The following is a 125,219-nucleotide window of genomic DNA, read 5'->3' on the forward strand; positions in this document are numbered from 1 at the left end:
AAGTAGAGAAGATCGCTAGCGTTAGCGTTAGCATTACTCCCCCCGGGCTTAAATGGTGTATTATAGAATGATCACACCGGTGACAGTACTCTTCAAAGGGTTCACCAAATATGACTACTACTCTTACTGTTTAACATTGTGGGTTACTTAATGTTACTTTCATGTTAGGCTAATAAAAATGACAAGGCTGTAATGCTAACTAACGTGCTAGCTAGCTACTAGCTATTGAGTGGCGAAGTCACGCCCCACCTACTTCCGGGTAATGGGACCTTATTTCGGAAAAATTATGCATTGAAGTCAATGGGGAGAGAAAACTTATCTTTCGATCCCGTTTGAATTGTGCCATGAATTACACATATGATGTTTGTCAATCTTAAAAAATAATTTCCATGTCAAAAAAGTCACAGTTTGTCGTAAAACTGTTGAAATATAAGACTATGAAAAATACATAACTAGAAAGACTACAAATCCCAGAGTCGCGTAAGTGGATGTCACAATTGTTTTCCTCCACCATTCAGATACCTAAGATCAGCGCAATATAGATAGAATCTATCTATATGGCGCTGGCTAAGATAAGATAACTTAACAAGATGCCTGTGTGCTTAGTACCAGGTTGTTATTATACCAGCAATGGGTCTTGCTCGTTCTTTTGCTTCCCGTCTGATGAAAGGACCAGGGGTGGCTTTGATCAAGTAGCTACCTAGCTAGTAGCTAGCACGTTAGTTAGCATTACAGCCTTGTCATTTTTATTAGCCTAACATGAAGTAACATTAAGTAACCCAAAATGTTAAACAGTAAGAGTAGTAGTCATATTTCGTGAACCCTTTGAATAGTACTGTCACCGGTGTGATCATTCTATAATACACCATTTAAGCCCGGGGGGAGAAATGCTAACGCTAACGTTAGCATCGGCGATCTTCTCTACTTCATGCTATCTGCACAAATGGTTGACATTAAACATTAAAACGAACAGGCAGTTCAGAGAGAATCAAAGGAAGGCAGGCAGGCAGCTTTGCATGACATTCTTCAGGACGTGTTTCATTGTGGTGATAGTGAGGATAGTCAATCGTTTTGTTGAGTGACGGCCATCTTGGTGACGTGTGTTGTTGACCAGAGATGTAGTTCATTGAGCGTTTCACACAACAAATGTGTTACTCACAGTTTTACGACATTTTTTTTTTTTTGACTTGCAAAATCATCTTTTAAATTGACAAACATCATATGTGTAATTCGTGGCACAATTCAAACGGGATCGAAAGATAATCTTTCTCTCTCCATTGACTTCAATACATAATTTTTCCGAAATAAGGTCCCATGGAGGTCCACCGGAAGGGGAGGGACTTCGCCACTCTATAGACGCCGGAGGCGGGCAGCGTCAGGTAAAAAAAAAGTTATTTAGTCTTCCCAAACCTGAGCCTCACGCGCCGCCTATGATAGCTGCTGCGCCGTGCATAATCTGTGTAATATGTAGCCAATAAATTCCACATTGTTGGTAAAATAATATTTTACATCTTTGTAGTGTGTGTGCTCGCGTTTTTTGTGCGTGCTCTATAGTTGTGTGTGTGTGGTTTTGACCCCTCCCCCCCGTTGGTGCGTAATTAGCACACAATACCTTCCGCGCCCTCTGCCCCTCTTGCCCGCCCCATCCATACCAAAAATAAGTTCGAAATATTTACCTTCATCATCCGAAGATTCGGGATGTCTGTTACGAGGAGGAGGGGGGAGAAGGTGATTGCTGCCGAGGCTCTTGGGACTGCTGAGGAGACCTGGGACCCTCTGGGGACCGCTTTTGGAGTTTTAGTTGGACAAGGACCGACATATTTCTTGCATTTCCTCCTCTTTCTCTCTCTGGTTGGAGACTCAGTGCTGTGTTCTTGGACCTCTAAATCCTCAGTTTCCTCTGGTTTCCTCTTCTGAGTGTATTTACCAGCCAGCTTCTTCCATCTGCCTCTCCCTGCCTTGGGTGGCATGTTAAAGTATAATTCAAGTATAATTACCGTGTGTTCTGCTCCCAATAATCTCCGATCAAGAATTGAATTTCCCACGCGGCCGAAGCTTTTATACCATCGGAGGTCACGTGACGGCCATTCGTGTGTGGTTCGGGCGCCATCGTGTGGCCTTCTGTAGGCATGTACTTGCTTCGGCTGTTGCTTCGGCTGTTGCTTGGCCGTTTACCAAGTTCGGGGCCATCTTCGTGCGAAATTCACAATTCCATATTCGTGTATCCATCTGGTGTCAATTTCGGTACAGTGTGACAGGGGCTTTAGAGAACTGAGAAATCCTCTCCTCTGAGCGGTCATTTTAAAGAGACGTCCATTAATGATGACAGGAGGCACAGCCCTCTGTATGGCAGAATGTGTTCATGATGACTTATATATTTACTTGTATTCATTCACAGTGCGGTATAATGAGACAATAACAAGGCTACAGATGCGGACATAGTACACACACACACACACACACACACACACACACCCACCCCACACACACACACACACACACACACACACCCACACACACACACACACACACACACACACACACACACCCCCATATATATACAATTTCAAAAATCAAACAAGTATGAGAGCACTCTCATAATAACGTAACTCTGTCAGAGACTGGATATATCCCCCCCTCTCTCTGGTCGCTATAATAAAAATATTAAAATAAATTACGAGGCCAAAAGTTTTATTTACAAGTATAACAAGTAAGCATAGGACACCAAACCAACTGAGATCGGTCTGTCTGCCGCATCTACGCACACACACACACACACACACACACACTACACACACACACACACACACACACAACACACACACACACACACACACACACACACACACACGCACACACACACACACACATATACACACTGTACCACACGCCTACACCACACACACCTACAGCTCCTAAAGCATATGATATCAGGATACAGCCGTTGTGTATTTTATTATGTGAAGCACTAAACTAAATATATATTTCTTTGTAGATATAAAACTAAAGCATACAAATACAGAGAGTACTGTAGGCCTGTTATACTGAGTGATATATATTATACACACTCCTCTGCTTTCTGCACGGACCTCACAGCTGTTCTCACTGTAAACATCTCGTCGCGATGAAAGCAGTTAATAAATAATATCCAGGGGATGCATGCAGAGCTGTCATTGGCTGAGATAAGTCCGGCCGTGCGTCACAACTCTTTTAAAACATCACTGTTGCCGGTGTTGTGTCAAATGATGCACCCCCTTGTCACGGGAACGCGCATTTCTAAATGACACGTTTACACCTTAAAACGATGTTTAAAACTAAAAGTAAAACGTTCATGGGTTTTTATTAATGGTAATTTTCAGACTGTGAGTTGTTTAGTGGTAGCTCATATAGTCTTGATTCTTGTGGTTAAACTTTTCGCTCCGTATTTGATGGTAGTGGTGTCGAAATTCATTCGTCACTTCCTTTTCAGTTTTTGTTTTTTTAATCCTTTTGTTTTGTCATTGTTACTACGTCCTGTCTGTATACACGTGCTCTAAAATGTATTGTTTAATTTTATATATTTGTCATATAATAATCAAATATATGTTTACAAATGTTACATAGTCTTTGTCAGCAAAATGCTTGAGGGGTGGGATTAATACAAACATCTTTTGGGGGGGGGGTGCATTTTATGACAGGCCTGGTTTATCATTTATTTTATCTCCATCTCCAAAACACTCCAAAATAATGACCAAACAATCCTGTTGTAATTTAAAGGTTATGATGGAGTTAAAACAATATGGATGATAGTCATTATTTTTGGAGTGTTTTGGAGATGGAGATAAATCATGGGTCAAAATTGACCCGCGAACACCATGAACGGGTAACAGTTTTCGAACACAACACCAAGGGTTAAAGATGAATATGACATGTTGTTCACACTGACTTTGATTGCTTACCATGTCACTGGACTCTAATCTTCAAAATGAATGTTTATTTTATGTGTGATAATGTACACAATTTTAGTATGGATAATATGTCGCTTTATTTCTTTATTCATTCAACATGTATTATTAATTACTGGTGTATGTAAATGTGTTGGACAATTGCAGGACTAGCCCTCACTCCATATTTGTTTTATTTCTGACTCGGATGATAACCCAGGCCTGTCATAAAATGCACCCCACCCAAAAGATGTTTGTATTAATCCGACCCTCAAGCATTTTCAGGGTATAGTTGTAGGACTAGTACTAGTCTAACCACAAGAAGTCAAGACTATATGAGCTACCACTAAACAACTCACAGTCTGAAAATTACCAGTAATAAAACCCCTGAACGTTTACTTTTAGTTTAAACATCGTTTTAAGGTGTAAACGTGTCATTTAGAATGCGCGTTCCCGTGACAAGGGGGGGCATTTCATGATGGGGGTGCATAATTTGACACAACACCGGCAACAGTGATGTTTTAACAAGAGTTGTGACGCACGGCCGGACTTATCTCAGCCAATGACAGCTCTGCATGCATCCCCTGGATATTATTTTATTAACTGCTCTCATCGCAACGCGATGTTTACAGTGAGAACAGCTGTGAGGTCCATGCAGAAAGCAGAGCAGTGTGTATAATATATATCACTCAGTATAACAGGCCTACATTACTCTCTGTATTTGTATGCTTAGTTCTATTTCGTCCCTACTGACCGCCAGAGGCGGTGCTTTTTAGCACTGGATATGTCCATCGTGCGCTATGCGCAGCTCGAAGTACCAATAACAACAAAGTCACCTGTGACCCACGTGACACCGGCTATAGCAGCCGGGTGGTGTCGTCAGAGGATCTGTTCCTTTCATCTTCTCGCTGCGCGAGAGTACCGGGCCTGCATTCTTGCAGTCTACAGTAGTGATGTGTCGGTCGCGAAACGAGCGATTCTTTTTTGAACGGCTCTTTGGTACGAACGAGGGGAACCGAGTCGTACTTGGTGAGAGGCCGTTCTTCTTATCGTTCAATCAAAGTTGGTCCGCACTCACTGCCTTGCCAAAATTCACTCGCCTTTTAAAAAGCTTGATTTTGTTCCCCAAACGTATTCTGTGAAGACCCGCCCCTACTCTGATTGGTAGGTTTCAGCACGAGGAGTTAGGTGGGGTGGGTCTTACCGGAATACGCGAGAGAGAGAAGTCATAACAAGTGGTACTGGACAGATAGACGACGTGTTTTTCGGATGGAAAATGAGCCAAACGCGAAAACGCAGCAGCATTTGGATGGCAAAATATCCTTTTAAAGCAGGGTCAACAAATAATCTCCATCGCCACTTAAAACACACTACTAATATTAAGAGTTGCGTGAATTTCATTCAAGGCAAGGCAACTTTATTTACTTAACACATGCAGAGGGTAAATTCAAAGTACATTCACTGACATGAATGACATGGATATGGCGCCACCTTGTGTCATGTTTACAATGCAGATTATTGACATTAGGTCTGGCAATGCAGTCAATCATTATCCTGGTGATTATTTCGCAGATAAACCTAGTAACCCGCCCCCTTTTTTAAAAAACGGCTCTTTTGAACGGCTCTTTTGAACGGCTCTTTGAAAGGAACGGAGCCATAAGATCCGGCTCCCTTCAAAGAGCCATAATTCCCATCACTAGTCTACAGCGTTCAGGTTTGAACGTTTGATCTGAGGGATTTCTCTGCATACAGCTGGCCGCGGGGAGCTTCGCGACTGATAGTCGGAGCTACGGGTTGTTAACGCGTCCTCCAGGAGCTGTGGCCGGCGGTGCGCCGTGCAGAGCCTCGACGGACAGGTTCGTGTCAACTTGTTGTGATGGCTGTGTTCCCGCACCCTCTCCCAGCTAAGTTGTCCTGATTGCTGTCTTGTTATTGTCGGGCTACTTTCTGGTGACAACAGTGTTCTCGCCTCCTCTCCCATAAAGTTGCCCTTATGATGCTCTTTGAAAGTTCTGCTTGTGGCGTTGTGCCCGAGCTATCTTTAGCATTTGAGTTCCCAGCTTTCGCTGCGTCTCTCATTTAATTTGTATGGAAAGCCCACAGTGCCATATTTTGCCTGTTTTTTGTTAGGTGCAGAGAGTAAGGTAAGTTCTGGCCAGAGTTACTACTGTAACTACGGTCCTAGGCCATGCAACTACGGCATGGTTACTGCTGTAACCATGGCCTATGGTTCTTGCGGGCTGTTCTATTCCTTAGAAGCTAATTTTAAGCTTCATTCTCAGCGACTGCAGTAGCGCTATATTGTTGTATTTACCGCTCCTAGTGCTAGTCTCCTAGCACTAGGATGGGTAGATGCGGAGAACAATCTTCACTGTGTGTGCTGGGTGCTCCGCATGTGTGGCCATTCACCGGCCACGGTTACTTTTGCCATAGTTACTACTGTAACTACGGTTCTAAGCCGCGTAAGTACTGGCCATAGTTACTACTGTAACTACGGTTCTAAGCCGCGTAAGTACTGGCCATAGTTACTACTGTAACTACGGTTCTAAGTCGCGTAAGTACTGGCCATGGTTACTACTGTAACTACGGTTCTACGCCGCGTAAATACTGGCCATAGTTACTACTTTAACTACGGTTCTAGGCCGTGTAGGCTGGCCATGGTTACTACTGTATAATAAATATATATTTAGTTCTAAAGCCATTTAGTGTAAACGTGTCATTTAGAAATGCGCGTTCCCGTGACAAGGGGGGCATTTCATGATGGGGGTGCATAATTTGACACAACACCGGAAATACATCCGCGGAGGAGCCGTGGAGGAACCATCAGTGTATCCTCGATTATAGCTCCTCCCGAGAGCCTCCTCGACGCTCGATCCTCGCTCCTCGAAGTGCATTTAGAGAAATTAGATGTCCTTTAACATGGCGCGCTGAAATTCATTTCCGGGTCACTACCGGAGGATTCGAGGAGTCGAGGAGGGGAAATTAGTGAAATGAGAAAGGGCCAATGAGTCCCGTCTGCATCCCTCCTCGACAGCGTGATGAGACGAAGACGAGTGACTCACTCCACACAGGAATTTAATCGGTGACGTAATGTTAAACGAGTTTCACAGAAACTGCATCCTGTTGTTTTATTATTTATTTAAGAAACTATGTAACAGTAACACCAAACTCAAACATTAAATCAACACTTCAATACATAAAAAAATGCTGGCTGCATGTTGGCTGTTAATAACAGTAATTAATATTAAATAAGAAGCGCTTAACTTGATATTCTCTATTGCTTTATTCTTCTGAACATATCGAGTCAATTTGGTTCTTTTACTACAGATGTTGCTTTGTTTTTAAAAAATACATTTCCTACTTTTCTTTGTTTTATATGATATTAAACTGACATTGAAAAGATATCATATTTGACTTTGAATAGAAATGTTCGCTATTTGAGTAATCAAGATCAATCCTTAATGAAAATAATCTTTAAAATGGTCTTCAGTGCAGTGAACTGGTCATTCAAAAAATCCTGGCAAATATTTTGTGCGGCCAAGAGAACTTAATATCAGTCTTTAACAGGCTTTCTCTCCATTAATATGCATACAAATGAAAATATACATGCATGTTTCACATTTGAACAATAAACAACAGTTCATAATTAAGTATTTTACATCTTTAAAAGTCCTCCGCTCTCGTCCCAGCACAGTCATCTTCACATTTATAGTTCATCTTTGGTTATCTGATGTGTTGAGGAAACGTGGTTATGACTAATGTTATAAAGTTACGGTTTTTACTCAGTCCGGGCATAAAAGGTGTGTCCTCACACAATATGTGAGGACACAGTTGCACAGATGCAATACCCGTAAAGCCGTAAAGCACTGCTGCCGTATTTAAGATCAATCGTTCATGGCGACCTCCAATATGACACAGAATTCAGCAACAGAGTTACCTAGATGCGACTTACCCGTTGTTTTCTCTGGCGTTTTGCAAGACTCATTCAGGGATTGATCCTCAACCAAGGAACAGGACACTGGAATCAAAACTGGACTCAAGCTCTGTGGGAACAGGTTACAGTTCCATCTGACTTGTCACTTATCCAACCTGATCTCACCAGAATGCGTGACTCCACCACGACTCCTTAACACTGCATTGCGTGGTGGAGTCACGAACTTTGTTACATTTACGTGTCTGCACCACGCAAACAACGCCAATGTAAAGTGAATGAGGCTCCTTTGTCGTGGTGCACACACGCATTTCTACAACGTCCAGCAGTGAGCTTTTATTCTATAAAACGGTTTTAAAATCTACTGTATAGCTTGTAGTAACTCACAGGAGGCTTCTTTTATTTTATTTGTATTCATAATAATTTTTATTTTTCGTCAGAATGTATTATGGTGCATTATTCACCAATGTTTGTTCTCAAAAAACAATGTATTGTAAGTAATACAACTGTGATTTTTATTAAATGAGTTCGTTTTTAAGGAAGGCCAGAGCTTCAGCTGTGTCAAAGAGATTGTTCCCTTTAGTTAACGTTATTTAAAAGATAATTATATTCCTATTTGATTAAGTACCCTTTATTGTATTACGGACCCAAAGAGCTGAGCGTCCATTCCCATTGGATAACAGAGCATTTTACACCCGGAAGTAAGTATTCTCCTTACTGTCCATTGATTTTATTTACAGTGATATCTGCACTACTCGTCAACTCAAAAACAACCAGATTATCCTTGTTAATTACACAACATTGATTGGTTTAAAATTGTGTACAATGCTTTTGTATTTTCCCCTTTCGATTCGGAGAAACAAATATGTTTTCGGAGTGTGTGGATGGTAGAAGACACTACACTACCCAGAATCCTCAGCTATTGTTCCGCTTTGCCTCAAGCTCTGTGATTGGTTGACCTCCAACTGCATTCCAATGAAAAAAAACGTTTCGTCAAAGATCAAATCATACTTTATTCAGCAGTGCTTGCTTTACTCTTTGAAAGTCATCACATGAATGCATTGTAATGAATGGTTTGGCTGCATTAAACATTACACATCTGTCGTAGTTCTTTATTTATCTACAGAGATCGGGCCTCAGAATGGACGCGGAAACTATTCTTTTACCGTTCTATTTTAATTTCACAATAAAGTTAGTAGTAATAATTGTTTTGATATTATTGTTTTTTATTAACTACTAGACCGCTGGGTCATGTTAAGACCATCTTTTCTGTGTTGCTGTGGGTTTTTTACATCGCTTTTTGTGTTACAAATATCAAAACAATAACAGAATATATCCTCGTAAACTAAACCAGAAACAGCAGTATATTTTATTTTGTTAACACTGTAAACTTGACAGCTTTTTAACCCCGCACCTCCTACTGGTTAAAGCACGTTATTACACGTTTAGAGTAATGCAATGCAGGTAGATTGGGTTGCTTTTATTGACTGTTTTAAAATGCCTTTTTCTTAATGTCTTTCATTTTTGTAAAGCACTTTTGAATGTGTTATATTTGATGAAAACATTTCAATATTAAGAGTACATACTCTTAATATAGTGGGAAAGTGGAAGGTCAATGATATAAATAATATAGAATAGAAAATATCAAGAAGATACTGTAAGTGATCTCTACAATAAAACAGTTTAGTGCCTGATAGGAGGATGTGCAAAACAGACAAACTTATAAGGCTTTATTTAAACATTAAAGAATACTTTAGGTTAAGGTCGTCTTTTAAATAAGAAAAAAGCTTTGGGGGTATCTACAGATATTAAGCCTGACAAAGTACTTAACGTCTAATATATTGCATGGTTTGTTTTGGAACTTGACAATCAACTTTCCTTCAATGTTAACTATGTTGAAGCACTTATTTTAACTGATATTATACATATTAATTATACTCTTATAAGATGTATGTAGATAGTATAAGAAATGTGCAGAATATGTTTAATGGTGGAGGTACACAGATATCGATAGATGTCTTGTGATGCACTGTTGATGAACCTGTGACCCAAGTGTTTCATTCATTGCATAACTACACCGTACTTGTGTATATGATATGTCAATAAACCTTAGAAAATCTTGAAATCTTGAAAGGGATGTGCAAAATAGCCATTATATACAGTTTTTAATGAACTATTAGTAGAGAATAACGAGTAATGAATATGCTTTAGGGATCTGCAGATACATATTTAGTCTTCTCAAGCACCCACTACCAAATATCTCGCCTGATTGTTGGCTGAATTCACTGAATTTACTCCGGTGTAACTAAAGTCTGATTTAAGGGTTGTTTATATTTCACATCATTAATCCAAATCTGTAAAGTAACTAAAATAAATGTAGTGGAGTAAAAATACCAGGTTAACCTTAAAGAAAGCCCTCAGGATTATAAAAGACCCCCATCACCCCACAAACTGTTCTGTCTGCTGCCGTCTGGCAGGCGGTACCCGCAGCATCCGGACTAAAACCACCAGACTCAGGGACAGTTTCATCCCACAGGCCATAAGACTATTAAACACCTGAACTTAGAAACAACATCCATAACATTCATCTGGCTGCTACTTAGAAATTATTTATCTAATATATCATATTCCAATCACTTGTATATAGACTCTTATTGCACTATTTCACTTTTTACTATTTTACTATTTTTCTTTTTGTATTTACTTGCACTATTTGTTCTGTGTAGCCTATCTGTTTTATTGTGTTGCACTGTTGGAGGAGCCTGTGACCTAAGGGGGGGGGTAGGACACGTTCTAAGCACATGGTGTAGTCCTATAGCTGAGGATTCTGGGTAGTGTAGTGCCTTCTGCCATCCACACACTACGAACAAATATTTGTTTCTCCGAATCGAAAGGGGAAAATACAAAAGCATTGCACACAATTTAAACCAATCAATGTTGTGTAATTAACAAGGATAATCTGGTGTTTTTGAGTTGATGAGTAGTGCAGATATCACTGTAAATAAAATCAATGGACAGTAAGGAGAATACTTACTTCCGGGTGTAAAATGCTCTGTTATCCAATGGGAATGGACGCTCAGCTCTTTGGGTCCGTAATACAATAAAGGGGACTTAATCAAATAGGAATATAATTATCTTTTAAATAACGTTAACTAAAGGGAACAATCTCTTTGACACAGCTGAAGCTCTGGCCTTCCTTAAAAACGAACTAATTTAATAAAAATCACAGTTGTATTACACACAATGCATTGTTTTTTGAGAACAAACATTGGTGAATAATGCACCATAATACATTCTGACGAAAAATAAAAATTATTATGAATACAAATAAAATAAAAGAAGCCTCCTGTGAGTTACTACAAGCTATAAAGTAGATTTTAAAAACGTTTTATAGAATAAAAGCTCACTGCTGGACGTTGTAGAAATGCGTGTGTGCACCACGACAAAGGAGCCTCATTCACTTTACATTGGGGTTGTTTGCGTGGTGCAGACACGTAAATGTAGCAAAGTTCGTGACTCCACCACGCAATGCGGTGTTAAGGAGTCGTGGTGGAGTCACGCATTCTGGTGAGACCAGGTTGCACTTATCCAGCAATAATCAGAAGGGCTACATGAACTTTAGTTTCCTCTCACAAATGTGAACAGGTAGTTTTATTAAAGTTTCACAAGTTATAACACCACACATCAATAAAAAATGAAATGCGTTTTGCTCAGATACATATTATATCTGAGATTTTTGCCTCACTATGAGTTAGTATAAGATCGTCTTCCGTTGCCTGCTAAAGCTGGAGAGTCCAAGTTCGAACTGAGTCCAAAAAGGAACTGCTCTCCGATGTTCTTCAGTCTTCTTTATCCTCTTCTTTCCCGCGGCTTGTCACATGACATGACACGTGGTTTGTCACATCCTGTGCGTGCAAGCTGGTGCGTTTAGAGCATGGATGTATAATAAGAACTGGATACAGCGTGGGAGGCGGGGCCTCATTCATTCCTATGAGAGTTGCTCATTCGCGCATGATGATAAAATGGCCCAACTTTTGAGAGAGCGAAACGTCACAGATTACCCGGCATGCCTGAGAAGTACCCGTATGTGCGCTCATAGCGCATGCGCAACTTTAACCATGCCCCCCAAAATGCTCGTTCACATCAAGCACGTCAATTTGCGTACACGTAACAGCACCGCACGTTCATGACAGCATGGTAATGGTTTGTTATTATGATAGATTTGATATTAACGAGGCAGCAGTTAGCAGCTAGCGGTTAGCTAGTAATTATGCTAATGTCCACATCAATCGTTATGTACTTTTATATTACGCTGTAACAGGATCTAGTGATATCCAAGCAACAGAGCTTCATTTAGCATGAAAGAATTATTGCACTGTATATATATATATATATATATATATATATAATATATGTATATATATACATATATATATATATATATATATATATATATATATGTATATATATACATATATATATATATATACTATATATATATATATATATACTATGTATATATATACATATATATATATATATATATATATATGTATATATATATATATATGTTATATATATACAGTGCAATAAGCTTCTTAGTGCAATAAGAAGCTACAGTGACGTTTAATCGACGTCGGTAATATTAACTTTATTTAATACAACATTTACGGTACAAGATTAATCATACAGCCCATGTAGTATAATATTTTACAAATGATGAATTACAGCAAACATGTGCAATATATCCATTATTACAGCTCCGTGGGCTGGCAGTAAGGCGATATGGGTCCGTTCTTACTTATTGTACATCCATGGGTAAAGATAAACGCATGTACTAGTGCTGAACACGTAACATGAACGTGCCAGACGGCGCGGTCCCGTGGGTTAGATGCGCGTTCATAATGCACAGGGAAATAACTCTCAGAATAACGTTATTAGCACATTTTTACAACTTGAGGAACGAATGTTTTTAATAAGGGCTATACAAGTGTTCATACTGGGTAGTTTATTTAGTTTAAAAAAAATTATCCAACGATTTACAGACCACTCTTTCCCCATGTAAGTCAATGGGAAAAAGTGTTTCCGGGCCTGGCAACCAAAAGGAAGTGTAGTACCGCCGTTTGGCCAGCACGAATATTTTCATCAGAGTCCGGCGCACTTCCTGGGGGCTTGGTTTAGAGGTGTCCTTCTTCGTTGCTGTGGTTAACTGTTCACTTCCCGCAAGGAAATACCAAGCGGCAAACTCTGGGGAAGAGCCGGGACGCCAATACGGAAGTGCCACAAACTGCAGTTCATATATTGGCCGATAGGCGATGACTGCAGAAAGGAGCAATTTCCATAGACCCCAATGTTAAAATGCCCAATTTCACAGCAGAAAAAAAACGTTTCTAGCCCTGGCTGCAATACATTTTATTATGTATATAGTTAGATTCCACCTTCGTGACTATGAATCTGTGAGTGAATTGTTTTCTAACGCGACCCTTTTATTTATATTAGGTCTTAAAGTTTTTGCATAAATTAGGGCGTGGTCACTTTGATGGACAGGTACGTGCCTCACTGTCAGCTAACAGCAATTTGTCCACTCTGCTAGGCTACAACGTTAGTTAGTTGTAGTTACTGTACTTGACCCTTTAGCCGTGTTCGTGGTGATTGTGCCTTTTAGGGAATATTGTTACAAATACCAGACAATTAAAATGTCGTGCTGTGCGCTTGAATGTACTAACAGACCTTCCAAGAAGTCTACTCTCAGCTTTTTTCGGTGAGTAAAATGATAATATTATACATGTTAATCCCGTTAGCAGGTGTTTGTGTGCTTGTTAGCTTAGCTTGTTATGTAGCTTATTATGTAGCTTATTAGCCAGCTAAGGACGTAACCCTTTATACATGTGTATATATATATACAGTTTAGTTTATGATTCAGCCTTTTATAGTATATGGCTGTGACGCCCATAATGCTAAACGGGAGCAAATGTTAAAAGGGGACCCAATTATCCCAGTGGTGGCCGCCGGAGTCCACGCCGGCCGAAGCTAACGGAGCCGCAGGGGGCTAGCTCGCTAGCGCGTCCCGGCGGCTCCGTTAGCTTCGGCCGGCGGCAGAGTCCGGCATTTAACTGGAGATCAAGGAATGCAGCGAAACGCAGACTTGGTTCGCCTGCAGCCCGCTGTAGTATTAGCTAAATAAATTATGTTGAACAAGGCTTATTAAGCTGAACATCGCCACAATTGTTCTGCTATGTATCGGTACTTATTTTTATTTTATTAATGTGTGAATGACAAGCATTAAAAATAACAACAAATAGCTCATTATCTTGCAGATTGTCTCGTTTGATTATGAATGTAACGTTTATATAGTGGAACTACACTGTTTTATCAAAACCAAAGTGCCACGCAGTAACTTGGTATGCATGTATTTCAGCAGGAAAAGTGCAACCTAGATGACATTTACCAACACATGCTATATAGAAATATTTGTAAAAGTTGTTCATGCGTTATTAAGTGAATATGGCATTAACCCTCCTGTTGTCTTCGGGTCAAATCTGACCGATTTACTACTTTCATCAATCATAACTTTTTTGTTTTACATTCGATTGCATTAAGGATTTATGATATCCTTCACAGTAGACATTTGAACATATACAATTGCTGATCACCACTTTCATTGAATTTTGGATGATTTAGTCAACTTTGTAACACCTCCCTCCCTGTCCCTCTGCAATTTCCTCCATCTTAGTTTAGCTGTCTGTCTCACACACACACACACACACACACACACACACACACACACACACACACACACACACACACACACACACACACACACACACACACACACACACACACACACAAACTAAGACGGGTCATACTGAATAGTCTGTGCACACATTTTTAACATGTGATCTTTCTTTCATGTAGGACGCTTGAGGGAAGTTGCAGCGCCTCGGCCAATGTGATGTCTTCCCCACGTGAAAGAGATTGAAGGCATAATTTATAACTTGAGACAATTTTCCAAAAGTTATGACTTTTATTGGCTTAGGTAGTAATGGATTACATCCAACACGAATCAAGATCGTATAGAAAAAAAGGAAAGTGTAATCCTTAGTTACATAGGAAAAGATGTAATCGGATTAGTTTGACTTTTTTTAATAATAGGGAAACTCAGGATTACAATCTTATTCAAAACCTGAAAAGAGCATATAGTGTTTGTTGTAAAATGATCAGATGTTCTCTCTTCTCTGGAAGCGGTACTGTTCTGTAGGCTAATACTTTAATTGTGAATCTATACACCTACTGCCTGAATCAGCTTTATGTATATTATACATTTAAGTAAAAAAATCATATTAATATTTCTTCTCTCCTGTGTTTATTTGCATTGCATTTGATATTGAGGTAATCCAAAAGAAAAATAAAGTTATCAGGTTACAGTACATTACTTTATATCTTGATACTCACATTAAGTTACTGGTTGCGTTTTTGGCAAGTAGCCCTCCCAACCCTGTACATAAGTTATATCATTTTAATTACTGATACAGTTGTTGCACATCTTTAATTTATTTTCTAGTGTACTTAAGTCGTACATTTTCAATGTGAAATAGATTGGATTAAATATAGAGTAAAAGCACAATCTTAAATTATACATTTATAATTTTCCTATGCTTATTGTTAATGTAGTGGTGTTATAAACAAAATGTTGTCGTAAAGGAAATTAAGATGTTTTTTATTTGTTGACAAAAGATTTAAAGTTGATGCTCACAACATGTGGGAACTTTTATTGAGAAAAATGTTTCTATTGTAAAACAAATAATTATCTGCATACTGAACAATTTAGAAACTCTCTAAAAGGTATTATTTTCTGTGATGTTACGACCCTGTAGGGATTGTGGGTATTGCATTTCATAATTACATTCTATGGTATGCTTATGACATATTTGATGCCAAAATACATGGGATTAGGGGAGACCTTCTTGGTGTTTGCATTGTCACTGATAAATGACAAGGTAGTATTCATTGTCAAGATTTTGTGTTTTTAAACTTGGGACTCTTTTCAGACTGCTACGGCTTGGGAAAAGATTTGAGCCTTAATGTGTAATGTTTTCTGTATTGTATGGTTAGCTTATCCTTTCATTTGATAGTCAGATTTGGATGTGATAGCTAACATTTTCAGTAAGCAGTAAACAAAAGAAGTGAAAATATGAATGTGATTTATTTTAAATATTTACAGAATTATTTTAACAAATAAAATAACAAAAAACATAATAACAAATTTAAAAAAAAGGTTTGACAGACAGCCATGCCCAGCATGGGCCTGGAGAGCTACAGAGTCCATTGGGGGGAAGAGGGGGGGTGGGATGTGGGGAAGAGGAAGAGCAGCCATGTTAACAGTGTTATGGCTACAGATGTAATATCTAACTCAACATTAGCCATGACAGTCTGGGCTTAGCAAGGGCCTTAGAAAACATACTCTAAAGGCCAAATCCAAAAACAGTGATACTGACATTTTAGCAGTTCACAGTCTTTGGAGATGGTCTTTCAGGCAATTGGCTAGTGACTTTAAAAAAATATCATTTCCCCTAGGGGTGAAATGAACTCTATCTCGCAAAAAAAGCCCAGGACTGTCATGTCTAATGTTGGAGTGGTCAACAATGGCACCATTTAGGCTATGAACAAAAGTAGCCATAACACTGTTAACAAACTTCCGGGCCTTGTCAATTTTGACAGGATTTGCACCAGCCCTCCATCGGCACCTCTGGTTGATCTGGGAGAGCATGATCTTCATGCCAGGGTGCCGATGGTGAAGCTGGTGCAGGTCCTCCTTCATCTGATTCACCAAGTGAACACTGGGCACATCCCCCAAGTCGTTGCCGCCACAGTGGATGAGGAGGACATCCGGGGCTGCTCTTGTTGGAAAAGAAGGGGAGGAGACCTCTCCAGCGCAGTCCACCCCAACTGAACCAGCAGGCGCGAAGGTCGAGGCCAAGGTTGCTGCCGATGGTCTCTGTAGCTCTCTGGGCTCCACGCCGGACATAGCTGTCTCCGATTATCCATACAGTCACTATGGGAGGAAAATAAATGAGAGTAACAAATGCTTCAGATAATGAGGAATATCAAATTAAGTATAAAGGATTGCTCATTTTGTTCCTTTGACAATAACATACAACATAACATATGAAATCACACCTGACGTATATATATATATATATATATATATATATGTATATAGATATAGTATGTTTGTGTGTAATGTCAACCATCTGAAGTCATGTAAAGTAAGCCAGGACCATCAACTTACAGGTTGTGGAGGTTGCCATCTTTTTTTCTTAATGCTGAAAGAAATAAAAATGGTTTAATCAATATAAAAGCACCTTTCTTTTTCTACAGTCATATTTAATTTATACTCTCACAGCGCTGTTGAAACAGTAACGTTGGATTAAATGTACAATTGATGGTCAAAAAGTATAAATATGCAAATTTTGCATTTGTTAACCCATGCATATTACACTGTTTATATTTGAATCATGGAGAAGCATTTTTAAACTTGTATAGTGTAATATCAAGAACAGTTAAATCATAGGGAAAAGCTTTGTTTAATTCACAATACGCTAATTCCTTTACATACTGTATAGGCCACAGTTTATGGCTAATTCCATAGGCTAATTCACGCAACACTGGCCATATCTCTGCTAGTTTACAAAGTTGTTACAAATGACATTTATATTTGAAAAACGGTGAAGCACTTAAAAAACAATTGAATAGTGTAGGTTCAAGAACATTCAAATCAAAAGGACAAGTTTTGTAAAGTTACAGGGGATCTTACCTTCAGAACACCGGGAACGAGGAGCAGTGACCGCAAGCTGGGTTGTTAGCTTAATACTGTGAGCATGTTAGCTTAGCTTCTTAGCCTGAGCTAGGTCTGGAACTTCACGGCAGTTGGCAGAAGGTCCCGCCCTGTCCCGCCTCGTCTCCGCCACGGCTCCGCCTCTTTGCCCTTATTTGGATCAGGATGTAGCAGGCGGGAGTTAGACTCTGACGCCACTGTCGAGCCGTTAGTGGCCGACTCCGCCTACTAAGGGCTTCTCGGCAACTCTGCAGAATCCTATGGGTGACGTCACGGACCCTACGTCCATTTATATATACAGTCTATGGGAAATACAGATGTTCTCCTCGAAAGGGGAAGTGCATAGAAAGTTCATCTCCTCGAAAGAGGAAGTGCGTATTACAGGTCTTTATGAGTACCTATGTTATTAAGGATTTTTGTTATACATCCTGTTTATATTGCTAAAGCATTAAACTATACGATACATGACTATGGCATTCAGAGTTTTAACACAGTTTTTAGCATATTTAAGCTTTATATAATAAAATACATTGTTCCATTTTCTTCCTTTCTTCAACACTAACCAGCACTAATTACACACCTTTTTGCGTCACCATGTTTTCAGTGAATAAATACAGGTTTGATATCCCTTTAGTCTTTCTATTGTTCCCTTCATCCATCGTACCTCTAGCAGGAGCTGCTCTGTGTGTTCCCACTCTCGGACATGTACGACTTGCTCTTCCTGGAGTATTTCATGGAGCTGAATTAAATCTTCATCCTCGCCACGGTCCGGCTGCTCCTGCACAGCAGAGTGTTCTTCACGTGGTTCCTGAAGTCCTTGGACACAAAGTAGTAGATAAACGGGTCCAGGCAGCTGTTGAGGCTGGCCAGGCATAAAGTGGAGATGTAGAAGCTGTAACCATTATTAATCACTCCATCCTTCAGGAGAGAGTAGTGCACCACCAGCATGATGTTACTGGGGATGAAGCACACCAGAAAAGTAAACAGCACGGTCAAGATCAGCACCACGGTTCTGTGGCGGTTCTTTGCTGCTTTGCTGGCCTCCATGCTGTTCCCCAGTGCTCGGAGAAGCAGAACATACGCCACCACGATCACTATACAAGGGACCAGGAACACCACCGATCCCATGAAGATGAAGTAGTAGTAAGGCAGCTGCACAGAGGGGAACGGGTTGAGACGGTCCTCGATGATGTTGACATCGTGGCAGGTGGTGATGTTGGGGTCTTTGAGTTGTGCGGTGTGGTCGTACAGGTACAGAGGCGTGCTGGTGATCCAGATGAAAGCCCAGATGGCCACGCAAACACCGACCGCCACTTTGTTGTTGTTCCTCTGCTGGGACAGAGGGTGAGCCACCACCCAGTACCTCTGCACACTGAGGCAGGCGATGAAAAGCACGGAGCCGTACATGTTCCCATAGAAGAAGCTCACAAAGACTTTGCACAGCGCCTCCCCGTAGATCCAGTTGTTGCCATTAAAATGGTATTGGATTTTTAGAGGTGCCAAAATGACAAAGAGCAAGTCAACCAGAGCTAAGTTGGCCATGTAGATGGAGGACGGGTGCTTCTTCTTCATCCTAAAGAGGAACACCCAGATGGCCATGCCATTGGCAGGAAGTCCCCACCGCAAACACAATGATGTAGAGGATAGGGATGAAGACTGTGGTGAGATTACTCTTCAGTGTGTCAATTGTTTGCTGGCCCACAACAACTTGATATGAGTTGACAGCATCCATAACAGCATCCATAACAGGTTCCAGAATCCCATAGTCTCCTTTCGGTACTACTAAAAGAATGGACAAAATGATGATATTCGATTAATCATTTTTCAAACAAAAGATACTGAACTTTGTATATTCCTAAAAGTTAATAAGATGCTTCGTCGTTTTATATCCTATGTCAAGGAATATTGTTTGACCAAAATAAATAAATAATTGTTCTATGGTTATTTTTTCGACACTTGTTAGGCAAAAGGTTAAAAGATAAATAACTGGTTCATGAATCTTTAATAAATAAGTATTTCTAACTGCCTTCTAACATTGCTCAACACAACTGTAGCTTGAGCAATGTAATGTACAATAAAATACAGCTATATTTGTAAAGCCCTTCGAAACCACAGGAAAAAAAGTGCTATACAGAGAAATAAAGTTCAAAAGTTGAAATATGCAGTTTTTCCTTAATATCAAGAGGTATATGGAGGCGTGTGGTGCAGTGGGTTGTGCGTTGGTGTTCGGATCAGGCGGTCACAGGTTCAAACCCCACTGCAGTCAGCATGTCGTTGTGTCCTTGGGCAAGACACTTCACCCCAAAATGCTCCTGTGGGGATTGTCCACAGTATTGAGTATGTAAGTCGCTTTGGATAAAAGCATCTAACAAGACAACAAGATTTCCACACTAATGATCTTTAGCAAGTGTGCAGAGCAATGTTGATTTAAAATAGCAATTTGAAGGTTGGATATTTGTAAAAACATGTTGTGTATATATTAATAATTTAAGATGTAAATTAACTTAGTTGTAGTACTTTCTATTTGTATTGTGTCATTTGGTGGAATCAATGTGTGCATTTGATACAGATAATGGAGCAGAACTTTAGGGCCTCATAGTATAGCCCTTAAAGTCAAATAAGTCTGCAGACTTGTCAAAGCATTAATTCATGGTTTTTACTAACCGGTATCAGTATGTTGTTACTTCGGCATCATTTTGAAACGTGTATTACAATTAAATCACGTTAAAATATGTTCATTTTGTTGTAGTTGCAGCCCCGTAGCCAGCGCGTCTTGTTTGAATGATGCGAGTAAACACAGCTGGCAGCCGAGGTGAAACTCGAGCGTTTAGACTAGAGAACAGAGATGCTGTGGCTCATTGTGCAATCATTACCTGGGAAGAGTCATATTCCAAGGACAATTATACTGAATTCATGCTGTGACAGGGTGACAGTTTCATTGGAAGAACATTGAGAAAGAATTGTGGTGCAAGAAGTAAGAAAAGCAGGAATGTACAACACACACACACACACACACACACACACACACACACACACACACACACACACACACACACACACACACACACATTATTTATTTAGATTATTTTTTACATTGTAGATTAATACCGAAGACATCAAAACTATGAAAAAAGATAATATGGAATGATGTGGTAAACATAAAGGTGTTAAACAAACCAGTATATGATTTATATTTTATATTTTTCAGAGTAGCCTGCTGCAACCTTGGGCTGCTATGCTCTCAGTGCTTTGTCTCCCTGCTCCTGCCTGTTGGCGTCAGCTGATAGAGGTGTTATAGTGCTTTATCTTGTTATGCACAATGTTGATTATTCTCTCAGAACTAGCTAAATACATGGGTAAAGGTTCTACTTGAGCCCAATTTGAATACCATAAAGAAAGTATTAAAGCCAGCTCAAGCTAAATGTCAAATGTATTTAATTAATGTACAGTTGTTTTGATTTATTTATATTAATAGAGTTGTACATATTTCAAAACGCGAAGTGTAATAACTGCAGTTGCCTCCCTGTCAGAATGACAAAGATCCTCAGTGAAGCACAAGCCCATGTTTTTCACTAAATTGTAAGAACAACTTATTAAAAAGATCAGTTCAATGCAACTAATGTCATCTTAGTGTTATTGCATGATGTTAAAATTGGTTTGCCATGAATTTAGTGATGGATTGTAAACATTTGAAATGTAGCATTGAAGTGTTTCTCAGTTACAATGTTGTTGTTTTAATAAATCAGACTCTGATGGTGCAGCGCTGTACTGTACCTCTTTATATAGGCATTTTGTCCCTAACAAATAGTTTTTGCGCTGATCAGGGGGTACTTGGCTGACATTTCTTTTCAAATGGGGTACATTATTGAAAAAAGTTTGAGAACCACTGGTTTAGAATGCAGCATGTATCTTAAATTAGAGATGAGTCTGGTAATGTCTCGCGAGCTCGGTATGTAAAGTGGGCTCCTCGACACAATAAAGAGAGAAACTTAGGTCTTACCGGTTTCCCAGAAATCCATATAGTCTCCACTTGAGTCCGAATCCATATCTGTGTGTTTACACGCTCTCAGCTTTGCTCTTCTTTAATAAAGTCGCCCTCTAACTCCTTAAATGTTGCACTACCTTCAACCTTGAGAGACACACCCCAAAACTTTATGTAGAGCGGCTGTACGTGATCTCTGACCCGCCTACCTGCAGTAGTTTCCCCTTGAGGGTTTCTGTGGAGTCAAACCAGGGAGGAGATCAAAGATGAGATATCAATACGTTTAACAAAACAAATAAAATACACTAGCACACAATATTTTACCTTCATGCTGGCAGTTTGACAGTCTAAGGTTACTATGGAAATATTGCATAAGTAACTGTTTCCAACGATTTTTTGTGTTACTTATTTTCTCACCTTCTACGTTTGCATGTACTAAAATAGAAATGTGATAATCATTTGATTATAACGATCTCTTAGAGAAATCTGAGATATTGGGCTATATAAATAAACTTGAATTGAATTGAATATATAAGTTTGGCATTTGTTTGATTTAATCGTGTTTGCAAATTAAAACATGGAAATGTTTTAGTTTTTCTTTAGTTTACAGCCATATGGCACACACATATAGACTCCTGTTTCACAGCTTTGTTTTCATAAATATATTTTTTTTAAAAGCTTGTTTTATTAAAGATTAGTAGGTCACTGACTCTAATTTATTACTTTTTTCACAGTGCATCAAGTACATTTTAATAACATTTTTTTAAATATGTCAGAGTAAGAAGGATCATGTTTCCATCTTACCTGTTAAGCCCCGAGCCTGTTTTCCAGGTCTCAGGCTCGAAAATGACATTCCCAGAACAAATGACTATATCTTCACTTCTAAAAGGTGTAACTTAATAATCTTTTTTCTCAAAGCAATGATAAACCTGTGAGTTGGATGTAGAAGAGATTTGACATTTCTCTGGAACCCTTCGTCGATTTTGATGATTGACATCTCTTTTTAACCGCTGGAGACAATGGAATCGAGGGGAAGTTCCACATACGCACACACGTTACCAAATCAGGAGTGAGAGTTCCTCTTTGGTTATATGATGTGTTGAGGAAACGTGGTTATGCAGCACTAATTACACACCTTTTTGCGTCCCATGTCTGTGGGTGTTGTGGAAACTTTCACTCGTCAATGATCCGGAGATGTACTAGTAATAATAATATAATAATATAATAAAATTGGTCGAATGCAAACAGATTTGTTTTTGGGGTTCTTTATTCGAAGCTTCAACGTTACATGTCATACATAATATAGAATAGTCTGCAGGAGTGCACACAGAGGTACATGTGTGTGTGTGTGTGATTTATAGAGGACTGTTGCTGTGCAGACAAAGAGAGATAACACTTTCTGCTGACTGTTATCTTGCAATGTTCTTTTGAGGAACAATAACTATACTGTTCAAATGTGAACTTGGCAGGAAGCATCTGGGTGAACAACAAGTCGAACAAAGAGACATGTACTGAATACAGTTTTCATCATATAAGCGTTGCATTTGGTTTTACCATATAAAGTAATATAAGAAATTGCCACTACATGCCCCCTTTTGATTATACTTTGATCAATCATGAAAATAAAACAAATGACAGGATGGACTGATATAACACATCAATGAATACACCCCATCGCTGGTTTAAGTAAACACATCACAAACATATCATGGAAAGTGGCTGTTTTTATGGAGGACAGACTCTGCGGTATTGTAAGCATAAGAGGAGGGTTTGAGCTATGTTACAATGTAAATATGTCAGAGTAAGAAGGATCATGTTTTCATCTTACTTAAAGGTTCTCTCCTGCTTTTGGTGAACAACTATGCCAGCTCGCCTGTTAAAGACTTCATCCCCCATACTGCACTGGGGATTCTGCTCCTCATCATTGCAGTCCTCTTAGCCTATGCAGGTTAGTTTAGTTTATTCTTATTAACTGAATCAATGGTTAACTTGTAATTGGATAAGCTCACGGTCTTCCTCTCCTCTGTTTGCTCTTCCTCTCTAAGGGATCTGTCGCAGCCTGTCCCACGCCCAGCTGTTTTCTTCTGTGTGTCTGACTGTCTCTGCCCTGTGGTGTGGGTCCGGTCTGGTGCACATCCTGGTGGGTCAGGGGGTGCTGCAGCCCTCAGAGCTGAGAGCCTCTCTGGTCCCGGGCCTGGCAGAATTCACCTTAGCTCTGCTCGTCATAGGTGGCGTGGCAATAGCAGTGAAGAAAGCTGTTCTTTTCATTACATCCTGTCAAACATTTACATTCCTGAAACCCCATAGGTTGACAGTTTTACATCATTTCTTGATATTGAATTATCTTCATTAATAAAAATCAATCAATTAATCATTGTGAAGGTTAAATGGTACCATGTTTACCAAGCAACTGTTGTTAATGATAAACAGGACTTGAGAGTAAACATGTAAATCCTATATTGTATAGTTTTTCTTACAGACACTTTTCTTATTTAACAAAAGAAAGACATACTTTTATTCATTCCCGAGGGGAAATTAGTGAAATGAGAAAGGGCCAATGAGTCCCGTCTGCATCCCTCCTCGACTGCGTGATGAGACGAAGACGAGTGACTCACTCCACACAGGAATTTAATCGGTGACGTAATGTTAAAGGAGTTTCACAGAAACTGCATCCTGTTGTTTTATTATTTATTTAAGAAACTATGTCACAGTAACACCAAACTCAAACATTAAATCAACACTTCAATACATAAAAAATGCTGGCTGCATGTTGGCTGTTAATAACAGTAATTAATATTAAATAAGAAGCGCTTAACTTGATATTCTCTATTGCTTTATTCTTCTGAACATATCGAGTCAATTTGGTTCTTTTTCTACAGATGTTGCTTTGTTTTAAAAATACATTTCCTACTTTTCTTTGTTTTATATGATATTAAACTGACATTGAAAGATATCATATTTGACTTTGAATAGAAATGTTTCGCTATTTGAGTAATCAAGATCAATCCTTAATGAAAATAATCTTTAAAATGGTCTTCAGTGCAGTGAACTGGTCATTCAAAAAATCCTGGCAAATATTTTGTGCGGCCAAGAGAACTTAATATCAGTCTTTAACAGGCTTTCTCTCCATTAATATGCATACAAATGAAAATATGCATGCATGTTTCACATTTGAACACTAAACAACAGTTCATAATTAAGTATTTTACATCTTTAAAAGTCCTCCGCTCTCGTCCCAGCACAGTCATCTTCACATTTATAATTCATCTTTGGTTATCTGATGTTTTGAGGAAACGTGGTTATGACTAATGTTATGAAGTTACGGTTTTTACTCAGTCCGGGCATAAAAGGTGTGTCCTCACACACCACCACGAGGTACCGACAAACTCCCTTCTTTCTATACTACATCCATTCATCAGTTTTACACCATTTAACTTTACCCTGTTAGTTTTTCCCTTTAGACTTTAAACACAGACCTTAATGAACACACCTCTGAAACCTTGGGATGCAATACCCGTAAAGCACTGCTGCCGTATTTAAGATCAATCGTTCATGGCGACCTTCAATATGACACAGAATTCAGCAACAGAGTTACCTAGATGCGACTTACCCGTTGTTTTCTCTGGCGTTTTGCAAGACTCCGTCAGGGATTGATCCTCAACCAAGGAACAGGACACTGGAATCAAAACAGGACTCAAGCTCTATGGGAACAGGTTACAGTTCCGTCTGACTTGTCACTTATCCAGCAATAATCAGAAGGGCTACATGAACTTTAGTTTCCTCTCACAAATGTGAACAGTTAGTTTTATTAAAGTTTCACAAGTTATAACACCACACATCAATAAAAAATGAAATGCGTTTTGCTCAGATACATATTATATCTGAGATGTTTGCCTCACTATGAGTTCGTATAAGATCGTCTTCCGTTGCCTGCTAAAGCTGGAGAGTCCAAGTTCGAACTGAGTCCAAAAAGGAACTGCTCTCCGATGTTCTTCAGTCTTCTTTTATCCTCTTCTTTCCCGCGGCTTGTCACATGACATGACACGTGGTTTGTCACATCCTGTGCATGCAAGCTGGTGCGTTTAGAGGTGTCCTTCTTCGTTGCTGTGGTTAACTGTTCACTTCCCGCAAGGAAATACAGATGTTCTCCTCGAAAGGGGAAGTGCATAGAAAGTTCATCTCCTCGAAAGAGGAAGTGCGTATTACAGGTCTTTATGAGTACCTATGTTATTAAGGATTTTTGTTATACATCCTGTTTATATTGCTAAAGCATTAAACTATACGATACATGACTATGGCATTCAGAGTTTTAACACAGTTTTTAGCATATTTAAGCTTTATATAATAAAATACATTGTTCCATTTTCTTCCTTTCTTCAACACTAACCAGCACTAATTACACACCTTTTTGCGTCACCATGTTTTCAGTGAATAAACACAGGTTTGATATCCCTTTAGTCTTTCTATTGTTTCCTTCATCCATCGTACCTCTAGCAGGAGCTGCTCTGTGTGTTCCCACTCTCCGAAATGTACGACTTGCTCTTCCTGGAGTATTTCATGGAGCTGAATTAAATATTCATCCTCGCCACGGTCCGGCTGCTCCTGCACAGCAGAGTGTTCTTCACGTGGTTCCTGAAGTCCTCGGACACAAAGTAGTAGATAAACGGGTCCAGGCAGCTGTTGAGGCTGGCCAGGCATAAAGTGGAGATGTAGAAGCTGTAACCATTATTAATCACTCCATCCTTCAGGAGAGAGTAGTGCACCACCAGCATGATGTTACTGGGGATGAAGCACACCAGAAAAGTAAACAGCACGGTCAAGATCAGCACCAAGGTTCTGTGGCGGTTCTTTGCTGCCGTGCTGGCCTCCATGCTGTTCCCCAGTGCTCGGAGAAGCAGAACATACGCCACCACGATCACTATACAAGGGACCAGGAACACCACCGATCCCATGAAGATGAAGTAGTAGTAAGGCAGCTGCACAGAGGGGAACGGGTTGAGAGGGTCCTCGATGATGTTGACATCGTGGCAGGTGGTGATGTTGAGGTCTTTGAGTTGTGCGGTGTGGTCGTACAGGTACAGAGGCGTGCTGGTGATCCAGATGAAAGCCCAGATGGCCACGCAAACACCGACCGCCACTTTGTTGTTGTTCCTCTGCTGGGACAGAGGGTGAGCCACCACCCAGTACCTCTGCACACTGAGGCAGGCGATGAAAAGCACGGAGCCGTACATGTTCCCATAGAAGAAGCTCACAAAGACTTTGCACAGCGCCTCCCCGTAGATCCAGTTGTTGCCATTCAAATGGTATTGGATTTTTAGAGGTGCCAAAATGACGAAGAGCAAGTCAACCAGAGCTAAGTTGGCCATGTAGATGGAGGACGGGTGCTTCTTCTTCATCCTAAAGAGGAACACCCAGATGGCCATGCCATTGGCAGGAAGTCCCACCGCAAACACAATGATGTAGAGGGTAGGGATGAAGATTGTGGTGAGATTACTCTTCGGTGTGTAAATTGTTTGCTGGTCCACAACAACTTGATTTGAGTTGACAGGATACCCATACAATCCATTCGGTACTATTGCTAAAGAAAATGGACAAAATGATGATATTCGATTAATCATTTTTCAAACAAAAGATACTGAACTTTGTATATTCCTAAAAGTTAATAAGATGCTTCGTCGTTTTATATCCTATGTCAAGGAATATTGTTTGACCAAAATAAATAAATAATTGTTCTATGGTTATTTTTTCGACACTTGTTAGGCAAAAGGTTAAAAGATAAATAACTGGTTCATGAATCTTTAATAAAATAAGTATTTCTAACTGCCTTCTAACATTGCTCAACACAACTGTAGCTTGAGCAATGTAATGTACAATAAAATACAGCTATATTTGTAAAGCCCTTCGAAACCACAGGAAAAAAAGTGCTATACAGAGAAATAAAGTTCAAAAGTTAAAATATGCAGTTTTTTGCAGGTGTTCGGATCAGGGGGTCACAGGTTCAAACCCCACTGCAGTCAGTATGTCGTTGTGTCCCTGGGCAAGACACTTCACCCCAAATTGTTTTGATCAGTTCTGTGGAAGTCACACCCCCTGACAGGGTGACAGTTTCATTGGAAGAACATTGAGAAAGAATTGTGGTGCAAGAAGTAAAAAAAGCAGGAATGTACAACACACACACACACACACACACACACACACACACACACACACACACACACACACACACACACACACACACACACACTGCCCCCCCCCCATGACAGTTGCTGCAGCATTTGAAAACCTTCGTACCCCCTTTGAAAAACAATGACAGCCAAGTACCCCCTGATCAGCGCAAAAACGATTTGTTAGGGACAAAAGCCTATATAAAGAGGTACAGTACAGCGCTGCACCATCAGGGTCTGATTTATTAAAACAACAACCTTGTAACTGAGAAACACTTAAATGCTACATTTCAGATGTTTACAATCCATCACTAAATTCATGGCAAACCAATTTTAACATCATGCAATAACACTAAGATGACATTAGTTGCATTGAACTGATCTTTTTAATAAGTTGTACTTACAATGTAGTGAGAAACATGGGCTTGTGCTTCACTGAGGATCTTTTTCATTCCCGTTGACAGGGAGGCAAACTGCAGTTATTACACTTCGCATTTTGAAATATGTGTAACTCTATTAATATAAAACCCACACTGCTCAAACTTCGTTACTTTTCCTAAAATTGGTATATTTATTTATTTATTTTGGGGCGTGGGGAATGAAGAGAAAAAAAAATATGAGCATTTATAGGCTACCTATAACCGCCAGACGGGATTTTGACCCATCATATAAACATAGCCTATGGATAATGCTGAGCTATACTTTGCGGCCACAACCCATTGCCAAGCAACGCTTAATGTTTAGGTGTCCTTTGATAAGCAGGCAGTCATATAATTAAATAGAACTAGCTAGATCTGATGGATTCATTTGGACATCACATAAACGCGAGTGAAGTGTACCCGGCCAACACATTCTCACTCCCAACTCGGCCTATGTTGACGTTATGTCAGGGTCCCTGTCGTCACTTTCCAACGCAAGGGGGGGGGCCCTTTAGCGTCGAGTTTCAACTATCAGGGAGTCCCATTGACTTGCATAAAGCTCCCTGAACGTTGGTAATAGACGAGTTGGGATCGCGGCGAAATGCTCTCCGCAGATCCATTCTCACAGCGTTTATCAACCTTTTTCTAACTCAATATCAAGCCACACTTATTGTGTTTACTTCTTTATTTTAATTGAATAATGTCGGACTTTTGTTGCCGTCAGTTAGGGGGAGAGTAGGGGCTCAGAAAACTGAAATCTGTATTGTTTCATCGTTTTTTCCTTCTAATTTTGTATTCTTTTCTTAAACACACACTGTTATTTACTCAACAATAAGACACAATTATCCTTGTGTTTATTTATTTGTTTGATTGTATAATGTCGGACTTTTGGAGTTCGTCAGGACCGAGGGTCGGAGCAGCTCATTCGAACACAGGAAGCTGTATTTTCAAAATAAGAGTTCATTTTAATATTATGTTTGATAATATTATTTTTATTAACTAGACCACTGGGTTATGTTAAGACCATCTTTTCTGTCGGTTTGGTGTTACAAATATAAAAACAATATATGTGTGGATAACAAAATACATAGATCATAAACTAAACTGGAAACAGCAGTATAGTTTATTGTGTTAACACTGTAAACCTGAGTGCTTTAACCGCCTAGTGGTTAAAGCACGTTATTGAATTGTTTTGTTGATACGTTATATTTGGTGAAAACATAAAAATATTAAGAGTACATACTTTCATAGGGGGAAAGTAGAAGGTCAATGATAGAACTATAGAATAGAAAATATCAATAAGATACTGTAAGTGATCTCTACAATAAAACAGTTTAGTGCAGGACGTCCAAAGATATTAATAGGAGGATGTGCAAAACAGACAAACTAATTAGGCTTTATTTAAACATTAAAGAATACTTTAGGTTAAGGTCTTCTTTTGAATAAGAAAAAAGCTTTTTTTTCTACAGATAAATATTAAGCCTGACAAAGTACTTAACGTCTAATATATTGCATAATTTGTTTTGGGACTTGACAATCAACTTTCCTGCAATGTTAACTATGTTGATCTCTTGTTGAGGAACCTGCGACCCAAGTTTTTCATCTCCGACCTTGTCAGGTATTGAACATTCAATAAATAAAGAACACAGAATTATTAAATATAAAACACTGAATTTGTGTGCAGTGTTTCCCCTAGGTTTACTGCCTTGGCAGGGTGCTGCTCGGGCCCCCCAATTTCTTTTTTTTATTGATAACGGCTTGAGGTTAAAAAATAATAATAAACAAATTTGAAACTGGGGGGGGACACAAACGGGCAGACAGCAGAGCCAACCTGGTCTCACCAGAATGCGTGACTCCACCACGACTCCTTAACACCGCAGTGCGTGGTGGAGTCACGAACTTTGCTACATTTACGTGTCTGCACCACGCAAACAACCCCAATGTAAAGTGAATGAGGCTCCTTTGTCGTGGTGCACACACGCATTTCTACAACGTCCAGCAGTGAGCTTTTATTCTATAAAACGTTTTTAAAATCTACTTTATAGCTTGTCGTAACTCACGGGAGGCTTCTTTTATCTTATTTGTATTCATAATAATTTTTATTTTTCGTCAGAATGTATTATGGTGCATTATTTAAGAATGTATTGTTTTACATCTGCACTACTCATCAACTCAAAAACACCAGATTATCCTTGTTAATTACACAACATTGATTGGTTTAAATTGTGTACAATGCTTTTGTAATTTTCCCCTTCGATTCGGAGAAACCATTTAGGATGGCCGAAGACACTACACTACCCAGAATCCTCAGCTATTGTTCCACTTTGCCTCAAGCTCTGTGATTGGTTGACCTCCAACTGCATTCCATATGAAAAAATCGTTTCGTAAAAGATAAAATCATACTTTATTCAGCAGTGCTTGCTTTACTCTTTAAAAGTCATCACATGAATGCATTGTAATGAATGGTTTGGCTGCATTAAATATTACACATCTGTCGTAGTTCTTTATTTATCTACAGAGATCGGGCCTCAGAATAGACCGGAAACTATTCTTTTACCGTTCTGTTTTGATTTCACAATAAAGTTAGTAGTAATAATTTGTTTTGATATTATTGTTTTTTATTAACTCCTAGACTGCTGGGTCATGTTAAGACCATCTTTTCTGTGTTGCTGTGGGTTTTTTACACCGCTTTTGTGTTACAAATATCAAAACAATACATCCGTCATAAACTAAACCAGAAACAGCAGTATATTTTATTTTTTTAACACTGTAAACTTGACAGCTTTTTAACCCGCACCTCCTACTGGTTAAAGCACGTTATTACACGTTTAGAGTAATTGCAATGCAGGTAGATTGTGTTGCTTTTTAATGACTGTTTTAAAATGCCTTTTTCTTAATGTCTTTCATTTTTTGTAAACAATGTGTTATATTTGATGAAAACATTTAAATATTAAGAGTACATACTCTTAATATAGTGGGAAAGTGGAAGGTCAATGATATAAATAATATAGAATAGAAAATATCAAGAAGATACTGTAAGTGATCTCTACAATAAAACAGTTTAGTGCCTGATAGGAGGATGTGCAAAACAGACAAACTAATAAGGCTTTATTTAAACATTAAAGAATACTTTAGATAAGGTCTTCTTTTAAATAAGAAAAAAGCTTTGGGGGTATCTACAGATAAATATTAAGCCTGACAAAGTACTTAACGTCTAATATATTGCATGGTTTGTTTTGGAACTTGACAATCAACTTTCCTGCAATGTTAACTATGTTGAAGCACTTATTTTAACTGATATTATACATATTCATTATACTCTTATAAGATGTATGTAGATAGTATAAGAAATGTGCAGAATATGTTTAATGGTGGAGGTACACAGATATCGATAGATGTCTTGTAATGCACTGTTGAGGAACCTGTGACCCAAGTTTTTCATTCATTGCATAACTACACCGTAGTTGTGTATATGATATGTCAATAAACCTTAGAAAATCTTGAAATCTTGAAAGGGATGTGCAAAATAGCCATTATATACAGTTTTTAATTAACCATTAGTAGAGAATAACGAGTAATGAATATGCTTTATAGGGATCTGCAGATAAATATTTAGTCTTCTCAAGCACCCACTACCAAATATCTCGCCTGATTGTTGGCACTTGACAATCACCTTCACTGAATTTTACTCAGGTTTAACTAAAGTCTGATTTAAGGGTTGTTTATATTTCACATCATTAATCCAAATCTGTAAAGTAACTAAAATAAATGTAGTGGAGTAAAAATACCAGGTTAACCTTAAAGAAAGCCCTCAGGATTATAAAAGACCCCCATCACCCCAGCCACAAACTGTTCTGTCTGCTGCCGTCTGGCAGGCGGTACCGCAGCATTCGGACTAAAACCACCAGACTCAGGGACAGCTTCATCCCACAGGCCATAAGACTATTAAACACCTGAACTTAGAAACAACATCCATAACATTCATCTGGCTGCTACTTAGAAATTATTTATCTAATATATCATATTCCAATCACTTGTATATAGACTCTTATTGCACTATTTCACTTGTTACTACTAAGGGGGGGGTAGGACACGTTCTGGGTAGTGTAGTGTCTTCTGCCATCCAAACACTCAGAAAAAAAAATATTTGTTTCTCCGAATCGAAAGGGGAAAATACAAAAGCATTGTACACAATTTAAACCAATCAATGTTGTGTAATTAACAAGGATAATCTGGTGTTTTTGAGTTGATGAGTAGTGCAGATATCACTGTAAATAAAATCAATCGACAGTAAGGAGAATACTTACTTCCGGGTGTAAAATCCTCCGTTATCCAATGGGAATGGACGCTCACATTGCTCTTTAATAATAATAATAATAAAGATACAATTAAAGGGGACATGATCAAATAGGAATATAATTATCTTTTAAATAAGGTTAACGAAAGGGAACAATCTATTTGACACAGCTGAAGCTCTGGCCTTCCTTAAAAACTAACTAATTTAATAAAAATCACAGTTGTATTACACACAATGCACTGTTTTTTGAGAACAAAAATTGGTAAATAATGCACCATAATACATTCTGACGAAAAATAAAAATGATTATGAATACAAATAAAATAAAAGAAGCCTCCCGTGAGTTACTACAAGCTATAAAGTAGATTTAAAAAATGTTTTATAGAATAAAAGCTCACTGCTGGACGTTGTAGAAATGCGTGTGTGCACCACGAAGGAGCCTCATTCACTTTACATTGGGGTTGTTTGCGTGGTGCAGACACGTAAATGTAGCAAAGTTTGTGACTCCACCACGCACTGCGGTGTTAAGGAGTCGTGGTGGAGTCACGCATTCTGGTGAGACCAGAGGCCTGTACTACGAAGCCGGATTTTCCTAACCTGGATATGTTTGAGTTAGCCGGTTGGCCCAATCCAAAACATACGCGCTCTCGCTAAACTGTAATACGACGCTGGTTATCAAGTGGATCGCTCAAGGCAGCCGTGTCCTATCTAGTTAGGTGCGCGTTCACATGAAAGGGGTGGTATTTGGAGCATTCGACCAATCACAAACATGGACAAGCGTACTGACAGCGCAGCGTCATACTTCCTGAATGAAAAGTGAACTTTAATATTAGTCAAATATGAAGAAGTTAAACTTTAAATATCCATGACTTAAACACTTTATCCAGGATAAAAGCCACATAGCTGCACCTGCAAGGTGAATACAGCTGGTAAAAGAAAAAGCGTTTGAATGCGTACATTAACAGGTTTATGATATCACTGCCCCGTCTAAGACACGAGTGGATCTGACTTTAATTAGGAGAATTTGACTCGAGTGTTTCGTCAACTTAATGTGTTGCTTAAAATAATACTTCTGCATACAGTATGTGACACTGTGAGTGTTGCACGGCCAGATACGGCTCAAGAAGCTGACTCAAATAAGGAAATATATGATACATTATGATGTGATATGATATGAATGATAATGGGACACATCGACGTCTGCACTCACAGTGCCGCGGACTGTACTTAATGTTGCTCTGATCCGGTTACTTATGTTGTGGCAGATATTTAAGTAAGCTTTCTTAACGCTAATGTTATAATAGTTAGATTGCTCTGAAGATGGGAGGGGATATTCTATTAATTTTCACGTTCACACAGTCAGTTGATTTTTGCCGGCCGTCTTTCCTGCAACGGCAGTTTTTCTGTATTTCCTCTATCCTGTAATATGACTTGATAGCTTTAAACTCCGCACACGGAGCTCTGATTGGTCAGCAGGCGGTGCTTTCACTGAGTTGATCTCTTAGCCTGCAACCTAACCTCCTCCCGAGGAGGTTAGCCGCTCAGCATAAGTTACCATGGAGATCTAGCCTGCTAAAAAGAGAACCAGCGTCGTAGGACCGGAAAGCCCGAGTTTTCCCTGAAGTCAGCCGGCTAAGCGAAAATCCGGCTTCGTAGTACAGGCCTCAGGTTGGCAGAGCTCGGGGCAATAATGCAGATTTGTTTGACTTTTTTACACTTTGTTGTTCTCCGCCTTTTCTCCGCTCTTGTCTCTGATTGTGAGTGTGTGTGAGTGTGTGTGTGTGTGTGTGTGTGTGTGTGTGTGTGTGTGTGTGTGTGTGTGTGTGTGTGTGTGTGTGTGTGTGTGTGTGTGTGTGTGTGTGTGTGTGTGTGTGTGTGTGTGTGTGTGTGTGTGTGTGTGTGCGAGCGAGCGAGCGTGCGTGCGTGTGTGTGGAGCGGAGCCGCGCCCTTCAGAAACAGAGCGGAGGGAGAATGTGAATACGCAAAGCAGTGGACACTGAAACATGCACATACATTGGATAAATAACATAGGTGTTTAGTTTATTTAATAAAAGAGCACATGTTCAATCTGAAAAGTGACCGTAGATAGATTACTTCAGTTGCAATTTGGTGCTATATATATATATATTTTTAATTAAAAAAAAACACCTTGAATTTCAGGCGGGGCTCCGTTGGCAGGGCGCAGCGCCCCGCCAAGACAATGGTAGGGGAAACACTGGTGTGATTATACTAAATGATTTACAAATAAACACCACTGCATATTTACAACTGTTACACATGCTGCTGTAGCGAAAAAAAGTCCAACTTGGGATCAATAAAGTATATCTTATCTTAAGATGATCGATGGTGCCATATTTGCAAAATGTGCCTCTGAACCTTGACAAGTGCATGTTTCAGGCTTATCAATTTACAACAGGAGGGGTCAAAGACATAAGACCAGCTGTTAAATAAAGCTCTTCTGACCTTAGCTGTCATGTGGGTATATATTAATGCTGCCCATTATGGACACAAGCAATTTTCAACCATTTATTAATTATATGTTTTAAATTTGAGTATTTCCTATCCCCTAAACCTCCAGGGATGTACACAGTTTAATACTGGCAACTTCTTATTATGGGAAATACGAAAATGTTTTTTAGAACTACAATTCCCAGCAGAGACGTGCCATAGAACATGTTGCGAAACACACAATAGCCAGCATGTGTAGTTCTGGGGACGGGGTGGGGGAGGCGGGTGGTGGACCCATTCGAATCTAGTTTTGGATAGTCTGTCGTGGTTCTATCCCATTTCATAGTGCTGTTTGACGCTCGGCGTAACCCTCGGCGCACACTCAAACATCCAATCACAGAGCTTGAGGACTATTCACGGGGTTTGTAAAGCAAAGCGGAGAGAATACTTACTTCCGGGTGTCAAATTCTCTAAAGCAACTACTATGAGCTGCTCCGACCCTCGGTCCTGACGGACTCCAAAAGTCCGACATTATACAATCAAACAAATAAATAAACACAAGGATAATTATGTGTTATTGTTGAGTAAATAACAGTGTGTGGTTTAGAAAAGAATACAAAATTAGAAGGAAAAAACGATGAAACAATACAGATTTCTGTTTTCTGAGCCCCTACTCTCCCCCTAACTGACGGCAACAAAAGTCCGACATTATCCAATTAAAATAAAGACGTAAACACAATAAGTGTGGCTTGATATTGAGTTAGAAAAAGGTTGATAAACGCTGTGAGAATGGATCTGCGGAGAGCATTTCGCCGCGATCCCAACTCGTCTATTACCAACGTTCAGGGAGCTCTATGCAAGTCAATGGGACTCCCTGCTAGTTGAAACTCAACGCTAAAGGGCCCCCCCTTGCGTTGGAAAGTGACGACAGAGACCCTGACATAACGTCAACATAGGCCGAGTTGGGAGTGAGAATGTGTTGCTCTGATACTTGATCTGATCTTAAAATTGTTCACATTAGATTTAAACTCACCAATAAAAGAGCCCTGGAGACTTCAAATTCAAACTGATTAGAACAAACATTCCTTCATTGAACATTATTACGCTCTGTTTTAATATAATATATAGGGATAAATGTCTCAAAAGCATGCCAACAAACTGCAAAGTGGATTATGACTAAAGATTTATTTGACCTAAAATATGCAGGTCAGTTTCAGTCATAACTCTTAAGTCAAAGCTACACAGAAGCAAAAAAGGAAAGAGCAGAGAGTACCATTCAGCTGGGGCAGCTGGTAGAAGTCCCTGCAGATGTTGAAGGTCTTACACAGGTTGTTGTCACAGCGGCAGCTGGGGGGGTCCAGCTCGAAGTACCTGTTCCAGAAGGAGCCGGAGGACGCCTCGTACTGATGAGCTGCGTGAGCTGCAGAGAAACACGCTCAGTGTTATCTCAGAACACTGCTGAAACACTGCTGAAAACGGTTTGAACATCAATGATTCGCTGCATCATCCAAAATCAAATGTCAAAAATATTAAACAATAAAAATCCCTCAGTTTTCTTGTTCAGATGATAATTCTGCCATTTGTATGATGTGTGATGGATAATTTTTAAATGTGTTTTTACTTGTCATGGCTATATGAGCTCTCCTGTAGCAGTGTAATGGAGCTGATTCTAAGTTTATTGATATTCTATTCAAATATTTGTTGGCGACACCGTTCACCTTTCCTTTTGATAATCAGAAGATGTTTTACTTCAAATGTACACATCACATGTCATTATATAACATGTATATTATAACATACAGTGGTGTATAAAAATGTAATACTATTATTATGATGTCTTATATTATGATACTAATTTTGCTATATTTATCTCTCATTTCAGTTTGTGCTAGCATTACTAATAAAAGGAGAAGCTGCTGTGATCCCATTGAGCAGAACAATTATATTCCCTCTCAAAATGAAACCCCATCAATGTGTTGTAATTAGGGCTGTCAGTCGATTAAAATATTTAATCGCGATTAATCGCATGATTGTCCATAGTTAATCGCGATTAATCGCAAATTAATCGCACATTTTTTATCTGTTTTAAATGTACCTTAGAGGGATATCTTTCAAGTTTTTAATACTCTTATCAACATATGAGTGGACAAATATGCTTTATATGTTTGTTTATTATCATTTGAACAATGACAAATATTCTCATGAATATTAAACACAACAACCTCTGAACATTACAAATATTCGCCTCAATTCAACCTGGAACCTCTCTCATACAATAATACTGTGTGTGTGTGTGTGTGTGTGTGTGTGTGTGTGTGTGTGTGTGTGTGTGTGTGTGTGTGTGTGTGTGTGTGTGTGTGTGTGTGTGTGTGTGTGTGTGTGTGTGTGTGGAGAGAGACACTGTGATGGATCGTTGGAGCTATGTGCAGCTCAAGGCATATATGCTCGAATGGGAGCTGCCTGGACGCTGCAATCATGTTGCGCGCACTATCCGTGCTGAGTGTGCTGACTTTTCGTACAATGTCACACTGTCTGGCTACCTGCATAAAGTCAAGTGCTCGGCGCAGTTGTCGGCGAAATGTCATTGAAACAGCTGCTTATATCCGTTAGCGCAGCTAGCTAGCACCAGATGCTAACAACAACAACACGTAAGGTGTGCCTCGCTCGCGTGAGTCGCGCCACACATACACACTCCCTCCCGGTCCTCCCGATGGCCAGTCCGGGCCTGCCAGTGAGCGTGGAAGTGTGGTCTGCCACAAGCGGGCGGCAGGAGCGGGGCTGTCAGCATCAGCTTGTAGATGGTATTTTACACTCGATGCGCTCTGAAACTACGGCGGCCGAGGACAAAAAATACACATGCGTTAATCGCGTTAAAATAATTAATGGCGTTAATTTTTTTTTGCGTTAACGCGTTATTAACGTGTTAACTTGACAGCCCTAGTTGTAATGTAACTATGACAGCATAAAACACTTTGACCGTGACTTTGAATGACTGATGTTGGTTTGGCCACCAGTGTATGGAGCTATATCAGGGTCATAAGTTGTGATCATTCAAAAAAATACCATTTATTTGAAAGTTCAAGTTTTTATCCTGAACTTTGAAAAATACAATGATGTATTCAAAATAAAAATAAGTATTTGAAATAATTTTTTAGGTTGAATATTATTTTTGATTCAGTACAGCAATTTTTTTGAATAAAATATTTATTTTCATATTTCACTTTTATACATATTTTGATATTTGAATCCTTATTTTTTTCAGTTGCAGATTTTACATTTTCAGATTCAAAACATAATCTTTTCAGTTTCAAATCTTGTTTTTTCAGGTTTCACATTTTATTTCGCCTTCAGATATTTTTTCCCTTTCAGATATATTTTTTTCGCTTTCAAACTTTTGGCCCTGATGTTGCTTGGGGGGGCGGGGCTTACCAAAGAGTAGTTTGGCATCCTGAGTGACAGGCCTCCCTCTGTCATGTTGCCTTCATGGATGTTAGGTAGCGCGAGAAATATAACTCAACACTTTCTATACACAATACTCCCGTGATTGGTGGTAAACTGATACCAGCGTCAAAGTTAAACACTCAAATTTAAAACATATAATTAATAAATGGGTGAAAATTTCTTGTGTCCATAATGGGCAGCATTAATATATACCCACATGACAGCTAAGGTCAGAAGAGCTTTATTTAACAGCTGGTCTTATGTCTGTGACCCCTCCTGTTGTTAATTGATAAGCCTGAAACATGCACTTGTCAACACTGTAAAAAAAAGTTTTTTATTGTATTTCATAATTACAGGAAATCATATTCAATTTACATGAATAAACGGTTTATTGAAATGTGTCATGTATTTTAACAAAAAAAACTGTAGAAATGGAATACATTATTTATCTGTTTTTTAGCAGTTTTTAAATGCGAATTTAACAAAACTAACCGTAAAAATAAATGATTTTCTGTTGGCAAAATTACCTGCATTTTCTGTAATTTTACTAAAAAATATCCTATTATAGTAAAAAAAACTACATTTTAACACATTTTGACTTTCACTTTATTGCTACATTTGTATTAATTTGAAGATTTAATTGTTAAATATGTGAATTTCATGTTATAAAAACTGTGTAAAACCATAGAGTTAAAAAAAAACTTGACTGTTAGCATGTTGGGTGCGAATTCCTACCAGAGCACAATTCAGATATAAAATGATACTATAACCCACCAGTAACAGCCTGTGGGTTATATAGGAGACATTTGGCTATGCCATGATACATCTATAAACTAGCTCATAGCTGTCAGCATTCACTGCAGGCAAACCTAATGTGACCATTCACTTATGATTTCTAAGTAGAAGAAGAAGAAGAAGATATAATGTATTCATCACTCAGAGGGAAATGTCTTCCCCCTCTCTGTTGTGTTTAAACACATTACACACACAGGGAGGATATACTGTACATGCACAAACACACAGAGCATATACATGCACAAACACAACCACATGCGGATAGGAGAGGGGATCGCAGAGAGGCTGCCAGATAGCCGGCGCCAGGGAGCAGTTTTGGTGTTCGGTGCGTTCACAGCCCAAGTAACATTGACCTGCTGATCTCTTTCAACACAAGAAAAAGCTGTGCCAATTTCTGACATCATTTAGCTTTTCAGATGATCAGAGACGCGAAGCTACCGCAAAGTCACGTGTGCAGCTAACGGTGATTGGCAGACAGTATGCAAAAAACATATTGAGTTTCACTGTAAGCGAAAAATGAAAGGATCTAGAAGTTAAATAACATTAGCATCTTCCCCTAGGCCTTATCACACTAGCATAAGCCCATAACATTGAACATGCTAGCAAGCACTTACAGCCAACCTACTCTGAATATCAAAACCTTGTTAGCAGTTAGTGCTACCACTATGCTAAATTGGTATTAGCATTGCGATTACAGTAAAGCAACTCTACTAACAAACAACCAACTGTTGTGCGTTCACAACCCAAGTAACATTGACCTGCTGATCTGTTTCAACACAAGAAAAAGCTGTGTACATTTCTGACATAATTTAGCTTTTCAGATCATCAGAGACGTGAAGCTTCCGCAAAGTGCCTTGTGCAGCTAACACAGAGTGCATTCTCGTAGCGATTGCTACAACTGCACCATGTTTGTTAGGAAAGTAGCTTTTAGAAATGTATCAATGTTCTAAAATGTGTGACTTTAACTCAATATTTAAAACACAGAGTGATTGGCGCACAGTATGCAAAAAACATAGAGTTTCACTCTAAGTGAAAAATGAAAGGATCTAGATTCTAGAAGTTAAATAACATTAGCATCTTCTCCTAGGCCTTATCACACTAGCATGTACAATTTAGCCCATAACATTGAACATGCACTAACAGCCAGACTCTGAATATCAAAACCGTGTTAGCAGTTAGTGCTACCACTATGCTAAATTGGTATTAGCATTGCAATTACAGTAAAACGAACAATGTTGTCCTTTTAGACGTCTAATAATATCCAACTATTCAATGCATCACATTGAAAGAATAGGCCTTCACCAAAGCATGTTGACAAAGCTAGTAACTACAGCGAAATACATTTACAATCCAAGTCAATATGTATTGTGATAATGTCCCACACAGCTAGTTGGTTACAACAATCTACAGTGATGTCACAGGGATTTCAGGCAGCAGGTAGTTGAAGGTTAAGTACCTAAATTCACTTGTTAATCCATTTGCTATGGCTACAACTGCCTCGTGGAACAACAAAGATTTATTTTCTGTTTGTTTAATATAGGAATGCATCTTTATCTATCACACTTTGCTTCTGTAGATCTCCCATCTGACTTTATTGTGAGCTTGTGTTTTCAAAAAGTAAATTGAGCATGTTTTATGAGACTGAACAGTCTCATGGGGTATTGGACTCTCTTAAAACCCAGGTAGGTGCAGAATAGGTTTCTCAAAAATAAAGCAATCAGGCAGGCAGTACTATGCATGACTAAAAATGATAGTAAACTATATGTACACGTTGATTAATACCTACTTAACTTGTACTTGGGACAGGACTGCAAAGTACAGATGGGATATTCCTGATCATAATCAAACTTATATAAATGTGCACCAACATTAGTTATCAGTGTTCTCTATTCTCAATTTAAAAGAATAAACTGACAATAAAGAAGTCTTATAACATATTTTGCTTGTGTCTTTGGAAGGCCTTCAGTGTTTGTTTTATTATTTATCAACTAGTTACATTGTCATTTTGTAAATTAAGAAAATAAAATCCAAAGAATTAAACAATTATAATTGCAATGTAAATAGTTTGCACCCCATTTTTTTACTTTTAAATTAATCTTTATGGTGTGGTGTTACCAATTCTTAAAATAATACAAGGATTGGATGTTCATCAAAGGATTTTCAGGGCAATCGATTTGCAGCCAATCAGAGACGAGACTTCTGCTGCACGCACCCATCATGCACTGAGGCAGACAGAGCGCATGCACAAAGGCACTGACCACTCAGTTAGCACGCATTTCTTGCCATATTACAAGTTTTATCAATTCTCAATGTCCTATATGGTATTGCTATGCAAACAGTGAAAGGATATGGAAATCATCAAGAGGTGGCTAAAATAAGTTTTTCTGCTGACCCTGTCCAGAGCAGTACATTGCTTTGCTTCCAGGTGGTTGCTCCTGTCTGCATCTCCAAGCTCGGGGCATACCGGCCATCAGTGGCGGACTGGCCATCGAGACTTTTGGGACGAATCCCGATGGGCCGGTCGGGCCACTCGGCCCACTTCGGTACCTTTTGACCGGCACTTTTCTAATTTTGTCCGGAAGATTTAAACTTTAACGGACATCTTGACCGGCGAAAGAAACTGAAACTGAAACTCTGCCGCACGGTCCCCTCTGTCCTTGGAAGAGGCGGAGAGGTGGGTGTTTGTCATCTGCTGGTGGACTAACCGGAGAGAATTACAGTGCTTGCCTCGACGGGGAGGGATTGCATTGCAGCGGGAGCAAACGCTTGCCTCGGGGAGGGAGAAAGTGGAGTTGGCCCAATAGCCGTAGCGCCACCGTCCTGACGTCAGGACAGTGTTCAAATCTGGATCAGTTTTTATCAGATCCGTTGCAGCCCCTTTTTTAGAGATTTGGGTATGGAGGAAAATAGAGAGGGTTGTGTTTTCTGACACTTGGTGAGTTCCCTGGAACACCGGGGACACATATTCATGTAGAAAAGACGTACAAAAGTGCATTTTGCATGATAGGTCCCCTTTAAATGTTGAAATGTTTCATTGGCGGTCTATTCTGCTTTATTATTACTTAAAATATATTTTATTTATTGTTTTTATTTTTGTGATGTATATTATTATTTTCAATAATATATTGTGTATATATTTATTTGTGATTTTTTTCCTACAAAACATCGGACAGTTAATGTAAACTTCGGCTTTTGCAAAGTAAAATGACATGTTTACTTTGTGTTTTACATGTAAATGGTCTTAGATTTCATGAAGTTCGCTGACGACACGACCGTAATCGGCCTGATCACCGACGGCGACGAGACGGCGTACAGAGGAGGTCGAAAACCTGACATCTTGGTGCCAGGATAATAACCTCCATCTCAACGTCGGCAAAACAAAGGAGCTGATTGTCGACTACAGGAAGCAGCAGAGAGAGGGACACGCCCCCATCGCCATCAATGGGACTATGGTGGAGAGAGTCAGCAGCTACAGGTTCCTCGGGGTCCACATCACTGAGGACCTGACATGGACTCATCACTGAAGACCTGACTCATCACTAAGGACCTGATATGGACTCATCGCTGAAGACCTGACTCATCACTAAGGACCTGACATGGACTCATCACTGAAGACCTGACTCATCACTAAGGACCTGATATGGACTCATCACTGAAGACCTGACTCATCACTAAGGACCTGACATGGACTCATCACTCAAGACCTGACTCATCACTGAGGACCTGACATGGACTCATCACTGAGGACCTGACATGGACTCATCACTCAAGACCTGACTCATCACTGAGGACCTGACATGGACTCATCACTGAGGACCTGACATGGACTCATCACACTAACACCATCACCAAAACAGCGGCTCTTTAAAAACTAAATTGTATTAGTCAACATGTTAGAAACAAAACAAACAATAATATTTATAACAAAGATGGGCAAAATAAAAAAAACGTTCAAGGTATAAAAAATAAAATGTATTCTCAAAGTTTCTATCATGTTCAAAAGGGGCAAGAAGAAGCTTAAAAACGTTTCTGGTCCTACCCCCCCCCCCCCCCCCCCCCCCCAGTGTACATTGTTCATGAAAATACAAGTTTAGGTCATCGTCATCAGCATCCGTGATATAAAAGAACGACAAGAAATAGCAAGCATCACTTCACAGGTCCTGCTCAGAACCATTCAGGATTTGGTTTCTAAATAAGAGTTTTAGTTTAGATAAAGTTGCACAGTATTTCAGCTCATCATTACAGTTATTCCACAGATGAACACCTTCTGTTGTGATGCAATGCCGTTTGGAATTTGTTCGTATGGGTGGTTTTTAAAAAAAATGCAGTTTCCTCTCAACATGTGTATGTTTTCTCTCCGTGTGAAAAGTCCCTGGACATTATGATGTAATTGTTCTGCAGGCTGAGGAAGTTCAACATGGACTGCAGGATACTCTGCATCTTCTACAGGTGCACCATAGAGAGTATCCTGACTGGCTGCATCACGGCCTGGTACGGCAGTGCAATCATATTCCGTTTACTTGCATATAGACTCTTGCACTATTTCTATTCTATTTTATCTGTTTTATTTGTTCTATGTTCTATATATATGTTGCACTGGAGGAGCCTGTGACTTCAGTTTTGCATTGCCATGTCTACACTGAAGCTAATGTACAAATGACAATAAAGCCTTGAATCTTGAATTTACGGTATTTTTTCAAATGACAACTAATCTTCTTTCTTTCAGCTTTTTTTGATCATTTAAAAAAATATTTATTCAGTTTTTCTAGAGGTGTATAACTCTATTCTAACAATTAATATATGTTAAAAGAAAAAGATTTTTTTGGCAAAAAATGTGATAGTTAATGTAAACTAAGGCTTTTGCAAAGTAAAATTACATTATTTTCTTTGTGTTTTACTTGTAAATGGTCTTAGATACACGGTACTTTTTTGTAATAATAAAAGTAATTTTATGTATTTTAGCTTTTTTTTAATCATTTTTTAAAGCTATCAAGTCATATTACAGGATAGAGGAAATACAGAAAAACTGCCGTTGCAGGAAAGACGGCCGGCAAAAATCAACCGACTGTGTGAACGTGAAAATGAATAGAATATCCCCTCCCATCTTCAGAGCAATCTGACTATTATAACATTAGCGTTAAGAAAGCTTACTTAAATATCTGCCACAACATAAGTAACCGGATCAGAGTAACATTAAGTACAGTCCGCGGCACTGTGAGTGCAGACGTAGATGTGTCCCATTATCATTCATATCATATCACATCATAATGTATCATATATTTCCTTATTTGAGTCAGCTTCTTGAGCCGTATCTGGCCCTGCAACACTCACAGTGTCACATACTGTATGCAGAAGTATTCTTTTAAGCAGCACATTAAGTTGACGAAACACTCGAGTCAAATGTAATTAAAGTCAGATCCACTCGTGTCTTAGACGGGGCAGTGATATCATAAACCTGTTAATGTACGCATTCAAACACTTTTTCTTTTACCAGCTGTATTCACCTTGCAGGTGCAGCTATGTGGCTTGTATCCTGGATAAAGTGTTTAAGTCATGGATGTTTAAAGTTTAACTTCTTCATATTTGACTAATATTAAAGTTCACTTTTCATTCAGGAAGTATGACGCTGCGCTGTCAGTACGCTTGTCCGTGTTTGAGATTGGTCGAATGCTCCAAATACCACCCCTTTCATGTGAACGCGCACCTAACTAGATAGGACACGGCTGGCTTGAGCGATCCACTTGATAACCAGCGTCGTAGTACAGTTTAGCCAGAGCGCGTATGTTTTGGATTGGGCCAACCGGCTAACTCAAACATATCCGGCTTCGTAGTACAGGCCTCAGGTGTAAATCTATAGTTTTGTGGTTTGGGATTACATTTGAGTAGAACCGTAGTTTTAGTAGAATAATGGCCACTAAGCAAGCCTTAGTATACATACTATATAGAATAACACTATAATATAAGTGTTGCACAGTCATACAGACAATAAAGTTATGTACACTCTGGACTTGGAAACATTTTTTTCTAGTGTTACGCCTAGGTCTAGGGGAACCTAGGCGCAGCACACAATTGCACTCTCCCCACTCTTCCCACTCTTCCCACTCCCAAGAAATGGACAATGAGACACAAAAATGCCTTTGATCATTTTAATTACCTGATTGTTTTTAAAGGAGGCGAGATAACCCACATAAACAAATAACCCTGGGCCTACATAAATCTTGCCTAACAAGATTTGAACAAAAATATGTGAACAAAAGAAAAGGGTGTCGCACTCCTGGGCAAAGCAAAGCGTGTCTTTCAAGACAGATTCAATTAGCTTATCTTTACAAACAACCCAGTCTCACGGCATTTCGTGTTATCGTCACGACATTTAATCTATTGATTCGTGTCCAGCAACATTATTTCCCCCTTTTTTTCGTGTCACACAGAATGATTTTAAAAGCAATGTATTTCTATTGGTAGTATGTTTCGTGCCTGCACTACGTCTACCGGAAGCTGTGTGGTTCATAAAAACATTTTCTTACTCAATATCAAGCCACGATTATTGTTTTTATTTTTAATTCTATAATGTCAGACTTTTTTTGCCGTCCGTGAGGAAAAGAAATGGGGCTCAGAATACTGAAATATGTATTTTTTAAATCTTTTGGCTCTAGTATCGATATTTTGAAACGTAACGTAATATCGGAAGTATCGATATTTTGGGATCGATCCGCCCACCCCTACTACATATTAATATAGCCTAAATGTATTTAAAAAAACCTCAAACACATTCATTGAATTTGGATGATGACACCCATATTAAAAAAACTGTTTAAAAATGTTTAGTATCTGTTAATCTTTTAGTAACAGAAATAAATATAATATGCAGCACAATCATCTGCATAGACTATGGTTAAGAAAAACAAGTATTTTGTAATATAAAGACTGCATTAGATCAACGTAAGAGATGTAACCTCACATTAAAGGGAGTGTTAACGTTTTTTTCTGTTAGACTGTTGACTTCTGTGGTTTAGAAAAGTTTTTCTGCGTTCTCTATTTTTAATGGGTATGTACAGGGGCTGAGGAGACGTCCTCTTCCTCCTGAAATCAATGACCATCTCTCTGGTCTTGGCCACATTCAGAAGCAGATGATTTCCTCCAGTCCACTCTACAAAATCACCCACCAGCGCTCTGTACTCCTCCTCCCGTCCATCCCTTATACACCCTACCACTGCAGAGTCATCCGAAAACTTCTGCAGGTGGCATGACTCTGAGTTGTATTGAAAGTCAGAGGTGTATAAGGTGAACAGGAAAGGAGACAGCACAGTCCCCTGTCGGGCTCCTGTACTACCACCACATCAGACAGCACACTGCCCAGCCGGACGTACTGTGGTCTGTCCGTGAGGTAGTTGGTAATCCAGGAGATGGTGGACGAGTTTACCCTCATAGCCTGCAGCTTGTCACTCAGTAGCCGAGGCTGGATCGTGTTGAATGCGCTGGAGAAATCAAAAAAGGTGATTCTCACAGTGCAACCCGATCCGTCCAGGTATGAGTGAGCACGCTGCAGCAGGTAAATAATGGCATCGTCCACCCCCAGGTGAGGCTGGTAGGCAAATTGCAGAGGGTCTAGGAATGATCTCACCTGCGGTCTGAGATGGGCCAAGACCAGTCTCTCAAGCACCTTCATCACATGAGATGTGAGTGCTACTGGGCGATAGTCATTGAGCCCAGAAGGAGTCGTCTTTAGGAACAATGCAGGACGTCTTCCACAGCACCGGGATGGTCTCCAGGTGCAGGCTCAGGTTGAACAGATGTTGGAGAACAGGAGACAGCTGGCGGGCACTGGGGCTGATACCATCAGGGCCAGCAGCCTAGCCTCGGTGGAGTTTTTCCATCTGTCTCTGGACCTGTCCCGTGCTCACAGTGAAGCGGGGGGGGGGGGGGGGGCTTGATGGCTCAGTGGAGGGTAGGCACATCAAAGGTGAGGTGGTAAAGTCCAGTGTGCTCGGCAGGGGGGGGTGGAGGTGAGGTGTGAAGTGGAGGTGGAGGGGACAGCAGCGGGCAGAGAGCTAAACCTATTGAAGAAGGTGTTCAGCTCGTTGGCCCTCTCCAGGGTGCCCACAGTCAGCCTGTCTCTCCCTTTGAAGCCAGTAATGGCCTTCATCCCAGCAAAGACATCCCTGCTATTGTTCTGCTGGAGTTTGGCCTCCAGCTTCTTCCTGTAGGAATCTCTGCCCCTCCTCAGCTTGTCCCTCAGCTCATGCTGGATACTCTTCAGCAGTGATTTGTTCCCAGACTTAAAAGCTTGCTTTTTCTTATTTAAAAGAGTTTTCAGGTCACTAGTAATCCAGGGTTTATTGTTGGGGAAACAGTTGACAGTTTTAGCCGGTAATGTTGTTTGCTCACAGAAGTTGATGTATTCTGTGATGCAGTCAGTCATGTTGTTAATGTCCTCTCCATGTGGCACACAAAGCACGTCCCAGTCAGTGGTCTCGAAGCAGTCCTGTAGTAGAGCCTCATTGGCCTCCGGAGTCCACTTCCTCACAGTCCTGGTGGATACAGGCTGCCTCTGAACCAGAGGGACATATTGAAGCCCCGGCCACACGAGGACGATAACGGTCGTATCTGCTACAGTTCTCTATCAGATAGACGGTTCGGCCACACGAGGCCGACACGGAAACGCAGAAAACGATAACGATAACGGGTCCCTAGGTGGGTAGATCTGCAAACGAAACGATCTGGGGGGGGCAAACGGCTCCGTGTTTACGCATATACGATCATCTCCTGATAACGATGACGCAATAGCCCTGCCTCGCCCCACCTCTCCTGCTCAGAGATCAGCTGCTGGGCTGTCAGAAGAGGGGGAGGAAAAGAGAGGCTCCGTTTTTTTATTCTTATATTATTATATAGAGTCGTTATTAATTTGTTTTAAAGCTAAATAAATAACAAAGAAGACCTCTGACCGGCACTTTTCTAATTTTGTCGGGAAGATTTAAACTTTAACGGACATGTTGACCAGCGAAAAAAAATCTAACTGAAACTCTGCTGCACGGTCCCCTCGTCCCTTGGAAGAGGCGGAGAGGTGGGTGTTTTTCATCTGCTGGTGGACTACCGGAGAGATATACAACAGGAGCAAACGCTTGCCTCGGGGAGGGAGAAAAAGAGCCAGAGCGTCCACAGCGGAGAATAAACAGAAGGGCAACCATGGCAACCATGCGCGGGAAGTCTTCTTCGCTGCTTTTGTGGTAGGAGTACAGCGCCACTTACAGGCCTGGCATATGTACTACAGCGTCTCCAGCGCTTTCGAGTGGTCTCGTGTGAACGGACACATTTCTGGTGCCTGTTGCGTGTGGACGGAAGACTTTTTTGATAACGATTGCTGTCCGTTATCGTTATGGTCCTCGTGTGGCCGGGGCTTTAGGTGCCAAAAAGACGAGGTTGTGGTCTGATCTGCCCAGGGGGGGAGGGCAGTGGCACAATATGCATCCTTGGTATTAGCATATAACATATCCAGTGTATTATTGCCCCTACACATACTGTGTGAATGTTGGCAGAGATTTGTCCAGTTTAGCATGATTAAAATCCCCAGTGATGGTGATGAATGCATTTGGGTGAAGAGTTTGGAGTTTGGCCACAGAGGAGTGAATGACGTCAACAGCCGCCTCCGCGTCCGCAGAAGGTGGAATGTATCGCATGTAATAGTAGGCCTAGTGTATGTAATGCTCCGACCTAATCATAATTACATACTTTGACCCAATCTTGATGCAGTGCTTTTACTTGAATTTGAGTATTTGTACAGTGTTGTATTATTACTTTTACTCAAGTAAAGAATCTGAATACTTTTCCCATCACTGCGTATACTGCTCTGCCCCCATGTTAAACTCCCAATGTTTAGCCAATGGTGTTTAGTTTGATTTTCTTTGTAAAATATCAACCCCTTTAATATGTTATGTTTGTCAATGAATCTGAAGCAGTGTTAAAATACCCTCGTCACATATGAGATGATGTAATTGTCTGTGTTTTCAGATTATTAATTCACAACCTTTTTTCCTTCGTTGTTTTTTTTTCAACCACTTCCACTGTTCCTCAGACGTCACTGCCATTAATCTCCAGCTGTCCCTCCATCACAGCTGTCTCAGTCTCCAAGCCATACCATTGTAAGTAAACTACATATCTGTCATTACTTTACACTTGTTGAGCACTGTGAAGCATGCCCGCCTCTGTTGCTTGGGGAATACGTAACTCCATTAATGGCACAGTCAGTGACAGTTGCTTTCATTCCTACATACAGAATGTATTCTTGACTGTACCACACCCCAATACTGGGTGCGAGTACACGGAAAGGAGTAGATTACTTATTTGCATTTAAATTGTATTTAAATGGGTTTGTTTTATACACTTGTAGTTTATTAAAACACCCAAATTATACTATTATGTCCCTCTTTTGTCCACAAGATGGAGCCAAACTATAAATATACAACAATAAAAACACCAAAAACCCTAAATGGACTGCTTCTTCCACACCAGAAGATCTGAAGGCCTTTACCTGTTTATCGTAGTCTATTTATATATAGCATACATCTTGTCACTTTCACACATAGTCATTATTCGCACCTAAAGTTCACTCTATAAACAGCCTATATTTACACTGACTATAATTCCCTAAGGTACCCTGCCAAACTAATTGGTAAATTTTTTTTATTCCAACATGCTGCCATTTTTCTCTCAAATTAAAAGTATTTTGTTTACTTTGTTTACCACGTCTTCAATTGTTTTTATTTTTGTAGTCCATTTACTTTGTGAAATAAAATGCAATCTTTTGTTACTTTCATTTCCATTTTTGGAGGTGAACAAAAGTTGCCTAACTTCTCATAAATATTTACATCCTGTGTGCATCTCACAACTGTCCTTTAGTGAGAAATTGTTGTTGTTGGCTTAAATTAATGTAAAAATAAACAATGCAAATAATAATGCAAATGTGTAGAGAAACCATGCATTAATCAAAGCAAAATGAACTTTATTCCAGCAGCAAAGACCCCGGTGTTGAAGCACGGGAGCCCCTGCAGAGCCTGGCCCTCACTGTGCTGCTGGATTGTACTTTAACAGCTGATTCGATCCCCCTGCACTGTGAGCCCGACGCTTCCTGGCTATTTATGGCAGATGCCCGTGTATTGAGGCCGCTCTCTTCAGCCCATACATGGTTGCTGTGGGATGAGGTTACCACGCCGATTTTGGCCCGCACTCTTCAAACCCCTTGGAAGCAGTGTTGTTTCACCTCTCACCGTCAGTCCAAGTATCAGACCAGGATCACAAACCTGGTTTACAAGTATGGACACCGCCCTTTCTTAATCTTTTGGAATAGTTATAAGAACCACTTATTGTTGGAGTCTGTTCTAGCACCAGTCTTGAGTGTTTTTTCGCAGCTTCATCCTTGTCCCTCTCCTTCACCTCTCTCCTGCATACCCCACTCCCCTCTCCCTTCTTCTCTTCCCTCTTTGCTCTGCTGATCCTGGACTGATTTATTTTTCCCGGTGCAGCAGAGCTGGTGGGAAAGCACCTGGCTATATTTGTCAGCTGCTGAGATTGGACCCGCTTCATGGTGGATGACTTTGGATCCTCTGTTTCGGTTTACCTGCTCACACCTGCGCCTCCCGCCTCCTCAGCCCCTGCTCTGCTCTCAATAAGGAACTAGTGAGACCCTCTGTTTGGTGGTTTCAAACCCCCGAATTCAACTGCCTGGATGATTGGAATTTCTCTCAGTCCTTTAGTATTGGAGCTAAAGCATTGTGAGTATTGTTTAATATGTTTCTACTTCTCCTGCATGCTTTGATATATATATATATACAATCCGTGTGTAGGCAGATATGTGTTCTATCTATGAACCATTCATCATTCAGTTTTGTGCAGTTGTAAATTGTACAATGTTTAGCTTTTATTTTACTATATTTAATGTACTTATGTGCTATATTATGTTTCAAATCGCTTAAATATAAAATATTCTGAATAGTGTAATAGTAACAGGAGATTGAAATGCAAAGTATTTGCCTTACAGCTAAAATGCTAATTTAGCTGATTAATAAGCTTTCTGTTAGTTTGATTGTCATTGTTTATTTTCTCTTTTCAAATGTTGTTGTTAAAGTAAACAGCATATTACATTTGATAACCATCAAACATAGGTTCCACACACTGAACAGTAGGTTGAAAATATCACTTCGAATCCCAGTCAGAAAAAAAATCGGAATAATTTTACTTACAAACTTCTTCAAATAATCATATTTCTGCTTAATAAGTTATGTTAAGTTTGGCAGCCAGTTTCTTTAATATTGGTAAACTCCTTCATTGTCACTTTTTTGCCAAATGAACAATAGCGGACACAATCTTTGGTGCCAATACGTAACATTGCGTGACTATTGTCTAATTTAATTTTCTCAACTGAGACCTGAGAGCAGTTTCCCAACCCAGCCTCCCTCTTGCTGCTCTGAGCCGTCTCATGTAACCTCATGGGGGTATTAGCATTCCAACCTCCAGATTATGGCCGTATGGTGGTATGTGTGTACAGCTGATATATCGGCTTGGTGTGTTTGGGTGCAGTGTTGTTCCAACACCGGCCGGGCGTCATTTCTCCACACTTTTGTTTTTATAGAGTGTGTGTGTATGTGTGTATGTGTGTAGTATGTGTGTGTGTGCGTGACTCTCGGTTTGGCAGTTGCTTGGTGGGCCGCACCTGCTCGGCCCGTCAGAATGAGCAGACAGGTTTACAGGCCGGCCCCATGCTAGACCCTCTCCCCTGGATATTACATACACAGATCGGCAAACATCTCCAAATGTTGAAGACACATTTGTACAATCACACAGCTACAAGCATCTACTTGTTAAGGGCCTACACTTTGCTAAAATACTTTAACACGCATTCAAGATTTCAAGATTCAAGATTTCAAGGCTTTTGTTGTCATGTGTACATAGCTACAGTGTAGTTATGACAATGAAATTCTTAGGTCACAGGCTCCTCCAACAGTGCAACACAATACAAGTAAATAAAATAGAATATAATAGAAATAGTGCAGAATAGTCTATATACAAGTCATTGGAATAGTTGCAAACAGATGGATGTTATTGATGTTCTTTCAAAAGTTCAGGTGTTTAACAGTCTTATGGCCTGTGGTATGAAACTGTCCCTGAGTCTGGTGGTTTTAGACCTGCGTATAAATGCATACATGCTTTGCTTTGTCTTTTGTGTTTGAACTTCATAGCTTCTTGGTTGGACCTCAGGATTAAACGCTCTCACGTAGTTTCAGTTATGCCTTACCCTTAGAAAACAAGTCCAGATTCTTGCGTTTTTAGTCGAGGTTATAGTGACATATTACCCCTTTTTTCTTGTTGTGGGTGGTTGCAGGATGCAGAGGCAAGGTGTATTTGTTGTGAACAGCAAAGTCCAATTCATGGGTGATTGTACTGGTGAACGGTATGAAGAAATTGACTCTAGCACACAAACCTTCTCTCTGATTCATATTCAAGAGGTGTGTGACATGTTGAATGTCGTCTCATGCACACGTTACCTTGTAGCGTGTACTTAGCCACTTGCTGTCTGCTGGTATGTCAGTACATAGCATGTCAGATGTCAGAGAGTTGTCATGAGGCCTCTGACAGCTCTTTGGGTTACATGTGTCTTGAATCATCTTGTGATTATGGCCACTATGTCCATTCTCCTATGAGTCGTGTGATCTAGGCAGTTCATTGCCACATATGTGCCACGTTATGTTTATGGAAACAATCACGCTGAGCAGTCATTGGTAGTAGCTGTAGTGTTTTATTGATAAAAGCCACTTTATTTTGAAAAACAACTAACACACTCAAAGTAATGTGGTTTCAGCAGGATTCATATGAGCACACACGTGTAATACTGCAAGAGTATAAGTCAAAAAAGGTGCTTGGGTATATACCATATAGTTTACAAACAGTGAATGGGTACTGCACGTTTAATTCATTTTATATGTTTAGAAGACAGTATGAGAAGGAACTATATGACTTTTACCGTGATGAAGTTGCTGTCTAAAGTGCCCTTACACTCAAAGCAGATTTACACTGGTAACTTTACTAAAACATATATTTCATTCAGCTTTCACCAACCTAGTTTTGTAATTATGATGTGATGAAATAGGTTTTAATGATGTGGTTAACCTTTAAATCAATTCTTCTTATATGATGATCTACTTTAGGTTTACTGCGAATGACACATGGGTGGATTTACCATAGTATTCCTATTCATATTTACATCTTAATTTCTCAATGTGCTAAGGTACCTTCTGTAACACGGGAAATAATCACATCCATGACCAAAGACACATATTGTTGTGACTCTGTTGTCTGCTTGTGAGTTACCTTAAGTTACCTCATCATGTTACATAGTGTGGAGATGTTCCTGGAAGATGTAAGAAGCCAAAGTAACCATTTGTGGCATGAAAGCCTCCTCTTCCCCCTCCTTCACTCTCTCTCTCTCTCTCCTTCCCCTCCCTCCCTCCTGGTCTGTCTAATAGTTACAGAACGTCCTAAGTGTCTCTCCTCAGCACTGGGCTCTGTGCTCATCGATATCCATATAAGAGCAGAGCGGGCAGGTTTCTGCGCCGAGTGTCAGGCACAGTTGATGCTAGGCAGCAGCACGGTATCTAAAGTATCTAGAGTAAATGTTTTAGAAAGGACAAATGTTCCTGCTCTGCTGCCTCAGAATATATTCCATCTATTCATTTAAGAGAGGGAAGGTTTGCATCATGCGCTTTTTCTGCATCTATGTGCATGTGTTTACAATAACGCATGCATGTCAATGTCTCAGTTTACATTAGCACATTTTGTACAAGCTAACCTAAACAAGGAACGTTTCTCCCAATAAAGGCAGGCTAGATATGAGCATGGTGTCTGCTGCTGCCCAAAATGCACAGAAGTTGGTAAATAATAATCATTTTTCTAATAAAACAATACAATATTTTGTGCGTTCTGGTAGCTCACTTGGTATAAATGCTAAGCGATAGCAGCAGCCCGGGTTGTTCTAGTAAAATAGCCACTTTGCTATTCTTAACACAAACTGTTCGGTAACATTTGTCTGCGAAGAAAGATGCATTTGTATTATTCAAAACAAAAATAAGAAGTGAGTAGTTAGTATGTTGTATTACCACCAGTATGATTGGACAGATAAAGAAATGATATCAAACCTGCTAGGTTAACAGGTTGTGCAGAGATGAGGTAGATGCCTAAAACAACCTGTCTTTCCAATATGTTTATAAATCAATAACTACTCTGGGTACTTTATTTAAGCTCTTTTTACAAACAAAAGTCTCTTCAGTGGGGTCAGACAATGAGATCTGAAAATAAACTTCTAGATTTTAACGTCCATATAAGTTCATTTTAATATATAGATGTATAGATAGGATATGCTTTAAGGGTGAAAAATGCCCAGAATGCCAACACAGTTGCTTAAGATTCTCAAAACAAACTACTCCTACTCGAGATATAAATTATTCCACAATTGTTTTTCTTTCAAGTGTCTGATGAGGATAGTCATTGTATGAAAGTACATTTGAGTTTTTGTGAGTTGAAACTCTTATGTAAGTTTTGTGCCCTTACAACAGAAGTCTGTTCTCGACAGTCAGTCACAATGTAAATCACATAAACCGTTGAGCTTGGTAAAGCTGAGACGGCGTAAAGACAAAGGATCATGTGGTTCCATAGGAAGAAGTATAACGAAGCAGTGTGCTGCTGAGCTCCTCAGATTAAAGTGTTATTAGCAGAGAGATGCTTTGGTGTTGAGTAGGGGCGTAACCTTACGGGATTTTCATTGTCATATTTCAGAAAATATGACAGAGTATCACGGTATACGGTTTTACATTATTATTATTATTGTTATTATTACTTTTACTATTATTATGATTTTCAGTTAGGATAAAAGGAATAAGTACCGAATAATAATGGTTTAAAAAAATTATAAACCCTATAAAAAGTAGCATTTAACCACAAAACTGTGTGTTTACCAGTTAAAGGAATGACAATAACATTATAATAATTTTAAAAAACAATAGCATCCAACGAATTTGTTGAAATAAAATGAATCAGAAAATATACTGGTTTCACAGTTCACGGTTTAACATTATTATTATTATTATTATTATTATTATTATTATTATTTATTTTCTTTTTAAATATTTATTTATTTGTATATTTCTTTTTTAATATTTTTTTTTTTAGTATTTCATGCAGTTACAATGACCCTTAGAGGAAAGAAAACAGAATTATGATAACGAAAACAAATTATTAACCTTACTAAAAACATAGCTGCTATCTATAGCATGATTAATTAAATAAAAAATAAAAACTTTAGTGTGATCTCTTTAAAACAATGAACTCATATTGTAGGCGCTCCAGTACACCTTAATCTCTCTCTCTCACTCGTGTCAGTTTGACGTTGTAGAAGTGAAAGTACACTCTCTGATAACCGTCGTCTTTGATGTCACATTTGTCCTGATATTGTTACACCCTGATGTTGAGTCACACGCCTCGTGGTGTTTGCATCATGTCCCCGGTGTTGAGTTTTATTGACTGGTTTGTACGTCCAGTTTTCCAAGATAAAATTGTTGGTCTGAGATCACATAAGTTTTATCTAAAGTTAGAGCTGGGAGTGGTGCATGTTTTTTTAGTAGCTGGTAACATTTCCAAATCAGAAAACAATCGTCATTTGACGGAGAGATAGACCCGATAACTGGTGTTGATTATTCAATTCTGTTTAATGCTAAAATCTGAAATATAGTGAGGCCAACCAATACTGTTACATTCAAGCATTTGCACCTAAGCAACAATAGCCTATTGTTACATAAAAATGAAAAAAAAACAGAGGAGAAGTTCTAGATTATGCATTTTATATACAAGACAAGGCTTTTCAAAACAGATTTAATCTGTTAACAAAGTGCTGTTATCTTGCATGTAAAAGGATTCCAGTTTTTAAAACTGCGTACTGGTTATGAGTTCTGACAGAAGTTCCCATGTTGTCATCGCCTTGTCAGCCATAATCCACCTCAGTTTTTACTTGGACGGTGTTATGTCTTATGTCTTATGACAGTGTTTACTCCTAAGAACAGCTTTTTGATTGAGATGTGGCCTGTTGTGAAATGGCAACATTTAGAATGACGGAGAATGTCTTCGTATTTGTTGCTACATGCATGGATTGAGCGGGTAACGACAGATATATAATGTGATGCAGAGAAACAGGTGAAGAAAGCAAATTAGAAGTATAGAGAATGTGGAGTATAAATCTGGGAGTATGTGTAGCTGGGAAGGATTGTGAGATGGATGGTAAGGATGACACATCTTGGGGAATGAAAGGGAGAAGGAGTGGTGAAGAAAACAAGGCAGAGCAGGAGCCGGCGTGGAGACGATCCGCTGGTAAACACCGACAGGGTGACCTCTCCCTGCGGCAGCCACTCACAACACATGTTGCCTTATTAGGGGCGTCTACAGGGAGCAAGGCAGACCAGGGGAGGTGGGGGGTGTGCGTGTGTGTGTGTGTGTGTGTGTGAAAGGGTGAGAAAAAGCAGCAGACACAGGAGGCAAGTGATCGTGCAAGACTGACTGAAGAGTCCTAAAGTGTTAACAAGCGTAACAAGTTGTATCAGCTCACGTATTAAGTAGAGTTCAGTTAAGTCCTCTCACTTGCTTTGCATACTTCTTACATCGTTTCTTCTGTGCCAGTAACTGGTGATGATATGATAATGATGATTAGTTGTGTTATGCAGCCTCTGCAGAGCATCAGATTATAGTTTATGTAGCTGCTGCAGAACTGACATATTTCCATCACTCACACAGGTTCTGTTGGGATTAGCAGTCAAGGAAGCTGCGATCCAGACTTGATAGGAAGTCAACTTTATTTTATATTTGTGACATTGCTTGACTCCATCCGTAGCCGCTTTCCTTTGTTTCCTCGCCTCAGTTCTCTTGTCATATTGTTATCCAATGTGGTGAATCTAATCTGTGTCTTCTCAACAATACATGCAGCTAACCGCTTCATTACATGCTGCGTTATGTTCATTCCCTTACCCCTTGTGCTTTGTAAGAGCAACGTAAAGAACAATGTATGATTCAAAACCACATGACACACATATTGGTTGTAGTGGTATGTAAGTATATAGAAGTTAATGGCATGCCAGTGCATGTGTTATTTTAATTCTTGACACTTGTTTGGCTTTAAAGGGGCCCTATTATGCTTTTTGGGGTTTTCCCGTTCCCATAGTGTGTTCTAGGTTTCAGTGCATGTAAATGGTCTGCAAAGGCTAAAAAGGCTAAAGTCTCCTCCCCCCCCCCCCCCCCCCCCCCCCCCTTGTACATGATAGACTAAGGGGCGGGACTTCTCTAAGGGGTTGCCCAATCACAACAGAGCCGGCCAGCTAACCAATCAGAGCAGACAAAATAAAGAGCTTTCTGAACAGTGAAGCATGTAAACATTTCACAGTAGAGGCACAAAATACAAATATGAACCGAATATTTTTATAAGCCACTCTTCTTAAAAGTTCAGAGGATGAAGTTTATGATATCATTTTACTTTTGATGCAGAGTTTGGTTGGAATATTGGTTAAAATATCAACATTCAATGTAAGGAAGACTCTAACCCCCCCCCCCCCTTCCTCTCCACTGCCTCCTCATCTAATGATGACCTCATGACCTCAGGTTGACTTAGACAAGGAGCTTTTGTCTGTATCCTTACTTTGAGTTCAGACCAACATGTGACATCAAGTCTGTGTGAATGCTGCAAATAGACCGTAAATATGACATGCATGAGGAGTTGAAACTGAAAAAGACACCCCTATGGGTTAGATGTAGTTATTTAAATACGATTTTTAACATTATTATTATTAGAAATTCGGGCTCGGTGTGTTGCATTTAATCAGAAAAGATTAGTATATGGCAGGAAATAACAAATACTGGTCTACTGCATTGCATGTGATCGCTTGATAAAGCCTTTCTCAGCGGCCAAACTGGCATCAAGACAAGGCTGTCAGTAAAAACCATAATGAGTCATCTTCCCGGTAATACTCTAAATGTGTATATAAATAAATGATCTGGTGGATTTCAAAACAGACAACTTAATGACATTAATATTAATGCAAGTCCTGGCTTTGTATTTTAGAATAGACTCTCCTTGCACTATTTCTACCCTATTTTATTTGTATCTACTTGCACTATTTTATCTGTTTTATCTTGTCGCACTGTTTAGGAGCCTGTGACCTAATATTTTCATTGATACATCTACACCAGACCTGGGCATCGTACGGCCCCCGGGCCACATACGGCCCTTTGGTTGACTCTGACCGGCCCGTGTAAGGCTAATTGGAAATTACAAAATAAACATATTTTCTAACTTTACCTCATGCATGGACTAAAGCTGCATTGCTTTTATTTTGAAGTTGTTTTTTATTCACGTGCATAATGACGCAATACGTATATCAAGACGTGCACATTATTGGATCCTTGTCACAAGACGACTTTAGCCCTCAAAAAAATGTCCGCTAAAAAAAGAAAGGTAGATGCTGAATGCAGGGTTTTCAACAAAAATTGGACTGCTAAGTATTTATTTACTGAAGTCGGAGGTAAAACCGTGTGTTTAGTTTGCGGGGAGCAGATCGCCGTGTTTAAGGAGTACAATGTGAGTCGACATTACGAGACGAAACACGCGGAGAAATATAAAAACTTGACTGACGCTGAAAGGGCGCGGACATCGGAAGCTTTGCTAGCTAAGCTGCAAAAGCAGCAAGGCTTTTTTACCAAGCTTCACACATCCAGTGATGCAGCAACCATGACCAGCTTTGTGATATCCCACAAAATTGCTAAAAACAGTAAGCCGTTCTCGGAGGGGGAGTTTGTCAAAGAGTGCTTGGTGGACTCTGCAGCACTAATATGCCCTGAAAAAAAAGCCGCATTTGAGCAAGTCCCGCTGTCCAGGCGAACCGTGACTAGAAGGATCGAGGACATTGCGGGGAATCTGGAGCTTCAGCTGCAACGTGAAGTGGCAAGTTACGACTTTTTCTCCTTGGCTTTGGACGAGAGCTGTGATGTCCGCGACACAGCCCAGTTACTCGTATTCGTCCGCGGGATAACACCGGACTTCAAGATTACGGAGGAGCTGGCAGCAATGCGGTCGATGAAAGGGACGACGACAGGGAGCGATCTGTTCACGGAGGTAAACGAGTGCATGGACACGCATACATATGTGAACAAACATTTTCAATTATGAAGTTTACGAAATCCAGGTATAGATCCTCTCTCACTGATGATCATCTGTCAGCTGTGCTTCGCATCTCCACCTCAGACATTCAACCTGACTTTGATGCACTCGTTAAAGCCCAGCAGAGACTAGATTTCTCTCACTGAACAAGAAAAGAGAACTTAAAAACACCAAATGAGGTGGTTAGACTACAAATGTTGGCATGTAAAGGCACCAACAGTGAACTGGGACACTTTCTTTGGAAGCCTTTTTCTCAAAATCACAGTTCAGTGATGTTTAGTGACAGTTCAATATGATGTATCTTGCTTAATATTTGGAGTACAAAGACAATATTGTGATGTCTTTAGAATGCTAAGAACCTCTTTCCAACAGTAAATGAAACTCAAAATGTGTTTGAGTGAATGTGACTGAAAATGTTCACTAATATGAGTCACAAATGGTGAAAAACGTTCATTTTGTTTACCATTGTTTTGGGAAATTTGATTTAATAAATGACATTTTTTTGTAAGGCAACCTCACTTTTTCATTGCTTAACTATAACATATACTCTTACCAGCTTGTCAAAACAATGCTATTTACTGCTTTTTATAAAGAAATACAATTAATATTATGCAGAATTGAGTTCAGCCTTTTGGCCCGGCCCTCCACAATATTTTCAGTTTCTCATGTGGCCCCATGGAAAAAATAATTGCCCACCCCTGATCTACACTGTAGCTATGTGCAAATGGCAATAAAAGCCTTGAATCTAGAAGTTTCCATGCAAGTGTTAAGGATACCGTCTGACTCCCAGTGGCCCCACACCACCACCTGTGGCCTGCTGGCACCCTCCTCCAATCGTGTTCCAGAGTTTTTATCATCAAGGCTAATTTCTGCCTGTAATCTGATTAGGGCTCTGAGCTGCTTTAGCAACCCGCTGCGCTGTCTCTCTCTCTCAGCTCCCTTGCATGCACACACACACACACACACACACACCAACACACACACACACACACTGACATGCACACTGACACACACAATCTGCATGACAGCCAGTCTGTGCAGGCTGTAGGTTTGCCGTGTATCCGGGGCAGTTTGCTCTGTCTGTCGCTGTGTGCTCTTCGGTGTGTGTGTGTGTGTGTGTGTGTGTGTGGTCGTGTCACTATCTCCATCCCTGCTTGCCGGTAGCAGCCGTCGGCCTCCACCGCTGTGATCGGAGGGGGAGTCTAGCAGCGGAACATCTTTATTTTTCTCCCTAAACATGTTTCGAAACCCTTGGATCTCTAGTTACCATGTGAACCATGAGCAGCCATGTGGCCAAGGTAAGGCCTTTGAAAGGGGAAGGTCTGGCTATAGGGTGACCTGCTTGACCCTGTCGAATACCCCTATTACACCTATAGACTGCTTGGGGGACTTTGCTAATGCAATTGAGCTCCTTACTGAGGTAAATGACAGTTTGGTGGCTGTCACTGGGATTCGGGCTTAGAGGCTGTGAAGTGCTGACTGCTTGTTTCGCTTCTTTTTGCTTGGTTGGATCAGAGGATACGAGGATTCATGGCGTGTGTGAGAGCTACTCATCCCTGCCTAATGCATTTCACGAATTTGGAATAAAATACATGCTTGAATCTACTACGATTGGTGTGAATGTTAGCATCAGGCTGCTACGAATGAATGAAGTGTGTGGTTTAGCAATGAAAGGTCAAGTGTAGTTGGTGCTGCATTTCCATTATACAGTATGTGCTATATGTTATGCTTTTTCCCGTTTTCACCCCTCCGATGTCCCACCTTGTCAATGCTCTCCATCATTTGCTTGCCGAGATGGAGGAAGGGTGTTCATGTTCTACCAGCAACCTTTCGAAACAGATTGTGTGCAAGCGAAGGCCCGGTTCACTTAGGAAGTCTATTTCGCACCTCTGAATATATATAGAAAATCCCACTCCTCACCACCCTCATTTTTGGACCGTCAGCAGCACTAAGCTTCTCTCTGGCGCTGTCAACCTTGAATCTTGTGCTGCTTGTTTTGTTGACAACCTGCAGGCGTTTCTAAGGAAAGCTGCACCGGCGAGGGGCTTTCCAGGCAGATGAACAGACAGATAGATGTAAACAAGGTTCCCACAGGCTATGAATCATTGTGCTGTGAGATAAAATAATGTTTGAGCACATCCAACCCAGATTTCTGACCCCGCTCGTGTCTAATTCTGACTTGTGTCATCTTTTACATCCAGACCTGGCACTTTTGAGTCCTTGAACTTCACTGGTAGCTACACAAAACACTTGGAAGCTCTTAAACTTGATGTCCAAGCAAGCATTAGGACTTCTAGCACCATACTTACATACCTTGTGTCCTGCCAAACATCCCATGCTGTATAGACACACAGCCTTTTGGGGCCAAAATAGTCCGGAGGTGTTCAGGAGGCGTCTGGAGCAGAAACATGATCCGTCTCCTATACTGGGATACAACTTTACAACAGGCTGCTGTTGCTGTGAGAGCAAACGGGTCAACTGTCAGCTGGGAACTGGATGTGAACTTTCTGAGGAACCTTTTTAGACGAGGGAGGCTGAAAGTGTCCTGTCAAATCAGCACGTTGTTGGTGTTTAATCTTGAAGAAGTCTGACTTCTCTTAATGACTAAATGTAAACCATTTATCGTTAAAGGCATTATGAGCAGAATCTAGGGTTAGGGTTTGTAAACACAACATTCACGTTTGGCCCCTCTTTCCATGGTCAAGATGGGGAAGTCCAACCCCAGATTCACTCTCATTGAGGGGCTTCGTCTGCTTGGCGTGTTGCCCTGCTTTTGTTACATTGTGTAGCATTTTTGTAGCTTTACTTGGATGTGTGCTTACGATCTGGCACCCGGTCTCTGATTTGTTACAGAGGTTGTAAAAAGGGGTTAAAAAGTTGAATTTATCTGATTAAAGCACATATGGCCCCTGAATACTGTAGCTGTAGTGCATTATCAATATTCCTTATGTATATTCACAAACATATTGCCATTAAAACTTGCCTATGATTGACATTTTGATTATTGATGACCAGATTTTCTAGGGACTATGCTTTTGAAGGGTTGTAAAAGATTTTCTGAAGAATTTTCCGTATGTGACGTCACTCATAAAGTGAAGATTTGTAAATGGGTTGATGTTTGTTTTACACACACAGTATTGTTTGGTCAGACCATTAGTAGGTGTCTGACCAGTTATGCAGATTAAACATCGCATTAGACAAATGCAACCAGCTGCGTCAGTGAGGACACGTTATTTTAGATGCCAAGAATACAAAGAAATAATGTCGCCAATTTATGTAATACATCCATAAGTTTAAAGGTTTATCTGTAGCCAAAACAATGCGCTGGAGTTTATAGTAGTATTGGAGGACATTTATCTCACATCCACCATCTTGAACGAGATGCCATTGTAATATTTGTGGCAAAAATTGACCTCTGTTGAATTTTTTCTGGATCATTTTGATATTTACAACCATCTGAATCTCAGCTGTAATATCATCCATGATGTCATTAATGTATTTAATATCTATGAAGAATATAAGATACGCTTTGTTTATATGTATCTACCGTATTTCTAAATGTAACGCTTTTTTGACTAGGTTAACATGTTTCAATACTCCCATTGTCAGCACAGATAAATTGAACATGAGTCTTGACTGAGTCTTATTTGTCTTTTTAGAATTAGGATCCACAGCTTGTCCCAAGCTTTGCAGCTCAGCCTCTTTGCCAACAGAGGCCTTAAGGTGAGTCTTCTGTTTGCAATCACCGCACAGACACTAGTCAATTACTCGAGGAAGTATCGTCTAAGAGCATTTAATACATTCATTTAGTTTTTGCTTTGTCATCAAGTGAGGGATATGTAAGGATATAGATTTACCACAGTTGAGTGCTGTAGCTAATCACGTGCAGTAAGCATTACAAGCTGCATATGCCAGTAACAGCTTATCTTAAGGCACTTTTATGTTCACATGCCATTAAAGCCATAATACCTCCTTCAGGAGCACTTTGCCCCAAGCCCCCTTTTGCATTGAGTTCCTCTGGTTCTTAAGCTGTCTGGCAGAAAGTTACAACTGTTTTACATTTGATCAAAACCTCTTAGTGGCAAGCAATTTAACTGATCTGTCCCTTATAAATACTGTAAAAAATAATACTGGATATAATGAGTACAAATGCATAATTATTCAAGACGCCAATCTCTCCAAATGAGAAATATAAATTACAAACTTTACTGCTCTGTTTAAACAACAGATTGAATAGCTTGTGAGGGTTTTGTAAAGAAAGGAATGGCAAGTTACCTTATCCTGGCTCATGTGTCCTCTTGATAATGACATGTGAAGACATTAGGGGAAGACCTCAATTGTTAATTTCCACTTGGAGGATTTAATGACCCAGTTCTTAAGCTGGATCCTGTTGGAAGAAACTCCAGCTGAGATTTACCATCACCTTTTTAAGACAAGGCGTTTGAGGCAGAGTTCTTTGGACAGCTGCCATAGGAAACTAGGCACAAATGTACTGATGTGTTTTAATCAGAACAATATGTAGAGAAATGTAGTTTAGCTCCATTCAGCATCACCACTTTACACCTCTTTCAACCAATAGTAAACTAGAATATAGCAGCTACCCACCCTCCAATAATGAACCATGTTTTTTATTAAATATAGATTTTCTTGATAGCATGTTATGACTCTTTCCTCTCATTCAGTTTTCAGAGTGACTTCTCCTTGGAGGAAAAGACCGCCCTGGTCAAGAGTGTTTCAGATACAGATGCCAAACTTCTGTTTGTCCTCCCCAAGGGTGTGCATTGGCTCTAAACACAAACAATTACTGAGAATAATCACATAATGTAATACTTTTCATTGTTTTACGACACTAAATATATATTTTCTCTTCTAATATTCAGTTTCAGAGTTGAAGAAATACTTTGAGGGACCTGTCCCAGAAGATTTGGGAATGAACAGGTAATTTCAGGGCTCATTTCTCTGTGTTTTCACATAAACACGTCTCAATAATTTCATAAAAACAATCCCAGCCTCACAACTTTTGACCTTTACTCTCTGCCTTGCATCTGGTCACAGGAAGGAGAGGATAGCCCGGCGTCTGGAGGGGATGGAGAGCGATGCTCCGCCTGCGCTGGTGCCCGGTGGTTTGGTAGCCAACAGGATGCTGGAGGAGGACTCCCCGCGGTACACCCGCGCCTCAGACCCCTGTGAGCCTTGTGTGATGGGTAAGCATGGCATGATGCACTGCAAGAACATATGATGCTGCCTTACTTTGATTGACAATCCTGAAATGTTCTTGTGTTTGTCAAACAGCCATTAAGTCATGTTTGTTATTGGCCGTGTTCACACCAAGTACTTTGCCGTACTCAGTGCCGGCACTCAGTGCCCCGGCACTTATTACCCCAGGGCACTTAGTACAGATCGCGTTCACACCGGAATAAATTCCTGAGGGAAGATTACGCAAATGAGCCGCTGACGTCACTTCGTCTTCTTCTGCTTTGGGTTTACTGGCAGGCCGCAAACAACTTCACGGCGTATACTGCCACCCGAAGTCCCCGGCCGGAAGTCCCCGGAGTTTGGGACTGGCTTCAGTCGAAGCTGCTGGGACTCCCAGCAGCTTCTACTGAAGCCTTCCGAGTAAATCGCCAGAACGCCGACACCTCCTCATCTCCACCGCTCCCATGTTTTCTTTTGTGTTGCCATAAGTGAGTCTCTCTGCGTTTGTGCGCTGGGCGAATGCTAATGCTAATAATGCTAATGCGAGGATAATAAAATGGCGGCTCTACAAAACATTTCAGAGTTGTACGGGGCGTGGTTTGCAATTCGCCAAGCCAATCAGAACTGGGGCACTTTTTTTCCCCCAGGAAAGTACCACCTCTCAGCAGGCACTAAAAATGGGGGTAAAAGTTCCCGAGATTAAGTGCTCTTTTTGGTGTGAACGCGACATAAGGGGTACTAACGGAACTAAACGTGAAAAGTACAGTGAAAAGTACTCCGGTGTGAACGCGGCTATTCAGTATTTGTAAACCATAGAATTTATTTTATTTTTTACTCTCTAGGTGTGTTTCCATCCACCAGATTTATGGCACATTTTAAATTTGTGAAGTATAAAACCTGACCAGAAATGCAAAAATATTTAAAGAAAATAACAATTCAGAAAAACCTCACAAATATATTTTTTCTTACAAAAGTTCGACTTGCTCCTTTTTTTAAGATATTCATCAATATTGAAAATAAATTAATAATCTTGGTGCACAATCTGCAATCAGATGTTTTTGCTTCTGGAGAATTGGCATCAACTTCATAAACCAACTCCTGATAATAGCATAACAGTTGGATGTAAACAAGCATTCATTCATGTTTACTTTTGCAGATTTTCTAAAACAATCTGTTAATATATGCAACACGTTTTTAAATCAATCCTGGCTACTTTAATGTCAACATAATGTAACTGTGTCAGTGAAAATAAAACACACAGAAGCTGTTGCATGTTGTTGCATTTTGAAGGAATTTAATTCACTAATTGACTTGTAAATCTGTTATGTGTTTTGTAAAAATAATGTCATATTTATGTCACGTTGGATGAAGGTTGCAAGTGTTAACATCATTATACAGGACAGTAACATTGCAGATTGGTTTGTGTGTGACTTCAAATATACCATATGAAGTCAAAATAACGATACATATAATTTGATAACAGCAATTGCCTTGAATTGTTAACCGTGGCTAATAGGAGGCATCCAAATTGGTTTTCTTTGTTGCACTTATGCATTTTTGATCAATTAGCTATTTGAGCTTTTAGAAAAATATGTGGTCCAACCATAATTGTGACTTGGTGGTTAAACCCTATCTAGAAGACAGAAAATTAACTACAGTAACTCCTGCGGGACATGAATGTGGCAAATGATTGGTTGTCAAGCAACGTTGTTAATAAGTAATGGAGTATTTCCACTATTTACCACAGTGAGACGCTACAGTCGTGAGGAGCTGGAGGCCCCCCAGAAGCAGCTTTCATCTCAGGACAGATCCCCTCAGATCAAAGGTGGTGTTGGCAGCAGCCGCCCAGACCCCATGTTGGTGTACGTTGACCCAGTGTCGTTATCCACCTCTTCTACACCCACATCTGGGCCCGCTGACCCCTCCAGTCTCAGCTCCAAGGCTGAACGCATCGCCCGCTACAAAGCCGAGCGCCGCCGGCAGCTTTCAGAGCGGTATGGCATTCTCCTGGATCAGGAGGCGGACGTCGACTTCACACCTCGCCACCGATCCCGCCGTGATACGGACACCCCCGACCGACAAACAGCTGCAAGGCGAGAAAGAGACAAACAGGAAGCTGAGGAACAAGGACGAGATCCCAGGGTGCCATACCGCTCCGGAGTGGGCAGGGTTTACATGAGGAATCAGCCGGACCCCGCCCCTGTTTCCACCCCCAGCCCCGCCCACTCAAACCAAGCCCCTCCCAAGACACAGGAAAGGCAGCGGAGGTTTTCTGATCGGGAAAGGGCGATGAACATGGAGAACTACCGACGTGGTGGGGCTCAAGAGCGCTCAATCGCTCCTTTAACGAGAACCCAGGAGCAGCCTCATCCCCAGCACCAGCAGGACCCCGCCCACCAGGAGCCAAGCCCCGCCTCCAGCCGGGATTACAGCATTGCGGCGGTGCCCAGCTCCCCTCGCACCGCCCGCCGGGCCTCGCTGCCCTCCAACCGCTATGGCATCTCACCTGGGGATTTATTCATAGAGCAGCAGGCCCAGAGCATCCTCAACAGGCAGGGGTGAGTTCATAAAAAACGGTCATAACATTCAGAAAATACAACACTGACGACTGAACAGATTCTGAGACATGCGTCTGATACAGAGACTAACTCTTACTCTAAACATGAAAAGTAATTCAAAAAGTTTCATACTGGATTTTGATGATTACTTCTTGTTTTATTAGCAGGTCTTTATCATCAAATAAGAAATAAATTATTCCTCTCTAGTTTAACTCCATGCAGATACTTCAGTCATTCGAGTAGGTCTTTTTAAATGGCCTTGATCATTATCACAAGCCATTAAATGACTCTCTGGGTTATTCTATCTGCTTCCCGTGGAGTGATCGGACCATTTAAAAGTATAATGTTGTGTCTGCAGTGTATCTTTAGACTACATTAGGGGGGTTACACAACTCGAACCCCTGTTTTCATGACAATATTTACACTGATCCACTGGCTGCTAATAAGTCCTACACTGAGATATTCATGAAGCGGTGCAGTTTGGGCTGTCTTCTGGCTGCTAAGCTAACCAGCCTGCTGCTTCTACACTGCGCCAGTATTAGGATCTTTTGTAGACCGTGAGTCCGGCTCTGTCACGCTCACCCTGCTCCAGTTTCACATGGAAAGGTGCTCTGGGGAGCTCCTCAGGGAAAGGTTGCAGGGTAGATGTCAGGGTCGGTTTTTGGAGTGGGTATGATTTCCTTCCTTGCCCCCGAGAGGTTATCCTGATTTAACAGCAGCTTGGTTCATTAGCAAAGCACTTATGTCACTTGCTATAAGAAACGTATATACTACCACAAAAGGGATGGGAACTAGGGCTTGGCAACAAACATTGCTATTATATTTCCATATTATATGAAACTGGGGATCTACTCAGATATTGGATATTTTAATCTGGCATAATTTCTTTCCCTGGTTTAAAAGGGAGCATTACATCTAAGTAATGTATCTTCATTAACATAGCAGACTGCTGTAGATGTTCTTTTATTGTCGTTGACCTACATCATTTATCAAAAATCTCATATTGTAAATATTTATAAAAGCAATGGTCAACCCCTCAATATTGTCCCTTGTAAGGATTTCTTAGCCCTGAAAGCAGGATTAGCTGAAAAGAGTCCAAGGAAGCTTTCTCAAAAGTTAACAGCATTTAATTAAACAAAGGATACATGATACAAAATGAGAATGTGCAAGATGGCATGGCTCCCCCCTCCCAGCTGTTGCCGGCCGGGTCAGCTGAGTTGAAAGAGAGAGATTTCTCCCCATCTCCACGTGTTATCAACTGTTGTCTCCTCCTATTGGCCGGCGTCGACAGTCCAATGCATATCCTGTCTTTTCCTGTTGTTAATTTACAATATTCTAATGTCTGTGGTTATTTACACATTCCCTAGTATTGCAGCGTCAATAAGTGAGGGTTAAAGACAGTGTGTTTAGTGTGCAACACCACATGTAATTTCACCTTAAATTCACTGTTTCAAAACGTAGTCTTTAGCCACATGCTAATGCTAACCTTAAATTGAAACTATCAATATTTACTCGCAAAACAAGAAGACGTTGTGTGAACTTCCGGTTTTTCAGAATAAAACCGTTTTAAATCAAAACAGTGTATTTAATTTCCGGTTTTCAGAATAAAACAGCTTTAAATTAAAACAGTGTATTTAATTTAAATTACGCCTTATAAACATTGATTTTATTTCTTACACCCTACATCAACTCTGCAGGACATTGGTCAAAAACATCATGTCATTTTACTGTCTAATATTTGTCAATTGAAGCAAGTTATAAATAATTTTACTTCATGGCATTGAAACCTAAACAAGCATAATACTGTGTGTGAAAGGAAAACTACGAATAATAGCATTCAGATTCACGAAGGTGAAAAATGTATTCTATACCAATTGAAAATAGTCAAACTTTATTGACAAACTTTTAATCAAAATGTGCAAAGTACACAACCATTTTACCAACTACACAATAATTTGACTGCTCAATTATGCAAATATCTGCAAATATTCCTGATTGACACTTCAGCTGTACAGTGCAGCTGACATTTCTCTGACCTACAGTATGAAAGAATGATCATAAGTTCCCCTCTGGGTTTGACACTGTCACCACATCATGTTGTAGCCTGGCCGCCCTGTCAAAGAGCGACTGGTCTCTCAACACAGACTCAGAGAGCGACACTCAGGCAGACTTCAGCTGGCCTTCAAGGTACTGTGCTCAGGATCAGTGGAAAGACCTCACAAAGCCCCTGTAGTCCACCAGGTTCATGTGCTTAAGCTGGCTGTAGTCACTTGATGTTCAGGGTTGCTGATTTATTCTATAGTTATACTGTTATCTCTTTTACACAATATTCATAGGTCTTCAAAAACAATAACATTTCTTCAAAACACTGTTTAAACATATTCTGAGATCTAGGAAAATGTCAAAAATACTTATAGAAATGGTAACAGGATAATATGCCAGCATTTTAAAAACATGTTCTGGGTGGACATACAGCTAACTCATCCCATTAGATAAACCTTCTAACTGTGCAATATTATATTTAATCAGTAATATTTCCCCCTATTAACTTGTTTAATTATCCTCCATTTAACAAGTGTTTTAAGTCTGTGGATTTGAGTGGGTTTGAAAAACGGACTAGCCCTAGTTAAGTCTTACAAATTAACATTTATTCCTTAAAAGATTCACTCAATACATACATTTTCATCTGTTTTTCTAGATCACTCACTTTTTTGCCATCATAAATCTTATTTAAGTTATAATCTTGTGCATTTTCTATGTCACTTTAATTAATTACATTTCATTTGTGTCAGAATTATGAGTTCATCTCTTGCTACATCCCAACTAAGAATCAACCTAGAAATCCTCTGGTTAAATTCTTGTTTTACTAAATATTAAGCCTTATAAACAGTTCTTTTTGTTCTCTTAAAACATGGAAACAGTCTCTGTCTACTAAAAAAATAGTCTCTAAAAATACCTTGCAGGAATCTGGGGTGATCCACTTACACCTCTTCTGTCACATATGTCGGATAATGTTCTTTAAACATACCCAGAACCCTTTTAAAAACGACCATTTGTCCACCAGCACAATACCATCGCTCTTGTTAAATGAGTTGTGACTGTGTGGCCTGGTTTTCATGAGCAGTTGAGTGTTAGTGAAACGGATTTGATGAGGTGACAACATTAGTCAGCTTGATGCCCTGACCCAGTCAGTCGTAGACCCTCTGACTCAGCACTTGTCAGCTGAGGCGGCGCTCAAATCCCCCCTCCTCACAATCTGACCTATTAACCCCTATGAAATTACACCTGAATCTCCTATCCCTGTCAGTGACCTTGTCAATGATGTTGCATAAGATAAGACGTGAATGTTGCCTTGACAGCTAGCATGTAGACTTTTTAATCACCTAGTATCATTTAGCGCTGAAAGGATTCTAGAGAAAAATTGATTACCAGAAAACTCAGATTTTATTTGAGTTTTCCTAGATTGTAGAAGTCCTTGGTTCTACATGTATTTCTGGACTGGACGGTGGCCCAGTTACGTGACATATCTCGTTTTCTGATAGCCTTAGGAACGATGAAGTTGCATGGACAGCCTTTGAGCTGTAAGGAAAGGTGAAATTCAAAGAGGCAAGGCTAGCAAACCACACCAACCTTGAAAGAGAGTGGTAGTAAATCTTCATTGATTTTATTGCTGAACACCACAGATGTCTTAATGTTTGCCCAAGTGACTTGAAAAGGAAAACATCTGATGTGTCTCAAAAGAAGATATTGCTGCCATCAGCACCTTTGTAGCCTTATCAGCCGCTTATGCTAGCTAGCATTGGTGTGAACTCATGTATACCAGCACAGTGTAAGTCCTTCGTGCCATGTCAGATAAAGGAGAGGCCCATCAATTATGTCTGGCTTAGTGCTCTTCAATGAGATTAGAGCAACCTTTGGCTACCCGGGGTCAAAAGGTTGTAGATGAAAATAGTTTGGCTTACTTTTTGGCAAGGAGACGTCAGAGAGTTGTTCGAAGCAAAACTCAAGTTTAAACCCAGGGCATGCTGCTACTTGACCTTGTTTCAATACTACTCTATGATTTGGAAGCTCAAGTTTGTCCCATGATAGTGTAATGTAATTAACGTGTGTGCAATATGTTTCACAATTTGTTAGGGTTAGGGTTAGATTGTAAGACAAATGATACTACTACTTTGGCTAATTTATTTTATTAACCATCCTTTGTATCCAATTTTAAAAAAAGCTTGGTATGTGCTTTTTAGTCCCCTTTTGTTTGAGTTCAGAAGTGTGTCTTAAATTGAACTGGAATCTCAGTGTACCCTATCCATTCCTTCCCTAAAGAATCCGGGTAAGGGAACGCTTGTCCAGGGATGAAACAGTCCAGAAGCCCCCTGACTGGAGTCCAGACACACACCAGGGTAACAGACACCATACTCAGGGGAACACTGCTCAGTATACGCCACAACGATCAGAACTCCCCCAGCAAAGGACTGCTCCCCATCCTCAGTCCAGCCCAGGCCAAACAGCCCATCCTGAGTACCAACACTCTGGTCCTGCTGTTGACTCTCAGCCTTATTTGGCCATCCCTGCCCCAGTGGCCACTGCCAAACTTCCTGGACCCCCCGAGGTACTACCACGAAGAAGAGTGAGTGCTGACCAAATCCATGCCGCCCATAGGGGGGCAAGAATGGAGGCCAGGCAGGCGCTGAAGGAAGAGGCCCACACAGAGGGTCTACTGAAGAGCAGGAAAGCCGTTTTGCCATCTGAGATCCGCCGAAGGGAAAAGAGTGTGGATGATACTCAAAGTGGCCCGCATGAAGAGATGGACTGGCAAACATACAGCCCAGAACAGAGGAGGATAAGTCGAGGCGAGGAAGACTGGGATCATGAGACACCAAGGGAGAGGGGGAGGGAGAGAAATGTCGAAAGGATCAGAGAGAGAGGGAGTGATGATGGCCAACAGGAGAGATTGTTTCGATCCCAGCCTCCCCACATTTCTGCAAGCCAGCAGCCCAGGCAGCATCAGTCCACAGAGCCTGTGTACCATCAAGAGCCTCAACTTCAGCAGCAAGAACCCCGACTTCAGCAGCAAGAGCCCCCAACACAACCACTATATGAACCTAGAAAGAGACAACCTGTGGCTCAAGTTCAACAGCAAGAGCCCCAACTTCAGCAGCAAGAGCCCCCAACACAACCACTATATGAACTTAGAAAGAGACAACCGTTGGCTCAAGTTCAACAGCAAGAGCCCCGACTTCAGCAGCAAGAACCCCCAACACAACCCCAATATGAACCTAGAAAGAGACAACCTGTGGCTCAAATTCAGCAGCAAGAACCCCCAACACAACCACTGTATGAACCTAGAAAGAGACAACCTGTGGCTCAAGTTCAACAGCAAGAGCCCCAACTTCAGCAGCAAGAACCCCCAACACAACCACAGTATGAACCTAGAAAGAGACAACCTGTGGCTCAAGTTCAACAGCAAGAGCCCCAACTTCAGCAGCAAGAACCCCCAACACAACCACTGTATGAACCTAGAAAGAGACAACCTGTGGCTCAAGTTCAACAGCAAGAGCCCCGACTTCAGCAGCAAGAGCCCCCAACACAACCACTGTATGAACCTAGAAAGAGACAACCTGTGGCTCAAGTTCAACAGCAAGAGCCCCGACTTCAGCAGCAAGAGCCCCCAACACAACCACTGTATGAACCTAGAAAGAGACAACCTGTGGCTCAAGTTCAACAGCAAGAGCCCCAACTTCAGCAGCAAGAGCCCCCAACACAACCACTGTATGAACCTAGAAAGAGACAACCTGTGGCTCAAGTTCAACAGCAAGAGCCCCAACTTCAGCAGCAAGAACCCCCAACACAACCACAGTTTGAAACCAGAAAGAGACAACCTGATCCTCAAATGCAGCATCAGTACGACCACTTGAGACAGCCACAAGATCCTCAAATTCAGCTTCAGTATGAACGTTTGAGACAACCACAAGACCCTCAAATGCAGCATCAGGACGATCGTTTGAGACAACCACAAGATCCTCAAATGCAGCTTCAGGATGATCGTTTGAGACAACCACAAGATCCTCAAGTTCAGCATCAGTACGAACGTTTGAGACAACCACAAGATCCTCAAATGCAGCATCAGGACGATCGTTTAAGACAACCACAAGATCCTCTAATGCAGCATCGGGATGACCACCCGAGGCGGTCACAAGATCTTCAAAGACAACAGCCGCTTCAAAGAAAACCGGATTCTGAGCTTCTGAGAAAAGATCCTCCAAATCAGCAGCAAGACTCCCGCAGAAATCAACAAGAGCCCAAACTAGACAAAGATGTTGAGCCTCAGAGGCAGCAGCAACAGCTAGATCTTTCAGGGAACCAGAGGTTTGACTCAGCCATCTACGTCCAGCAGGGCTCCTCGTTGCCTCAGGCCAAACACAGAAGCATTGAGATGAGCGGAGGGCCCAAACCAAAGACACGAACCCGCTCCATGTCAGATATAGGTATAAGTCAGCATTCTAACACGTACCGCATGGAGAGGGCAGCGGCCAGTCGAGAAGCTTTGAGGGCCGTCCCTCCACCGGTGATGGCTAACGGGGAGATGGGCAGCCTGGACACCAGGGTGTCGGTAGCACAGCTGCGACACTCCTACCTGGAGAACGCCAACCGGAAACCTGAGTTGTAGGTTCAATGGCATGGGCTCTGTGTTGCATCGCTAAATAACTGTCTAACGTATGCAGATTAATAATCCCAATGATTCAAGAAAAATACTACTGATACAATGTCATTCTGTGGCATGAAATGTGTCAAGGTGTATTGCGATGATATCTACAATTTTCACGTTCATTATCGCGTCAGCAGTTTGTTTTTCGAGCTAACTTACTTGTGCAAGTTACCCTTTGGAAGTTGTCTGCAGCTGCATGTTAACGTTGGTGGATGGCTCTTCACAGTTGCATTTAGGTTGTGCTCAGCGTGTGCACCACTATCAATGTATGACACCCTGCTCTTCTAACCTAATTGAAGTCCCTGGTAAACTGCTCGTCTACTAAAACAACATCAAAACCAACAATAGTTTTCTTACTTGTACTTCTCCTTTTTGTTGTCCTCGTCAATCTTTCTAAATCACAAAAAAAGTGAGACTACTAAAGTCGATCTGTCAGCAGTGGAGGTAGAGCCGGTTATCAGCGCTGATCGGGAAAGGGGTGCTCGGAAACCTCGGCGCTACATCACTCCAGGAGACAGTCGCATGTCGGAGAGGTTTAGGACGCAGCCCATTACCTCTGCAGAGCGGCTGGAGTCAGATAGGTACAGGAGGGGCTCTCTGTACTGATCCTCAGGAGCTCTGAGAATCATTCTTTGCATGGTTCACTTGTTTAATACTGTGAATTGGATTGGCATTGTTCTAGGTTGGCATTATATCATGATAATCAGTTCCTTAAATAGAATAAAATGTAGACTAAATGCTGATGCTTGATACATATTCATGTTTTTCTGCAGGTCCCGTCTCAGCCCTTCACAGCTACAAGATGCAGAAGGTAAATTCAGTCTACTGCATTAACAGAATGCACAATATATTTTTCGTTTTTCCAGAGATTTGAATACAGTTGATGCAATGTAACATCTCCTTTTCATTAGCTGGAGAAACTCTGGATGACAGAGCCAAGATGAGTGTGGCTGCCAAGAGATCCCTCTTCAGGGTATGCTTTCGACGTTATTTCAATCATAAGGACAGATAATCAAAACACTGGAATGAGCAGTGTTTTTTAAAATTACAATCTGAAAAGCAAAACCTGGAGCTTTGATTATACGGCGGACAATTACGTTTGTGTAATATAAGTTCCTATAATACGTTTCTAAAATGAACACTGTTATGGACTAAACTTTACTAAACGAATGACTGAAGTTTTCCTGTCATGTTTTATTCCCCAGGAGCTGGAAAGGACATCAGATGTTCCCAAACCGCGCTCCAGAAACGCTGCCGTAGAGCGCCGCCTGAGGAGGGTTCAGGATCGCTCGCACACACAACCCGTCACCAATAAGGAGGTGGTCAATGCTTCAAGGTATGTCTTGGATTTTGCTTGCATCGCTGGATTTTGCTTCAGAAAATATACGTTCGCTCTGTTTTTTGCTTTTCTTGCCCTCCTGTTTATTTGATCCTTTTACCTCTTTTAATGCTTTCATATCTTATCTTTTCAGTGACAGTATTTTTCTCTGCTTTGCACTATCTGTATTTACCAGCCTTTCACCTACACCTCCCTTTTCTCCACTTTAAAGTGATCCTGCCACATCGTCACAACCTCTGAGCCCCCACACTAACGCCGCTCGCGTCCCCAGCCCCACTGCAGTCAGCACCAGTGTGACCAGCATCAGGTACAATGTGATTTGTATCTGTGTAGCTCACTTAAGAACACAACTAAGTTTGTTGGAGAATATGTGTGGTTGTGTCATACCAAACCTAAAATTGTACATTCTCTATGGGTTTAGAAATGACCATGGACGGCATGCAATATGCAATAGAATTTGAATGAATTAGTTAAATTCCTTAAAAAAAGGTAGAAACATTCTTAAAAATAAGTCAAAATTCCAAGTGCGCGAACTACAGTAACCCCCGCCCTCATGTGACGCACCTGACGCTCCTAACAAGAGGACAAAGGTCGCCTGTTGTACAGCAGACACACCGAGAGACAGGCGGTCAGATTCACCGCAGAACAAAACCTCCGTCCACTCACAGAAGATTTTGAACTTTATAAAAAAAAAAATTATAATTGATGTCTTTTTTTTCTCAAAATCTCATAATTTTGACTTTTATCTGAAAATCTGAGAATTCTGACTTTTACCCGAAAAATCCCAAATGTAGACTTTTTCAGAAAAAATAAGACTTTCTTTTCAGCAAATAATTACAAAAAATTCAGAAAATATTTTTAAAAAAATCAGAAAATAATTGAATTTATTTTATCTGAATATCTCATAATTGTTACTTTTATCTGAAAACTAAAAATGTGAACTTTTTTCTCAAAATTTGAAAGGTTCCCCGTTTTTCTTGTCTTTTTTCAGGCAACATAAAAGCTTGGTTATAATTTGAGCCACTGGGACTTTCCCTTCAGGACCAATCTGTCCTGGTTAACAATGTTTATCTCTCTGTATCCTGAAGGTGTCTGTTTGTGGGCCACGGTAGATCAAAAGTAGATATTAAACATACACAGTTCATGTGTGTCTTTACATTACATTTGGTTTAGCTAATGCTTCTATCCACAGCGACATAAAATAAGTATATAAGTCTCCTTATCCTTTTCATGAGATTTCCTCACAGGCAACTGAGTGATAAAACCATAAAGTGATAAAGGGCTGAGCAAAGTTCGGAAAGACGACCTCAGAAACACAACAGGAGGTTACGTGATACTGAAGCCAGGGTATATCAAAACCCACACAAACTGCACCACGATATATTTATGAATCTCCTCTACTGACAGGTCATTTTTTACTTTCTATTAAAAAAGGTAGAAAAATCCTTAAAAATAAGTCCAAATTCCAAGTGCGCGAGCAAACCTCCGCCCTCATGTGACGCACCTGACGCTCCTAACAAGAGGACAAAGGTCGCCTGTTGTACAGCCAAGAGACACGGTCAGATTCACCGCAGAACAAAACCTCTGTCCACTCACAGAAGGTAACGGTAAGGAGGGGATACTTCAACAAGCTGCAACAGAACAGAGACTCAACGTTGTGAAGAGGATATATTATCATCAAGTTGAACTGATTTCCTGTTGAAGGCAAACAGACGCCTTCCGAGTTTTCAGCTTCAACCGGAGAATAATGGCGTCCAAGTTAGAGGAAGATCTCAGCTGTCCGGTCTGCCATGACATCTTTAGAGATCCTGTCATCCTGTCCTGCTGCCACAGCTTCTGTAGAGACTGTCTGCAGAGCTGGTGGACGGGGAAAGAAGGAAAGGAGTGTCCAGTTTGTAAGAGACGATTTTCCAAGGACTTACTTCCTGCTAACTTTACGTTAAAGAACCTGTGTGAGAGTTTCTTACAGGAGAGAGATCTGAGATCTCCAGAGGCTCTCTGCAGTCTGCACTCTGAGAAACTCCGACTCTTCTGTCTGGACCATCAGCAGCCAGTGTGTCTCGTCTGCAGAGATTCAGATAAACACACCGACCACACATTCAGACCCATCAATGAAGTTGCACAGGATCTCAGAGAGGAGCTCCAGAAGTTTCTGCAGCCCTTACAGGAGAAACTGAAGCTCTTTGAACGCGTTAAAGTGAAGTTTGATCAAACAGCAGGACACCTGAAGGTCCAGGTTCATCGCACAGAGCTGAAGATCAAGAAGCAGTTCAAGAAGCTTCACCAGTTTCTAGAAGAGGAAGAGGAGGCCAGGATGGCTGCACTGAAGGAGGAAGGGGAGCAGAAGAGGAGGATGATGGAGGAGAAGATGGAGGCTGTGAGCAGAGAGATAGCAGCTCTTTCACACACATTCAGAGCCACAGAGGAGGAGCTGAGAGATGAAGACGTCTCCTTCCTGCACAACTGCAAGGCTGCAGTGGAGAGGCTGCAGCGCCCCCTACTGGAGGATCCACAGCTGCCCTCAGGAGCTCTGATAGACCAGGCCAAACACCTGGGCAACCTCACCTTCAACATCTGGAGCAAGATGAAGGACATGGTGCCCTACTCTCCTCTCATCCTGGACCCAAACACTGCTGATCTACAACTCATCCTGTCTGAAGATCTGACCTCTGTGAGACGAGGAGGGAGACAGAAACTTCCTGATAATCCAGAGAGGATGAAAAACTACGACTGTGTCCTGGGATCTGAGGGCTTTGACTCAGGGACTCACAGCTGGGACGTCCAGGTTGGAGACAGTACATGGTGGTCGTTGGGTGTGTTAGCAGAGTCTGCCTATAGGAAGAGAGACATACAATCTGGATTATGGAGAATATGTATTGACTGGTTAGGTGGATACACAGCATCCTCTCCATCACCTCCAGACACTGATCTCTCAGTTCAGACGAGGCCCCGGAGGGTCAGAGTGAATCTGGACTATAATGGAGGAAAGCTGTCGTTCTCTGATCTTGACTCTAACACACACATACACACCTTCACACACACTTTCACTGAGAAGATGTTTCCATACTTTCAAACTTTGAGTGAACTGAAGGTTTTACCACTGAAGGTTTCTGTGACTTTATAATGTTTGAAGAGTTGGTTCCAGATTTCTCCATTTTAGGGGCAACAATGAAAAATGTCCATATGTTAACTATTTAAAATGAATTCCATGCATTTAAAGACATATCATGCTCAAAACAAAAAAAATAATAATAGTTAGCAAAAAAGCCGACTTGTAACCAACCCTGCTTTACAGTTTTAAAAATGCCTTATGCTCATTTTCTGGTTCATATGTGTTTTTGTGCCACTACTGGCTGTTTTCAAATACGGTTTTTATTTTTCTCGTACTGACTGTGCTGCAGCACTTCTTTTCACCCTCTGTCCGAAACCAGAGCCCTACTACAGTTTAGACTTCATTAAAAAGGAAGGTCTTTAGCCTACTCTTAAAAGTGGAACGCTGTCTGCCTCCCTAATAGAAACCTGAAGCTGCTTCCAAAGAATATGAGTTATTCATCTTGACATTCCCTTTCCACCTACAGCATATTTGTCCCACAAAAGGAAATTGTTGAATTGTAACCAACTGAAATGTAGTGGCAGAGCCAGTGCACCTGTTTCCTCATATTTCATTTGTCATTTCTTCCTATTCTGAACAGTGTGGACATGCCACAGTGTGTTTCACTCTCCATCTCCCTCTCCTGGCTGCACAGCTGATGTGTTCATGCAGCTCAATTTACCTTGTTATTTCTGCCCCCTTCATGTGCTGCTGCTTCGTCGCACTGTGCACCTTGTAGGGAAAAGAAGTCATTGTTTACACGATTACTCCTTTACCGCTTTCCATGCCCAGTTTCCAAGCATTCTCTTCCTGCTGTGTTCATGACACACAGGTCACAAATGTGGGTGAAGCAAGAGGTTACATATCTTAAGGAAAGGTCAGAAGTTGAGCCGGTTAAAGCACTCTGAATGTCTGGGTTCACATGTCCTGTGATTTGTGTACCAGCGTCGATTTAAATTAGCACACTGCTGAGAGATCGCCATATCCCCTGTAAACACGAGAGTGCATTAAATGATTATCTTGCATATGTGCGCTAATCTACTTATGTCTCCTTGCTGTGCCAGTAATCTGCCACTGTTGTCCCACAGCAAGCTGGTGTTTGCATGCATGTTCATTAGTGCTGTACAGCATGAGGAAACTATGCGATAGAGATGTTGAATATCCATAGTACTTAAAGGTAGGGTAGGTAAGTTTGAGAAACCGGCTCGAGATACACTTTTTGTTATATTCCATGGAATGCTCTTAACATCCCGATAGCAATGAATATCTTAAGTGCTTTGACAAAAAATCCATAAAGAAATGTCATCTGTGGAAGCCGTAGTACTGTAAAAGTTAGCCTGCCCGGCTAAAATAACTGGATGGCCTACCTGCCTGTCAGCCTTCCATCGGGGCACAAACTTATCTCGTGCCCTCATTGGTCATGTGCGCGTTCGTGTGTGTTGGAGGAGGGGCTCTATAAGGAAGTGGCAGATTTTCTCCGGTTGTGTATTTTCAAATTCTAGGGATCTCGAGCCTGTTTCTCAAATGTACCTACCTACCCTACCTTTAATTATGCGTTAGATAAACATACACATATGTACTCAGTTTTGTCTTACTGCTAAAAATGTATATATAATGTGCAACCCTGATGTTTAAATATTTGATTTATAGCTGAGAAATATATTTGTATTTGAGACCCAAAGACATCACAAGGACTCATGGTGTGCATGAAATAAGAGATTACATTTATTCCGTTTCAAATTCAAATGTAATCTTCCTTTTGGTCATCCATGTAATATGATATCTGAAAGTACAAAGTCAAAGATAGTTAGATGTGATGTTTTATTCTGGACATACATATCACCTCATAACTAATCTATTGGTTCAATTTAGAAACGTTATCCTCTGTTGCAATTTAGAAATCACGTATTTAAATCTCAGAAGCATCAAATCTAACATTTCTGCCTTCCAAAGCTGGGGTGGTGATAATAATGCGTTCATTTTTTAATGGTTGGATATGATTTAATTTTTTTCTTTCTTTCCGTTAACTGTCAAGTGGGAACTAAGTATTTTTTTGTAAGTTTTTGTGTTTCTCTTATTTTCCTACGATACTGTTGTGATTGGCTGTGAATAAGAACATATGAGAAAGGGGCAGGTAATATAAGATTATTTTCTTCTCCCTGTTCCTTTCCGGGTATGGTGTGTTTATAGAGACATGTTTTGCAAATAATTGTTATACATTAAGTTGTGTATACCATGAATGGAACAAATAAAAATGAAATGAAAATGAAATTGTATTATCACAAATTCATTTATTATTGTGATTTGTATAAAACATAACAACTTCCCAGTCCCTAAAATAACCCATTGACATCCCCCCTGTCTCCCCCCAGCATCAAGGCCTCCTCCCAGCCCGGCTCAGCGGTCCAGGATCAGGGTCCGGAGCCCAAAGAGCCCGAGGAGCCCAATGAGCCCCAGGAGAACCAGAAACCAGCTCCAGCTCCCGGTGCCGGGGGGGAGGGCGATGGCCACGAGTTTTTCTCTGACGAGCCGGACCTGTCCACCCTCACCTTGGCAGAGAAGATGGCCCTCTTCAATCGCCTCGCTCATCAAACAGCAAAGAGCCCTGAGACCCGAGGGGACACCCGCCAGCGCAGGGCCAACGCCCGCTTTCAGACTCAACCCATCACCCAGGGAGAGGTGGAGCAGGTACAAAAACGTTTTAAATAAGCAATGTTGTTTTTTTTGTTGTTGTACATTTTAGTTGCATTTTTATAACTACAATTTCAATTTTGAGGGACATTAAGAACATTATTAAAATCAAAGAAAGGCCTTATTTCTCCTAATATCTTATTAAAAAAAACATGCAATTTTATCTAAATCAGAATGAAAAATAATTATAATTCCGGAGACAAAATGTATCCTCAAATTAGTTTAAAAGAATTTAGCACATGTATTTGAGTTTAGAATTACTGTCTCAATATCTAGATTCTTCTGTAGGAAACAACATAATCAAAAACCATCTTTTAGAAATTGTGAATCGATTCAGGATCGTAAAAAATGTAAATCTCAATTCTCATATTCATGAATTTGCCCTAACCCATGATATATACAGCATATATATTGTTGATGGGATACTTTGTCATTGACATTGCCAAAACATCCTCCAATGTGGCATCGACTCAGCAACACAGATAAATTGTCCACAAATGGACCAAAATATAAGATAAGAATTGACGATCCTTCCTTAGGTATTCTATATGCACTGAAACCCAAACACGCTTCGTATTAGGTTGTCTTCACCTGAACCACATTCTCAGTATTCAATCACTGGTGTCCACACAGGAAGCTGATCCTCCAGTCACCACTGAGGTGTGTAACGGTGACTTAAAGACCAATCAGGGACAACATGTAAGACCTCCGATGCCTGTACGATGCTTCTGATTGGTTGCATCGAATGTATCTGCTTTTGACTGACCTCTGGTCCCGCTAGTGACCGGTGTTGTCTTGTCTTGCTGACAGTCGCTGAGCTGAGCCTGATGGTCCCCTTTAAATGCCATTTTAAAGTGTGTATTTTAAAGTTTGAAATTTGAAAAACAGGCTGCCTTGTTTGTTTTCCGTGGCTCCACATTTTTGGATAAGGAAGCTTCTCTGACATGCTTGCTCATTGCAGAGCAAGCATGGGATTATTTGAATGCAATCTGAATGCAATTTCCACTAAAAACATCAATGCTTATCTGGATAAAAAGCATGTAAGGGGTCAATACATAGACATTGTATTGCAACTAAAATAATTGACAGTAATCTGGGGCAGAGTTGGAGCATCTTAAGTCGACTTGACGTGAGCTACTTTATGCTGTTACATCAACATTTGTTATTACCTTTCCTGATCTAGACATTCCTGATGTAAGTTAGCATGAACCCCAGAGTTACAATTCCCACATTTATGGAAAACATGCAAGTTAACATATTCAAAATGTACTCATTTTTCCATGCCCTCCATGATATAAATCAAAAGAAAAGTTGGTTAACAATCAAATATTAACAGGAAAAAAGCAAATGATACCATTAAATAACACAGCATTTAAGCTAGTGAATGTCAGATGTAAACTGGAGGGTAAATGCTTTGTATTTTTAGTTTTTTATGATTCAGTTAGTGTTCAAATCTGTGCTTCCTGCTGCCATTTTGTGAATGACAGAGTTGCTGTACAACTACTCAAAATGTTTCCCTAATTGTTTTTGATTGCTGCTGTCCTCCCTCTCGTCCATCCATCAGTTTATTTTCTACCTTTGTCATTCCACTTCATCCCCACCTTCTGTAACATCCACACCTACCTGAATACATCTAAAAATTCCCTGATTTACCACCATATCTCTTCTCCATATCAATTCCTTTCCTTAGTCATTCTATCCATCTCATATATCTGACTTGTTTCCTGTTCTTTCTGCAGCTGAAAAACGGAGGTGAGATCAAACTGGAGCCTCTGTCTGCGTCCCTAGTTCGCTCCGTGGCAGCCGTCGCCTCCCAAGCCTCCGTCGCCACAGTAACCGGCAGCGGAGACAACGACGACAATCTCCGTCCAGGGAAGTCCACGGCGGTCCCTTACATCCCTGCCCAACAACAGGCGACCTGCAACACCAGCATCCACCAGGAGAGGGCGTTGAGGTATTTCTCCATGACCCAGAGCGGGGACCCCGGCCACCCCGAGCCCGATTTCAATGCTTCCCCTCTCCTCCCTGAGAGCCGGCAGAGAGTGGGGGCTCCTCTGGCTCCCACATCCTCTGTCAGTCACAGGGAGGCGCTGGAGGAGGAGGAGGAGGAGGTCAGGGGGAGACAGCAGGGAGGAGGAGCCAGAGAAGACGGCAGCGTTAAGGGAAAGCAGGACACCGGGCAGCATCCCCAGCCTCACTCTTCAGACTCCGCTTTGTGGAGGGCAGAGTCAGAGCCCCTGCCCAGCCGGAGAGCCGCAGACAGAGGACACTCCCTGGAGAGCAGGGAGAGAGCGGAGGGGGGAGGAAGAGGACGAGGAGGCTACCTGAGAGAGGCAGCTCACAGCTCCTCCACACAGGAGCAGGAGAGGAGCGGCGGCCGGAGCCAGCCAGGCATCTCAGGTAGGAGATAGAAGGAAAAAGAGATGGAGACAGTGGGGGGGGGGGGGGGGGGGGGGGAGATTATTAAAGAGATGTGAACAGCTAAAGCAAGGATGTGTGGAAAAAGAGTGGACAGAAAGGAACAAGAGAAAGGGAGTGACACAAAAAAAGGAAGCAGTGTCTAGGGACGGGGGTGTTCTCATTATCCTCATTGTCTCATGCAGCATGCTCCCACGCATCATAGCTTTCTGCCGGCTGCACACACACACTTGTCCCAGCTGGAGGTGTTTGATTTGGCTGATAGAGAGATGTCTGAAGCTGCATCTAATTAGCATATTTGTCCATGCATTTGCCTCGTGGCTGTCTTTGTCTAGAAAGAGGAAGCCCCCTTTTTTTTCCTGACGCCAGAGATGGTTTAAATCAAACTGTGTGTGCTCACTGTCATGGCCTATAAAAGGGGCTGTGGTCCCCGATGTGCACCATATTACGCCTGTGGGTTAGCCCTGCACATATACTACAGTATGATGGGCCTGACCTGGTTTTATGAGCTGATGCAGAATGGGTCCAGGGGGTGGTCTTTTTTTCCCCATGCGTGCACACAAACAGTGCACACAAATTGAAAGCACTCAGAGAGAGAGTGCAGAACAATTGGCCGGCACTTACTTCAAGCAGGTAGAGGACAGGGAGGACACAATGGATGCCTTGTCTGCTTGCTGAACTCTTGTTTAGTGCTGCATGGGTAGATCTTCACTAAAGTTGAGTCTATTCATTACTATAGTATCATGAGGCTGAAGGAGCTGCATGGACTTATACTAATTCCCTGCAGACATACCACTACACGACTAACCCTGACTGACTGACCCTCACCCTGACCTTAACACAAGTCTTTATCAGTACTTCTTTTATGTGTAAAGCAACATCAGACTTGACTTAAACTGCTTTCCTAACTTTTGAAAATAAAATAGATTAATAGATTTACAGAATATTAATTTGTTATTAAAAAAATCCTGCACAAGCAACTAGTATATAAGTAGTTTAACTTCATAAAATGAGCCTTAAATCACAACTCATTTATCACAAGTAGCCATAAATATTATTGGTGAAGCAATCAATATCTGCTATCAGTATGGGAACATGTGCATCCCTCATTGGGAACATCGTTCTTTCACACCGGAGTACTTTTCCCAGTATAGTTCCGATAGTTCTTGAAATGTTGCGTTCACACCAAAAAAGTCCATGAGAACCTTTTCACCCCCTTTTTACCATCGTTCTTTCACACCGGAGTACTTTGGGAGTTTCATGGGAGAAATAGGTTCCCATTTCTGATTGGCTGGGCGGATTGCAAACCACGCCCCGTAAAACTCCGAAAGGTTTTGTGAAGCCGCCATTGTATTTGCTGGCATTAGCATTATTAGCATTAGCATTAGCCCAGCGCACCAACGGAGAGAGACTAACTTATGGCAACACAAAAAAATAACATGGGAGCGGTGGAGTGATGAGGAGGTGTCGGCGTTCTGGCGATTTACTCGGAAGGCAACTCCGGGGACTTCCGGCCGGGGACTTCGGGTGGTAGTATACGCCGTGAAATTGTTTGCGGCCTGCCAGTAAACCCAAAGCAGAAGAAGAAGAAGTGACGTCAGCGGCTTCATTTGGCTAATCCTCCCTCAGGGAACTTATTCCGGTGTGAACGCGATCTGTACTAAGTTCATGAGAACTAAAGAGTTCTGATGAACTAAGTACTGGGAACTAAGTACGGCAAAGTACTTGGTGTGAAAGCGCCTTATGTGTTAAAAGCCCCACAAAATGTTTACTATGCATGCCAGGGCACACATTTGTTTCAGGGATGAGTCCTGATAAAACAGGTCATGGTTAACAAAAAAGAAATGCAACAAACATTCACATTTGAATGGCAATACTGTTATTTAGAGATTAAGAGAATGGCCATAAACCCGACATCCCAAGGACGTTTGTTGCATCTCTCACGACTTTAATTCCACTTATAATAGTAAATAATAAATATCAGATGTTGGAGCATTAGCTTGTGCTAACTGACTAACTAAAGTTGAAAAATAGTTGTGTGAAACATTATCTAAGTGAGCTTCATCTTGCTGAAAATAGTATACTGTTATGTACAGTTGTACACCCACACAGGGCTCTTTACTTTGGCTGGTATTCTTATCAGTACTTTGGTTTATGAGTACAAGCATGGGATAACTTGCATGTCAGAGATTGGCCTTCAGTCTATCACTCTCAATATTAAAACCCACCGAATTGTTCCCAAAGGCTTGCTAATAAGAACTTGAATTTAAATAACTTTGTGAGGCATCAGAGCCATTATAAACCTTAGTGGAATGAACTGAAAAACCCTGGTTCCCTCATGAGACATCCATTGAAGCACTTATTGTCAAATTAAGAATGTAAAGAATGAGAGAAAGGAATATTAATAATGTTGTAGGTGTCATTATTAACACATTAATCACTTTTTACCTTTGAAGTTCACTCATGCTTATACCCGTGTTGCTTTTTCTTTCAGATTTGCCCGATCATCCCGCTCCCCTGAAGCCACTGATCGCTAAAGTCTCATCCAGGACAGTGTCTCACGTCTCAAGCAGCCAGCAGCAAACCCAGCCACCTCCAACTCTTCCTAAAACGTTCACGCCGCAGCAGCCTCCTCCAACACCCCCCAAACCTGTGGTCACCATCCAGTCGCAGCCCCCACCAACGCTCCCCAAAACCATCACTCAGTCCCCACAAACGCAGCCCAAACCTCCAGGATTCGTCCAGCCTCTCCCCAAGCCTTACGCTCAGACAGCCACCAAACCCCAGGTGCCTCCTCAGACGCCCCCCAAACCCCAGTCCTTCCCCCAGGCGCTGGTCAAGTCCCAGTCCCTCCCCCTGGACCACAGCGAGGACTTTGACAGGCTCAGCGACTACTCTGGAGATCTGCTGTCCCCCACAGAGTCTGGAGAGCTGCTTTCTGAAAGCATGTCCGCCAAACAGATGTCCATCAGGGAGAGGTGAGTGGAAATGATGGATGATGGATGTTATAAAATACAGTGCTGGTCAGTTGATTTTCCAGATTGGTCGAAAACACTGATTTAACAGCATTTCGGAATTATAGCACTCTTTTCTGACATTGTTTTCAAAGATTCAAAGGTTTTATTGTCATATGCACAAAGCTACCGTGTGGAAATGGCAATGAAATTCTTCTGACCTGAGCTCCTCCAACAATGCAACATATATAATAAAATACAAAAATACAACTCTATATACATGTCAATAGAATATGGGATATGTTCAAGAACAGAATATAACATTAAATAATGTATATTAAGACTAAATGAAATGCCTCGCAAAACAGGGCTGATTTAGTTTGGTGTTATTTTATCTTATTGGATTTGAACAGTGAATTTCTGCAAATGTTTTTCACCTTTCCCTTCACTGGGTTGCAGAGCAGTGCTGGGACTAGGGATATTAAGAGGAAACAGGATGATTTGGTGATAAGAAGCTGAATAATAATGATGTAATAGTAGGCTGTAGGCTATTTTTACCTTATCCAGTCTAAATGTGGCTCTGTCTGCCTCTGTGCTGCATTTTCCTCCTCTCTCCCTGTCAAAAATGTACTGATTTGAACAACAGTAGCTCATCTCTTATGAAGGCAACCAGTCCCTAAGACATACCTTTTAGCATGTAAGATTAAATCTGTGTGAAGACACTCATTTAGTCTTAGTGGAAGGTCTATCTGTCTCAAAGAAATGGTTGGTATATGTCCATTTTAGGAGTCATATGAGACATAAAAGAGATATAACAGATGTTCAGCTGTTGTTCAAGATATAGACATAGAGAGACATAATAGCTAACCTAACCTAATACTTTCCTGTTGGGATAACAAGGACTCTCAGTCAGCTGCACATTTCCATAGAAGAACAGGGTTTTCAAAATCAAGGTCAATCCCTAACCCTAACCCTAACCCTAACCCTAACCCTAAGGTGCTTCTTAAAACCTAATGCTTAGCAAAGCTGCAGGCACAAATGAACCCTGATTCCAGTCACAGATCCAGCGACCAGTCACAGCTCAGCGCTTTACGAGATAAAACCTGCGATGTTAGCAGAGATCAGACACTGAACTGCAGCATGATTAATGTGCAGCGTTTGACAGAATCAGGCACTTCCTCCCCGTCCTTGCAGTATGTAGGTTTGATTCTTACATTTTTAGAGGTGAGGGAGATTCATTTTTAGCAACAATGTGTTCCTCCGCCCATGCAGCTGTGTGGACTGGAGGAGAAATCCTCTGGGGTTCCTCCTAATGCCCTCATTCCTGCCCTGTCCACACTCAGGCAGCGGAGAGGTTGACACACTTTCTTTTTACCCCTCAGCCGTACGTTATCGTTGCCCACTTTGGAGTCCGTTTTTTATAGCAATCCTTCAAATCTCTGACCTAATTTTCACTCTTGAATAATTATTTTCCTTACTGTCAGGCAAATAAAGGAATTGCATTACAGTAATTGTTCCCTTTATTTGTTTTTTTTATCTATCCCTAGAATAAACTCCCATAGTAATGCTGAGAAAAAGCTGGTCCTGTTCTCATACATGTTAGTGGATGGACAATGTTCCCTGATGTCGAATTTGAAATGTTAAAGATGTTGGCCACCTGCCTAAAGAATTCACGATTGTTTTGTGTTACTGAGCTGGATATGTAAGCCTAAGGCTGACATCACTACGTTATACTCACGCTCCTATTGGCTAGCGCTCCGACACATTGTACTTGATAAGGCTAAGTGGCGGGACATCTCTAATACCCCTTTCACACCAACGCGGTTCCAGGGCCGGTTCGGAGCTAGAGCTTGAAAAGCACGGTTTTTTCCTGTTCACACCGGTTCGTTTCAAGCACCAAAAAGTTGTCGGTCTAGAAAGCAAGCACCGCATATGTCACGCTTACGTCGGAGGCGGGGGCAGGGGCATCAGTTTTAATGTTATACCATAGTAATTAATGCTGCAAAGCTGGGTATTTTGAGCTTGGCGCATGCAGAGGCTAACAACAGCTAGCTCTAACGCCATCGAATAGGACGTATATTTACCTTCTTTCTCCTACGGAATCGTCGTTGAAGTTGATGATGATGATTGTAAAGAACTTTTGAATGTAGCATTTAACGACTGTAAAGTTGGTAGTAAAGTCGTCCCATTTCTTCCATTTCGTTTCGACAGAGCAAAACCAAAACGAGTAGCGCTTCAATACAATCGGTCATTGTTGTTGTTGTCGATGTGAGGGGTTTCCGCGCGGTTTGGCTTTATGAAGCAGGCACGCAAACGGTTACGTCATGACGCAAACGATGACGCAGCACCAGTCGGGCTCTGAGCGGTGTGAACAGAGCGGGAGTTGAACTGAAGAACCGGTTCCGAACCAGAAAAGCTCTAGCACGGAGGTAGAACGGGAAAAGCCTTGGTGTGAATGGGGCATAAGAGGTTGACCAATCACAACAGAGCCGGTCAGCTAACCAATCAGAGCAGACTGGGCTCTGGTTTCAGACAGAGGGTGAAAAGAGGTGCTGCAGCACAGGCAGTATGAGAAAAATAAAGAGCTTTTTGAACATTAAAGCATGGAGACATGTCAGAGTAGAGACACAGAACACAGATATGAGACCTGAAAATGAGCAGAATAGGGTTTACTTGCTTACTACTTTTTTTGTTGTTTTTTGTCAGAGTGGCACTGCTGAAGAAGAGTGGTGAAGATGACTGGAGGAACAGGATCAACAAGAAGCAGGAAGTGGTTAAAGTGGCGACCACCGAGCAGCAGACTCTGCTGTGGGAGTCAGAGCAGACGAGCGAGAACACGGTCAGTCTGATCATCAATTGCTCAAATCACATTATATCACATTCATTGGAATTCTTTAAGAGCTGCAAGTGTATGTTGCTTGTTCTAATGGAGGCCATTGTAAAACTGTGTGAGGTGGAGATCCCTGAAATCTCTGCAGTAAAGATGTTTATATGTTATAATAACCAGTAGGAATGAGTTGGAAATGTTGTATTGACCTTTCGGGACCCTGAATGTATTTATTAATTTATATAGCGCTTTTCTAGGTTCTCTTAAAACAGTTAAACCTCTGGCTTTATTTATTTATTTGATAGGCACATTGTTCTTAAAATCAGTAAAAAATGCATACCATAAAAATGCTACAGTTAGCTAAAATGCTAATTCTACAACCATAGTTCATAGGCAGGTAACAAAAACAGAAATCAATTAAATAGTCACAATATGCAATCTAACACGAGTAAAAAAGACAAAATGCTTTGAACCACAGGTCAAGTTAAAGTGATCAGTGCTGGTTGAACAGCTTTAGCCACATTTCACTGCCCATCCCTCTTGGTTGCCATGGCAGCTCCTGTCAATACTCCGTTAGCTAAGTGCTGCTTTCATTTCCTCCTTTGGTCCATCTGTTGTTTGAGCCCAGCGGTCCAGATCAGAGCAGCATCCAGTCCATATAGGCTGTAAACCAGGAAGCATATGGGACTGTCTGCCTCTGTAGAATTAGCAGTCTGGGGGAAAGATTCTCCTTTCTTTGAAAAGATTAGGCTCAAGGCTACGTTTATTTTATCATCACGTCTCTATTATCTTACAAAGAGAAGAGAATATGTAGGTATTAGCTGATTTCCATCTGTCAGGTACACACATCAACAAACACTTCAAACTTTACGTATAACACCAAGAGTTATACACATCAATATATAAATACCAGAGTATTTATTAGTAACTATAGTATTCATTTTAACTAAAACTGAAGTACTGTTGACATGACTGGTTGCTAAATATCCATTGTTTTTGCACTTTTTGGAGAAAAATAAAAGTCTGTGCATGTTTTACTCTCAGCTGGAAGCAAATTTCAATTCTTAATGGCAGCGTATAAAAGTAAATGCTGTTTTTAAAAGATTATTTGACAGAAAGAAAATGCTTTAAAGGTGTATTTATGTACAACTACAACAGCAGGTATAAATCCATATATAAGAGCTTCAGGATTGACTGTTTTTCCTGCAGTTCATCTACAGCACATTAGTATTCTGCTGGGTGAAACTGCCCGTTTAAACCCTGCATGGTACTCCTCCAGGCAGTCTCACCCTTAAACTCATTACATCAACAAAGCCCCCTCTCCTCCTCCCCGTTTTTTCTCCCCCTGACCGAGAACTTCCACTGTGTTTAAACCCCCTCAGGAGGAAGGGGTGGTCGTTCAAGAATACTCCGCTGTGTCTGTGTCTGAGCAGCTGTGGGTAAGACCCGGTGTGAACCAATCATCTGCGTGCTGGACTCGTGTCGTCCAATCACAGCTTTGTGTGGACTTTGTGTGATCACTCCTTAATCTGTCCGTTTTTGGGAGCTCTTCTGTTACCCTGCAGTCCGAAATGGTGGCGCATGCTGGAGTTTTCTAAGCTTTCTTAACATCTGCTGATTCTGTCTTAAAGGGGGATTAAGTAACTTTGTAGATATACAGTAATGCAAAGGCTGAATATAATTAGTTTTGCCCTTTGATACATACTGTACATTCAGTTAAAACTGCTGTACAATTATATAAATCCTACTTTCAAGATATTGTACCACTTGGATTCACTTTTATGTCGGTGGACAGCAACATCAGTTATTTACTTACAAAAAAATATATATATTCTGTGATGGCTACACATTTTAACAGTTAAAAAACACACACATTTAGTTTTATAAAGAAAAAAGTAATTACAGAAGTGTAAAACTAATGTTTTTACGCACATTCCTGCTGCTTTTGCATTGCTTTCATGGCTTAAAAAATATATATAAAATAACAAAAGGAGGAAAAAGCTGTTTCAAAGAATAAAATTCAGAAAATCCATGTCTAAAATAATAATAAATAATACAGACAATCCTGATGTTAAAATTATATATATATAGTATTATTTTCATTTTTAAGGGCATTTATTGTTGCTGTTTGCCTGTAAGTATTACATTGTTAAAAGCATATTTAAATTAAAGAATCTGAGGAGGTAAAAATATGTTATGAAACACCGCTATAGATTTGATCTGTAAATATAACACTTTGAGGTCATTACTTAATGTACTTTGAGCTTCGAGCTGTGTTTTCACCGCACCAGTAATTTAATATGTGACTTTCTGTGAACAAGCTGTTCCCGTCTCTATTTACAAAATACAAGAGGGGGAATCGGCTTTCGCAGTTTGCTGATTTATCTACTAGGCCTAACAGTTAGAATTGAAATTGTATTCAATGGCCTTTAATGATTTGAAGTGCATTTTGGTTTGGGGAAGCACAGTGTTTTAATTCACAAGCAAACCATTTTACGTTTGGAAGGCTTTAGTTATTTCTCAGAGATAACAAAATGGTGTTTGTTTGTTCCAAAAAAACATATTTAAATAATCAGAATCCACTTTATAAGCAAAGTATGTGTACAAACATACGAATAATTGACATGTACCAACACAGAAATAGATAAACAGCTAAAAACTGGAAAGATAACAAAGCTTTTAAAAAGAACAAACACACATTTAACTATAAAGAACATATAAAAATATCTAAACTATGAGAAAATGAATGATTAACACCATAAAACTATTTTGTTCGTACATTATCCATTGCTTTTTACAGACAGATAGCGAGTCATTTTACATTTCCAGTTTCTTGCCTTCTTCTCCTCCTTTGCATCCCTCCCTTATCCTCCTTCATCTGCATGCTCATCATTTCCTCCTTTGCTTTCCTTTCTTTCACTTTTCCATCTACCTCTACATCCTCAGGAACCTGTCTTCTCTTCCACCTTTTCTCCTACTATATCCCTCGGTCAAAAGTGTCAGTATATTGACCATCATAGTCAGGTAAGGACATGCACCTGGCACGCTGCATGTACCGGAGTCTTAAACTCCTGCTTTGTTTGTTCCTTTGATCTCAGTGTATATCCATCGCTCCTACGGTAGAATAAAGTACTTCATATCAGCTAGATAGGACATGCAGATAGCCCGCTCGAGTGTATCAAATCTCCTTATATCTGCTCGGTTAGATACTGTGACTTCATGAATAATCGCTCCCGAGGGAAGAAGCGTGGAGTCACATGAAGTTAATGTGAAGCTGTGTGAGAGGCGGTGTACTTCTCTGACTCAAAGTGGATCAAGTGGTGTCTGGAAGCTTTTTGATTTGGCTCCATGATCTCGTTTGAAGTTTTAATGCAGCACTTTCACGTGTGTAGGAAATGTCTCTGACATAAAATGGCCTTGCAGAGTTTATTGCGTTGCATGAAAGACGTGCAGCTTTAAAATCTTTAATAACTTGATGGTTTTTCTCACTTTAATTGTCTGTGCAGAAGGTGGGAGAGGACATCGAGGCCAAGACGTCCATTGAGGAGAGAAAACAGATGATTTCTGTTCGAGAGGATGCCTGGAAGACTAAGGGCAAAGGAGCAGCCAACGACTCCACCCAGTACACCGTCGCCTCTCGAATGGTCAAGAAAGGTCAGAGCTCCATTCTGTCTTAACCCATCCAACTTTATGAGGGGTTCACCATTTTAAAAGGCTACTGGATATGATTGTTATGCACAAACAAGACCCCCCCACACACAACAACACAGACTATAACACCCCTTGCTGTTAAATACCAACCAACTATGAGCAATATGTGCAATATGTGTATATATATGCCGTTAATAACGGCAATATATACCTGGCTGCTAAATCCTAAGAACTGTTACAGGATGTGTATTTTTTAAATTGTGTAACTTTTTATTATATTATAACTTTTTTACTTTAATACTTTTTTAAGCATGCTTCTACGTAACATTAAGCTGTCTTTGGCTCTTTTCTGCTGTGACAACGTAAATGTCCCCTCTTTATATTATATTGTAAAATAATATGTATCTGGTTTGAATGTGTGTCCGTGTGTCCGCAGGCCTGGCAGCCTCCTCCTCAGTTATCAGTCCCATCCTGTCACCGGTCTCCACCAAACTCAAGAGCAGCGCGCCGGCTGTCAACAAACCACAAGAGGGTGAGACAGATGTCTAAGTCCTTCGTCATTCATGAAACCTCTGCTAAAGAAATCCCAGTTTATCAACAGCTGTGATTTAAACCTGAATGAACTTCATTTTCATTGATGTTTTAGCGACAGGAGTGGACTTGACTTTTACTTGACTTTACTTTTAAGCTTATACGATAAGATCTATATGATATGTTAAAAACATTCAACTTGAAAACAGGTTGAAAAATACAAAATGATGTACATTTGTTTGTTAGTTTAAGATAAACAGATCTTGTATGCACCATAAGTAAGATTGATGTATTTTAATTATAGAAATTGAGGCCAGACCGGACATGGAAACGGATAAGAAACTTGACAAGTTGGAGAGCTTCTTGGGACGTCTGAATAGCAAAGGTATGCACTTCTTGCTATTAAGCACCGCACTGTAACTCTTATTCTTGTATTTTATACCTGTCCTACTCTATTTTAGCTTGTTTTATTTGTACTATCTTGGCTCTTTAAAGGTGGGGTAGGTAATTCACTTCAGAAACACTTTTTGTTATATTCCATGGAATGCTCTTAACATCCCGATAGCAATAAATACATAAAATATTTAATCTGTGGAAGCCGTGGCGCTGTAAAAAGCACGACCAATCATCTGAGCCGGCCCGGCTAAAATAACTGGATGGCCTACCTGCCTGTCAGCCTTCCATCTCGTGCACAAACTTATCTCGTGCCCACATTGGTCATGTGCGCGTTCGTGTGTGTTGGAGGAGGGGCTCTGTAAGGAAGTCTGAAGGAAGAGGGTACTTTCAAATTCTAGTGCACTCGAGCTGGTTTCTCCATTCTTACCTACCCTACTGTACCTTTAAGGTCTGTTTTTAAATGTTGCAATCTATTTTAATGCTTATAATGGTTTTTTGTAAAGCACTCCCTGTGTTAAAATGTGCTTTATAAATAAACAAATAAACTTGCATTACCTGAAGTCTATAAAGCAATGTTTATTGTCCTCTTGAAACAAATATAATTTCTTTTTAACTTGTAGGTTTTTCAAGAGCGTGCATTCCTGCTATTTTGTCAAATTCTACCCTTGTTTTGTTTTTCTTTTAAAGCCTAAAATAGTTTCTTCTGTGTTTCTCTTCGATCAGTGGCCGGTCTGCAGGAAACCACCATCACAGTCACAGAGATGGCAGTGAAGGAAGTAATGAAGCTGGATGACGAGATCTTCTCCAAGTTCTACAGACGCGTCGCCGAATTCCCACGCATGCCCACCAGGATCGAGATCAGTGAGGACTTTGACGCCATCTTTGGCTCTCAGGGTCCAAAGTAAGAACATAATAAAGCTTTTGTTGGTCAATTCAAAGAGAGTTTGAACGACATGCCCTCACTCGGCCATGTTGTATGCGCTGTCAGCAGAGCGCCTAGCGGCAACACAGCAACATCAGAGGAGTAGAGGTACCAGGGGGGAGGGTTGGTTTAGTTTATCAGTATGCAGACGATACCACCATTACAGCTAAAGGCAGAGAAAGTGTCAGGGTGTAGAATTGTATGGTAGGGCACCAGGAGCTAGGGTGAATATAGAAAAGTCACAGATAATGTTTATAGGAGAGGAAAGAGTAGGGATAATAGATATAGGGCTAAAGGAAAAGACAGATTATTTTTCGGTGAAAGTATTTCGCATATACATAACTCTAAATCCATATAGTTTTGTTTATTGGATTAGACTGTGTTTATGAACGCAAACACAGGTACGCTTTATTTCCTACACACCTCACAATATTACCAAGATGGTTGGATGATAACCCCCCTGATATTATTGTAGATTATCATATGTGTCAGAAGGTAGCCTACTCTCAGGGCTTAATAATAATAGTAAATAAATTATATTACAAAATGTATATTGTGTCTGTTGATTGTGTATATAGGATACACATATCTGTATACTGTATAATTTTACATTCGGGATTGTTGGAAACGTCATTTCGATCTCTCTGTCTGTAAACACAAACTGAGTAAGATTGACATTAAAGTTGACTTTGACTTTGAAATACTGTAACCGTATTCCCCTGCAGTTACAGAAAATATCTAATATAAACTTCACACACCACTCTTGCACATCCTTTTCCCCGCTCCAGGTTGACGTCGGCGATGGTGCAGCACAAGCGCTCGGTGCGTCCGTCCAGGAACGTGCAAGCGTCCAGAAACCCTGTGAAGATGCTGGCGGCCAGAAAGGACATCAGACACGAGTACACGGAGCAGAGGCTGAACGTGGCTCAGCTGGAGAGCAAGAGGATGAAGGCGGAGAAGAGCGAGCGTAAACGAGAGGCCGAAGGTGTGTATAAACATGTCTGTGACTTGGGGGAAGAGACTTTAAGACTTGCATCCTTGTCATGTTGTTTGATGTCACAAGTCCCAGTGGAAAACCAGGAACATCATCGTTGTTTACAGCCTACAAAACTACATCTATTTTTTTTTCATTGGGTAAACATCCCTAATTGGAATACAGGCTCATATGACCCACTTCTGAAGCGGTGTTTACAGAAGGGGGTTTAGCTTCTTTAAAGTTTAATGAAGCATTTATGTTGTATTTTTTTCCCCCTGTAGGACTATTTTTTTCATAAAATGTGTTCTCGTTCTCATTTCAGTTAATAAATCCTCTGAGTACTCGGAGGCTGCTCTGGCGGGTTTGGCCAGTAAAGAAAACTTCAGCAGCGTGAGTCTGCGCAGCGTCAACATCTCCGAGCAGATGTCCAACAACAGCGCTGTGCCGTACAAGAACCTCATGCTGATGCAGCTCAAAGGTAACAAACTAATATATCACTTTCAGGCTTCAAGGTGGGGTAGGTAATTTTGGAGAAACCAGCTCGAGATCGCTAGAATTTGAAAATACACAGTCGGAAAAAATCTGCCACTTCCTTACAGAGCCCCTCCTCCAACACACACGAACGCGCACATGACCAATGAGGGCACGAGATAAGTTTGTGCACAGATGGAAGGCTGACAGGCAGGTAGGCCATCCAGTTATTTTAGCCGGGCCGGCTAAAATGATTGGTTGTGCTTTTTACAGTACTACGGCTTCCACAGATGACATTTTGTTATGGATTTTTTGTCAAAGCACTTAAGATATTCATTGCTATCGGGATGTTAAGAGCATTCCATGGAATATAACAAAAAGTGTATCTGGAGCCGGTTTCTCAAACTTACCTACCCCACCTTTAAATCAGAATTAAAAAAATTGGTTTCTTTTGAAAGTGGCTCGAATTTAGAATATAATTAAATAAAAATTTCCTACATATACAAATATTTATATAAAAAAAAGAAGGAATGTGCAATACAAAAATACAATAAAAACATAAGAAGTTTAAGTTGGATTTCAAATAAAAGATCCAATTAAATAAAACGATTTATATACTGTAAACATAACAAATTAAATAAAAAATGTGTACTGCAATATTTAACGTAAAATGTTGTTCAGAAAAAAGAGAGGGAGATGGACTTTGGCTCTTTACTGTGACACGTCCATACAAATCCATACTGAAGTCTAGATGAGCTTTATGCTGTTTCCCAAACTGAAAGAATCCAAAAAGCAAATGAATGTATTTCCCAAACCTTAAATCCATCATATATGCTTCTTTGCCTTTTTCACTACATGTGTTCATGTTCATAAATGTGTTAGAGATGATATTCTGTAAAGGAACTGAAAGGTATGACTTTTTTTTCCAGGTCGTCGTCACATTCAGACCAGATTAGTGGAGCCCAGAGCCTCATCGCTGAACAGCGGCGACTGCTTCCTGTTGGTCACTCCAGATCACTGCTTCGTCTGGATCGGAGAGTTCTCAAACGTTATCGAGAAGTCGAAGGTGGGCTCTAAAAACGTTATTATATCTTTCATTAATAATCATTAGATACGGTGCCTTAGACTTAGAAAGAGTATTAGTTTGGATGTCTAGAATCAATGCTACTGGGTTTTAGTGTTTAGACAAAGATGAGTCATAAACAATTCTGCCTCTCATTTCCATTAACACACACACTAACCACATAGGCCCATCCTCCTTTTCAAACACACGCTCCCAGGCTACATCTCTTTCATTTCCCCAGAGGAGATGTGTCTAGACGCTTTGTAATAAACTCCTCCTTGCTCAGTGTTGATAATCATTTGATCATGATTCAGCAAAGTCTATTTAAAGCATCATCACTTTGTCCTCAGTTTCTGACCCAGTTGTTAAATCGTACCTTTTGTCCAAATGTGTGGATAAATGTGACGCAGAATCTGGCACACAGCAAACAGACATCACCAGTGTCTCTGTTGCCAAACTAAACATCTTGGTTTCCTGTCTGCAGGCCAAAGATATGGCCACCTTCATCCAGACGAAGAAGGACATGGGCTGCCGGGCGACCCAGGTGCTGACCATCGAGGAAGCAGCCAACCCTCAGGCTGCAGAGGCCCAGCAGTTCTGGACCGTCCTCGGAGGACAGACCGCCTACCAACGTAAGACATGAGCCTTTAATGATCAGATCGCACAAGAAGGATCAAGTTGTTGCTCTCAAAATGTCTAGCAAGCCATTTGGATTTTCTTAAAGTGAGCCGGGAGTTAAAGTATATTGTTGTAGGATAAGATAAGATAAGATAAAATGGACCTTTATTAATCCCCGTGGGGAAATTCAGTAGTCTAACAGCAACAGGGTAAGAATGGAAAACAGGACAGCACAGATTCACAAAGATTAATACAATTAAAGATTAAATCCAACATAAAAATGATAAAATAACTATAAAATAAGAAATTAATTAAAATGAACATACATATTCGGTTGTATATACATATTAGATATATTTACATGTGTGTGTGAAAGCAGTGTGTATTTTATGTCCAGTAATACACACAGTTAGGAATGGGTATCGTTAAGGTTTGAACGGTACTACTACTTTTATCGATACCGCTTATCGATCCGGTCCTTTAACGGTACTTTTAACGAAAGAAATAAGGTTAACTAACTAAACAAATTGTGAACAAAACTAACATTGCTTTTTATTTAAATTAAATACATAATATTTCACATCAAAAGAAACAACAGTGTTTTAACAAATCGTATTAAATAATGTGATGACAGAACTGTAAACAGAATAGCTGAAACTTTAACAACATAAATAACTCAGTTACCTCTAATCATTAACCCATGTTTGTATAATTGAGTTAAGTCTGTGTGTTGCTGCTAGCATACATAATACCTGACGTGGAAACGTTACTCGTGGATGGGGCTACAGAGCTACTAGAAAGACAGTCGAACCCGGTGCATTTCTCCGTCTGAATGTGGATGTTTCAACAAATTGCTCGTGTTACCGCCCTTACATGCTAAACTCTTATTGCACTTTTGGTAACGAGCATTGTCCACATCGAGACGGGTAAAGTTGAACCACACCTCGGAGCGCGTTCTCTCCGCCATCTCCTCCGTGTGTGTGTGTTGCTGCATGTAGCAGCGGCGTGTGTGTCAACTGCCCCGCCCCCTCGCACACAGACGGGGGGAGAGATCTCTCGTCTGGATTGGAAAGATCGAAAATCCTAAAAAAATAATCATAGACGCATTTTGCTGTCCTTTTGCATATGGAAACGGAGTTGGCAACACTAAAACTGCAATATAATGTTTGTGTAGCAATAATACATATGACATATATTTTTTAAATGTCTCCAGTACCGATAAAAAGACCGATAACGTCGGAGCTTAACGGTACCACGGTCTTTAATAATTCAGCCCCGGGGCCCGTTTAATACCGGGGCTCGGTACCCATCCCGAAACACAGTAGTAGTTGTAGTGGCCAAAGGGGGATACTACAACTTCAGTTTCAGTCATGTGCCGTTATTGAGGCCCAAAAACACTTTTCCCATTGACTTACAATGGTAAAAAGATGTCTGTAAATCAGTCTTAAAAATAAATGTTGCCAAATAAACGACCCAGAATGAACACTTTTACAGCCCTGATTTAAATCATTAGGCTCTTTAAGTTCTAAATGTTGGTAAAAGCCAAATCCAGAGTTATTTTTCCACTCTGGATTAGTAATGGATGTGTCTCTTCTTCAACGCTGTATCTAGTTCTCCGTATACAGCACATCTATGAATTGTACAGATACCCTGCTAACCCTTTCCGATGCATGCACACTGAGATGTCTTTCTGATTGTGCTTATAGCGGCCGGTCCACCAGAGGAAGATGAGCAGTTTGAGAATGCCATTGTAGAAACAAACTGCATCTTCAGACTGCTGGACGACAAACTGGTTCCTGATGATGAAGAGTGGGGGAAGGTCCCTCGCAGCTCTCTACTGGCCGCCAAGGAGGTCAGTGTTTTCAACCTGGGTTAGATTATAGTCAAAAGAGTGGTGCAGGAATGAGTCCTGAAACCTGGAAATTAGAAATTATTTTATGAATCCCTTGATTCAAAGTCAATCTCAATCTTTATTTAAAAACTCATCTCTTTCGACTCCACTTCGAGCAATACAATTACTTATAAAGCACTTATATACTAACAAAGGACTGGCTTATCTAAAACCAGTTGAGTAGCACTTGAAATGTTTTGGCTCGATGAAACCTGATGTACTTATATGATTCTGTTTTCTTCAAGTTTGTATCTTCTTGGTCGAATGCACGTATTGTAAGTCGCTTTGGATAAAAGCGTCAGCTAAATGCAATGTAATGTAATGCAATGTAATGTAATGTAATGTAATGTAATGTAATGTAATTTATATGGCACATTTAAAAACAACCTCAGTTGACCAAAGTGCTGTACAGGGAATAAATACAATATAAAATAACACAATGGGAGTAAAATAATAAAACAATAATTAAAAAGCACAATAACTGTTTTTTTTAACCTGCTTTTGGTTAGATGAGTGAAATAAGGTCTGTGGTTAACAACAGTTGCTAACAAGTGGCTAAATGTTACTACTAAATGTCATCAGGCTCAACATTAGCCGCCTTTACCTTAGCGGTGGTGACGTGAAGTCATGCGAGCGTGATCTAGTTAGTTTATAGCCTAACATTAACTATTCACTTCATTTGTTTGCATTCACGCTTCACCTATTATAGAAGTGGTGTTAATATGTGGAGATTCTCCTGCTGAACAAAACATTTAAGTATCATACATGTGCCACAGATCTTAATTTTTGCTACAAAAGGCAATGGAATAATCCCATTGTTTTTAATCGAGGGCGCCGTTGCGTAGCTAAATTCAAGGTCAGCCTAAAAAAATACGTCATCAGTGCACAACTCTATAAGGATATGGGTTTAGGAGAGTTCATTTCAAATAGAAGCTGTAGGAGAGCCACAATGATGATGATGAGTCGTGGACAGATGGATGAAGAGAGTGATGAGTGTCAGCTGAAGGTGGGAAGATGGGAGGATAGGAGGGAGAAGGGGGAGAAGGGGGAGCCGTCTCATGTAATCTGATTAAGATTGTGCCCCCAGTGGTTCCTGTTTTCAAACAAAAGAGAGATTAGAGGGAGAGAGTTTGAGGGATGTGAAAACTGAATCAAAGAGGAAGTAAACAGATATGGGGAGATTAAACGCCTTAGTGTGCGGAAATTGGATGTGTTTGAGGCGTGGTGTTTGTACTTAAACCTAGTTATAAAGCCTATTAACTGAAAACAAGAATGTAGCGCAGCATCAAAACAAGAGCTCTTACATACTTAACTTTACATCCTGTTATGTTATAATGACATGGTGACTTTTTCCTCCAGAGGACCAAGCTCTGAATATCAATAGTTTTTTTGCTTCGAGCTGGGTTTTATTTTGTCGCTTAGCAACAGCAGGTGTCATGGCGAGCACGTCCTGCATCCATCTGTGCACTGATGAAGCTGCGGAGGAAATGAAATGAGTTCAGGACAGCGGGGCTAACACAAATCAGTGCTCTGCATATTAATGATGGAACATGTTACGGCCTTTTAAATCTATTGACATATTAGTGCCGTTTGTTGTGATACGTGTTTTTATGTTAAATGCTGTCGGTGTTTTAGACAAGTTAAGATTTTTTTTTCATTGTACTATTTGTTTATGTTAATTATTCTCCATGTGGTCTTACAGTACATACACAAATAAATGGGTTTTAAACACTTGCAGGACCTAGATATTCATTAGCCCTGTACACGTTTTGCTTGAAGAGGCATACATGGAATAACAAAAGAAAACTCACTCGTGCTTTCGTCTTGTGTTTGTTGTTGTTTACACGCTGCAGGTGTTGGTGTTTGACTTCGGCAGTGAGGTGTACGTGTGGCACGGTAAAGAGGTGACACTGGCTCAGAGGAAGGTCGCCTTCCAGCTCGCCAAACACCTCTGGAACGGGACGTTTGACTACACCTGCTGCGACGTCAACCCGCTGGACCCTGGGGGCTGCAACACACTCATACCCAGGTGACACACACACACACACACACACACACACACACACACACACACACACACACACACACACACACACACACACCTTGTTATCACTTGCAGCCACATTCAATTGACTTGTTTCATTTTCTGAAGGATGACTGTAACCTGAACCTATTCCAAATATAAGTAAAGCAACTGGACATAATTTGTATTGGACGTTAATTTTGCCAAACTTGTTTAGAAAGCAAATAAAAGCAATGCTCAACTTCATAAAATAAAATATACAATAAAAACACAACGGTTAACAAGATGCATAGTGTTACAAACTAATTGTCCGTCACTATTCAAACATGACATCAGCCAAAATAAATGATATTCCAGAGTCCCCATAATATGACTATGTGAATGCTAGTATGTCCCCACAACATGTGTATTACAAGTACACACACTCAACAAACACATTTATATTTCTGTATTTATTATGTCCCTCATCGCCACAATTTATATACAATACCTAAAAACCAAAGAGGACATAAAAACACTCTTGTACCTGTTCATAACTAAACCTGCATATTCACACTCACAATAATTCAATGAGCTTAATGTAATTGAAGCTCTGTTGATATAGCATAGCTCACAGTGTAATATTGACATCCCTTCTCCTTGTCTTTGTGTGTGTGGCTGACAGGAAGGGCCAGGGCCGTCCTGATTGGGCGGTATTCGGCAGGCTGACAGAGCACAACGAGACCATCTTGTTCAAGGAGAAGTTTGTGGACTGGACCGAAGCAAAGTCGCCGACACCAAAGGAAGGAGGCGGAGAGATCGTACCTGAGCAGAAGGTGAACATCTGACTCTTATCCCATGAGGACTGCATTATTCACACTGGTCACACACAGCAGAGAGTCGTCATATGTTAGCTCCATCTCTTCATCTGTTTACTGCAGCTCATCAGTTCATGTTGCCAGGAACAGTTGGTTACACACTCGGCAATAGGAATAGGAATATAGACCATATGTCTTTGTAGTGGATGCCATTCAAAGCATCATAGAGAATACATCGCTCATGAGTAATCAATAGAAAACTAAAATAGTATTAAAGACTTCTTATTCTAACTTCTTGTTTTGTTTCAATAACAAGGGATAATGCCAGTATACACAACATAAACATACAATCAATAACATGAATAATGAATAACACATTGCAGGCAACAATAAGACACTTGGATTTTAAATTATAGCGATAAAAGAAAATGTACAAATATTATATGTATATAAATAAATGGAATACAAACAAATAAAATCATTAAAAATAATATTAATAAATATTAAAAAGTATATACAAATAAAAACATAATTAAAATAATAAATAAATAAAATAAAAACTGTCTGAAAGGTATAATTATACCGTCCTAAGATGTACTTTCGTTAATAAATCCTATCCGTTATCTTTACCCCCTACTTCTGATTCTACTTCTTGTTTTGTTTCAATAACAAGGGATAATCCCAGTATACACAACATAAACATACAATAAATAACATGAATAATGAATAATGAATAACACATTTTAAATTATATTGATAAAAGAAAATGTAAAAATATTATATGTGTATATACAAATAAAACCATAACAATCAATATTAATAATAAATATTAAAAGTTATATACAAATAAATTAAATAATAAATTCATAAATTAAAAAGTTATAATAATAATAACTTAAATGTATATAGTGCCTTTCAGGAGACCCAAGGTCGCTTTACAGAAAAACAGGAGTGAAACAAAAAAAACAGTCAGACAAACAGTCAGGCAAACAGTCAGTCAGACAAACAGTCAGACAAACAGACAGACAGTCAGACAGACAAACAGTCAGACAGACAGTCAGACAGACAAACAGTCAGACAGACAAACAGTCAGACAGACAAACAGTCAGACAAACAGTCAGACAGACAAACAGTCAGACAAACAGTCAGACAGACAGACAAACAGTCAGACAAACAGTCAGACAAACAGTCAGACAGACAGTCAGACAGACAAACAGTCAGACAGACAGTCAGTCAGACAGACACACAGTCAGACAGACAAACAGTCAGACAAACAGTCAGACAGACAAACAGTCAGACAAACAGTCAGTCAGACAGACAAACAGTCAGACAAACAGTCAGACAAACAGTCAGACAGACAGTCAGACAGACAAACAGTCAGACTGACAGTCAGTCAAACAGACAAACAGTCAGACAGACAAACAGTCAGACAGACAAACAGTCAGACAAACAGTCAGACAGACAGTCAGACAGACAAACAGTCAGACAAACAGTCAGACAAACAGACAAACAGTCAGACAAACAGTCAGACAGACACACAGTCAGACAAACAGTCAGACAGACAGTCAGACAAACAGTCAGACAGACAGTCAGACAAACAGTCAGACAAACAGTCAGACAGACAGTCAGACAAACAGACAAACAGTCAGACAAACAGACAAACAGTCAGACAAACAGTCAGACAGACAAACAGTCAGACAAACAGTCAGACAGACAGTCAGACAAACAGTCAGACAGACAGTCAGACAAACAGTCAGACAAACAGTCAGACAGACAGACAAACAGTCAGACAAACAGTCAGACAGACAAACAGTCAGACAAACAGTCAGATAAACAGTCAGACAGACAGTCAGACAAACAGTCAGACAGACAAACAGTCAGACAGACAGTCAGACAAACAGTTAGACAGACAAACAGTCAGACAGACAGTCAGACAAACAGTCAGACAGACAAACAGTCAGACAGACAGACAGACAAACAGTCAGACAAACAGTCAGACAAACAGTCAGACAGTCAGACAAACAGTCAGACAAACAGTCAGACAGACAAACAGTCAGACAAACAGTCAGACAAACAGTCAGACAGACAGTCAGACAAACAGTCAGACAAACAGACAGACAAACAGTCAGACAGACAGTCAGACAAACAGTCAGACAGACAAACAGTCAGACAAACAGTCAGACAGACAAACAGTCAGACAGACAAACAGTCAGACAGACACACAGTCAGACAAACAGTCAGACAGACAAACAGTCAGACAGAAAGTCAGACAAACAGTCAGACAAACAGTCAGACAGACAAACAGTCAGACAGAAAGTCAGACAAACAGTCAGACAGACAAACAGTCAGACAGACACACAGTCAGACAAACAGTCAGACAAACAGTCAGACAGAAAGTCAGACAAACAGTCAGACAAACAGTCAGACAGACAAAACAACAAATAAACTAGGGGCCCAAAGCCTTGGCAAATAGATGGGACTTGAGGGCCCTTTGTGAGGCATCAAGAGTTGCGGATATACACACACTAAAAGCTTTGTCCCGAAGGATCGATGTGTGTTATAATGATTTCGTCCTAAAATGTACTTTCGTAATAGATCCTATCTGTTATCTTTCCCCCCTGTTCTCTCCCAGGAGGCCCAGGGGCGAGAGTGCCGGCCTTACGACGCCACCCTGATGCTCCCCGTCCTCGAGACGTCCATCTCCACCATCGTAGACGGGACGAATGTGGGACGCGGCCACGGCCCGGTGGAGACGGAGGACCACATGAGGATTCAGGAGATCACCACGGCCTCGGTGGACGTCTGGCACATCCTGGAGTTCGACTACAGCCGCCTGCCACGCCAGAGCATCGGCCAGTTCCACGAGGGAGACGCCTACGTGGTGAAGTGGAAGTACATGGTCAACACCTCAGGTTAGTTCAAGTCAAAGTCAACTTTATTGTCAATCTTTCAGTTTGTGTGGACAGACAGAGAGATCGAAGTACCGTTTCCCACAATGCCGAATACAAAAATACAAATATATATAAAATGATGTATATACCTATATATACACAATCAACAGACACATTTATACATATGCACACATTAAGACATAAATAAAAGCACAACAATCAATATATACAAAATAACAGTCACTTCAATATCTTTAGGAAATGTACATTAGTGCAAGAATGTCCATAGCAGCGTAAAAATGTCTGGTGCTGGATTTGAGTGTCTGAGTGTGTGTGGGGTGTTATAGTCCAGTGGGGGCAGAGGGACTTTGACACCCCACACACACTCAGACACTCAAATAGTTAGAGACTCCAGCCCCTGAGTTTACTATTGGATGCAAATGACCAACTCTATAGTTTGAAGAAAAAATGTTGAGTCACTAGAGCGTAAAACAAACATACCCTGTTGAATAAATGTATTGAGGACCGATTATGACAGACATATATCAACAACAAATGAGACTTGTAAAATCTACAGTAGATCCCTCGAGAGGAAGTGAACGAATTTAGAAAAAAATACTTATTATTTTGCTTTAGAGATTGTGAAAACTTGACAATGACGAATTACTCGTATGAGGAACTTTACATTCAAAAGCACTACTTTCGAAAGCCTAAATCTTTAAAACCTTCATGCTTTATGATGCTCATAAATATCAGGAAGGTGAGATGTTCATCTGGAAAATTCAGATAAAGTCAAAAACACATAGATAAACACGTATACACAGTTTCATTTGAAATATTTTAAATGTTTTGTCGCGCCTGAAATGAATAGCATTCATTATGGCAAATCCCAGCTGATGATGTCACCCCAAAAACAGTCAAAAGTATATGACTGAGTTAACAAGTAACACCTAAAACTGGACATTCTGATCATTAATGTCCTCTCAAAGTGAGGAGAGCAATTTGTTAAAGCTTCAAGGTTAAGATGTCCAGTTTGTGACGAGAGATGAACTCTGTCTCCCCCGCAATAACAACATATATTATTGACGGTTCAGAACAGTTTGTTGATTTCTTTGTGTATCCCAGTGGGTCGTAGGCAGAACCCGGAGGTGAGGAGCAGCGGGCCGGGGAAGGAGCGATGCTGCTACTTCTTCTGGCAGGGCCGAAACTCCACCGTCAGCGAGAAAGGGACGTCGGCGCTGATGACGGTGGAGCTGGACGAGGAGAGAGGAGCGCAGGTACAAGAGAGGAGGCTTCTCTTCAAATCAAATCAAATCAAATCAAATCAAGGTTTATTTATAAAGCACATTTAAAAGCGATTTTTGGTCGGGCCAAAGTGCTGTACATGTAATAACTACAATCACATAAAAACACATTTCTACAATCACAATAAAAGACAATAAATTACAACAGATATTTAAAAATAAAACACAGGGAAAAGTCAGGAGTCGTGCTCCGCTCTGACTAAAAGGCCAGGGAGAAGTAGTGTGTTTTAAGAGTAGATTTTAAAACCCCTAGGGTCTGGGCCGACCTCACATGGAGGGGCAGAGTGTTCCAGAGCCTCGGGCCAGCTGCTGCGAAGGCTCGGTGCCCTCGGGTTTTGAGCCTGGTCTTGGGCACTATCAGCAACAGCTGGTCAGCAGACCTTAAAGCTCTTGTTGGGGTGTAGCGCTGGAGGAGTTCAGCTATATAGGCCGGAGCCAGCCCATTTAGTGCTTTAAAAACAAATAAAAGGAGTTTAAAATCTATTTGGAACCGAATTGGAAGCCAGAATTGGGGTGATGTGGTCACGCTTTTTGTGGCCAGTGAGTAGACTGCAGCCTAATAATATAACAGAAAGTAAAAAGTAGACAATATTTCAGCGATTTAATGGTAATTTTTCGACGTTCGGTGTCCCTGATAAGACACTAACTAGGGCTGCACAATTAATTGAAATGTTATCGAAATCGCAATGTGGACCACAACATTTTTTTTTATTAGTCTATTTATTGAACATGTCAACAGTGTCATTTTTTTGTCATTCTTACTGAAGAAGCGTGGTACAGATCTTCTTAAAAAAAAAAAATTATTTTAATCTATTTATCAATGATAATGAGAATTGATGATGCAAAAATGCTCATTCCCATCAATATCAAGAATCAAATCGTCAGTCAAAAATTAACAGTCAAAATGAACGCAATAAATATTTTTTTAATGAATGATATTCAGATGTTACATCAATCAATTCTCCAGATACCTCCCTATCTATAAGCAGATCAACTTTATGAAGTCATTAAAGTAGTGTTTTGCATTATTTTCATCACTTGTTTTCCCCGTGTCCGTGTCCCAGGTCCAGGTGCAGCAGGGGAAAGAGCCTCCATGTTTCCTTCAGTGCTTCAACGGAGGGATGATCGTCCACGCTGGCAAGAGGGAGGAGGAGGAGGAGAACAATCAGAGTAAACATTTTAACATTTTATTCTACTTATGTACAGCTTTAAAAGTAAAGGAAATAAAGTCAGGTATCTTTTGTAATATACTTACAAAAAATGGGTTATGGTTTTGTTTGTTCCACGTATGTCATGATTGTTTTATCATGTTTTTTTTAGATTAAAGGGGACCTATCATGCAAAATGTACTTTTGTACGTCTTTTATACATGAATATGTGTCCCCGGTGTTCCAGGGAACTCACCAAGTGTCAGAAAACACAACCCTCTCTATTTTCCTCCATACCCAAATCTCTAAAAAAGGGGCTGCAACGGATCTGATAAAAACTGATCCAGATTTGAACACTGTCCTGACGTCAGGAAAGTGGCGCTACGGCTATTGGGCCAACTCCACCAATCAGGAGGAGACAACCACGGCCATTGCTGTTCGAAAGCGCTGGAGACGCTGTAGTACATATGCCAGGCCTCTAGATGGTGCTGTTGCTCACAGAATCAACCCTTGCAAAAACAGAGCTATAAATTGTCAAATTGAGCGAAATGAGGCATGGCTAAAATGCATGATCTGTTTGGTATTTTGAAAAAAAAAAAGTATAAATATGCCTTATATAGGAATGGTCCTACACTATATTATTCAAATATAGCATGATAGGTCCACTTTAAAGTATCTTTATGCATGGTCCTTGATGATGATGATTTTTGCCGAATGATTTAAAGGGCTGTAAGAAAATGTTTATGTTTAGAACATGTATAAAGAAAGCGTAATTAGACAGTATGAAGTTGACTGGTTTTATGTTTCAGTATTTGTAAGCAACTGTGACTGAAAGAATAGTGCTTTAATTTAACTTTTTTATGGTTATTTCATTTTCGACTCCCTGCTCCTTTCCACCATGCGCTATAAAAAACAACCAGTATAAGTGTACATGTTCTGTTTTAAAATAACTGCCATGTATGGAATAAATAAAATAAAGCTATATATATACTGTATAAATAAGCGATGTATGGTCTGTGTGCAGGCGATTGGCGTCTGTACTGCGTGCGGGGCGAGGTGCCGGTGGAGGGCCACCTGCTGGAGGTGGCGAGTCACTGCAGCTCCCTGCGCTCCAGAGCCTCCATGATCCTGCTCAACATCAACAAGGCCATCATCTACCTGTGGCACGGCTGCAAGACGCAGCTGCACACCCGCAGTGTGGGGAGCACGGCCGCTCACAAGATCAAAGAACAGTGAGTTGTTCAGGAAAGGTCAGGAGGAGATTATAGATAATATCTGTGAAAACAGTCACTCTTTTTATCATGTCATAAAGAGTCTGGCTCAGAACAATATCCAATCGCCTGTAGGAATGCACAATTAATCGCAATTTAATCAAAATCGCAGTATGGGCTACTATGAGCTACAATATTTGTAAATAATATTCTGAATGAACTGCATAGATGTCCCAGCCTTCAAAATGTACCCTACGCACTTAATAAAATATCATTGTTTTGTACAGGTCCTCTTTAAAATCCCACTATGATCATTTTAAACATATCGTTCAATGATAATGAAAGAATAATAATGCAAAAATGATCAATCCTTTCAATATCGTAAATCATATCGTATGTGAAATATGATTTGCTAACACTAAGGTAATGAGAGATGGTGACTTTACACTGCAGTAGAGAGAAGGAGGAGGTTTTCTCTAATGTTAGTATGTACAACACTTGATACTGTCTGAAAGAATTTGGCAAACATATGAAACTATGTCCATGTGCTCCTCTGTCTTTGTAGGCTTTAGAGGGTTATCATTATCACAACTGGTCGGTGGTGGATGTTTTTGGTTGAAAGTTTACATCATTACATTTTGTTGTGCATGGATTATATTGTGTTTCTTATTCCTCAGGTGTCCTCTGGAGGCGGGGCTTCACAGCAGCAGCAAGGTGACGATCCATGAGTGTGACGAGGGGGCGGAGCCTCAGGGCTTCTGGGAGGCTCTGGGGAGAAAAGACAGGAAGGCCTACGACTGCATGCTACAAGGTAACTACGTCATCTGATTACTTAATAATATACACTTGTAGATTCACTCTCAGCTCAAACAAAGCTAGAACAGTTCTATTTTGACACAAATTCAATCGATCATAAATTTTGAAATTAAAATGTGGTCAATTAAAGTCATGGAAGTTGAAATTAAACCATTTAAAAGGCCTCCAATCTGGCTGGATACTATTTAAAATAGTGCACTTAACATATGGTATCATTATGAAAAAAATTGTTGTTGTTTTATATTCCTTTTCTGAGCTTTTATTTATACATTTTTTTAACAATAAAAGTCTCAAATCGCCTACCCTAAAAACACAGGGCAACATTAAACAACAGGGGAATGGAGAACTTAAAAAGAAATAAACAAGACCAGGTATTTAATTAAAGCTTTGGTAGTTAACTATTGTTTTTACATCTATGACTAAAATACTACATGTAACATGCAATACTTTGATGCAAAACCATGTGCTGCATTTGTCCGGTGAAACCTTGAGGATTGATTTATCTTGATGTTGGTTTTCTGATTTCCCTTTTCAGACCCGGGTAAATTCAACTTCACCCCGCGGCTTTTCCAGCTGAGCAGCACATCTGGAGAGTTTGTGGCGAATGAGTTCTTCCACCTGTCCAGAGCTCCAGAGCTGGTCAGCTCCCTGCCCTTCCTGCAGGAAGACCTGTACAACGCTCCACAGCAACCTGGTGAGGCTTCACACACACCAACAGGAAACCAGGGAATGAGTTAAAAAGTCTTACATTTATTTTTTTGATATTCAAGTAAGTAAGTAAATGTATTTATAAAGCGCTTTTCACAGACATAGTCACAAAGTGCTTGACAAAACATTAAATCATCATAGGAATCATACAATAATAAATGACCACACAAGCCACGTGTTAAGAAGTGCTAAAAACACAATAAAAACATAGGATAAAATAGAATAAAATAAAAGCACACAGGTTACACAAACGCCTGCCCAAACAGGAATGTCTTTAAATGACTTTTGAAGGAGTCAACTGAACATATTCAAGGTCTAAAAAGATCTAAAAAGGTCTGGAATTTTAGAAGGGGAGGTATGACATTGTATCTGGGGCAGAATGAATGAGTGTGCAGGGGGGACGTTGGTTTCTATTGGTCTACTGCCATAACATTTTGTTTTTGTTAATGCGAAGGCAGTCATGTTGGGTAATGCACACTGAATACTTCCCGTTATTCAAATGGCATACAACTAGTAACGGTTTATACTGTTGTCTAGTTCATCGATTTTTTGAGTTGGTATTATTTGTTCCTTTTAGAGGTCTTAAAAAGGTCTTAAAAGTCATTACATTTGTACTTAAAAAATGTGCAGATACCCTGTAAGAAGTACTTTAAATAATCTATTTATTTAATAGTGTTTTAGCACTTCCGGGTTCCCTCTTCTCAAAGTCAAGGGTTTTCTGAGTGAGTTTTTGGTTTGAAGCCTGACATTAAGTCTGTGGTAAACACAAGCTGAAGAGATGTTCACACTTTGTTCTACGACATAAAATGTGTCAGTAAATAATCTAAAAATGGCATTTGCCAACAAGTGACTAAATGAGCCTGCTAAATGTCATCATGCCGATAATTAGCCGTCTTTAGCTTAGCGGTGGAGACGTGATTTGGGTGTGGTGTGAACATGTCTTGTGCTGACAGATATCATGCAGTAATAAACCCGTTCCTCTCCCTGACAGCGCTGTTCCTGGTGGATAACCTCCACGAGGTGTACCTGTGGCAGGGCTGGTGGCCTCAGGACAGCGAGAGCACCGGCTCGGCTCGTTTCCGCTGGGATGCCGACAGAAAGTGCGCCATGGAGACGGTGCTGCAGTACTGCAAAGGTAAGAAAGTCAATGAAATAAATGCTGTGTGAACGAGATATCTAATATAATATAATATTATGTTTCTATACTTCAAATCCCTCATATGAAATGTGCAGGGCTACAGTCATTCTCATTACTTTTGGATGTGTGAGTTTGTGTTGTTTTTTGATTGTTTGTTAATCCTCTGTCAAGCATTCGTTCATGGTTTGTACTGAAGTATCGTGTTCTCCCTTCCTGCAGAGAAGAACGAGAAGAAGCCTCAGAAGTCGTATCTGATCCACGCCGGACTGGAGCCGCTCACCTTCACCAACATGTTCCCCAGCTGGGAGCACCGAGAGGATGTGGCCGAGATCACAGAGAGGGTACACACACACACACACACACACACACACACACACACACACACACACACACACACACACACACACACACACACACACACACACACACACACACACACACACACACACACACACACACACACACACACACACACACACACACACACACGTACAAGTGTGTGTCTACATAAACAAGTGAGGGAGACTTCCTGCGGCAGCGCCCATTCTGCACAATAAGATATGGTTAGTTTTGGTACTTCAAGTATCTTTTGAAGCTAATACTTTTGCAATTTTACTTAAAGTGGGTATTAAAGTGGATATGTATTTATTTGTTGGGTATATTTTCCCTTTCCTGTAGTGTGTTATAGGTTTGTGTGCATGTAAATGCTCTGCAAAGGCTTAAATCCATGTGTTCCCTCCAAAGGGAGTTTCTCTCCCACACACTCTCTCTGGCTCTGGTTTCAGACAGAGGGTGAAAAGAGGTGCTGCAGCACAGGCAGTATGAGAAAAATAAAGAGCTTTTTGAACATAAAAGCATGGAGACAGTAGAGGCAGAAAATACACATATAAAAGCTGAACATGGTCATTTTATTTCCTCTTTAATTAAAATAATGAAAGCAGGGCCTTTTCTACACTGTGGTATAAATACATTTACTTAAAGGGGACCTATCATGCAAAATGCACTTTTGTACGTCTTTTATACATGAATATGTGTCCCCGGTGTTCCAGGGAACTCACCAAGTGTCAGAAAACACAACCCTCTCTATTTTCCTCCATACCCAAATCTCTAAAAAAGGGGCTGCAACGGATCTGATAAAAACTGATCCAGATTTGAACACTGTCCTGACGTCAGGACGGTGGCGCTACGGCTATTGGGCCAACTCCACCAATCAGGAGGAGACAGCCACGGCCATTGCCATTCGAAAGCGCTGGAGACGCTGTAGTACATATGCCAGGCCTGTAGATGGTGCTGTTCTCACAGAATCTGCCCTTGCAAAAACAGAGCTAAAAAATGTCAAATTGAGCGAAATGAGGCATGGCTAAAATGCATGATCTGTTTGGTATTTTGAAAAAAAAAAAGTATAAATATGCCTTATATAGGTATGGTCCACACTATATTATTCAAATATAGCATGATAGGTCCACTTTAAATGAAAGATCTGAGTACTTCCTCCACCTCTGAATATAACATAATGCATTCAAATCAAATCCAGCACCAGACACTTTTTACGCTGCTATGGACAGTCTTGCACCAATGCACATTCTCAAAGTTATTGAAGTGACTGTTATTTTGTATATATTGATTTTTGTGCTTTTATTTATGTCTTAATGTGTGCATATGTATAATTGTGTATATATAGGTATATACATATTTGCATACATATCTTTATATATTTTTGTATTCGGGATTGTGGGAAGCGGTATTTGGATCTCTCTGTCTGTCCACACAAACTGAAAGATTGACAATAAAGATTTGACTTTGAAAAGACTTGATGCAGTGATTTGTGCCGGCAGGAGGCGGAGGTGTGTCACCAGATCATCCTGGTGGAGGACGTGTTGGCGCGGCTCTGTCAGAACACCTTCCCCCTCGCCCAGCTGCAGGCCCGGCCCCTCCCTGAAGGAGTGGACCCCCTCCGGCTGGAGATATACCTCTCGGACCAGGACTTTGAGGTCAGAAAGCCTCCTGAAAACCTGCTGCACCAAACCTGATTTACTTTGTCTATGATGTCCAGGCAGGGTTACATATAGGGCTGCATGACTTGAAATTATTTGAACTGAAACTGCAATTGCAATATGTTTCACACTGTTGTGATGACTCTTTATTATTCAGCTGTGTATTTGATAGGAAGCCAAAAAAACATCAACATATTTCCAGAAGCTGCTCCATCCAGCAGACATACATGTAGTGCAGGGGTGTTCAAACTACGGCCCGAGGGCCAAATGCGGCCCGCGGACCATTTTGAATCGGCCCACAGCAAATTAAAAAAGTATAAAATACGGCCCACAAATGAAACTTGTGCTTGTCTCATATTGTACTTCTTAAATATATATGTTCAAATGTATTACACAGTATTCATGTGTTAATAAGATACATTTTCAAATACATTATGTCAATTAAAGTTGGAAACATGTTCTAACAAATCTAAGTTGATAAGAAAAAAGCCCAATAACTTATTTTCATAACAACCTTGAAATATACCCTTCATATTTCCTCTTATGATAAGCAATCTGAAGCTTCTGCTTTAAGGAACGAGCTGCCAACATAATAAATGAAACCCCATGGAGAGCTGTGAGCTGTTTTTTTCTTACAGCATTTTCAAGTATCAAGAATAATTGGCCTACATTGGATTGACTTTTCCAACTTATAACTGAACTTATGAGGCAATACACCTCATTTCACCTCAGTGGCCCAGCCCTTCGTATAGTTTTCTGTATGTGGCCCTCGGGGAAAAAAGTTTGGACACCCCTGCTGTAGACTGATATATAAGAAGCAGTAAATAACAACAGGACTTATTCCTCATTGTAGGTAATGTTTGAAATATGCAAAGGTTGATTTTTCCATCAAATCTACAACTTCCTCTTCATAACATCCATCCTAACGCCATCTAACTCTCACTTCACAGAGCGAGTTGTAGGTGGATCAGGTAAGAAGAGACATTTGTGTGATTCAGGCGACCTCTCTTCTCTACGGCACGTCAGCACTGTGTTTCTTTTCTTAATATTTAATATTCACGTGGTTTGACACCTCTGTTTCTGTTTCACTCCTGTTTCACCCCTCTCTCCTCAGTGTGGGTCCGGTTGGGGGGGAAAGTTTAGCGCTTGGCTGCACGATTACGTCTGAAACGATCCTCCTGATTATTCTATTAGATCAAATCCAGTCAGTCGAGTCCTTCAACAGCAGCCGTCAAAAACCATTCAGGATGTTCAACGGATATAAAATGACATATGAGACACACTCACATCCTACTCCTGCTAGGGACAGCAACATTAGAAACTACAAATATATATTTAAAGTATTAAATATATTTGTTATGGTCATACTTATTAAATATAAATGGTTATTTATGTAGATAAAATGATAGTTTCAGTCGTATAAATAAAAATGTGTCATTAACTTATTGTTTTCAGTAGGATAAGTTGTATATTTAAAATGTATTATTCAAGTAGAAATTGACCCCCATATAATCCTCAATGGTTAAAGATTGATTGAGCAGTTTTCAACACACATTTCAGTGTGTTAACAAAAGTTTTAAAACACCTTTTGTGATAATTGAGACATTTAATTGTGCAGCCATTGTTCCTCTTCACCACCTTCGACTACACCACACTCTTCTGCTGATGCTGCTCATCTCTTCTCCCACACACACACACACACACACACACACACACACACACACACACACACACACACACACACACACACACACACACACACACACACACACACACACACACACACACACACACACACACACACACCTTCCACCTGAGAGTCTTTCCCCTTCGTTTGAATAAATGCACTCATGATTCACCATCAGCTGCTCTCAGTCTGACTCACTGTTTGTCTTTGGAGCACAAAATGGAGGCATGAAAACACTGAAACAACTAAACTTCCCTCGTAACAATCCACACAGCGATACATATATATATCATTAACATGAAACCAGTGTGTTTTCTCTCAAATAGCCCAGTATTGACCAAACAGACAGTATATTATAAAATAAATAAATTGCTCTTTTTGTCATTTCACAGTACAGGTACTATGTAACTAAATTGTTCCTCTGCATTTGACCCATCCTAGTGTTAGGAGCAGTGGGCTGCCATTATGTCCGGCGCCCGGGGAGAAGTGTAGGGAACGGTGCCTTGCTCAGGGACACCTCGGTAGCACTTGGTCTTGCCGGGACTCGAACTGGTGACCTTCCAGTTGCCAAGCCAAGTCCCTATTGACTTCGCCACCATATTATGATACAGACTGCGAGTAATCAGCAAAAATATGAACCAAATTAGTGTGCTATGCAGAATATATTGCATTATTGACCTATAAGAATATGTATTTTACACTTTAATATACATAATACAGTTTTAAAATTGACATCTAACTGTGATAGAACCAAGAAAACTATATTTAACACCTTTCAATCCTCAGACCTTAAGCAGGTAATATTTCTTGGAAAATTCACAGCCACTTAGATTTTAATCAAACGTAGATGACAATAAGACTTTCTAGCGTAGAGAATATTTAAAAATAAATGTGTACCCTTGACATATGGAATCATTCTGAAAAAATGTAAAAGGCTTATAAGTACGAAATGTAAAGAGATTAACAACATGTGCAGTATTTGACAGACTCTTATTTACCTGATCTTACCTTATTAGCACTTTGAGTTTTTTGAAAAGTGCGCTTATAAATAAAATTTATTATTATTATCTGAGGGAGAAAAAACAAATCCATTAAATGTGTTGGGTTTTTTTCTCCAGAAGACCAATTTTGAAGGCTCCACAGATGTTATCAGTTACAAGAAACAACACTTTCCGTTAAAACAGTACATGAAGTGAAATGTGTGTGTCCTGATGAATTACCTGCTGTCTCTACTTCTATTTGCAGAAGGCTTTGGAGATGAAAAGAGAGGAATATGAAAGTTTACCAGGGTGGAAGCAAGTGAACATAAAGAAGGCCAGAGGATTGTTTTAAGAAAGTTTTTTTAAATCGAAGATGGAAGCAGCGGATAAAAACTGGCCTGTTGAGATGGAGATGGAGACGGAGACGGAGACACAGGAAATGTCACATTAACCTGTTTTGATGGAAACACGAGAGGACATTGGGATGGAAAGTACCGGAATCTGAAGAAAAGGAACACAGGCCGACACTCGCCTTGCTTATAGTCATGTTTCATCTTTAAACTTTGTCATTACGTAACAGAAATTCAAACGTTTTAAGAGAAAGTGGAAAAATAAACTTTGCTTCGGTTCATACACGGTGTTTTGGAGTCCCCTCCAAAGTCAGGATTAAGAATGAAAATGTACACATAGAACGCTTGGTGTCAGAGTGCCATGCTGTGTATGTATGTGTGTGTGCGGCTGTATATAATGTTTGTGTGTAATGTGTATTTGTGTACATGTGTGTAAAAACAAATCCCGTCACGTCAGATGTTGTGGGGAACGTTTTTTTTTTTCTTTTCTGTCCGGATGCTGTCTGACCACGTAGGATCTCAAGTTGCTCCACTGTGTTAAAACTGCTGAGTCGTGACCTACCGAGATGTAAGAGTTGTAATTTTAAAGGTTTGATGAGGAAGAGAAACAGCAGCTCTGAATGTATAGTGCCTTGCTTTTTGTGTACAGTTTATATACAGAAATTCTAGTCTGCATTTTTAAAGACTTTCTTTGTGATATAAGACATAGTGAATTAAATCACAATAATGCTCAACTCGAAAACATGTCGTCCTGTTTCTCTGGATTCAAACATTTTAACACTTTAATTATTTTATCTCACCCTTAAATTACATTACATTACATTTAGCTGATGCTTTTATCCAAAGCGACTTACAATAAGTGCACTGTAAAAATATTCACCGTGAATTCACAATAAATACTTGGCCAAATTTTGCATGACTTTCACAGTAAGATTCACAGCAATTTACTGTGAATGTCTTCACAGTAATGTATTGTAATTTCACACCCATGATATTACAATACATTGCTGTGAATGTCTTCACAGCAATGTATTGTAATTTCACACCCATGATATTACAATGCATTGCTGTGAATGTCTTCACAGCAATGTATTGTAATTTCACACCCATGATATTACAATGCATTATTGTAAAGGTAAAACTGTATACTGTAACTTCACAGCTTCAATGACTAAGGAATTACTGTGATATTACAGTATGTTACTGGGGAATTACATCATTTTGTTGTACATGCATTACAACAAGGGCCTGTACTTTTACATTTCTATTGTGAAAGCAATGCAGGAGTTGCCAGTAATTTACTGTGAATGTACTATGTGTACTGTGAAAGTAATGCAGATGAGTAGCCAGCAATTTACTATCAATTTACAATGATAGACGTGCATAACTGTAGTCCCCAGCTCCGGTCCTTCCTGGAGGAAGCTCATACAATGGTTTCCTGTCAAATACTATTGGATGACATGACTAATCACGTCATCCACATACAGCAAGCAAAAATGCACAAAAAGCATCTCACCCGTGAGTCCAGTTGGGTCAAATCAAATAGGCTACACTGTAAAAAAGAAAACTGCCAAACAAAAACCCTTAAATTAAAGTAAAATACTTTCACTGAAATAAAGTGCTAAAGCAATTAATAAACAGGAATTGTCCTTAAAGATTTTACAGGAAAACATTGTAGTGTTACAGATGTTTCCTCTCTTTTCAAAATCCATTGTCTTAAAATGTTACATTCAAATACCTTAAATAAAGTTCTGATGAGAAAAATTGTTTTTTACATTTTTTTTATTAGATTTTTATGATCAAACACAAAAGTAAATGCAGAACCTAAAGTTCTACAGGTAGAATACTGTTATTTTACAGCTTTTTTCTAACATTTTCCAATCAAAGACGTTCAATAAAAAGACAGCACAAAATGTTCTGTAGGGAACAATTACTATAAAAATGTTAAAACTTAAATTATAAAAATATTTGTAGAATTATACAACCATTAATGAATACAGCATTTAATATTTAAACATCTACTTATAAACAGTATAAACAAAAAGTAAGTTTAATTTTTTAAGATTACTTTGAAACATTCTCAACTGAAAATAACAGAAATTACAAAATGGCGACATATGTTCACATTGTCCATTTGAAGGAGCAGTGTGCAGGATTTAGTACGTCTAACAATGGTAGGTTCCAACCAATGGATAACTTGTTCACTCACCCTCCTATCCCAAGTTTGTAGGAGAATGTATATTGGCTGCAAAAAACTTGAGGCCCAATCATGTTTCCTCTGTCCATTCTGCGCTACTGTAGATGTGGCAGTGCAACCTAGAGGACAAAAAGACAACAATTAGTAAACCATAATGATGAATGTTATTATCAGCAGCTGCCAATAGATCCCCCATCTTGTATGATGGACCTTTGAAGCAGGGTTGGAAACTTAAACACACTATTGATTGTAAAAACAGTTCTTGATGGCATCCCAAGGGAATTGATCAAATGCTAAACCCCTTCCAGAAAAAACAACTTTCTAATACCTTAGAAACTACAACTAGGCGCTGGCACGAATGCAGTGCTTCAGCTTCCTACAACTTTAAAGCTGTGTGGGTGTGGCTCTATGAAGAGTTGTTCATATTTTTCTCATTCATTTCATAAGTTTAGAAGCGGGGAACATAGTCTAACAACAGTTAGCTTTTGTTAATGTTACCTTGAGGCAAACTTGTGAGACTTGTTTCTGAAATCCCTTTCTCTTAAAGTGAATAAATAAAAAAAACCTTACCCTAAAACTAACCACTGGATTGCTTGTCTAACATGACCTAGTCCATAAATGAGGTAAGGGTGGGAACAATCAAACGCACTCTCGCAGGCACTGCGTGTTAGCGAAGTACAACTGGGATTTCGAAGAGGAAGATATGCTTGGTCAATTCTTAATAAAAAAGCAAAAGTAACAAATTGAGCACTTGAGTTTTCATTAGCAGCGCCTAGCTACAGCTGCGGAGCTTCGGTCAATACCGCTAACAGTCTATTTCCTTAAAATGGTACATATCGCTGAATCTATATTTTCATCTTCAGTTGATGAAATCTGCATAATGTCCCTGTACAATAAGATTCGAGCATTTTGTAATCCAGTGAGGAAATTCAAGACCAGTAAATATTGATTGATTAAACAACACTGAATACAATTGTAGGGTTTTCTTCAAACTCAGACTCTCTGCTGCGGCTGTACCTCAAAAGACAAAACAATTGTCTGATACGGTGGCCCGGAAGTGCAAGACACCACAGCATTTCAGAAAACACCACAGCATTTCAGAAAACACAACAGCATTTCAGAAAACACAACAGCATTTCAGAAAACACCACAGCATTTCAGAAAACGCAACAGCATTTCAGAAAACGCTACACCATTTCAGAAAACACAACAGCATTTCAGAAAACACAACAGCATTTCAGAAAACACAACAGCATTTCACATTGGACGGAAAGGGTATTCCTTTAGGGAGAACACTTCTTGTTTGTGATTGGACAGAGCCAGCCAGAGAAGCACTGCTGTGATTGGTTGTTTTTGCTGCCAGTCAAGAAATGACGCTTCGTGATCGGTCAGCACCCGACAGCCAACATGTCCCAACACATCAACCGTTAGCTGTTAGCACACACTCAGAGCTCACAGCTCCTCATATCTGTTCAGAAACTGGACAAAAGTTAAACAAGTACAAACCACAGAGTGTCTATGTCATGGTGAATACAGTCGCTGCTTTATTTATGTCTGTATGACGCTGTTGTGAGTGTGGACGGAGCAGCTACAGGTTAGTTTAGCCTGATGGATCCGATTCCATTCAGAAAACACGCATTTTAAAAGCTTTTCGCCTGCCGTCTTGTCTGAAGACTTGTCAAAGCATTAATTCATGGTTTTTACTAACCGGTATCAGTATGTAGTTACTTCGGCATCACTTTGAAACGTGTATTACAATTAAATCACGGTCAATATGTTCATTTTGTTGTCGAGTTTCACCGCAGCTGTCAGTGTTTACTCCTGTCATTCAAACAAGACGTGCTGGAGAGGGGGCGGATCGATCAGGCTAAACTAACCTGTAGCTGCTCCGTCCACACTCACAACAGCGTCATACAGACATAAATAAAGCAGCGACTGTATTCGCCATGACATAGACAGTCTGTGGTTTGTACTTGTTTAACTTTTGTCCAGTTTCTGAACAGATATGAGGAGCTGTAAGCTCTGAGTGTGTGCAAATAGCTAACGGCTGATGTGTTGGGACATGTTGCGCTCGGGTGCTGACCAATCACGAAGTGTCATTTCTTGACTGGCAGCAAAAACAACCAATCACAGCAGTGCTTCTCTGGCTGGCTCTGTCCAATCACAAACAAGAAGTGTTCTCCCTAAAGGAATACCCTTTCCGTCCAATGTGAAATGCTGTGGTGTTTTGTGAAATGCTGTTGTGTTTTCTGAAATGCTGTTGTGTTTTCTGAAATGCTGTTGTGTTTTCTGAAATGCTGCGGCGTTTTGTGAAATGCTGTTGTGTTTTCTGAAATGCTGTTGCGTTTTGTGAAATGCTGTTGTGTTTTCTGAAATGCTGTTGCGTTTTGTGAAATGCTGTTGTGTTTTCTGAAATGCTGTTGCGTTTTGTGAAATGCTGTTGTGTTTTCTGAAATGCTGTTGCGTTTTCTGAAATGCTGTTGTGTTTTCTGAAATGCTGTTGCGTTTTCTGAAATGCTGTAGCGTTTTCTGAAATGCTGCGGTGTTTTCTGAAATGCTGTTGTGTTTTCTGAAATGCTGTGGTGTCTTGCACTTCCGGGCCACCGTAGTGTGATGATCTTTGTTGAAAAAGGTCTGATTGTCCTGTACATGTACAATGTGGGGTATTTTTAAATACTTTACTAAACCACATTGAATATTATGTTAGACACAAGTTATTACTCACATATCAAAGTCTTTTCATCTGCAAGATGGAAGAATAGCTGGGTGCTGCCTGGAGAAACTGATGAGGAACACAGGCTGGCGTCAGCAGCTTTCCACACAGCCATCACATCTTCTCTTCCATAGTCTTTACTGTCCACTGGTGCTCTGTCAAAAGAGTGAACATCACAGCTGTCATGTTAACCCTTTGTTACACAACATACAACCAACATCAGGGCTCTCGACTAACTTTTTTCACCATCCTCCCGGAACCGTCCCGAAATACAATCTAAGCCGTCCCGAAATTAATGTGGACCGTCCCGAATTTAAAATATTTGTTTTTCTACATTTTCATTAGTTAAAATCATTCAAAGTGACCTGTAACATAAATAAAACATCATACAAATCATTAGATGATAATTCATCAACCTTTTTATTTGAGTAAATCAGTCAAACACAGAAACAAAGGCCAAATATATTTAAAAAAAAACACACAAGCAAGACAGTTACTCTAATATTGAATCCAATCAAGTCCCATCCGATTAACAAAAAAATCCAACACTCTGTCCTGAAGACAGAAGACAGAACCCAGAGTAACCACTAACCAGGATGACAGTCTGTAACACAGTCAGGAGACCTTTACAAACTGCCCCGCCCCCTCGCACACAGACGGGGGAGAGAGCTCTCTCGTCTGGATTGGAAAATACATCATAGACGCATTTTGTAGTCTTATTGCATATTAGAAAAGGAGTTGGCGAAACTAAAACTGCAATATAATGTTCATGTAGCAATAATACATATGACATATATGTTTTAAATGTCTCCAGTACCGATAAAAAGACCACTGTTGGTACCACTGTCTTTAATATTTCCGGCCCGGGGCCCATTTAATACCGGGGCTCGGTACCCATCCCTACATGGGGAGAGGCGCAGCATATTGCTAAGGACTAAATGCGATGGAGAGTTCTCATCTCAGCTGCAATGACATGTCTGGAAACCCCCTCTCGGGTGCCCCATGCATAGCGCGCCGTCAAAAGCTGCTTCCTAAATTAAGTTTCGTTTTCTCCGCACCGCTCCGGGGTAAAAAAATTGTAGTTACATCACAGCTGTGCGGCTGGCTGACAGCTGTAGCTACGTACTGTGTGTGTGTGTATTTCGCGGGTTGCTAAATGCTTTGTGTGTGTTTATGTTGACAAGGAGGTTTAATAACTGTGTGCTACACAAAACGTGCAGTCAGTTTCATTTTCATCGCCGTTCGTAGTAGAGTTAGCAGGGTATTTTTATTTTAACTCTCGTCCCAAATTCGTCCCAAAATTAATTTGTATCCTCCCCGACCCGATTTTTTTCGGCCCCGGGACGACGGGAGGTCCTTAAGCTCGAGCCCTGCCAACATGCGTCAAAAGTGACCCGAATTAGTTTTAATTGTAAATATCTTTGCAATAAATTACTTTAATCATTCAGGATTCCAGGTATTCCTCAATTAACCTGTTTTGGATCAACACCAAATTTTAATTTTTCCTTTCTTACTTTTTGAATACAAATCATGTTTGTATCACTACACTTCACAACATGGGTAAAAAATGATCCGTATTATTTTGCTATGTTATTTCATGCATGGCTGAGTGTTTCTTTACTATACATTTTCAAATCTATTCCTTTAGTCATTAATATTCAAAGTATTAATTAAATGCCTTGTTTTTGATTACCACAAATCATTATTTTCATTCTCCCGTTCTTAAATGATGAACTAAAATAGTTTAGGCCAAGTGTGATAAAAATGCAAAAAAAAATACATACTATAATTTTAGCAGTGATTTGGACCAAGCATGTATGATGTAGTAATACAAAAACTATTTTAGTTCACAGTGTGTAGTAGTTCACTACTGCTGTGAAATCCTTGCAATGTTTACAATGTTGTTGTGATATTACAGAGGATTTCGATTGCAGTATTTTATTGTGAAATAATAGTTAAATGCTGTGAAATCCAAGGATACAGTCCTTTTTACATGTATTTGTTACATGTAAAAAAATACATACTATAATTTTAGCAGTGATTTGGACCAAGCATGTATGATGTAGTATAGGGCTGTGCGATTATGGCAAAAATCATAATCACGATTATTTTGGTCAATAATTGATATCACGATTATTAAATACGATTATTCATTGACTTTGAAAAAATCCATTTATTGAACTTTAAAACAAATACAAATAATAATTTGAACAGTATCTTTTTAACTGTTGATTACCCTGAACGTATAATTCTACTGAAAAACCAATACAAAAATAAATGATACATTTATATTTACATTTAAATAAATAATATCAAAATAATAAATACCAATAAACAAGATCAACAAATATTTTGGAGCGCACTTCCACAAGCTACTAAACATATATAAATATGATAAATACAAATAAATGAGACCAAAATTAATTAGATCAAATATGTTGCACTGTCACAACCTAGCAAAGCTAAATAATCGTTTTCTTCGATTATGTTGTTTTCGTAATTGTGGCAGGCCAAAATCGTAATTGCGATTAAAATACGATTAATTGCACAGCCCTAATGTAGTAATACAAAAACTATTTTAGTTTACAGTGTGACATTAGCTAGTCATGTTAGCTTGTAATATATATACAATATTTCTCTGTAATATGATACTCTTAAATGCTGTGAAATCCTTGCAATGTTTACAATATTGTTGTGATATTACAGGGGCTTTTTATTACAATATTTCTCTGTAATATGATACTCTTAAATGCTGTGAAATCCTTGCAATGTTTACAATGTTGTTGTGATATTACAGAGGATTTTGATTGCAGTATTTTATTGTGAAATAATAGTTAAATGCTGTGAAATCCAAGGATACAGTCCTTTTTACATGTATTTGTTACATGTAAAAAAATACATACTATAATTTTAGCAGTGATTTGGACCAAGCATGTATGATGTAGTAATACAAAAACTATTTTAGTTCACAGTGTGACATTAGCTAGTCATGTTAGCTTGTAATATATAGAGCAGAGCTAACTAGCAAGTTAGCTAAACGTTAGCGGTTAGCCGTTTATGCTATGCTAGCTGTAACTAGAACATAACTATAACTATAACTGAACATTAACTAACTGGATTCCGCTGTAAGAAAGCTGTGAAACTTTACAATAAACTTGGCGACAACACTGTGACACCCTGCTGCATGTTTATGTGTAATTATCCCGTGTTGGAGACGAGAGGGTGGCGCAGCAGCATTGCAATAAGCTGTAAACTAATGTTAGCTGCCACCTGTTAAGCCCGGGCGCAACATCTTGCAAGAAACAGCATCTCAGGGCTTCTTAACATTTAACAACCTATTAATCATAACGGGAAGAAACTCAGCTAACCAGAAGAAGAAACATAACCTTAAATAAAAAATAAAACATTCACAAACTAAGGATATTCTAAATACATGTTTAACTCCATTACAGTCGCAGGACTCACCAGATCTCAAGTCTTCTGTTCTTTGTTGAC

The 125,219-nt window shown here is 40.2% G+C and overlaps 2 protein-coding genes and 1 pseudogene across 7 annotated transcripts; 1 reads left to right on the top strand and 2 right to left on the bottom strand.

Moving 5' to 3' along the window:
- Positions 1-18,007: 18,007 nt before the first annotated feature.
- On the bottom strand, positions 18,008-19,441 carry LOC117500137 (proteinase-activated receptor 2-like). The gene is given in 2 exon segments (XM_034152842.1): positions 18,008-19,306; positions 19,308-19,441. Coding segments are annotated over 2 exon segments (1,077 nt in total). The 5' UTR covers positions 19,434-19,441; the 3' UTR covers positions 18,008-18,355.
- A 3,500-nt stretch (positions 19,442-22,941) lies between these two features.
- On the bottom strand, positions 22,942-41,724 carry LOC117500109 (annotated as a pseudogene).
- An 8,889-nt stretch (positions 41,725-50,613) lies between these two features.
- LOC117500153 (supervillin-like) lies at positions 50,614-117,558 on the top strand. 6 transcript variants are annotated; one of them, XM_034152867.1, is made up of 41 exons: positions 60,554-60,769; positions 63,131-63,194; positions 64,154-64,245; positions 64,352-64,409; positions 64,527-64,675; positions 66,415-67,225; positions 71,546-73,885; positions 74,339-74,509; positions 74,702-74,739; positions 74,840-74,901; positions 75,134-75,264; positions 75,479-75,574; positions 80,731-81,046; positions 81,683-81,748; positions 82,789-83,449; positions 85,962-86,445; positions 89,128-89,260; positions 90,631-90,687; positions 92,195-92,272; positions 92,755-92,902; positions 93,336-93,431; positions 93,735-93,815; positions 94,550-94,727; positions 95,537-95,733; positions 96,047-96,202; positions 97,125-97,261; positions 97,743-97,890; positions 99,583-99,728; positions 101,621-101,796; positions 102,455-102,605; positions 105,220-105,499; positions 106,604-106,755; positions 107,847-107,952; positions 108,955-109,162; positions 109,819-109,952; positions 110,493-110,651; positions 111,657-111,800; positions 112,023-112,144; positions 113,639-113,794; positions 114,748-114,768; positions 116,730-117,558. In XM_034152867.1, the coding sequence occupies exons 1-40, from the start codon at positions 60,709-60,711 to the stop codon at positions 114,757-114,759; spliced, it is 8,955 nt and encodes a 2,984-aa protein (XP_034008758.1). In that variant the 5' UTR covers positions 60,554-60,708; the 3' UTR covers positions 114,760-114,768; positions 116,730-117,558. The 6 variants fall into 6 exon arrangements, with proteins under 6 accessions (XP_034008759.1, XP_034008758.1, XP_034008754.1 ...); XM_034152868.1 differs by lacking the exons at positions 60,554-60,769; positions 114,748-114,768 and adding an exon at positions 50,614-51,000; XM_034152863.1 differs by lacking the exon at positions 114,748-114,768.
- The last annotated feature ends 7,661 nt before the right edge of the window (positions 117,559-125,219 follow it).

This window comes from Trematomus bernacchii, unplaced genomic scaffold (assembly GCF_902827165.1).
Source record: "Trematomus bernacchii unplaced genomic scaffold, fTreBer1.1, whole genome shotgun sequence".
NCBI classification, from domain to species: Eukaryota; Metazoa; Chordata; class Actinopteri; order Perciformes; family Nototheniidae; genus Trematomus; species Trematomus bernacchii.

Excerpts from the sequence above, each read along its gene's own strand:
- LOC117500153 (XM_034152863.1), top strand. The coding sequence starts at position 60,709 with ATGTTTCGAAACCCTTGGATCTCTAGTTACCATGTGAACCATGAGCAG. Across the intron at positions 67,226-71,545 it reads AGCATCCTCAACAGGCAGGG|AATCCGGGTAAGGGAACGCT; the intron begins GTGAGTTCATAA and ends CCTTCCCTAAAG. Across the intron at positions 111,801-112,022 it reads GGTGCTGCAGTACTGCAAAG|AGAAGAACGAGAAGAAGCCT; the intron begins GTAAGAAAGTCA and ends CCCTTCCTGCAG.